Source organism: Musa acuminata, chromosome BXJ1-7 (assembly GCF_036884655.1).
Source record: "Musa acuminata AAA Group cultivar baxijiao chromosome BXJ1-7, Cavendish_Baxijiao_AAA, whole genome shotgun sequence".
Taxonomy (NCBI): Eukaryota; Viridiplantae; Streptophyta; class Magnoliopsida; order Zingiberales; family Musaceae; genus Musa; species Musa acuminata.
The window spans coordinates 14,354,463-14,497,123 of NC_088333.1; the positions used below are offsets into that span (position 1 = coordinate 14,354,463).

Below are 142,661 nucleotides of genomic sequence, written 5' to 3' on the forward strand. Positions count from 1 at the left end.
AAACGTGAGGCAATTAGATTGACCCACGTGGCCTTCCATCGTTATGAGTAGGAACCGATTCCCGGTGTAGGTTAAGTTGGTCGAGTCCCTCGAGACTCACCTATATCGCGATTCGCTATCTTGCTTACGACATAGAGATGTCACCGGTGACCTGAGGGCATGGTATACTTGGTCGAGTCCCTCGATGGTATATCATCAAATCAGACTCATCTTGTAACGAAGGTGTTGACTTAACCGAGCATCATGGTTGATCGAGTCCCTCGAGGCCATGGTGATTCGGAGGCTGAACAGGACGGGAATCACAAGGAGTTGTGATCGGCAAGAGTTGCCTACCTTTTAGGCTTAGTGTGATTGGTCGAGTCCCTCGAGGTTACACTAAGACGTTGATTGGATCCTGATCCCCACTAGAAGTCTGCCAGAGACTTCTGTTTCACGTGCTGAGGGTGTCGCGTGACTCGTTAGTAAAATAGTGGGAGCATATTAAGATAGAAGTCCATATCTTGATAGTTTATTTCTTGCAAAATCTGCATGTTATTCATTTCTGCTACATCTTTATTTTCAGAAAATATCGCTTTCAAATCCCTTACGTGGCATACTTGATGTCAACCACCTCACTGGTCCAAATTATACGGATTGGCTCCGTAACTTGAGAATTGTTCTCACAACGGAGAAAATCGTGTACGTCCTTGATACAGTGATGCCTACGCCCGAAGTAGGGGCAAGCGAGGATGAGATCGCTCGCTACGTGAAGTACATTGATGACTCCACTCTTGCTCAGTGTTATATGTTGGCCTCTATGACTCCTGAGTTACAGAGACAACATGAAAAGACGGATGCCAGATCCATTCTCCTACATGTCCGCAAATTGTTTGAGGAACAGGGAAGGACTCAACGATATGAGATATCCAAGAGCCTCTTCCGCGCTAGGATGACTGAGGGGACACCGTTCAGAACCATGTCCTAAAGATGATTGAGTGGATAGAGAAACTCACAGGTCTAGGAATGGTCCTAGAGGATAACTTGTGTGTGGACATTGTGCTTCAGTCCCTACCAGATTCCTTTTCACAGTTCATAATGAATTTTAATATGAACAAGCTTGAGGTGACTCTCCCAGATCTCCTCAATATGTTGAGGGAGGCAAAGAGTACTATTAAGAAAGAGAAGCCAGTTCTCTACACTGGTGAGACCAGAAAGAAAAGGAAAGCAGAAAGGTCCCTTAAGAAGGGAAAGGGCAAGGGCAAACCAGGTAAAACAAAGGTTACTAAGAAAGACCCAGCAAAGGACAAAGGCTAGTGCTTCCACTGTGGTAAAGATGGGTACTAGAAGAGAAACCACAAAGAGTACCTTGCAGAAAGGGCGAAACAAAAGCTTGATGAAGCTTCAGGTACATTTATGATCAGTCTCCATTTGTCAAACTCTTATGATAACACATGGGTATTAGATACCGGTAGTGCTTATCATATATGCAATTCGTTGTAGGTTCTGGCAAGGCCTAGGAGACTAGAGAGATGTGAGATGGACCTCAAGATGGGTAATAGAGCAAAAGTTGTTGTATTAGCTGTTGGCGAGGTCGCCTTACATCTGCCTAGTGGAGCTTTTATTGCATTAGATGCATGTTATTTTGTTCCTTCTATTATCAAAAACATTATCTCCATTTCATGTTTAACAATTAGTGGATATAAATTTGTTTTTTAGAACAATGGTTGTTCGATATTATTAGATGATAAGATCATCACGAAAGGAACATTGCATAATGGTTTGTTTATGTTAGACACCACTCCACAAATCATGAATGTAAATGTGTCCAAAAGGAAACGAGATGAGTTGAACAGTGCATACCTGTGGCATTGTAGGCTAGGTCACATCCATGAAAGAAGGATTCAAAAGTTGCTAAATGATGGATATCTAGATCCATTCGACTATGTGTCATATGCAACTTGTGAGCCTTGCATTCGTGGAAAACTGACCAACTCTCCATTTAGTGGAACTGGAGAGAGAGCCACTGAGTTGTTGGAACTCATACATAGTGATGTATGTGGACCCATGTCAACTCATGCCATTGGAGGTTACTCCTACTTCATTACATTTACTGATGATTTCTCAAGGTATGGATATGTGTACTTAATGAAGTACAAGTCTGAGGCCTTTGAGAAATTCAGAGAGTATAAGAATGAGGTGGAGAACTAGACTGGAAAGAGTATCAAAACTCTTCGATCAGATTGAGGAGGTGAGTACTTAAGTACAGAGTTTACTCAGTTCCTCAAGGACCAAGGGATATTATCCCAATGGACACCTCCTTATACACCTCAGCTCAATGGTGTCTCTAAAAGGAGAAATCGTACATTATTAGATATGGTACGGTCCATGATGAGTTTCGCTGACCTACCCATCTTATTCTGGGGATATGCCCTAGAGACCGCAGCTTACCTTCTGAATAGAGTTCTAACTAAGTCGGTAGTGTCTACACCGTATGAGATATGGAAAGGGAAGAAACCTGATCTTAAGGTTGTTAAGATTTGGGGCTGCCCTGCCCACATTAAAAGACACAACCCCGATAAGTTAGAATCAAGGACAGAGCAATGCAAATTTGTGGGACACCCCAAGGAAACTTGTGGGTATTATTTCTATCATCTCGAGGACCAAAAGGTCTTTGTAGCTAAGAGAGCAGTGTTCCTTGAGAAGGAACACATTCTTGGCGAAGACAATGGGAGAATGATAGAGTTGAGCGAGGTTGGAGAACCAAGCTCAAGCACCACTCTACAGCCCAAGTCTGTTCAGGTACTTAATACACAAGTTTTAACTTTACGCAGGTCTGATATCACATCCTCCTGAAAGATATGTGGGACATATTAGAGGAGAGGATGTTAAGGATATTGATCCTCAGACCTACGAGGAGGCTATTATGAGTATAGACTTCGGGAAGTGGTAAGAAGCCATGAATTCTGAGATGGATTCTATGCACTCTAATAAGGTTTGGAACCTAGTTGATGTGCCCGAAGGTATTGTACCCATCGGTTGCAAATGGATCTTTAAGAAAAAGATCAGAGTAGATGGAAAGGTAGAGACCTATAAAGCAAGGCTAGTGGTTAAGGGGTATCGTCAAAGGCAAGATGTTGACTACGACGAAACCTTCTCACCCGTAGCAATGCTAAAATCCATCAGAATTCTACTGACTATTGCAGCACACTATGATTATGAGATCTAGTAGATGGATGTGAAAACCGCATTCCTTAATGGGAACCTCGAGGAGGAGGTGTATATGATGCAACCTGAGGGATACGTGTCCAAGAACTGCCCAGATAAGGTGTGTAGGTTGCTTAGATCCATTTATGGACTAAAGCAAGCTTCCCGAAGTTGGAACATAAGATTTGATGAGGCAATCAGATCTTATGACTTCGTTAAGAACGAAGATGAGCCTTGTGTGTACAGAAAGATAAGTGGGAGCGCTATCACCTTTTTGGTGTTATATGTGGATGACATCCTCATCATTGGGAATGATGTAGGAATGCTATCCACAGTTAAGACTTGGTTATCTAGACACTTCTCCATAAAGGACTTAGGGGAAGCATCCTATATCTTGGGGATTAGAATCTATAGAGATAGATCCAAGAGGATGCTTGACTTGTCCAGTCCAGGTATATAGAAACCATTGTCAAAAGTTTTGGCATGGAAAATTCCAAGAAAGGGCGAACATGATACCTTATGCGTCAGCAATAGGGTCTATCATGTATGTCATGCTATGTACTAGGCCTGATATAGTGCATGCTCTGAGTGTCACGAGCAGGTATCAGGCGGATCCAGGCTTGGAGCACTGGAAAGAAGTAAAGTGTATCCTTAAGTACTTGAGAAGGACTAAGGATCTTTTACTAGTATATGGAGGTAATAGCCTTAAGGTTGAAGGCTACACTGACTCAAGTTTTCAGTTTGATGTCGATGATAGCAAGTCGAATTCAAGGTATGTGTACACCTTGAATGGAGGAGCAGTGTGCTGGAAGAGTTCCAAGCAAGATACTACTATTGACTCGACCATAGAGGTAGAGTATATTGCTGCATCAGATGCAGCAAAAGAGGGAGTTTGGGTGAAGATGTTCATCACAGATTTGGGAGTCATTCCGAATAGCGAGAAGTCGACTTCCTTATATTGCAACAACTATGGGGCGATTACTCAAATATGGGAACCCGGGTCTCATCAGAAGTGTTCTGAGGAGGTTCCAGCTTATCAGAGAGATCGTAACCCGAGGAGATGTAGCAGTGGAAAGAGTTACATCCGAAGATAACATTGCAGATCCACTGACAAAGCCGTTGTCTCATTTTGTTTTTGAGCGTCACAGGGGTCTGATGGGGATCAGAAACATAGATGATTGGCTTTAGGTCAAGTGGGAGATTGCTAGTCATAGGTGCCCAGCAAGCCAATCACGCGAGTGATGGCACATGTGACTTGATACAGAATTTTTTTGCTTATTATATTTTAGCGTATATCACTTTATAACTATTGAATATATGTATATATATATTATGATTTCCTTGGATTTGTGCAATGGGAATCGGATCGTGATGAGATCACAATAATGAGATCGATTCACTTTTAAACACATATCCTAAATAATCCCGGTCATAGGTTACTCGAGAGGGACATCGTGATAACCGGACAGACTAGTGTGCTGTATACCCGTCCATATGATGGATGCAGCTGGTCTCATAGTTGCTCGTGTAGGGACACTAGGGATATAGTACAGGTGCTCATTGGAGAATGAGTTCACTGATTGATTCGCTTACGGAATGCTGGATGGTTGATGATGCCTTATTGTCAGACAGCGATTCCGTAGTCCTAGTGGTGTATCTGGTTCTTAGACTTGAGACACCAAGGATGTCCTGTATGAGTGCTCCACTCTTTGATACCAGACTTGTAGGTTTGGCTGTCCCAGATCTAGTACAGTTGGTCATTGGGAGTGGTAGTCGACCTTACGAGGGCTATTGAGTGTCGATAGAGGATCATCCACTCTCGGCGTCATGAGAGGAATATCCCATGTGTTCTTGCTCAGAAAAATCCCTGGCCAGGGTCATTCGGGTTGAGAGAGAAAGAGTTCTCCGGGAGAATCCGATTAGAGCAAGACTTGAGTAGAAACCGTATGGGTCTGACAGCACCATGCTCGATATACGGTCTCTGGGATATTAGATGGATGAGGGACTATAGGTACACGGTAACTGAGGATAGACAGGTCCAATGGATTGGATTCCCCTGTATCGTCTGGGGACTACGGCGTAGTGGCCTAGTACGTCTGTAGTCGATAAGTCGAGTGAATTATTACAGAGATAATAATTCACTGAGTTAGAAGGAGTTCTGACAGGTATGACTCACGGCCAGCTCGATATTGGGCCTAGAGGGTCACACACATATGGTAGGTATTACGACGAGTAGAGATTCTGATATGAGATATCCGACGAAGCCCTTGTCTTATTGGATGCAGATCCAATACCCACTAGGGGAGGACCCATTAGGGTTTGACAGGGGACCTCTATAAATAGGAGGGATTCAGAGCCTCATAGGCTAGAGTCTTTGCTTGCTTTTCTTATTCTCCTCTCCCTCTCCACCTCAGAGCAGGCTTGGAGTTTTGAGGAGCGTCATTGCAACCCTACTGTGTCGATCACCGCTAGAGAGGAGGACGCTTGACCTCCTTCACCCTCTCCTAAGGATCTGCAAGGAAACAGGGATATACGATCTCCCTAGGTAACACAATCTATAATATATGCATTTTCATGTTTTGCGGATTTTTGTATACCAATCTTCGCACGACGACGAACATCTCTTTGGGAATCGGGGATTTTGTTTTCTTGTTCTTCCGCTACGCATGTGATGTCGCCCCCATGATTTCCTAACACTTTTGAGTAAATCCCTTTGCAACAAGTCTTGCCTTGTATCTCTCAATATTGCCTAACGAATCTTTCTTAGTTTTAAAGACTCATTTGCAGCTAATAGCTTTTGCTTCATTAAGTAACTCTACAAGATCTCAGAATCCATTGCTCATCATAGAATTCATCTCTTCTTTCATTGTATCAAGCCACAAATTTGACTCTTTGCAACTCATGGCTTGTGAAAATGTATCAGGATCATTTTTTACTCCAATATTATAGTCAAATTCTTGTAGGAATACAACATAATCATTAGGGATTACTGATCTTTTATTTCTAGTAGATCTTCTTAATGATATACCAATGTTTCCCTGAGGAACTTGTGGTTCATCTAATTGTTCAGGAGCTTGTTGTAATTCCTGAACTACTTGATATATTAGAATACTATTAACAACTTATGAAATTTCAATGATTGGTTGTTCAGCACTAGTTTGTACTTGAGGAGTACTATGAACTATAACCAATCTATCATTTTATATGGAAGGTTGAAATTCTATATGATCATGTGCGGAAACTATGTTCTTGAAATGATCGCTCCCACTAATCACATCATCCTCAAGAAATTTAGCGTTTCTTGATTCCACAATCCTAGTTGTGTTAAATGAATAATAGAACCTGTAACCTTTGGACTTTTCGGCATATGCAATGAAATAACCACTAATAGTCCTTAGGTCTAATTTCTTCTCTTGTGGATTCTATATCCTGATTTCAGATGGACATCCCCAAACACGCATATGTCGCAAACTCAGTTTCCAACCTTTTCATAATTCAAATGGTGTCTTTTGGACAGCCTTGGTTGGAACTCGGTTTAATATATACACAGCCGTCTTTAGTGCTTCAGTCCACAAGAACTTAGGAAGATTGGAGTTGTTAAACATACTCCACACCATGTCTAATAATGTTCGGTTTCTTCTTTCTGCAACACCCTTCTGATTTGGCGAACCAAGCATAGTGTATTAGGCAACAATACCATGTTCTTGAAGAAACTTAGTAAAAGAACCAGGTGCTTGTCCATTTTTAGTATATCTACTATAATATTCTGCACCCCTATTTGATCTTACAATTTTAATTTGTTTACTACATTTGTTATGAAGCATCCAATACTTCACTTTTGTTATGAAGCATATATATATATATATATATATATATATATATATCATGAGTAATTATCTATAAAGGAGATGAAGTATTTCTGACCATGTCCATCTCTGGACAACATATATCAGTATGAATGATCTCTAATATATATAACTCCTATTAGCACCCTTTTTGGACTTATTGGTCTGCTTTCCCTTAATACAGTCTACACAGGTTTTAAAATTAGTAAAATCAAGAGTACTAAGTACTCCATCTTTAACTAATCTCTTAATTCTCTCTATGGAGATATGTCCTAATCTCCAATGTCATAATATAGAGGAGTCCTCGTTAATATTACACCTCTTAATACCAACGTGAACATGCATTTAACTTTGAGTATTATCATTTTGTAATAAAATATGATAAAGACCATCAGACAAAATATCATTCCCAACACAATCAGAATTATATAAAAATAAAATGATGTATCTTTAAAATTAAAGAAATACCCAAATGGTATGAGTCTGGAAATAGAAATTAAGTTTTGTGATAAACTTGGTATATAAAAGGTCCTTTTCAATTTTAAAACAAAACCACTACTTAAAGTTAAAATGCATGTTCCAATTGCCTCCGCATGTGAGCCTATCTTATTTCCTGATAAAATGTTTTGCTCACTTCCTACTGGCTTCCTTAGGTTTTGCATACCCTACATAGAATTTGCAATATGGATTGTTAATCCAAAGTCAATCCACCAGGTGTTAATATTAACATTGACCATATTAGATTCATAACACACAAACAAGGTTAGTTTACCTTTCTTTTCAAGCTATTGTTAGAATTTTATACATTTCTTCTTCATGTGTCCCTTTCTTTTACAAAAGAAACACTTTACTTCTTTCTTAATATCAACTTGGATGATATTTTATCTTTTCCATGATGATGAGCATTTTAATTGGCTTAGTTTTTATTAGTTTTATTCTTCCCGTGAGTGGTTACCACCAATGCACTCTCACCTAGTTCCATCACTAGCCTCTCTTTTTCTTGAACACACATGGTCATTAATTCATTGATTGACAATTTGTCCTCATGTGTATTGTATAAAATTTTAAAATAGTCATATTGAGGTGGAAGGGTGTTTAGAATATAGTGCACCAGGAAGGATTCTGACATATTAACCTCGAGTTTCTTAAGTTGAGCCACAATATCTCACATTTGTATTATGTGCTCACGCACACCCTTTATGTTGGTGAGTCTAAGGGATAAGAATTTTATTATTAAGGTACTTGTTAGTGCCTTATCTGAAGTGATGAATTGCTCATCGATAGCTTTTAGCAAGTCTCGGGCATTTTCATGCTGGTCAATAAAACCACGTATGCCAGCAATTATCTTAGTTTTGATAAACATCACGTTGAGCTGATTGGATCGCTTCCATCACTCATATAATGTGATATGAGTGCTAGTATTAGTGACTATAGGTGGTTTATCTTTCCTAATAGCATAATCAATATCTATCCACCCTAAATGAAGGAGAACCCTCTCCTTCCATATCTTATAGTTATCACTACTAAGTTCAGGAATATCACATCGAATATCAGAGAAATGAATAGTATGAGAAACTACATAAAATCAAACATGCTTATGTCAAAATTTGAAGCTTAATAGTCTAAATTACATATTTTACCAATGTAAAACATGCCAAAAAAAAATATGAAGCTCATGACATAAAAATTGCTTGTGGGCTAAATTCTTAATTCAAATAGATTCAAATAGTCTTTATGGTAAAACTATCAAATTATATTCCAATTCATAATCCTTATGGGTAAATTATAAAAATAATCTGATATTTTATCCTGATTAATTATATTAAATATAATAAAAGATCCTATGGGATAATAATTATTATATGAAATATAATCGGTCACATGATGTCTAATTACTTATGTATCCTTATTTTAACTTTATATATATTTTTAATTAATTAAGGATGTTATGGATAATTCTTAATTAATTAAGATTATATGGATCACTAGATATTTTAGACATAAAATTAACTCGTAAGCATGATTATATATAATCAAATATGCATACATAATATAAGTATTTTATTGTCTAAAATTATTGAAAATGTCATATCCTCATAATTTTCAATATGAAATATATCTATAAGTTTAAAAAAAACCAAAATAAAGTCATATTCATGGTATAAAAAATATGAAAACTCTTTCATATCAAGGCATAGGTCAATCGGCTCTGATACCAAATGTAAGAATTCTTTGACACCAACTTGTGTTTCTAAATTATTATAATAGAAACACAATAAAAACTGATATGGAAACGAAATAGCGTACTTCCAGCCATTGTTGTCAAAAATTTCTGCAGAGGTTTCTTCTTGAACTTTGGCACTCCTCGACTGAACTCTCGGTTTAGATAGTATAGAAAAATCTTTTTACTTCAAAAAGATGATTGAACTCATGGGCCAAAATCCTCATATTTTCTCATCAAGAACATTTATTATCATCAACTCATAACGTTCAAGAATTAATTCAAATTTATAACGTTTGAATCATAATGAAAAACTTAATGATATTAAATATTTAATAATAATAGTTATATTTAGAATGAAAAACTAAAATATTTAAAATATAATAAATAAAGAAATTGATTATAATGAATTATGAATCTTAATAAGAATGATTATTATTAAACATAATATTTAATAATAACGGTTACACTTCTCACTCATGAAATTAATCATTTATCAGCCAAACTCTCTCCGTAGAATATTGACAGCATAACACTGATCGATAACAACATTTCTCGGTTGCAGAGAAACGTAGAATGCTGTTTTCAGATGCCGTGGCAGCCAAGAGATTTTTAAGACAGACCTAGTCTTGCTGGCAAGCACGTCACCCCCACCGCGAACCGCTGTCGTCACTGCTGTGACGCAACGCTCGCTGGCGTCACCCGGCGCGTATCACGTGCGCTCATCACCGACGACTTCCGGTCGTTCCGTGTCATCCTCGGCTCGTTACACGACGTCGTGACGTAACGTAACGTAGGATCGCACGGGCCACGACCCGCCACGCGATCCGAAAAGGTTGATGTGCCCCACCTTGACTTGACCGCCTCGCGACAGCGAACCGGACGGCCTTTCTGAATTTACAGTTTTGTCCCATTTCTATCGTCCGTCGCGCCACGCCCCCTGGCGTCACGGCTTAATTCGTCACTCGGTATGTGATTCGTGTGAGAATTAGATAGCTGTGGCACGAATCACGAGGGTGTTGTTTCATATTTTTCTTCACCTACTACTGTTTGTATTTTACCGACGAGGATCTTACTAAACCTCATTAATCAATATCAAAGAACAGTATATTGCTGAGTCATTCTCTGACGTTTTTCCTAGCATCCAGTACTCGGAGACGTGATCCACATCCGCCATCGACGGGTTTACATTACTTTGTTGACTTCTCTACAAACTACAATCGAAGGTCGCTCTCGAGTTGTAGCAGATACTTCCATATCTCGACTTCCGAGTCAATGTTTTGTAGCAGATTTCTTTGAAGGATGGGTTCAAGTCAATGGGGTATCTGCCAAATTTTTGTTGCCTGCACAAGTCTTCCTACACATGTTGTTAGAATTCCTTTGGTCTTTCAAACAAGGAAGCTTGATGACATAATCCATAAGACGTCGGGAGCTGACGTCCCGCATGGCGTCTGTCGCCCCACGTCATCCTCATTGATTCTTCTGGAGTCACTGGTACCAATTCAAAGTCTTCTTCCTTCTTCTCCCAGGAAGTCATCGTCTTTATAAGAACGCTACCCAGTCTATTGCCACACTTCATCCAGATTCGCTCTCGATTCAAGGAACCGTACTAGACGACTACTTCTGATGATGGATTCGTCCTGGACCAATCAATCCTCCTCCCTCAGCCTCGACCTCAGCGTCGGCCCTCTTCGGTCTCCCGACCATGCTCCGGTGAGTTCAAACTGATGCTATTGCCTTAGACCTCTTCGTGTCTTCGATGGATTAGGGGAACCTGTTGTTCATCAATCATGCTTGTTCATATGCAGCCCGATCAAAGGAGTCCACCAAGAAAAGAAGAGGTTAATTCTTTGTAGCTATTTGATCGTTGCTGCAGTGTCTTGCTCTCCTAAAACGCAGTCTCGCTTGCGGAACGCAGGTCGGAGTTGTAGAGGCCAAGCTGAACCAGATAAGCAAGGAGAACAAGAGGCTCGCCGAGATGGTCAGCGACATGCACATGAACTACAGCGCTCTCCGTGGTCGATTGTTCGATCTCGCAAGCATCCGTCCCCAGGAAAAAGGGTCAGTCTCGCCGAAGAGGAAGAGGGTTGACGGAGTCAGCTGCAAGTACCAGATCAAGCATGGCGAAGACCCCATGCCCAAGACCTCCAAGATGTACGTCCGAATCGACCCGACCGATTCGAGTTTGGTGAGTTCGATCTTTGAGCAAAGAATGGCATATCATTTAGTCGACATCGGAAACGAAAGGAGAATTACGAGATAGGTGTTTTGGTGTTGTTAGGTGGTGAAGGATGGGTATCAATGGAGGAAATATGGTCAGAAGGTCACCAGAGACAACCCCTTCCCTCGAGCTTACTTCAGATGCTCCTTTGCTCCTTCCTGTCCCGTCAAGAAGAAGGTACCGATCGAGAGATCAAAACTCCTCACCATCAAATATACATCTGGTGATCATCATCATCATCGCTTTGACTCATTAGGTTCAAAAGAGCGCAGAAGATGGATCGCTCTTGCTGGCGACATACGAAGGCGAGCACAACCACGAGCGGCCTTCGCGGGATGATGTGTACGGTGTTTCGGATCACAGTGCAGCAGCAGTACTCCCGTGTCCATCGATCGATGTAGAACACACCTCGCAACCTTACGATCTCGACGAGGTCGAAATGCCAACGCTGCAGAGACTGCTGGTGAAGCAGATAGCCTCGGCGTTGACCAAAGATCCAAGCTTCACTGCTGCGATCGCCACTGCAATATACGAGAGAATGCTTGGGTCGCCACCAGCTTAACACTGAGTACATACATTCTACCGCTTGTGCTGTACGAAAGAAGAGAAATCAATCACACCGAGTTCACTTCTCGACCAATGATCAGCTCTTCAATCCTGTCGCGCATGAGGCCAATCAATCAATCAGAAAGAGAAACAAATATGTAACACTACATATCAGTATGTCAAATTTCCAATAGCACGGTGAAAAATTGTATGAGAAAGGAGAAGGTTCATAGGAAATAATCAATGCCATGATTATGTGAATAGATGACTTATGAAAGAATGAAATAAAGAACGATATTTTTTTCATGAAGATATGGTGCTTCCTATTTATACACGTTAGGAGGAAGATTTTTTCTTAACAGTAAGATTTTCTTGTGCGGTTGGAAAAATCTTAGCTACATCATGAGAAATCTTAATTACTATCATGCCCCTACAATATAGCACTCCTGTTAAGGATATCAATCTTGGACTGATCCGATTAAAATAGTTTACAAGCGAGAGGCTTCATGAGTAAGTATATTAGTTGATCAGTCGTATGTACGTGAGAAACACATAATTGATGTCCGACAATTTGTTCTCACACGAAGTGAAAGTCGATGACAATGTGTTTCATGTGTTAGTGAAATACTAGATTGACGCACAAATAAGTGGCTCTGACATTATCATAATATATTGTAGGAGTAGAGGTGGAGTCGATGTCAAGTTCCTTAAGCAGATTCATGACCCAATTGAGTTTTGTAGTAGCGGTTGCAATGGCATAGTATTCAGCTTATAGATCGTGCAATTGTATTTTGCTTCTTAGAACTCCAACTAATTGGATTAGCTCCAAGGAAGATAATATATCCCGACGTGGAGGTTCTATCATCAAAGTTCCCTACCCAATCAATATCAACAAAGGCACGAAGATGAGGGGGGAGTGTTTGCAAAAAAAGAGACCATGATTGAGGGTTTCGTTAAGATATAGTCGATGTATAAATTGTGATAATTTATTAACCACAAATGAGATATCTAGGCAGTGTTGGGAAATCCTTGGGGGCGACATCATATGCGCAGCGGAAGAACAAGAAAAACAAAATCCCCCATTCTCAAAGAGATGTTCGTCGTCGTGCGAAGATTGGTACGCAAAAATCCGCGAAACATGAAACTGCGTATAGAGTAGATTGTGTTACCTAGGGAGATCGTATATCCCTGTTTCCTTACAGATCCTTAGGAGAGGGTGAAGGAGGTCAAGCGTCCTCCTCTCTAGCGGTGATCCACACAGCAGGGTTGCGACGACGCTCCTCAAAACTCCAGACCTACTCAGAGGTGGAGATGGAGAGGAGAATAGGAAAAGGCAAACAAAAGCTCTCTAGCCCATGGGGCTCTGAATCCCTCATATTTATAGAGGTCTCCTGTCAAACCCTAATGGATCCTCCCCTAGTGGGTATTGGATCTGCATCCAATAAGACAAGGGCTCCGTCGGATATCTCATATCCGAAACTCTATTCATCACAATGCCTACCATATGTGTGTGACCCTCTAGGCCCAATATCGAGCTGGCCGTGAGTCATACATGTCAGAACTCCTTCTAACTCAGTGAATTATTATCTTTGTAATAATTCACTCGACTCATCGACTACGGACGTACTAGGCCACTACGCCGTAGTCCCGAGACGATACAGGAGAATCTAATCCATTGGACCTGTCTGTCCTCAGTTACCGTGTACCTATAGTCCCTCATCCATCTAATATACCAGAGACCGTATATCGAGCATGGTGTTGTCAGACCCACACGGTTTCTTCTCGGGTCTCGCTCTAATCGGATTCTCCCGGAGAACTCTTTCTCTTTTAACCCGAATGACCCTGGCCAGGGATTTGTCTGAGCAAGAACACATGGGATATTTCTCTCATGACGCCGAGAGTGGATGATCCTCTATCGACACTCAATAACCCTCGTAAGGTTGACTACCACTCCCAATGACCAGCTGTACTAGATCTGGGACAGCCAAACCTATAAGTCTGGTATCAAAGAGTGGAGCACTCATACAGGACATCCTTGGTGTCTCAAGTCTAAGGACCAGATACACCACTAGGACTACGGAATCGCTGTCTGACAATAAGGCATCATCAACCATCCAGCATTCCGTAAGCGGATCAATCAGTGAACTCATTCTCCAATGAGCACTTGTACTGTATCCCTAGTGTTCCTACACAAGCAGCTATGAGACCAGCTGCATCCATCATATGGACGGGTATACAGCACGCCAGTCTGTCCGGTTATCACGATATCCCTCTCAAGTAACCTATGACCGGGATTATTTAGGATATGTGTTTAAAGGTGAATCGATCTCACTATCGTAATCTCAACACGATCTGATTCCCATTGCACAAATCCAAGGACATCACAATATATGTATGCATTTATGCAATAGTTATAAAGTGATAGATGCCAAAATATAATAAGCAAAAAGATTCTATATTAAGTCACACGTGCCATCACTCACGTGATTAGCTTGCTGGGCACCTATGACTAGTAGGCAAGTGAGAGATAAGTACTGTAAGGAGCCAAGTACTTGGCGGTATTGAGTTAAGTCCGTAGTAGGGCTTCCATCACATAGTTTGAGTGATTCACCAGTAGATAAAGGAGTTGTAACTGCTTTTGCATCATGCATATTTGTCTTTGATAGCAGATCCTAAATATACTTTCTTTGTGATAAGAAGAGTCCTAAAGATGTATATGTTGCTTCCACTACCAGAAAGTAGCGCAAGATTCGTAAATCTTTGAGTGACAATCGATCTACCAAATGCTAGATGAATGCCTTGATCTTCATAAGATTATTGCCCGTGACAATAATATCATCCACATATACCGAAAGATATATTATATTACCACTTTGTTGATGGAGAAATAGTGAGGTATCAGACTTGGAGTTGATGAAGCCAATTGATGTCAAAAACGAGCCAAGTTCGGTGTACCAGGCTTTTGGAGCTTGATGAAGTCCATAAATAGTTTTTTGTAGTTTACAAACATACCTTGGATATTGAGGGTGAATGAAGCCAAAGAGATTACTTCATTAAGACATCTTTAGTGAGGATCCCCTATAAAAAGGTATTATTAATATTGAGTTATCGTAAATGTCAGCCTTTTGAGATGGCCAAACTCAGGATAAGTCGGATTGTTGCGGATTTAACAATGGAACTAATGTCTTTGTAAAGCCAACACTAGGATATTGATGAAACTCTTTGGCTATCAGACACGCTTTATATCTAGCAACGGATCCATCTGGGTTCTACTTAATTCGAAAGAGTCACGTACACCCGATGATATTTTGTGTGAGATGAAAGAGTACAAGGGTCCATATAGAATTATGGAGGAGAATATCATATTCTTTATATATAGCTTTACACCAATATAGAGATATTTTAGCTTAAGTAATTGTGGTAGGTTCATTGGTCTCTGACGAGGATTTTGTGATAGTATGTAAGTCAAGGAATTGACTATAGAGAAATCTAAGGCCGACATCACATGCGTAGTAGGGCTTCCATCATATAGTTTGAGTGATTCACTAATAGATAGACGAGTTGTAACCACTTTTGCGTCCTACATATTCATCTTTGATAGTAGATCCTAAATATACTTTCTATGTGATAAGAAGAGTCCTAAAGATATATATGTTGCTTCCACTTCTAGAAAGTAGCTCAAGGTTCCTAAATCTTTGAGGGAGAATCAATCTATCAAATGCTTGAGGAATGCCTTGATCTCCATAAGATTATTGCCCATGACAATAATGTCATCAACACATACTAGAAGATATATTGTATTGCCACTTTGTTGATAGAGGAATACTGATGTATCAGACTAGGAGTTGATGAAACTAGTTGATGTCAAAAACGAGCCAAATTAGATGTACTAGACTCTTGGAACTTGACGAAGTTCATAAATAGTTTTTTGTAGTTTACAAATATACCTTGGATACTAAGGGTAGATAAAGCCAGTGAGGATCCCTTGTAAAAAAGACATTGTTAAGTCAAGGACATCTTCAGGGTAGATAAAGTCAAGTTATCGTAAATGCCAGCCTTTTGAGATAACCAAACTTATGATAAGTCAGATTATTACGGATTTAACAACGAAACTAAATGTCTTTGTGAAGTTAATACTAGGACGTTGATGAAACCCTTTGGCCACTGGACGTGCTTTATATCTAGCAACAAATCCATTTGGGTTCTACTTAATTCGAAAGACCCACTTACACCCGATGATATTTTATGTGAGATGAAAGGGTATAAGGGTCTATATAGAATTATGGAGGAGGACATCGTATTCTTCATATATAGTTATACACCAGTATAGAGATTTTTGGGCTTCAGTAATTGTGATAGTTTCATTGGTCTCTGACGAGGATTTTATAATAGCATATAAGTCAAGGACTTGACTATAGGGAAATCTAGATGTGACATCATATGCGTAGTAGGGCTTCCATCACATAGTTTGAGTGATTCACTAGTAGATAGAGGAGCTGTAACTGCTTTTGCATCCTGTATGTTCGTCTTTGATAGCAGATCCTAAATATACTTTCTTTATGATAAGAAGAGTCCTAAAAATGTAAATGTTGCTTCTACTCTCATAAAGTAGCTCAAGGTTCCTAAATTTTTTAGGAAGAATTGATCTACCAAATGCTTGAGGAATGTCTTGATCTCCATAAGATTATTGCTCATGATAATAATGTCATCCACATATACTATAAGATATATTATATTGCCACTTTGTTGATGGAGAAATAGCGAGGTATCAGACTTGGAGTTGATGAAGCCAATTGATGTAAAAAATGAGCCAAGTTCGGTATACCAAGCTCTTGGAGCTTTATGAAGTCCATAAATAACTTTTTGTAGTTTACAAACATGCTTGGATACTGAGGGTGGATGAAGGCAAGAGATTACTGTATGAGACATCTTCCGTGAGGATCCCTTGTAAAAAGACATTGTTAATATCGAGTTATAAATACCAGCATTTTGAGATGGCCAAACTGAAGATAAGTCGGATTGTTGCGGATTTAACAACAGAACTAATTGTCTTTGTGAAGTCAATACTAGGACGTTGATGAAACCCTTTGGCCACTAGACGCACTTTATATCTAGCAATTGATCCATTTTGGTTCTACTTAATTCGAAAGACACACTTATACCCGATGATATTTTGTGTGAGATGAAAGGGTATATGGGTCTATGTAGAATTATGAAGGAGGATATCATATTCTTCACATATAGCTTTATACCAGTATAAAGATTTTTGGGCTTATGTAATTGTGGTAGGTTCATTGGTCTATGATGAGGATTTTGTAATATTATGTAAGTCAAGGACTAGACTATAGAGAAATTTAGGGGCAACATCACATGCGCAGTGGAAGAACAAAAAATAAAAACCCCAAATTTTCCAAAAAGGTATTCATCATCGTGCGAAGATTTGTGCACAAAAACCCATAAAACTTAAAAATCATATGTGAGATAGTTGTGTTACCTAGGGAGATCTTATAACTCTGAATCCTTATAGATCCGTGTGAGAGGATGAAAGAGGTCAAACATCCTTCTCTCTAGCGGTGATCTACACAATAGAGTTAGCACGATGCTTCTCAAATCACTATCCAAAACTCTACACCAACTGTTTGAGGAGGAGAAGGGGAGAGGAGAATAAGAGGTGGCAACCGAGAAACCTCTAACCTATGAGTGTTTGGTTCTCTCCTATTTATAGAGACCCCTTATTAACTTAACCTTAATGGATCCTGTCCTATTATGTCTTAGATCTCCATCTAACTATCCAAGCATATTATATTAGTGTATCTCTATCCAATAATCTCTCATTGGCTCTTATTGTATCTCATTCATAGGCTCCAATAATTCAAGAGCTTATAGGATATCTTATATCCGAACCTTTACTCATTACAATGCCTACCATATGTGTGTGACCCTCTAGGCCCAATATCGAGTTGGTCGTGAGTCACACTTGTCAGAACTCCTTCTGACTCATCGACTACAGACGTACTAGGCTACTATGCCACAACCCCCATACAATATAACAAAATCCAATCTTTTGGATCTATCTATCATTAGTTACTATATATTTATAGTCCTTCATCCATCTAATATCCTAGAAATAGTATATCGGACATGGTGCTGTTAGACCCATATGATTTCTACTCAAGTCTTGCTCTTATTAGATTCTTCCAGAGAACTCTTTCTCTCTAAATCCAAATGGTCCTGACTAGGGATTTGTCTGACCAAGAACACATAGAATTTTTCTCTTATGACACCGAGAGTGGATGATCCTCTATTGATACTCAATAGTCCTCGTAAGGTTGACTACCACTCTCGATGACCAGTTGTGCTAGATTTGAAACTTCCAAGCCTATAAGTCCGGTATCAAAGAATAGAGTACTCATACAAAACATTTATTATATCTCTAGTCTAGGGACCATGTACACTACTGGGACAACGGAATCACGTTTTGATAATAAGGTACTATCAACCATCTAGTATTCCATGAGCATATCAATTAGTGAACTCATTCTCTAATAAGCACCTGCACTATAGCCCTAGTGTCCTCGCACGAGCAACTATGAGACCAATTACCTCCATTATATGGATGGGTATACAACACACCAGTTTATCTAGTTATCTTGATATCTCTTTTGAGTAACCTATGATCAGGATTATTTAGGGTCTGTGTTTAAAGGTGAATCGGTCTCATTATCGTGATCTCATCACGATTAAATTCTTATTACGTAAATCTATGGACATCAATATATATATATATATATATATATATATATATATGCAGTAAGCAATATAAAGTGATTGGCTTGTAGGACACCTATGACTAGTATTGACATGGTTTAAAGATACCACTTTTGGAGCGTATTGTTATTTGATGTTCAGGGGCTATAGATTGTGTTGTTGGTATGGGTGGTGGAGAGACACTAACACGGGTTGAGGGCAGGCTGAGGTACTTTAGTGTCACTGGTCCCAAAAGAGGGTAAAAGTAGTGGTTGTGTTTCCGAAGGCATTACTTCAGCCATAGGGGAACCTTATGAAGAAGGGAGAGGAGAAGCAATGAAGGGAGTGAAGAGCTACTGAATCGGGATAACAAGAGAGTGTGGATCTAAAGGAAAAGGACTGGATAATGTTTTGGGAGGCTCGTTTGATGGGATCGATGGTAAACTCCGGTGATGTATATTTGTTAGAGTAGGTCGCAGAGCATGAGGCTCATGGTTTTGAAACGAAAAGATAGACTCCATAAAAATAACATGACATGATATAAAGACTTTTTGAGTTTGGGGTTCGTAGGGGTGTAGCCATGGATGACATAAACAACAAAATATTTTGAGTTTTTGAAGGTTTGAGGATTTATGAAATAATTTTTTAAATGGTAACTAGTACTAGAGGACTAGAGTGAGCATACGATTGATAAGGTAGACGATAGTTTGAAAGGCTACAGATTAAAAGGTTGTTGACATGGATGCTTGATGAAGGAGTGTGAGACCAATTTTAATTATATGTCGATGTTTGCATTCAGTAGAGCCAACTAGTTAAAAAGTATATAGGGGTGACTTAAGGTATTACATACCACAAGCTGAGAGGCAAGATGTGAGGGTTTGATGTTCACCTCCGCTATCAGAGTAAACTATTTTAATTGTAGACTGAAAGAAGTTCTCGACCAACTCTTTAAAGTTGGTAAGTATTGTTGAAACTTTAGATTTATGGTGAAGAGGGTATAACCATGTGTACTTGGTAAAATAGTCTACAAAACTGATATAAAATCTAAACTTGTCAAAAGAAGTGATTGGGGTAGGGCCCCAAATATCAGTATAAATAATTTCAAAAGGTTTAGAGTAGGATATGGAGGAGATTCCAAAAATTAATCTGACTTTTATTACTTAAATAAGCATCACAATGAGTTATAATGCTATTGGTTTTAAAAATAGGAAGAGAATAATGAAAAAGTAATTTTTGCTAGATAAAAGATGAGGGATGATCAAGACGATGATACCACACATCAACTGGAGCTACGATGGAAGAGTACGCAATGGGTTGGGTGATTTGTGAAACTAACGGCCACTCGTAAATGGTGTCCTTACTCTGGTCTTAAACCAATGATACCCTTGTGCTTAAATCCTTGATAAGAAAGTAGTTAGAAAAGAATTCAATTGAGGTATTATTTTATTTACAGAATTGAGAAATGGAAATGAGATTTCGTTTGATATAAGGTGCACACAAAATATCATCGAGTGTAAAAGTTGTGCTACATGAATTAAGCATTGTGGAACCAATATAAGTAATGAAGATTCCTTTACCATCACCGATGATGTCTTCATTGTCGCTATAGCTGTTGTGGATAAATAAGTTCTGTAGATTAGATGTGATATGATGGGATGCGCCAGAGTCTACAATCCAATTATGTTGACTAGTATTTGGAATAGTCGTGAGATTTGCTTAATGCTAATGTGATGGAGGAGGAAGTCTAGGTCGAGATCGATAGACTTTTGTAGAGTAGTCAACTTTATCACGTAGTTGGCAAACAACTCTTTGTTGATTTATATAGTCAAAGATGCCAAGGCTAAGGATAATTGAAGTAGCTACCTTGATAGTTGTGACTAAAATGTTGATGATATGGAGGAGGGGGGGTTTGTTTGGAGTTCACAAGTTTAGGAGGCATTCTGGCCAAACATTTGTTGACAGTCTTATTATACTGGTTACTTTCTTCTTAGATTTTTGACTGACTTGAGCTGCGATGGATGGTCCTAGCAATATGTCTTCATGCTTGAGATATATCTCATAGTCAGTCAACTTATCATAGAGTTCTTCAAATGACATCGGTGAGTCATATGCCCGTATTGCTGCTGTCAATTCTTTATACTTGTCCCCAAGGTCGTTAAGGGTGTGGACAATGACTTCTCAATCACTAAGAGAATGACCTATCGAGGCCAAGTTATCAATGATAACTTTTATATTTTATAGATAATCAACAATAGTACTTCTCTCTTATTTTGTTTTCATAAAATTGAATAGGAGACTAAGCATGCGAGTACATGAGCGATTTGCCAAGGTAATTTATAACTTACACTAGGCTTCGGTAGTGTCACATGAAGAAATGAGTGAGGCGAGCGATCCAACTATTGAGACTTTAGTTGCTTGGAGGATGAGACGATATTGGCATATTCATAATTTGTGGTCCGTATTTGGTACTAGTCTAGATGCTCCTGAGATGTTGACCATCGATGGTGGACAACAAAGAGTGTTGTTGACATAGCCTAATAAATCATAGTCAAATAGAAGATTAAAAAATTATGCATGTCAGGATGCGTAGATGTCACTTTTTGATAATTTGAAGGGGATGAGAGTTGCAGCAATGATGGAGATAAGACATGTATGTTGAAAAGTACTATGATTCCATGTAAGGATAATAATTGAAGTGTCTGATGAAGAGAGGAGATATACCAATCTGACCGAGCAAGGTGAGAGTCTTCAGACTGGGTGCACTTCTTTCCGGGGAACTGGACAATTGCTGCAGCGACGACAGTAGGCCAGCTAGATGCAAAGACAATAGCGATAAGGAGGAAGATGTTTTGACTTTCTATAGTCTGATGGGTAGTGAGCAAAGCTGCATATCTACGTTCAGTAGTTCTTGCGGCTAAGGATTTGAGCAATGAAGAACGTGAAGAGTTTTACAGCGTAGAACTCCACTAGAGGGCAACACGGGTACTTTCTCCAATGAGGAAGAACAGAAAGGCTTCATTGACAGAAAACACTCGATGATAATCACTGTTGTGCTTTGCTTATAGCGATGGCATTGAATTCTTAGATACGCCGCTTCTACCCTTTTTTGATGCTATTGTTAAAGATGTTGCAATGGCCATGATCTCTAGAGGGCGTTTGGGTTAGCAAATCTGTTCTACCAAGTGTGCGGCCTGGAGGAGCGGTTGATTATGTTGCTAAAGAAGAAATGGACCGATTGCGTTAAGAAAATTTTGCTGCTCTAATACCACGAAAGAATGAAATAAAAAAGATATTTTTTTTATGCTCCCTATTTATTCACGTAGAAATGATTTTCCTCAATAGAGTAATAAGATTTTTTCGTAAAGTTGAAAAAATTTTAGTTGTTATCATGGAAAATCTTAGCTGTTATCAATTTATTCCTATAAAAAATACAACTATAGGATGTATTTGTTTACGAACGGAACGCGCGAAAGAAGGTAGAATGAACAGATAATAAAGAAATAACTTACCAAAAGTGATTTGATGAAGAAACATACCAAATAATTGTCCTCTAAAGACATTAAATCATTTATGAATTCAGCTTGAAAGAATATATTTCGAGAAAAACATGAATCAAAGTTGAAGGGAAAAAGATATCGGAAGCAGAAGAAAGGGGACACATACAAACCACTCATGAATCATAGACCGAAAAGACCGATGATACGAATGATTTGAATGTTATCATAAACCAAACACGGACAGTGTAAGCAAAATTTTAGTAGCAAAGAAGAAACGAATGCAAATCTTATTTTTATTAATTACTGTGATAAATTGAAAACTAATTAATTTATGATCTCATCAGCCTTCTCCACATCCAAACTTGGGAAAATTATGATTATAAGGAGCCACGGACGATACAAAGTGGCTTTCGTTCGTTATGTTCTTTTGGCACTCTACACATGAATAGGATGATACCTTCAGATTGATTGGCTAAATGAAACTTGTAATAATATCGGGATGGAAAAGCTCCTATGGCTGCATCAACTTCCATTCATTTAGAAAATAAATAATGATTTCCCCTCTTCAATAATAAAAAAAAAATCTTCCATTATATGCACTTGATCTCGAGTACTTGTTCATACTGGCTATTATGCTAGATCGATCATGTCCGATTGAAACATTACGAAGCTAAAAGCTCTTCGGCTTAGATGGGAAAGAGCACCTGTAGATTGATTGGTTTAAAGTTAATATCGATGGATCTTGTCCCTCGTCTTGCAGGATAGAGACGCTAGATTAAACTACTTGGGAAGCTGCTACCCGTAGTATGGTGATATCAATTAAACATACTTTTATCACAATTCATTTTTATAACTATTTCATATTTGATATGGGAAATGTCGAGATTATTCGGATCAATCGGTTCGATTCAGGGCGATGTGCACAAGAAACTCTTTGCGGTAGCTCCGACGTTCGTCGATAAAAAAAAATTTACATAAAAATTGAGGTCATTTGAGGTGTCCGACGAGGTCTCTTCGACATTTAATTTAATCCCGAGGTAAAAATGAAGTCCCGGGTGAACGATGGATGACCGACCTCTCTAAAAATGAATTAGGAAGCTTGACGTAGTGAGATATTTTATAGTACAAATAGAATATTCTTTCCTAGATTATTTATAATAGCTTAGCTTAGGTGACTACATTGTGTGTCCAACGACTAATTTAGACTCACAATGTGAAAAAAACTCATCATGACTAAGAAAGGAGGGGAACTCGGGTTTATGTGAATGGGCCAACATATATAAAGATTGACATTAGGTAAGTTAGTTGGTGAGATCACTCTGATATTAGTCTTAGGTGAAAAATAATATTATATATGAAAACCTATATAATAGTGATTTGGTGGGCTTAGCCCAATGAAAAATTTTATAATATAGATGAAATATTATTTTCTATATTTTTTACGGTAACTTAGGTTGGTTGGGTGGTGAGTTTCATTCACTTTGCTGATGAAGTATGATTGAGGATGAACATCTTATAATTAATATTGTTAATCAAATAATAATGTAATATTATTTGAGAGGAATTGTTCTCTAAGATAGTAACTTTCTGTGATCCTTCAAAATGATTTGATAAAATCTTTTGGTAGAACAATAAAATCTTAATAGATTTCCCTTTGGAATTTAAAGAAAACTACTGTGCCATTCATTGACTTGCATGCAAAAGAGTAGGATGGGCAACTGCCTCTTCATGTTTGATTGATTGTGATTGTGATTGTGATCGAGCACACAAGTCATTTCCAAAACAGATCCAATTAATTGTGTGTTGATTTGATCTTGATCCTTTTACATCAGCGTGGTGAAGGACCATTTCCACCTTCCGTTTCTGTCCCTTTCATGATATTTATTTTCAAGCCTCTTTTCTTCTCTTTTGAGTGCATGGTCATCAAACATATTTTACCTTTGGGAAAGTATTTAATCTCCATTAAGCTCTGACATCTTTTCTTTATGTACACTTTGATCTTACATTTGAGTGGACTCAATCTTTATGAACGTTAATCTTGAATTTGATATTTTTTTAATAAAAAAATTAGTCTTAAATTTTTTTTTACAGAACACTTCAACTTCCAAAAATTCTTACAGACTATTTCATCCTTTTGAAATGGTAAAAGTAATCATCCAATAACTCTTGTATCTTCTCTCTCACCTTTTTAATTAATCATGTACCAATTCAACCAATCGAAAACTTAGATAGATTCAAAATAAATTATATCGATCACTTTACTGATATATATATATATATATATATATATAATCAATTTATATTATTAAAATAATAAATAAATATATATTAAAATAAAAATTGATAATATATAAACAATAAATTTAAAACTAAATTTTCTAACTATAAAGTCAAGAGTAATATGATAATAATATTTATATATTTTTAAAATAAAAATATAATAATTTTTTTAAAAACTTAAAATAAATTTTATATTTTTTTTTGGTATTTTCAACATCTGAATAGTTTAAATTTGTTTCTTATTTGTTTTTTAATTTTCATAAAAATATGATGCATCCATGCAATATTTTTTTAACATTTTATCTTCTAAATAGGTGAAAAACCTACTCTAAAAATTTGGTTCAAAAAAATCCAAGCCCTTTATATTTTTTTTTATTTTACAAAATATAATATTTTTATTATTATATTATTATTTTTACTTTATAGTTAATAATTTTTAAATTTGTCGATTATTGATTATTGATATTTTATATGTTTCTTTTTAAAATTTAATAATATAAATTGATATATTTCAATAAATTATTTAATATATTTTTTTTAATATTAAGATGATATACATTAATATTTTTGGATAAATTTAGTAGATGGGCTCCCAACGTGATCAATAAAGGTTTGAAAACCTAGTAATGCAATCGCCTCAAAATTCTCACTCGCATTCCACGTTTTAATTATGTTATTTTTAACCCTCTTTAAAAATAACATAATTGTTACTACAAACTTTAATATGTCAAAAAATATTTCTTTTGTTTATTATTAACCTCCATATGATGAGCATAAGTTAACATCTACTAAGAATCACCAACAGTTGATAATTTTAAAATTAAAATTATTAAAAACCCTTCGGATATTAACTATAACATATATATATATATATATATATATATATATATATATATATATATATATATATATATATATATACATATGTAAATTTTAAATTTAGAGAGACAAATATTTACTTATTTAATTTTGTAAAAAAATACTTACAGAAAAATGTTCAGATTTACCTACGTGGCAGTAATTAAGGGGGGCAAGAACCAATGTGTAGCAGTAGCCAAGACGCGGCGGCTTCGGCTCATGACACGACATGAGATCCACCTTAGCCACAAAATCCAACTCGCCGCAGAGCTCGCTCGCTCCCTCGTTCTCTATATCCCCTCCGCCCACCTGTACCCGCACCGCTCCCTCGACGCCGCCACGGTCTATTACCTCTCTTCCGCCGCCGCTCTGGGTGGGTGCTTCCCTCCCCCCAGATAATGGCGTGCGCGCTTTCCACTCCAATCCTTCGCCTCGAGGTGAGCCGCTGCCACTTTCACTGAGCTGCGCTTAGTTTCTTAATTGCCTTCGGAAAAAGATGCATCTTTTACGGGTTTATTTTCTCATCTTAGGCGACTTCTTCTCGGAGGGCATCGTGCGGCACGAGGCTGGAAATCTGTCGAGGTAGTTCCCTGAAACCCCCTTTTTGGATGCACTAGAAAGTTGGTTTCTTGCCTTTTTTCTGCACTCGACGTGGGTTCTCTTTTGTTCTTTTTCTCAAATTAAGGCTATGGTTTGGGAAATCTTAGGGTTTGTTACCGAGAAATTGCAAATTCTTCGGTCAATGTATTCTGTTGATACAGAGATTCCGTTTTTCTTGTCCTGGTTAGTAAAAAGATTATCACCCATCAAAAAAGTATTTTATGCAATTAACTGTACATTTTTACATCGATTGAGCCCCACTTCCCTTTATCTTAACTCATGAAGATTCGGTACAACATTCAGAAAGGACAACCAAAAGCGAGACCTCAAACATGAACCGGTTACTCCTGTCTATACGAATGCAAAATGTTATTTCTTTTTTGTTCATATCCCTTATCTCAGGTTTTGGTTGCAAGTTGATGTAGAATTTTCTGGCCTTAGGCCATCATATCAACTATTTATTGCTCTAAATGATTAATAGCATAGTTTGCATTTAGATTGCCTGCAAAGGACATAGGCGTGACACTTTGTTGGATTTGTCGCATTATAGACAAGAAAATCTTGGGCTTTGTTCAGTCATTCAAGTATTTGGAACTTCAACAAAATTTGGCTTCATCATTTTTGTTGGTTGGCATTGTCGTAGTGGCTTGGTACCAAGTTTGCCTGTGTTGCGTGGAAATTAGTGATTTCTTTGGAGCTTGAGAGGAGTGCCATTAGGATTTTACCTGAAATCTTCAGCAAAATTTTCATTTTTTTGCACTCTTTCTTTCCTAGTCAGTGTTGGTTGAAATTATTCCTCTTCCAACCATGTAAAAAATCTTGGTTTGAGATGCATTGGGTTTTCCATTATACATGGAAGATTATTTAGGATGCCCCTAACCTTCATATACATAAACCCATGAGGAAAGGTGTAGTCAAGCTCATTTGATTATCATACCCTTTACAATTATTAGTCATGATTAACAGATAGATTAGAAACTATGTTATGTTGTTGTTCCATGCCGTAACCCTTCTAGACCAATTGAAAAGTCTGAGATGGGCTTTAGATACACTGATCTAAGTATGCTTATCCATCTAGCCTTCATAGTTGAGAGAGTCAAGAACTTTGCAGGTTTATCGCCTTCAAGAACTACTTTCTTTTCTTTTAAATTGTTTCAAAAATTAACTATGAACTTAAGCAGCTTTTATTTCTTGTTATTAGTTATTATGCATCTTCTAAGCAATAAGCTTAGTAGCTCATGTCATGTATGATAATATGATATCTTTATATTTTTAAGTTTGAAATGTAATGTATCCTTCGGTTACCTGGCATATAAAAGGAAAAGAAAATGAACATTTGAATATGAGAACCAATCAGTTTGTATTTGTTATAACTTGATGCATTTGGCCAGGTTTAGACTTCTTAGGAGCGAGAAGGAAATACCCCTGTCAAATTCTATCCTACAAAAATCCTTCTTATGTGGTTCGGACCATGGTGTTGCCCGCTTCACGCCCAATTCTAGATAATGAGGAGGAAAGAAAGCAGATGTCTGAAAGATATGGCTTTACACAAATTGGGGAACCACTTCCAGATAACATTATGCTGAAAGATATCATGGATACACTGCCTAAAATGGTGCTGAATCAATTTCTCAGGTTTTTCTTTTAGTTGATTATGTATAGTATGACTACTTATCAGAAGTTTTATTGAAGCTATTTGAAATCGATGACATGAAAGCATGGAGGTCAATTTTGATATCGGTGACTTCCTATGCATTGGGGATTTTGATGATTGCAAAAGCCCCATGGTATTTACTTCCTCTAGCTTGGGCTTGGACTGGCACGGCAGTGACAGGGGTTAGTTTCTTTGTCTCCTTGATATGCTTTCATATCTGTTTTCTGTTGAATGTTGCTACTAAAATCTTGTGATATTCATTTTCTTTCCTTGATTTTTCCACCTTACTAACACTTCTCTTTTGAAGTTTTTTGTGATAGGCCATGACTGCGCTCACAAGTCATTTTCGAGGAATAAATTGGTTGAAGACATCGTGGGAACCCTGGCATTTTTACCCCTAGTATACCCATATGAGCCTTGGCGGTTTAAGCATGATAGGCATCATGCTAAAACAAACATGTCTGTTTCTTGTGACCTTTTCAAAATTCTTTCCCTTGTATTTACTCTTTTAAATGCACATACTTGTTGAAGATCACAAGGTCTCCAAGCGATATAATCTAGCTTACTATCAATGCACAATCTTTTTTGTTTCCAGGATCTTTCTAATGCAATAATCCTGTTTCTTGTATTGGAGAATATACTTTTCCTGATTGGAATTTCACTTTAACACAGTATTCATTTCATATCAAAATTATTTGGACTAAGAATGAAAAAAAAGGTTCTCTGCTTTCACAATTTTCTTGGTTGAGATATTTTTGCAAGTAAACAACACATGCGCAAAAAAGGTAATTTTCAAAGTTCTGCTTGATCTTTTAATGGTTGTCCCTAAAATATCAGGTTGTCAGAAGATACTGCTTGGCACCCTGTATGGCCAGAGGAGTTCAACTCCTCCCCTCTTCTGAGGAAGGCAATAATATTTGGTTATGGACCATTCAGGCCTTGGATGTCAATAGCTCATTGGTATGTCAGCTGTAGACTCAAATAATGTTAATTTAGACTACATTCATTGGCAAGTTTCCACAAAATTATCCAGCTTCCTGATAGTTTGATGCTAATTTTTCCCAAAATTAACAAGCATCTAATAGGTTGATTTGGCACTTCGATTTGAAAAAGTTCAGACCTTCTGAAGTTGGAAGGGTGAAGATCAGTTTAGCATGTGTATTTGCGTTTATGGCTATCGGATGGCCATTGATTGTCTATAAGGCAGGGATCATAGGATGGATCAAGTTTTGGCTCATGCCGTGGTTGGGATATCACTTTTGGGTACTATTCACTTCATTACTTTTCTTTTTTTCTTTTTATATAGCCAATAATTTTGTCTCCATTATGTTGTATACCTTGGAATACGAGATTAACCATGGTCGCTTCATTTATTTTTTCTTTTTATATTGGCAATAATTTTGTCTGCATCACATTGTATATCTTGGAATAAGACGATAACCATGGTCACTTGGGAAAAATTTTGTTATTTTACACTCCACACTCCAAAACTTTTTTTTAATTTAGTTTCTTCTGAAATTTGCCTAGATGAGCACCTTTACAATGGTCCATCATACTGCTCCTCATATACCATTCAAAACATCAGAAGAGTGGAATGCTGCTCAGGCACAACTTAACGGCACAGTTCACTGTAACTATCCTCGTTGGTATGTCATCAACTATTCAGCTTTTTTTCTCCTCACTCACGTTATTGGATTTTCAGCTTTGCTTAAATTATTTTCTGTTGTACTGTGGAACTTCTCCCGATAAAAATCTTTGAGAATTAGGAAAATGTGACATTTATATATGCTATCTATACAAAGGCCATACAATCACAGAATTAATCTGTTTGAAGTTGCATAGTATTGGATTATCACAGGTGTTGCCTTTGATTCACTCATGATTAGTTCTTAGTGCCCCAGAAAACTGAGACAAGTATATCCAAAATGAAAATCTTTGTAACTGTGCGTGTTGCAAGGATATCCTACAAAAATTTATATCAAGGCTAGAGCTCTCCAGTTTCCCGTGTTGCAGGGCTGCTGAGTTAATAGTTTTTGTAACTGTGCGTGTTTGTGTATATAAACATCTGATATCTATTGGCAGGATTGAGATCCTATGTCATGATATCAATGTGCATATTCCGCATCATATTTCTTCTAGGATACCAAGTTACAACCTCCGGGCAGCTCATAAGTCACTCCAAGAAAATTGGGGAAAGGTGTGTTAGGACCTTTTTTTTTTTAATTTCATGCACTATTATTATTGAAAAATATTACTTTTAAGCATTCTCATTACTTTTGTCGAATTTTAATGAACAGTATCTCACTGAAGCCAACTGGAATTGGCGTCTGATGAAGACAATAATGACTATGTGCCATGTATATGACAAGGAGCGATATTATGTGCCATTCGATGACATTGCTCCTGAAAATGAGTCGTACCCAATCAAACTCCTCCAAAAAGCCATGCCTGACTATGCATGATACTTAGATGCTGCTTTTGGATCCTCTCATCTCTTTGTCATCCAAGCAGCAGTAAGATGCAAGACACGATTGTTTGGTATGCTCAAATTTATTACATTTTTCTACAGAAGATATACTTGTGAAATTTTGACTTCAAATTAGTTGTTCAAACTTACTTGTCTCGGTTCTCTGCAGTATATACAGCTCTTTACATAAGATTTTGTTATGGATGGTTGCCATCAGAATGACATTCATTGAAATGGTTATTTGCTTGTTAATTGTGCTGAGTTGTGATGGCCAAGTGTGCTAAGCGTAATGTTCAAGGTGTGCGAAGTGATTTTCAGGAAACTGCAAGACTGTTTTCCATAATTCAGCTTCATTCATTCCTACACCATGTTGCCCTTTGATATATGGAGAATCTTAGCTCGATGATGTCAAAGCTGAAAAGTTTACGGAATGCTGTTTCCTTCGGCTCGTGCATGAGGTTCCAACCAATGCAAAGTCGTAGAACTAGCGGTTTTAGTAAATGAGTACACCTGCAAATCAGGAGAATATTTGGACTTGTTCTGTTGCACCTTCTGTTTCTGCATCAGTATATTTCACTTGATTCTAATGTTTGATAAACTAAACCAGGATAATGTCATGTGTTGGATCTCGGATATCATACGGCAACTTTCCGACCCTCGAGTAGTCTTTGTTTTGTGTTCAATCTGCAGGAGGGTTGATTGTCTGAGCACCACCATCCTTAAATACAGTGTGTTTATGGTGTCTTGGATCCTATTAACACTTGTAAATATTCTTTGCAACATAGAAATATAAGCTGCATGGCATATTTGATTGAGACTTGGTGTTGGAAATCTCATATAAATTTTTACATCTAAAACATTGATTTAATAAGACTTAATCGTTCATCTCTCTAACAAGTAAAGATAGGATTTTCATGTCCTTAATTTGCAATGATATCCTTTTAAAAAAAAAATCAAAACATTATTTTATTAAAAGTTTACCAAATTTAGATTACAGAAGAGTAATCTTGTGGTCGGACCAAATATAATATTTTTCTTATGATTGAAATGAAAAGAAAGAATTTTTGGGTATGAATTAAGGGAAACAAACAAACAAACATTGCAACGTTTCCAATACACAGCGTGGGAGAAAAAAAAAAAAGATCATCAGGTCTTCAGTAGTTTTCTAAAGACGAAATCTATTTCCTTTCACGGTCGCTTCATTAGGCCAAGTTGTTGGACCGGACCCGTCGGTTCGCTTGGGCCGCTTAAGCAATCCAGTTAATCGTGCTCGGGTTTACGTCGATTTCTAATTGAATCGGATTGTTGTGGTGGTGCAACTCCGATACGAGTTGTATTATATACAATTACATATATATGTAGTATCGACAATTATACCCCACAAAATTTGTCACCAACTTGTTTCACTCCTTCGATCGAGAAAGGAAAGGGCACGCAACCCTTGCGATGGAGTTACGGCGGAAGAAGCTCCAACTCGTCGTCCGATCTCCCGATCTCGGCCTTCCCGCTAGATGCATAACCCTCGCCCCTGATCTCACCCTCCGCGGTCTCAAGCTCGCATTCCTCCCAGGAATTCTCCTCCGACAACCGCTCGCCTTCGAATCCCTCTATTTCGATCTCGGCGGAAGGCCGCTCACGGACTCCTCCACCCTTACCGACGCCGGTATCGCTGCCGGATCATCCGCCCTTCTCACCCTTCGCCTCCGCCTCCTCGGCGGCGGCGGCGATGGCGGGGCTACCGGCGCCGAGTCCCGCGACTGCTACCTCAACATGTATGCCACCAAGAAGCCCGACAAGGTGGACCCCAATGAGACCCGGCTGTCCAAGTGGACAACATGTGCGCTCTCCGGCGAGCCCCTCGCCCCACCCGTTGTCGTCGACCGTCTCGGCAATCTGTTCAACAAGGAGGCGCTCGTCGAGGCCCTAATCCATAAGAATATCCCCAAGGAGTTCAGTCATATTAGGGGATTGAAGGACATGATCCCGATCCATTTGTCTCTGAATCCTGGTGCCGCTAATTCCGAGACGAGGTTCGAGTGCCCGATCACGGGTCTTGAGTTCAATGGGAAATATGGATTCTTGGTGCTTCGTGGCTGTGGGCATGTTTTGAGTGTGAAGGCCCTCAAAGAAGTCAAATCTTCCGCTTGCTTGGTTTGCCATAAAGAGTTCTCGGAGTCAGATAAGCTTGTCATCAATGGGAGCATGGACGAAGTTGCAGTGCTGAGAGAGAGGATGGATGGGGAGAGGGGTAAATTGAAGGAGAGGAAGGAAAAGAAGGCTAGTGCACACCTAAGTGGCACCAAGCATGCTGGCGACGAGAATGATGGGATCTTGGATAATGGGAGAAAGGTTGGAGGAGCGAAAAGGTTCAAGGCCATGGATATGGTTCCTGCCAATGCCACAAAAGAAGTTTATGCATCAATTTTTACATCTTCGAAGAAATCAGACTTCAAGGAGACTTTTTCTTGCAGGTCGCTTCCACTAGGCAGGAACTGATTCTAGAAATGACAGATGGTTTCTTCAATTCGAAAGGGTATTTCCTGTATCGTACTGTATGGTTCTTCTGTATTATTCCAGCTGCTGCTTCATCCATTTAGGTTCTAGTGACTTCCCATATACCTGATGCTTATGACTAATTCATGTAATGATGAATTGTATGCCACATCACCTTCTTCGTGCTAGCCCTCAAATTGCATCCTTGATGTTTGGGCCTCTTAAATAGAATTTTAACTTGTATCAGCATGCATATGCTTTGGAATCGAATGGAAGTTTTGATTATGTGCTTTTTTTTTTTCCTTTCACATACATGGGTTATCAACTTTACTAGAAGCACATGTTTACACATTTATCTTTCGTAACTGTGATGCTCGAGAAGTTCATGTTGAAGTATTGGTTTTATTTTATTTACCTTAAATTATATAGTTTAAACATAACTCAACCAAGTTTCGATAGTTAACTAAATTAAAAAGGTCTGTCTGTTCTATTGGAACCATGTCTGGTGGACATTTGGTCTTTTCAGGTGTTTGAACATTAGTTTTCAATATGACTGCATACCTATACCTGTTTTTTATGGTTTTGATCATGATACTGGGAAACTATTTTAAAATCTGGGAATAGGATTAGCTTATGCATTATGTTACTAATTTCTGAAGATTGATTGGAAGCCTCCTGTTCTAGATGAACTACCATAAAATACTGGCATGACTTATACAATATTCCAATTAAGTTGGATATTCTTGTTTCCTTCACTCTTGTGATAACTATACAGGATTTATTTTAATACAAATATGGAGATTAAATTGTTAATGTTGGAAATTGACCTTGTAGCCAGATTATATGTCTCTGCTTTCTGATGATCTAAGAGATTTCTCATGAAGACTTATAAAGTATGATACTCGAGAAAATACTAAAATGATTTATATTCTTTTTGAAGATTGTAATCGGATCTTAATAATTCTTGATGTCGATTTGATCTCACTTCGTTCTGTATGGAACTCAATCTTTGGTATTAATGTGTGCTGGCTTGAATATTTATTGAGGATTTGTTGTTTCTTTATTATAAGATCAATTCAGAGGGATGGATTTTGGAATTATAAGTTCATATATATATATATATATATATATATATATATATATATATATATATATATATATATATATATCAGTTATTTTCCTCTGTACTAGAATGAATTTTAAATCCAAACTATGGAAAAAAAAGTTGGTGTAGGTATGAGTTGGCTTTCTGCTGTGGAAGAATGGTTTTTCTATTGTTGTGTCTGTACGTGTGTGTTTTGGCTCTATAACTTGAATTGAGAGGTTTTACTATCTCACCCATGGAGAGTCTGATGGGACATCTGGTTATGAGAAGTCCTGGTTGGGTTATTTTTGTGGTAATTGAAATTTCTCTTTTTTTTTAATATCTGCAAGTTTTTTATTGGTTTAGGTTTACTATAGGAAGAGATATGGTTCATGAGTTCAACTGGTAAGATTACAAATGAAATCATACTCTAGTCTAATACTTTGTTCTCATGAAATGTGGTCAGTTAAAGTGCATGTGGCTGATACTTGGTTTATGTGGAGAGACACTTTTGGAGCAAAGTGTTTTGACACTCTGGTGGAACATAGTAAATGCTCGCCATCACTTCTTTAACCATATGACATTCTTCCTCTGGAAGGTGGCTTGTTTCCATCAACCTTTGAGCTTTTTGGAAGCATAAACAACTCTTCAGTAAGATCTTGTTAGTTCAAGTAACTTGGTGCAATTGAATTTGTAAATGCTCCCCTTCCATATTGTTTTATGATGTCATTCATTTTTATTTGCTTGAAAATAAGACATTATAGTTGGAGTATTTTTATTTATTGTCTTCCGATAAAAGTTAATTATGTGGATTCCTAGGGTAGACCTCTGGACTTTATGATGGTGCCTCATTTAAGTTCATTTATTTTGGTATCCAAAACCAACTTTAATCGATTGATGGTAGCTTACACTGCAGAGCAGGTTACATCACTAATTAGAAGGGTAGAAGGGTAAGGTTGCATACATTGACCCTTTCCAAACTTCACATCACTAGGAACATTATGCATTGGGCCATCTTGTTTTACTTATGTGAAGTTACTTAAAAATAATCTCTTACTTACATACTTATTCTACTCAAGTAAAGATATTCGTAGGAGTCTCTTCTAGTCTGCTGATCTGCTTTCTGAAGTTGTGGATTCCACATGCTGCTACCACTGGTTGGTTTACCAATTATTATTTTATGTTATGGATCCTGTCCGCTTGGTTTATTTTCCCATTATTATTTATTCTTCTCTGAGACTAAACATTTCTTCTTTCTCCTTTCCCCACTATATGGTGAATGCAAAAGTCAATTGTTTATTTTCTTAATTCTTTTCTCTTTCCGAATCATCCCTTCTATCCCTAAAACCTAGAATCTTTCAATTTTTATTGCCTCTTCAGATCTTCCAACATTGACTCTCTTTTCCCTTTCCACATCTCAAATTGTAGTTTGATGTTTCTGCTTTAGAGATATGACAGAAAAGAATGAACTTTGAGAAGAAAATTGACAGGGGTCAACATGTGGTTCATTAACAAACCTAATATGTGTGCTTTGATTGAAACTTGAAACATCACCAAACTTGTTGCTGATTAGATTTTCTTTCTTTATTTTTTGTGGGTGTCTAAATTATTGCTCTATTTATGACTGCTTGTGTGTACATCTGATCAAGTGTTCACTCATGAATGTGACACAACACATCAAGGAGGCAAGAGGGTTTTGGGTCAGATGTATACACAAGCAGTCATGAATAGACATAGAAGCCCTCACAAACAATGTGGTTGGCACACTGTCCCAAACCCACCTCCTCTTCCCTTCCTTCATGTGTACCATGTGGAGCAATGCTCTTGACTGGACATAGAAGCCCTAACTTAGCTTTCTGTAAGGATCCTCTCCAATATTATTCTTTTATATAGAATCCTTCAGTTAACGTGTTCCAACCATTAGCCCATCTACCCTACAAAGTGTGCAAGTCCTTTCCAATTATAATTTTCTTTTTATGGTGGAGGCTGTGATGATCTATTTGAATGTGAGGGTATATGGATTAGATTTTGAAAGAAACAATAGACTTCTCTTTTGAGTTTGTTCTTAATGGAAGCAGGCAGCTAAGAGCAAAATTGAGTCCCTCTGCAGTATACACAGTCCCATCCCTTCTTTCATTAGTTTTTAACATTTAGTCCCTCTTGATTGGAAGTAAAATTTCTGGTCTCTCTTCCTCTCTCTGTGGAATTTTTACACATAAATGTCCACAATTAATTGACAACGAATTATGGAGTGCTGAGACAGTAATCTATTGTTACAAGCTACATGGCAATCATCCAAATCACTCGCTATTAGAACTTTTCACATTTGATTTATGCAGTGGTCAATGTGTCAGAATGGCTTGGTCCAGTTCCGAATGTACAAGTTGCCTCGTGGATGCTCGTGTAGTGAGGGCTAGCATCGAGTTGGGTCGGGTTTGAGTCTTGTCCCCTGAGCACGGTCTTCTCTCTTGGCGAGTGACTTGCTTCTCTGTTGCTGGGCTCCTACGCATTGGACGAGGTCAGGAGGGGGATTTTCCGATTCGACCCCTCCGAAGCGTAAGTTAACTTTTGGTGAAATGAGAGAGAGTTGAGTGTTCGAAGTCCCCCTGTTATTGGTAAGAGAGTTGGCTTTTATACCTTCAACGGGGTAGTTAGTTTTACACGGTCCTTTAATGACCATCGACTCCTCGGGAAGATGACTTGTACCCTGTAGTCGAGCACGGACCGACCTGTATGGGTCGGCACCGTGTTGCGTCATCCTGAGTTGTAACATCCCTCATTTTTGAAAATTTTGTAAGGGCCTATTTGTAATGTAGGGACCTAAATGTAAATATTAGAAATGTGATATGATTTGTGAAAGATTCATATTAGGTTTATAAAAAAAAATGATGGACATGTGTCACTAGCTAACTTAAGGTTGGTGCCACCTATGTTTGTTCTAAGGATGACACATAGACTTCTTTCCTACATGCTTGTTACCTTGCAATCCTTGTGTTAGCCAAACCTAAGTAATTAGATGAGAACTTAAAGGAGGAAAACTTAGCTGCAACCAACATGGGTTTGAGAAGAGAAGGGAAGAGGAATTGAAGTAGAAGAGGAAGAAAAAGCTTTGCTTTGGCTTAAGATTTTGCATCAATTCTACACATTTGGGACTCAAATTTTTCGAAGACAAGTGTTCTAACCCTTTCCTACAGAAATCTTGATATCTGATTTCATCTTAATTTTGAAAACTTTGAAAGATTTTGGCTTCATATTTGATATTTCTATCGTTTGGGAATAAAACTATGAATCTGAAATTTTTTGAGATTTGACTTTTTTGTATTGTGCTAGCCATAACTTTCTGCACAGATTCTTGATTTTGGAAAAACCAAATGCATCTGAAAATAGACTCACAGCTCTTTCTTTTGATACCAAGATTGATAAATTTGGAGTCTATTTACCTACTGAAACTATTATTTCAATTGACCTTATGAAATCTGTAAAACAGAGACTGTCGGTTTTGACATTTCAATACTCTCTTGCTTATAACTCATTGCTGAAAACTCTGATTTATGCAAAATATGATTTATCAAAAACTAGACTCATAAATCTTTCTGTGCATATCTGATTTGAATAATTTAGAGCATAAATGTCTATTGAATCATCTGTTCTAATCAACTCTATGAATTCTGCAAAACAGAGATAATGCTCTCTGACCTTTGGTTACTAAATTATTTATAACTCCTTGTTGGAAACTCCTATTCATACAAAACATAATTTATCTAAAACTAGATTGATACATCTTTCGAATGACCCCTATTTTGTGCAAATTGGAGCATAATTGGTTATCCAAATGATTCATACAATGTGCCTCTCAAATTCTGTCAGAATCGAGCTTTGGTCGATTTCACCTATTTTTGTTTCAGCTCTTTGGAAATTGATTTCAGCAAATATCCTTAGTTCAGTTGAGCTTTATATTATTGCTTTGAATTCCTGTATACTCTTGTCCTTTAATTTTTTGTATACCTGAATCTATTATGTAATGTTCATATTTGTGTCGCAATGTTTCGTATAGGCACATGCATTCTGTTGTTCCGCATGTGTTTCCGATATGTCCCAATTTATTATTCACAATACCCTTTTGTACTTCGGTGTTTGTGGGAATAATATGAAACTTTGCCAGAAATGGTAAAGGGATTATTTGAACCTTTGCTAGAAATGGTAAAGGTTATGTGCCTAGAGCCCGCAATACTCTAGATTATGTTTGGTGGTCATATTAAAAAATGGATGGACCATATTATGTTATGATCCCACTTCATAATCTATATATTTGATATGATATCCAAAGCTTTGTTTATGTGCTTTGGATAAGAATGAAATGTATGCAACGTCATATACTTCTATTTCATATTTGTTCTTTTATATATTCCGAAATGTTTCATTTGTTATTGATATGCTCCGAAACATTTCATACGTCCTTGATATGCTTCGAAATGCTTCATATGTCATTGATATGTTTCGTAATATTTCGTACGTCATTGATATACTTCGAAACGCTTCCTATACCAATGATATACTTCAAAATGCTTTATATTCCATTGATATATTTCGAAGCATTTCATCCGCTATTGATATGTTCCGAAATGTTTCATCCGCCATTGATATACTCCAAAATGCTTCATATGTCATTGATATGTTTCGAAACATTTCATACATTATTGATATATTATGAAATGTTTCATTTGTTATTGATATGCTTCGAACATTTCATACGTCCTTGATATGCTCCGTAATGCTTCATATATCATTGATATACTCTGTAACATTTCATACGCCATTGATGTGCTTCGAAATGTTTCCAATGTCATTAATATACTCCGAAATGCTTCATATGTTATTGATATGTTCCAAAACATTTCATACACCATTGATATGTTTCGAAATGTTTCATTCGCTATTGATATGCTCCGAAATGTTTCATATGTCATTGATATATTTCGAAACATTTTATACGCCATTGATATGTTTCGAAATATTTCATCAGCCATTGATATGATTCGAAATGTTTCTTATGCCATTGATATGTTTCGAAATATTTCATACGCTATTGATATGTCCCGAAATGCTCCTTACGTCAATAATTTGCTCCAATTAGTCTTTACTCTCTTGTTATGAACAAAACATACTTCGAATGAAATAACATTGTAATTCTGCATTCGTTGAGTGGCTATTTATGAACTCTTGCATCCCTACTTTGTATTTGGTACCTTATTTACTTGAAAACTAACCTCTTTCGCCATGGATATGTTAGTCATTTGCTGAGCTCTATATGCTCACTCTGTTGCTATATAAATTTTTTAGGATAGCTTATCGCTCATTAGAATGTTTAAATTGGGCTGAGGCTGTAGAAAGCTAAAAGACTTTGGGCAAACCTTTTGTGGATGATATATTTTTGTTGTATAAGTACACTTAGTGTCTAATAGAATGTTGATGGTAAATATGAACTTATGAGTTTTGTGAAAGTTTAAAGAACTTCTCATGTTTAGGATTTTGGAGTGTTAAGTAAATTTGTGTAATGATATGAACATATGGTAAACATTGGTTTTAGTGATTGTATAGAATACCACACTTGTGGATTTATGAGGTAGTTATTGTCTTTGTGAGTTGCTTTTAGATTTTACGATTTATCGAGTAATGTGGTATATTATTTTAAACTGCATAGATTTTATGAATTATGAAATTATGGATGTGACTTGAATGTTTTCTCAGTGTCCTCAAATGTGTGTTTGGATCTTGGAACGGATTATTGCTGATTAAAATATTATCGATTTTAAGATAGGGTCACACCTCTTGAATGAGAATTAAATTCAGGGAGCGTGACACGAGTTTTGCGGAACGACCTTGGGGTGTCCAACGTTGTATGGGTCAGCGTCGTCCCGTATTTTGTGGAGCGACTTTGGGGTGTTCGGCGCCGAACAATGTGGAGGTCGCTTGGTCGCCTTGTCCGGGTCTGAGGTGTCGTTCTTCGACAACCCAGAGGTCCTTTGTTTGTTGCTACGTGAATAGTGCTAAAATATGTCAGGCATGGTGCATCTTGCAAGCTAGGTCATTCATTGTGTTGGGATTGGTGGCACGGTTGTTGGTTCGCCAGGGACTTCCCGCTTGGCGTCGAACAGGTCGAACATCTTCGGAGGATCGGGTCGACTGATCATCGAGTCTTGGATGTAGGGCTAGCCGAACAATCTATCTGAACTTATCGGAGCAACATTGCTTGGATCCACCTTAGACCAAGCGATTGATTACGATTGCATATGGTTGGTCGAGCAGCACTACTCGAGTATTGGGGACTGGCCTGGTCGAGCAATGTGGCTCGGGTGCTGGCTTGGCCGAGCAACATAACTCGGGCCCATGTTTGGTCGAGCAGCATCACTCGGGTACATGTTTAGTCGAGTAACTGCTCGGACATCGACTGAACCGAGCAGCGACTTGCTGCTGTTAGGATCAAGAGCGGGGTCGGCACTAAGATAACGTCGGTTTAAAAATTTCGTTGCGATAAAATCTGTTTCGTAAAGATGTTAACTTGAAAGTGTGTTCGTAAAAGAGTAGTGGATGTAAAGAGCAAGTAAGGAGGTTTGCAGTTAAAGTAAATTGCACAAATAAAACGCAAACCAGATTTTAGAGTAGTTCGATCGTCGTGACCTATATCCACTTCGCCGATTCCTCTTCCGTCGAGGCCACCGGCATCCACTATTGGTCTTCCTTCAATAGGCGAAGACCAACCACCTTTTACACCCCTCTTCTCCTTTTCACGGGTTTAGGAGACAATCCTTACAAGCACTCACACTCCTCTTACAAAATTCTAAACTTAGAGTGGAGGAGGGAATTTCTAAAGAGATTGCAGCAGCGTTTTCTCACTTTTGAATACTCTGTGCTTGTGTCTTTTAACCAGGGATGAGAGGGGTATTTATAAGCTTCAAGTTGATTCAAACTACCTGCACTTGGCGGTACCATCGCCTGGGAGGCTGTGCTGGGCGGTACCACCGCCCAGACTGGCGGTGCCACCGCTTGGGTGGTTGTGCTGGGCGTACCACCGCCTGACATAGTCTCGAAGACTGTGCCACGACGGTGAGACTTCTTAGGGCATTGTTTGGGCCTCTCATTGGGCCCAACATAGTCCTTACATGGGCCTAGTTGGCCCCTAATTAGGTTGGCCCAAATTCAAACCTAATTACATGCTAACTTTGAAATCTAAGACATAATCTGAGCTAAACAAGTCCGTAAGTCTATTCTTTTGGCGAGCTTCCGGTGATCTTCCGACGAACTTCCGAAGATTTCTCGGCAATGTTCCGGCGGACTCCCGGCAAACTCCAGGACTTCACGACGATCTTCTTAGCGAGTTCTGACGAGCTTCTCTAGCAAGCTCCGAGACTTCTCGGCTGGTTCTGCCAGAACTTCCGACGAACGTCCGAACTTCCGATGAACTCTCGAAATCCCAACGAAGACGTGTCCTTGACTCCGGGACTTCATTTTGCTTCATGCCTTGCTATCGTAGTTAATCTTGCACATGTAAAAACATACTTCGATTTAGACAATTAATACTAAACATTAATCATGTTGTCCGGCATGTCATTGGTCTCTCGACGCTTCGTCCGATTCTTCGGCGCATCGTCCTCTCTTGCGGCCTATTGCCCAATCGGCCAGTTGACTCCGCAACTCCGATATCCTTAGCGCAATATCCACTCTTCTTGGCCCGATGCCCAAATCCATGGCCCGAAGCCTTCTGTCGATACGTCGATCGATCCACCGGCTTGACGTCCAATCTTCTGACATGTTTTCCCTCGGCACAACATGATTCTTCCTGCTTTAATTGTCTCATCCTGATCGAAGCATCCTGCGTCACTCAAAACGCAGATTAAAATATAAACACTAATCAATTGGTTTCATCATCAAAATCCGAGATTCAACAGCTGCACATGACCAAACCAAGATGCACTACTCGAATGGCCGAGCATCGTCACTCAGTCCCATGCTTGGCCGAGCAACTGCTCAAATCTTGATTGAACCGAGCAGCGACTTGTTGCACATGACTGAACCGAGATGCACTGCTCAAGCAACACTAGCTTAGCCGAGCAGCATCACTCGGGCCCATATTTGGCCGAGCAGCTGCTCGGATCTCGATTGAACCAAGCAGCGATTTGCTGCACATGACTGAACCGAGCATAGACTTGTTGCACATGACTGAATCGAGTTACACTGCTCGAGCAACACTGCTTGAGCACTGGCTTGGCCGAGTAGCATCACTCGGGCCCATGTTTGGCCGAGGAGCTGCTCGAATCTTGACTAATCGAGTAGCGACTTGCTACACATGACTGAACCAAGCTGCATTGGTCGAGCACGGGCTTGGCCGTGCAGCATCACTCTGTTCCATGTTTGGCCGAGCAGTGGCTCGGACCTTGACCAAACTGAGCAGCAACTTGCTGCACATTACTGAACCGAGCTACGCTGCTCGAGCAGCACTAGCTTGGCCGAGCAGCATCACTCGGGCCTATGTTTGACCGAGCAGCTACTCGGATCTCGACTGAACTGAGCAGTGATTTGCTGCACATGACTGAATCGAGTAGCGACTTGTTGCACATGACTAAACCGAGCTACGCTACTCGAGCACTGGCTTGGCCGAGTAGCATCACTCGGGCCCCATGTTTGCCCGATCAATTGCTCGAATCTTGACTAATTGAGTAGCGACTTGCTGCACATGACTGAACCGAGCAGCAACTTATTGTACATGATCAGTTGAGCAACACTGCTCGGGCACTGGCTTGGCAAAGACGTGACTCGGACATTGGCTGGCCGTGAGGCATGGCTCGGGCATTGGACTGGCCACGAGGCATGGCTCGGGCATTGGCTTGGTCGAGCAACACTACTCGGGCCCATGTTTGGCTAAGAAGCACTGTTTGGGCACTGTGGACTGGATTGGCCAAGTAACGTAGCTCGGGCATTGGTTGAATATCTTGGGAAACACCTCTCTTTTTTTTCTTTTTTCTTTTTTATTTGCACATCTTGGGCTCATCTTCTTCTTGCCTTATTGTGGCGGGCTTTCTTCTTTCCCCGATTTGCTCACATAGGTAGCTCTTGGCAAGGCCTTTTGTGTGACTCCTTGCACTTTCTTGCCACTAGTGCCTCTATAGCAATATACTGGTTGGCCCGTTGGAGCATCTCGGGAATGGTCACTGGTGGTCTCTCGACCAACGACCAAAAGAACTTTGAAGGTCGTAGGCCCATCAAGAACGCCTGTATATCAAAAGGGGGGTGGGCATCTAGAATCTCTCGGATCTCAGTAGCAAAGCGGGCGATGAAGAGGGAGAGATATTCATCTTCCTTTTGCCTTAGCTCGAGGAGCATGGTCATAGACAGTTTAGGTCGTGCACTGGCTAAGAAGTGAAACTTAGAGTTCCCTTGTAAGTTGATCAAAAGACGAGATCGAGGACGGCCTCAATTGGTTGTACCACATCCGAGCCGGGCCTCGGAGGGTGGTAGGAAATGCCCAACACATCAAGGCATTAGAAGTGCCATATAGGGCCATCTGGGCCCGGAAGGTGGCGACATGCTCTTCTGGATCAAAGCCACCATCATAGGCCTCCAGCGTCGGGAGGTAAAAGTTGAGGGAGATAGGCTTGTCTTGAATTTCTTGGGCAAAGGGAGACTCATCAAGGTACTTTCCCTAAGCTCCTCCTTGGATTTATGGAATTCCCTTTGAACCTCGTCCAGGCATCGATTCACCAACTGCAATTGGGCCCGGAGCAAGTCGTCCACCAAGTCGGTCGATAGGGTGTTGGCTTCGGGGAAGGTCAAGGCAGCGCATCTGGGCACAGATACGTTGCGCTCTGCCATTGGCCTCGGGTGTCTCGATTGCTCCCTAATTAGGGAGTGGGCATTTGGAGCTAAAGGTGGCCGGTCGACGAGGGTGGCATTGTGAGGTGTAGGGATGAGCGTAGGTTGGATCACAAGTGATGGCCGTGGGGGGAGAATCGTCTGCTGAGCTAGCTAGGGTATGAGGGGTGCGATGGTCTGCATCATCCCAACTAACGCTTGCACCTAGGGGGTGAGGTTAAGGAACACCTTGGCCAAGATAGCAGGTTGCCCCATGATGATCTCGGGAGACGACAGACTCGAGATCATTGAATAACCGCCAATAGCAACTCAAGGTCATGACCGAGGCATTCCCTTCTATGCTCGGAGGAAGTGGGAGTTGTCCTCCAAACCCAAAGGTCGGGTGAGTCGGGGGTGGCTCTTCTCCGGGGCGCTCTCTCGGGTTGCTCTGTTGGGGGCGTCCTTACAACATCGGGCCCTCCTTCTAGAGCCAAAATGTTGGTGAACCTTTACGTCATGGCCGAGGTGTCATCACGGCTCAGTCCAGTCCCGAATGTATAGGTTACCCACGTGGATGCTCAAGTGGTGAGGGCGAGCGTCGGGTCGGGTCGGGTTCGAGCCTCGTCCCTCGAGCACGGTCTTCTCTCTTAGCAAGTGGCCTGCTTCTTCGTCGCTGGGCTCCTACACACAGGTCAAGGTCGGGAGGAGGATTTTCGACTCGACCCTTTCGAAGCTTAAGTTAGATTTTGGTAAAATGAGAGAAAGTTGAGTGTTCGAAGTCCCCTCTTATTGGTAAGAGGGTTGGCTTTTATACCTCGACGAGACAATCAGTCGTATGCGGTCATTTAATGACCGCCCACTCCTTAGGAGGATGACTTGTACCCTACAGTCGAGCGTCGACTAACCCGTACGGGTTGGCGTCGTGCGGTGCCATCCCAAGTTTTGCGGAACGGCCTCGGGGTGTCCGACATTGTACGAGTCGGCGTCGTCCCGTATTTTGTGGAGCGGCTTTGGGGTGTCCGGCGTTGACGTGTACGGCGTCGAACAACATGGAGGTTGCTTGGTCGTCTTGTCCGGGTCTGAGGCGTCATTCTTCGTTAGCCCAAAGGTCCTTTGCCTGCTGCTTCGTGGATGATGCCAAAATGTGTCATATCAAAGGTGTTCTTTTGATTGTTTGTAATAGCTGCTTCTGATTCCTTATGTTTATTCTTGATGGTGGCATGACAGCTCAGTTGATCTGCCACTCAGCGGGTAACCACTGTATCGGAGTTTCAGATGAACAGCCATGGAAGCTTGGATGACCTCAGTGCCAAGGGCTGCAACCAGTAAAAGAGTATTCAGGGATGGACAAGGCATGGTTGGTTTTCCATCTCTAATGGAGTAAAGCAAATATGTCTCAGGTTTTCCATCTCTAGTGGTGATAGTTCCTCAGGCAGACAGACGGTGCTGTTGGTAGGGATCTTCTCTAGAGCATGCAAATTAGTTCGATGCCTCTAAAGGTGAGAGGAAGCAGAAGCAGAAGGGTTAGTGCTCCGATGTCACTTTTCTCCATCATGTATATTCTATTTTGTGCCGATGTCAACTGCATATAATTATCCGTGTCCATTTCCTTCTCACCACAGTATACATCTCTTTCAAACTGTTCATGATGGTCGGATGTTTTCTTATCGAGTAAATTATTTATGAAGCATGGTCACCATTTCTGCTGCGAAATGTAAAAAACTTGGGAAGAATTTTTCTAGCTGATGCCATTGTTCGCTCGGTTTATATTTTGTTTGAACCCAATGCTTATTATTGCTTCCTGGCGTCCATCTCAAAAACACAAAACATTATCCTCCTCAATATGTCGGTCATTTCACGTTTTGACATGAAGAAATCTTCTGGTTTGTGTCTTTAGAGTCATTCCGTGCTTCATGCATTCTTACTTGCATGCATGCAATGCAGTTGGGCCATTAGTCCATACGTTGTTCTTGCTTGAGACGCGAAGCCCGTCTCACAGGAGACGTCGTCGTACCATCTTTGGTCAACCATGCTTCTTCTGTCGGTGGTGGGAGGGATCTTATGGCCTCATGGAACGCGACCCAACGCATCTAATGTTGCGAAGAAGCGCACTCGAAACAAACATCCTCGGTCTCCCCATCGATGACCATGTCGACGATTTCCATCCATGGTGGCATGGGACCAGTTCGGCCGATCGCCAATTCTTGGTTCTTATATTGCGCATTCGACACGAACCCAGCATGAGTGCTATCTCATACTCGGTTATGTGGGCCCCACTGTGTTTGGCGACGAGTAAGCCGGGTAATTTAAAGGGTGAACTCCACTAAGAACCGATACGTGGCCAATAGGTCGATGAAATATTCTGTCCGTATTGGTTCTGGGTCCCGCATGCGGTGAGATGTCACTGGGTAGGAATCGAGAGAACCCGCTCGCATCGTTAAAGAGGAAATAAAAGAGCAACACATCGAGTCATGAAGATGGAGAACTCCGCGTCGAGCTATCGCCACTGAACCCACCCACCCACACGCTCACTCGCCGTCTCGCCTGCGGAGTAAGGGAGAAGGAAGAAACGAGAGGTAAAGAAGAGGGCGAAACGATGTCGAGCGCAGCTCGGCCGTCGGGGGCCTGCCTCAAGTGCTTACTGGTGGTCTTCGCCGTCGCCTCGGCGCTCTGCGTCTCCGGCCCCGCACTCTACTGGAGGTTCAAGAAGGGCTTCGCCTCCACCCAGTCCCTTTCTTCTTCTTCTCATCCCGGATGCGCGCCTTGCGTCTGTGATTGCCCGCCTCCCTTATCCCTCGACGCCATTGCCCCGGGTGATCTTTCTTTCTCCCCACCCCCCTTCTCCTATTTCTCTCTCGAATCGTGCGCTTTCTTGGCAGTTACTATGAATTTCTTATGCTGCCGTGATCTTTTTCTTGTTCTGATCCTGATCTGGGTCCTGGATATGAGCGATTGCCGGTTCGATTCCAAGGGAAGGATGGATCTGGTGGAAAATTTTTTTGGTTGGGTTGAGATTGTTGTTGATGAAAATTGTGGGTATCTTGCATGCGGTTCCTTCGGGGTGTATCTTGCATGTACAATGGTTCATTCTAGCTTTGGGGACTATGCAGTTTTCTGATGCCATCACGCCAATTTTTGCATTCAGATCTCTTGTTGCGACAAAACTTTCTATAACTGTTTGCTTGAATCGTTTATATGTCCATCGAGAGTTTCAAGTCTTACTATTTTCCAGTCTCTTTGGTCATCTTAGAAAATTTGTCATGTTGGATGGAAGATTAGATTTTCAAGACATGTGGGTTTTTATACTTCTGTAAGATCATGATATATATATTTATGATCTTACAAATTATCCTTGGCCTCTCTGGTAAACTTGAAGAGGATGGTAGACTGTCATGATGCATTCCGAAGAGAAATGTGATCTAGGATATTTAATTCTCTTTTATTGATTTTATGGTAGTTGTAAGAAGTGATGTGTATGATAGGCTTGCAATCATTGCTTGTGCCTGCCCCAGTCTAATATATCCTTGGAATTTTCAAGTATGTTCTTTCTTTTCTTCTTCCATTATTATTGAACTTCTAGTTCTTTGATTGGCGTCATGTGAATGTAGCAAAAATTACTAACCGCAAATTTCAATAAGTATTTTGATATCCTTTTTTTACCAGAAAACAATCTATGAGTAAATTTTGTTCATTGCATTGGTCTAAGAAGTTATTTGGCCTTGCTTCAGCCACGTGATTGAATCACATAAGCCTACCTTTCCATCTGTGATCATTTATGAGGCATGCGTCTGATGTATATTTGTTGGGGTGAGTTCCACTGTGCTTGGTTTATGTGCCCCCACAGTGAATATTGCTCCTTGCAGTAGAGCTTGTAATTTCCCTCTTCGCTAGATATATTTTAATTTTTGGATTAACTTTAACTTGGTAACAACTTGGAGAAGGTGGATCTATGATCCCATTCTATCTTGTATGAATGTTTTTTCAGAGTAAGCTTGGTAGCTGATAGTTGATGTTATTTGAGATGTCTCTTGCTGCTGCTGTTTACTTGAATTTTGTAAACTGGTACTCTTTTGCAAGGCTATTAATATAATCATCCTTCTTCTTTTTTTTCTTTCTCTTTTCAGGGTTGCTGAACCTCTCTGTTACAGGTATGAGAGTTTCTATGAATTTATGCTTTAGTGACATTGGAGAACTTGAAGTATGTTACTAATTCTCAGTAATCATTTCCTTTGATGAATGACTTGAATGATTGGTACTAAGCCACTTATTTCCCTCTCATTAGTTTAGACATTACAGTAGTCTTCACATATCTATATTCTTGACATGTTCGTGCTGACAGAAAATAGCATCATGCAATTATCACAGAAAATAAATCATAAGCCTAAGCTATTTCGAACAGTTTTCTGTCTCTATATTACATGGATGAATAAAACATGATTTACGATGTGCATGGTAGATGTCTCTACAGTGTTACTTAGCACATTTTCAAAGAGGGCTTAGTGTTCTAACAGATTTAGTGTCGTAGCTATGTGTTATAGGTGTTTGTTTAGAAGAGAAAGTAGCATCCTGCAATTACCACAGAAAAGAAATCACAAGCCTAAGCTAATTGTAATAGTTTCCCATCATATTATAAGACGGATATTATATGGATGAATAAAACATGTCTTATGATGAGCCTTGTTAGTTGTCTTTACAGTTTTGTTCAGCACATTTTCAAAGAATACTAGGTCTTCTCAAGGATATGGGCCTCCACAGTATTTTGAGACAAAATTGTAGCTAATGAGATTGAAAATCCTCCAGTCTCCATCACTGTTATCATCCTTATTTAGTAAAGAGTTCAGTCAGTTTTCATGCCAAAGTATTATCTGCTAGGATATTTCTTGATTTCTATAATCTATTCAACTTCACTGGTTGTGTTGGTCAATCTTTGCATTATTGGCTTTGTTCCTGTTATACAAATGGCTTTTTTTTTTTTTGCTGCTTCAACATTAATCTATGTTTTTCATAGTCTTGATTTCAAAAATTACTGAAGTGTGTAGGCTGCTTTACTTACATTAAGAAAATTAACTAGTATGGAGACAAATGAATTTCTAATAGGAGGTTTTAGTTTTCAAGATTTGGTATATTGTAGTATGTGAATTTAGATTACGAGTAATGTTGCTTGTTGCACTTCCTATTTTCTAATCGACCAAAAACTACTTCATGTTTTAAAGGAGTACTTTTTAGCAATATACTTCAATAACAACGTATGCCTATCATATATTATTCGATTAAGTCACTGCTGTTATCTAGCTTGTAACCCGTAGCAAGCCCTTCTATCATTCCTTTTTATGTATTATTTCTTGACATTTCCTGCTTGTTTAAGTATAAAAGCTAAGCATTCTATAGTGCACATTGACTCTTGTTCTGTCTGCTGATCTACTTTTCATGATATAATAATGCTGATATAATGTTAGGCATACCATCCAGGCATCTGCTAATTCATTTTAGATTAGATGGGTTCATTGATTTGTTTAGCCTACAACATTGACACTCCTGTGTAGAATTGTCCTATTTGAGGTAGTATGATATTAATTTTTTTTAAAGGAAAAAAAAATCTATTAAGTTTTCATATCTCTGCCAAATGACTTGATCAACTCATTTTGGAGAGTTACATACAAAGCTTGGGGAAATTGATGCACCCATACAGCAGTTATATTAATTTCCTTTTTTATACAAAGCACAACACATACTAGAGTGTCACATTAAGCCATAGTAGGACATAAGATCCATTCAGTCTGTGTAAAGCTCAATAACTAACTCCATAAAAGGCAGGCATATGTCTCACAAGAGAAGCAATTGTGAATATAGCATAACTAAAACCTGTCTGTTATAGAAAATATATGAGTGTTATATATAAATATATATATATATATATATATGTATTTATATATATATATATGTATGTATATATATATATGTATGTGTGTGTATATATATATATATATATATATATATATATTTGTGTGTGTGTGTGTGTGTATATTTTATGCCCTTTTCTTGTGTACAGTATTGATTCAGTAGTTGGTAAATACCCATGTGCGTAGTGTAAGACAATAAATATCCTGGAGAGCAAATTATTTTCAGAGTAATGGTAGCATATTTATTCTTTTCCCCTTTATTTCAGTTGTACTCAGCTTTATCCCTACACTTTTTTATCTGGATCTATCTTTCTTAAGCTAATAAAAAGATCAGATTGATATTCTGCCATGTTATATCTTCTATGTAAGATCTTCTGGTAGTGAATACTCACTATTCTGTTTTCATGCATATCATGATCCTCAAGTTCCCTTAGTTGAACCTCTTCTTTGCATTTTAGTTTGTATTCCTTTTTGACTTTTTTCGGCTCAATCTATATGATTTTTCATAGCCTTGAAAAATTCTTCATTTCTCATTTTCCCACTTGGTTTTTGGGTTTGTGTTAAAACTTAAAAGCATAAAACTTTTGTTGATCTCTTGCCTATAAGTCCAAAGTAATGCCAAGTGTTCCTGTGCAAGCCATGTTTTAGAACAACTACACCTGCTGCATTAAAGATGCAGATCCCTTGTGATGGGAAGTATCATTTGTGGAAACACCATAGAGGGGAATGTGTACAAATACAATAAATTTCAGGAATATGTGCAAATGCAATATGCCCATCAACACAAGTATGTTGAATGGTATATATGCCAAAACGTAATCCTTCTTTTCTCTCTGTGGTGGAGGAAGAAATTTGATACTGCTTTTCACAGAGTTTTGTTTGCAATAATGGAATTAGTTTCTGTATCATTTTTTTGGCACAACATCAGATAGGATTTTATGTGGTTGTTAAAAACACTTTCATTACTTTGTTTGGCCTACAGAAACTGGATACATTTTGTGATAGATTTTTTGTATGAGGTGAAGTCAATTAGAAGAAGATGGAGCTGTTTGTTAATTATCTTGAACCAAATGTCATCACAAAAAGATTCAAATCATTGCAAGGCACCGTTCATTAATATGGTTCATAGTGACAAATAACATGTCTGAGATTGCTTCAAGTACTGGAGATTTTGCTAAGATGAATGGTAAGAACATGTCGAGTCCCTAAAAATAAGTGGTGATGTGGTATTCTTAAGATGAAATAGCTATATTTTTTTGTTGGCAATGTGTTTGCTATCATTTGTTCACTCATGGCCTTTCATTTTCAGCAAGTCCTGGCATTATAATTCTACCATGTAATTAATTGTTATCAAACTTGTTAACATTATGAATCCATTATTACAAGTTCATCTCTTGTTAACTTATTTCAAATACATCATTTAACATGGCAGACTGCGGGAAAAATGATCCTGAGCTTAGCAAGGAGATGGAGAAGCATTTTGTGGATCTCCTTACGGAGGAACTAAAGCTACAAGAGGCTGTTGCTCAGGAACATGCCCACCACATGAATGCAACCCTTGTCGATGCCAAAAGATTGGCTTCTCAATACCAGAAAGAGGCCGAGAAGTGCATTGCTGCAACGGAGATCTGTGAGGAGGCAAGAGAGCGAGCCGAGGCAGCCCTGAGGAAGGAAAAGAAGATTACAGCAATGTGGGAGCGGCGGGCCCGTCAACTCGGCTGGCAGGAAGCATAGTTCTCAATTTATTTTCTTTTCTTCTGCTGCTTGCCCATTTCAAGTCATCTTACTGGTATTTATATCATAGCAACAATCAAACCGGAGAAAGGAGGTGCCACGGTTATCTAAAATGTTGTTCGTGTTTGAACGAGTTTGTCTGAAAACTAATATGCTGCAGCTAAACTCCGTAGAAAAGATTCAGTTATTTCAGTGATATGGGAAAAGTCATTTCCATCTGTTGTTGCTTCTCCTATCAATTTCCATGACTATTAAGTTGTACAGTGGGGTGGCTTTGGTGCTTTTGATTTCATCTTATGAATGGTGGCAATAGATGAACTTTCTCTGTTTGTTCATCATCCATAATAATGTAGCATGAGTATGAGACTAACTATAAACTTGTTATTCCTAACATTGGTAAAATGTTATGAAATAATCACCTTGACAGGGTAGTTGGTTTGCATCAAATCTTTTGACTATTCTTAAGTGCATGCATGCTCATATCATTTTAAATAATTTTTTTATTTTATTTTCTATCAAATTGATATCTAATTATTCATAAATAAAAATATTTTTTTTCTTTAACTTTACGTATCTATCTCAATATTCTCATCTCGATAATATAATTTTTTTTGTATATATTCTTTTTTTATTGCTCAACACTCGGATTCATAAAACACTATTAGTCCCATAATTATTTTATAATTTTTTTTATCTCAAATGTATTTGATGATCACACAGGACTCCAAACACCCCTCGTTATTTTAACCATCCTATTTTTATTCTATAAATAATATTTTTATCGATCTCTTTATTTTGTTGAATAATTGATTCAAGATACCTAAAGTTTTTATTGAAAGATGACTTCTTATCCATCCAATTTAATTATATTTTCTTATTTATTTTTAGAATCACTAAGATTATATTTTATATATTCAAGTTTGATCTCACTTAATTAAAACCTTTAATTCTAACTCTATAACTCAAGTTTATAGTTAATTTTACTTAGGCTTTCATCAGCAAATAACATATGCTACGAAGGTTTATTACATAAGTGACTAATAATTTTATTTATTATTAATGTGAAAAAGTAGGGATTTAGTACGGATCCTTCTTATAATCCTATGCTAATAGACATATTCCCTATAATTTAATACTAAAACTACATTATCATAAAAATCTTTAATAATATCAATAAATTATATATAAATCTTTTTTTTGCTCCCTATATATTTCTATTAATTATTTTAATAAATAAATATCTTTTATGATTGATCTTTTAAGTATAAAATCAAATTAATTTTTATATATATTTATTTTTAATCTTATCTTACTTTCGATAACTTTTTCTTAAAGTTTTATAGTATAACTCCTCACTTCAATTCCTTTATAAATTACATAATTTTATATGTCACCCTTATTTTTATAAATTGGTACTGAAAAACTCTTTCTTCATTCAATAATCATTCTTATGAATCTTATGATTTTATTAAATAAGATAGTTAATTAGGCTACTCTAGTTCCTAATTTTTTTCAAGCCTCAACCCAACACTAAGCTTTTCAGTTTTTTTAATTTCTTTTACTTCATTAGCTTTACTTTTATGAATAAATTCATGATTATTAAATCTATCACTATTATTTATTATTAAATCTAATCCTGTATAAAATATTTATTAAATAATATATAAACATAATTTTTTATCTTTCCCAATCTTGTTATGTTTAACAAGTATTCTTTGATCATCATTTTTAATGTATCTAATATTATTTCAATTCTTACGTTTTCTTTTTCTGGCCTTACTAATTTAATATATATATCTTTTTCACCATCTTGAGTACTCATTTTATTATAAAAATTATCATAAGTTTTATATCTTAATATCCTAATCACTTTTTTAACATTTTTTTTAGATTCTTTATATCTTTTTTATTTTTATAATTTTTGTTAATCTTTAAAATATGATTTTTTTTTAGTAGAGTTAATTTTTGAACTTTCATTCACCACATCTAATTCTCTCTTAAAAGTTATCCCTCTATTTAGTTTCACCAAGAATATCCTTTTTTATGCTCCTAATCTTATTGATTAGTCATCGTAGTCTAAATAATATTAATATTATCTTCATTTAAATTCCAAGTCATCACCCTTTTCCACCTCTTCTTAAAAGTGTTTATATTGTCATTTTTAAAATTTCACCATATAATTTTACTAAAATTTTTACTATCTTTTTTCTTACATTCATACAAATAATTTTATCTTTTCTAGTAAGAAAAAAATTTATTTGACTATAGTTATGACCGCTTTTATAAATAATCAAATAATCAAGTTCACATGAGATGAATATAATATATATATATATATATATATATATATATATATATATATATATATATAATCTAAAATCACACTAACTTCTTCACTTCTATCGTCACAACGAATCTTTTTATATTCATCGTTCCGAACATGATCATTTAAATATCCTTCAATTATAAAAATTTAGTTATAGATATTAAAAAATAATAAATACTAAATAAACCAAATAATACATGATGCATTTATTTCAGCATAAAATTCGCTTACTGACATAGACAATATACACCTTCATTGTATAGAAAGGTTTAAAAACTCTAATGGTATATATTCAAATCCTTTATGAGCAGGAAATAGGAGATTAATGCTGAATGATGTACATCCATCTCCTGGTGTGGACAGGAAGCACTGATCATTTTGAGCATCTCTCAAATCTGTCACTGCAGATATCTTGATAAAACTACAGGAGGAACAAACTTGATGAGAATTTGAGAAGACTGTTCAATGAACATTGGAATGGGTTGATCACCTACATTTATGTGAAGAACAACTCTGATGTTACCAACCCAAGCTGAAGATTAACTTTGTTCTGTGGGCAAACAACAATAAAACAAGCCAACCATAACCACATCCAATAAGAAACAATCACCTGCACCACTCAAGAAGTTCCAAACCCCCTTGACGCATCAATTGAAATCACATAAAATCACTCTTCACACACATGAAATGGACACAGGAATCATTCACAGAAAGCAGTGATTTCATTTAAACTTGTTGCCTCATGTCAGCAACAGATTTGTGGTCAGCTTTATAATGCCTCGTATCACAAGAACCTCCAAGACCAGTAACTAATTCACTGGTTATCTGAGCCTCCCACATTATCTTCAAGATCTTGAGTATCTCGATGATACATGAAACAAACAAATAGTGCAAAGCCTGCCATAGAAACCATATAGAAACAAGGTGCTACTTGGTGACAAAGTTGCACCATATGATCTGCATGGCATACATGATAAGCACAACCAGTGGAGGATCTCACAGCTCTATAGACAAAGGACCTCTGATTCTATTGATTAATAACCAGCAGGCATAGCAATGCATAGCAATTACTAACATGTGGTTTTGAACAATGCATAGCAATTACTATTTTAAACTTTAATTATCAATTTATGTTCCAAGATTTGTGACAACAAAATTCCGTCTCTGCCACCTATATTTTATCTAATGATAGTCCCAACCATCTACAGAGCAAAGAACATCAAAAGCAATGGCAGATTGAATCTTTTACCTCGAAAGCTAACTACATAATAATACAATCTTCTCTACTGGACAACAGCAAGAAGAATCCTAACTAACCAGAGATGTCACATGCAAGCACCTAGAGGATAAAAGTCGCATCCAGTATCACTATCCATCAAGCTAAGTTCATCCCTTTCCTGCATAGCACATATAGCAACTTGACAATCAAGAATAATAACACAAATATGAAAATTTGCAAAAAACACAAAAACACAAATATGAAAAGCATGCAATATGGACAGTGAACTTAATGGATCAAAGTAAGTCTCCACACAATGCAAACAGCCTAAAAGAAGACATTGAAATAAGAAGAAACTAAGGAAATAGAAGCAATTCTATTGTGGTACTTCTCAGGACCTGAAGCTGTGTTTAGGTCAAAATATAACCCCCGTTCAAATAAACTTGCAAGTATTGCAAAGACATATCAGGAGGATGAACAGTGATCTCATTTCAACCTCCGCTGGACATATTTAGACAACCGAAATAAACAATAGCCACCTCCAATTAAATCATCAAATTGTCTTGCCATGACCAAGAAGATTGTGCTACTATATATGCTAATTTGTTCACAAAATGATGTACTAGTTTGAGAATGTTCACTGAAACTATATGCATCAGTGCGGTACATGCAAATAATATAAATAATTAAAAGCCCTATGTTAGTTGAACCTCAACTATTCATAAGGGAAAATATCACTTCAGATAAAAGAAACATTAATAAATTAACCAATGGAAACACCAAAACTAAAGTTGCACAAATAATTGCAAAGATAAAACGGAATTAAGAGCCTAAAAAGAAATATTCATTTATATAATGATATAAGCAGAAGGCGAGATCGATAACAACTATGTGCTCTTTTTTCATGTAATTCTATTTTTTAGCAATATTTAGTATCCTATGTCAACAGTTTTAGTAATCTACTGTACATAATCAAAGAAGTACGGTGAATAGGGGCCCGCTTGACAATGTTCAAATTTATTCTAAATTAACATCGGGTTATTTGTTTACAAAATAAAGCCTTTCATCGAGTAGCTTTCCAGTTTATCCTTGTAACCAGATACTGAATGATAAATAAGCATCACTAATAATTAGAATCATGAACTTTTGATGGAAAGTAAAATTTAGACAAGCAAAGCTGTAAATAAATGAATAAAAGGCCTTACCGGTTTGATCATGGAAGAATTAACAAGATCATCAAGATTGCAACCACCTAAGACTATTCCTCCCTGCAACTTTGTTATCTCCAAATCGTACTTGTCCTTCTGTGGATCATCAACAATTGAATCATCAATCTTGAAATTTTCTCGAAGAATTGATGAACTAGCAGTTGTAAGGGAAATGATATTTTTATCCATTCTTTTGTTATAATGGCTGTTGTTCATTATTTGATTCCCAGAAAATGGATCGATCATGAAATTATTGGACATAGTAGAACTTGAGAAAGAACCAATCGTGACATCATTTTCATCTATGTAAACATCTTTTGGCTCTAGTCTCTCTTTAGAGTTGCCTGCACTGCTGAAATTGACAAATTTCATCTCTCTATCCATAGTTGTTGGCAATAGCATTGTCCTCGCAATAGAAGAGTTAGCTTGGCATTGTCTATCTCTTCCTATCGAAGGGTCCCGTGGAGGTGCCGCCATAAAACTAGTGGAAGAAATAGTTGGAATGTTGTTGTCTCTTTGTGACTCATCATCAGTAGTAAAGGAACCCATTGATGAAGTATTGGTGGCATAAGCAGTCAACGGAACAGCACATTTCCCGGTGTCTTTGCATCTACCAAGATCAGGAAAACGTGAGGAACATTCAGAACCCACATGGAAAGGGTGTGTGCTTATAGGTGTTGCTCTAATTGAAGAGTGATTGATAAATCTCCTGGGATGTGCCTGCTGCTGAAGTGTTTGTGATATAAAACTGCTGTTTGTCCCATTGACAAAAGAGCTGCCGGGTGTAGCAGTAGCTAGTTTATTGTCAGAGAAACCTCCAGGAAACTGACTGTTTGCTTCCTGAATTCTTCTAGGTTGCAGTTGCTCCAGTTCCAATGTTGTGGGAATCCCCTGCAATAAACTGCCATGTTGGTTGCCAGGAAGATTGATATGTTGAAATCTGTTTAAATCATTGCAAGGAGTGCTTGTGTTGTTATGCCCAACTTGAACTATTCTGGAAGAAGTAAATCCATGATTTCCCAAGCCACCTGTAATTGCTCTATCAAGCACTTTACTTGATTGGAGTGATGTAAGGGCTGGCAAATGGCCTGAAGCAGCCAACACATGCAAGCTCCCAAATCCGTCCAATGAACTCATGTGTAGATAGGAGGGGTCACTACCTCCAAAAGTAGCAACCATGTTAGCTTGTTGGCTTGCCACAGTACTGAGTCTTTTCAGGTAAAGCCTATACTTCTGCAATGAGAACATGAACTCAGAGCACTTCAAGAAATCACAAAGACGCAAGAAATCAAGCAGGACTGTCAGAGTACTTCAAGAATTCACACTCTTTCAAATAAAGAACTGACAACTGAGTCAGAAAATTTGCCCTTTTTCAGGACATGATCATATGTGGAACCTTTGATCGGTTTGCCATTATCTGAAGGGATCATTGTGGCAACTATCTATATCTTTTTTCTATATATAAGAGCAAGAATTTCAGTAAATTTTAGTAAATCAGTAACTCCTCTAGTCTAGCATACAAGTTTCATCAAAAATGGAAAGAAAAACAGACAATTAATGTCATGCCTGTAGATGGCTTGCAACATTTTCTCTTGTGAGCCTCTCAACATTCATGAGCTCAAGTATCCTCTTAGGCACAGCCTCTGCATCAGAAAAAGCCACAATAACATAATGCAGTGGTATCCATAGTGTGTGTAAAATTCAAGTAGATTCCAGAAAGAAAGGCTTTTTTTGTTAAAAAGAAATTCTTACTGTCAATTCCCAACTGGTTAACAGCAGCTACGAACTTCCGGTGTAGGTCAATAGACCAAACAACCCTTGGCTTTTTCTGAGTGGTTAAGTCTTCATTCTCATGGACATTCTCCTCACAATCATCTTCATCTTCCTCATTTTGGTCCTTCCGCTTCCTGCTTAGCTTCCCATTTTGATTGGCTGACCCACTGACGTTCAGATCTTGCCCTCCTTCACTGCTGACGATTTGATGCCTCTCAGACTCCTCCCCATTATCAAAATTACTATAATCTTTGTGACTGAACTTCCTCCTCCTAACTACATGCTGCCATATATTCTTCAGCTCCTCGATCCGAACAGGTTTCAGAAGGTAGTCGCAAGCACCATGTGCTATGCCTTTCATCACCGTTTTGGTCTCACCATTCACCGAAAGCACTACATTGAATTTTTTTCTTGCATTAACAGTCTGGAGTTCAATTATTATGTAAAACTAACAGAAACACTAATTGCCAAAGGTCATGACTCAGATGATGCTAAAATAATCATACATGTATTATCCATTCTTTTCCTTTTTCACCTCAGTTGTTGTGAATAGCAAGACTACAAAGTGGGTGTTTTCTTGCAAATGTCACGACAAATAATAGTGATAAATAGTTTCGTAATTGAAAATGTCAAACAAAGCTGAAGACGTCTGGCAAGTCTTTGAATGAAAGCAACTTCAACCCCTTTTTTCCCACTGCCGAAGGCTTTGCAGAATCAAAGATACAACCCAAATGCTTCTTCCTAATCATGGAGAACAAGGAAAGGCAAATATCCATAGAAGACTAGAAAATGCACAAATTGATGGTGAAGTTTAGATTAGCATCCTAGGCTTACTTATGACAGGAAGGTCCATCTCAAGGCCCACCAGTTCTAAAAGCTTGAAGCCATCCATGTCTGGCATATGGACATCACTGATAACCAGATCAAATTTGTCCCTGTTCTCCCTCAGCAACTTCAGAGCCACAGTAGCCTGATTCGTCGTCGTAACTGGCACAAAAACGTCGACATTAAACCCTTCCTTAACCAAATCAACAGATTCAGCTTTTACCCCTACCGATTACACTAAGAAACAGTAGAAACAGAACATACATAACATGAGGGAATGATGGATCAATCATCAATCGAGCTCCTTTCCAAGGAGAAAAAGGACACGACTTTATGATGTAGAAGACAGTGCTGAAGAAAATTGAGCGAGGGATGCAAACCATGATATCGGCATCGAAGCAGCAGAGCCTCTAACACCCTGAGGCAAGTGGGATCGTCGTCCACGGCGAGGACACGCATTCCGACAGGGAACCGATCATTCTGTCCACCTTCCTCTCGCATCAAGTGCCCCTTCCTCTCCTCAACTGTCATGCTGCAAGAATGCTTCGACCCAGTAACTGAGCTCAGCCCTCACAAACAGCAACCTTGTGCACTGCCTTCCTCGAAGCAGTTAACAAGAAAGAGGAAGGCAGAGGGGAAACCGACATGCTCGAGGCCCCTCCTCACCCCATCTCCATGAGGCAGGAGACAACGGAGAGAGAAGTAGAAGGGGGCTATGACAGGAGGAACCAAAAGGAAAGATGGGTTGGCAGAGAGCGGTGATGGAAAGGGTTGATGGAAAGGAATGTTTTGTGGCAATTGGGAGGGGTCAAATGGGGAAACCCACAACTGAGACTACAGTGCACCTCTCTCTCTCTCTCTCTCTCTGTATATATATATATATATATATATATGTGTGTGTATATAATTATAAAAAACAAACACCACGTCATCATAGTAATTTTTTATTATTGAAAACATTTTAATATAGTACAAAATAATATAATTAAACCGATTTATCTATGGATCAGTTCATTAAAAAAAGAAAAAAATAATAATAATAAAAAGTGATTAGCTGTCAAGTCAAAGATATTTTAGATATTAGATATTAGTGATTGTGTGGAAGGGTTTACTTCCACGGAAAAAATTATAAAAATAATTTTTTTTTTCAAAATTCTTTCTATATATATAATTCTTTATTCTGTGTTATTCTTTATTCTCAAATAGTTGAGAAGCAGTAATTTTTGTAACAGATAAGAGAAAGAGAGTTTTTGGTTGGTTGACAGCTTTGTTGATGCATCCAATCCAATGTTGTGGGGTTTTGCATCGGTTGGGAGTATGCAATGATAAGTATGTCATTTGCATGGGACAAATACCCATTTTGTTTCCCCATTAAAGGGAGGGGAACCTTTGCCACGCAAGCAAATTGCTAGGATTGTTCATTAATTTAAAATATAATTAATATTCTCCTCAACTCTTTTCTCATTTTTATTATGGGAGTGAGTAGTAAATCAATGATTTATCATTCGCCCCTCTCCCCTCCTTTAATATTAATAATATTAATATTAGACTCATCTAATATTAATAATCGCTAATCGAGTTGTTGGGGGAGTAGTCACTTTCCCGTGCAACGGCTCCAAGCCATCCATTTGTTACTACTCCAATCAATGCAACTGATGAGGATAATAATGGCGACAAGACTCAGGCTAACGTCAACTGTCCCAGATGATTCCTCACGCCTCGATCGACCCGATAGTACCTGGTCAAATGGACCAGAACACCGACCGAGACGCATTAACGTCCTACCCAGGCTCGGTCCTTCACGCCACGCCAACACCAGTGTCAGACGCTATCAGCCTACCCCCTGCAAGCGGGCACATCAAGAAATAGTAAGCTTCCCTAAAAATACCCTCACATTTTGAATGAGAAGGGGGGCGGAGCGAACGAACAAACCCCCTTTACCATCATCCGACTTGATCGTCGGATGGGTCGGGTCGAGCACCTCGACCCGACCTTTGTGCAGGTGCGAAGCCGAATGTCCCCACCAGACGCGCAGGCGAGGAGTTCCTGCCCGGAGGAAACGGCGACCCTGTCTCGATCGGACCACCACAGCGGTCTCGAGGAATGTCCCCGGGAGATCCTCGTCATCCGGACCCGAACCGAGCCGCGTCGGCCCTAAGGCCACGGCTTAAAGTTGTTTGCACCAACAGCAACCGAGTGGATTCGTGTCATACCTAATTTTTGTTTCCCTTGCGCCTACCTGCTTGCTTCGTCCTCCTCCTCTCCGGAGGACTTTGTCATGCCCTAGCTTTTGAATGCCTTGAGCTTTTTCCTGTACCAATCTCAGCTGGTGGCCTTCCCTCTTCAACTAATGTTTCTGGGACTGACTATCTACCGTGTGAGCTGGTCTCCATGACCTACCTTCAACGCATATGGAGTGTGGCAACCGAAGAAGGAGAGGCTTATCCATGCTCTAAGGTTCTCTATGCTGTACAGACATCCCGTCAAGTAAGTGATCGTTCTTAATCGTTAGTTATTTTTTTTTTTAATCTTTTATTTATCGAATGGTGTCAGTTATTTATTTGATGTATTAATGGTTTTTATTGACTATAATTATTATACACAACCGTTATGATCATTACTATCCTAATGTATATAAAGAGAAGATCTGTTTTTTGGTTTGATATGAAAAATAATCTTCTCTTTATTTTTTTTCATACTATGTTCTTTGATTTTGCTACCTATCTTCATGTTCGGAATGGTGAATCCCGATCTCATCTTCGAGGAATGGAATAATTTCTTAGGATAATGTATTCCAGGTGATGGAATAATTTTATTCTTTTTTATTTTATTAATTATTATTGAGTTTTTAGCCCCAACAATTGAAGGAATGATTGATCCGATTAAGTTACCTATTGTGTTTTTTTTTAGATTTGTTGCTTTCCTCGGATAAAGCAATACGTATTTTCTTTCGATAGATACCATCATCACCACATGAAACAGGTAGAATTTTAAGATAATGAAGAATGATAAGTCGCACATACGCTTATCTTATATCGTGCCCACTCATCGTGACATTGCTTAATCTATTACTTGTCTCGATTTGCTGAGGAGGAGAAGAAATCATTAATTGTGATGACCATATACATGCAAACCATACTTATAAACATATACGGTAGAATATTAAATTTTATGTCATAACTAACTCTCACATGTACCGTAGAATATAATCTTAGACATTAAAGAGAATATTGTAATATGTTTGTTATTCATGAAATTAAAATATCTTCAAGAAATCTGATTTCTGGAATATTTTATTTTATTTCTAGCTGTTCTCATTCTTTCAGCTTGGTTGTATGGCCGGTGCCACAGTCATATGAAATTGGTACATATATATAAGATTGCATTCAGGTTTAAACTTGTGAAATCAAATTAAGTAGAAACCCAATGTTACAATGAGATGATTCTTCAATGGGTTTGAGACCCATTATAAGGTGTATTTTCCTTCTATTATAAGTTGATGAGGCTATGATTTGATGGTTCTTAGTATTATTCATCAGACATTTTTTATATGATGTAAAATCACTTGTACTATTGCATGCATACTTCTATTAGTTCCTACATCAATCATTATGTTATGTGTTAATTTTACCTTGGTTACATGGGGTGCTTTTGCAAATATTAATGTTGTGTCTTGTCAAGATTAGCCATTGTTTCATGTAATGTTGCATAGAAATCCTTCTTCCGTGATATAAATCACGCAAATAAATTACTACCACACCTAGCAATGTCAATAAATCAGCATGCCGAAATATATACAATTTATCACAATACAAAGATAGTAAATAGTTACACATGTTAAATAAATTCCTAAAGAAAAATATGATATTATCACTACTATTGAAATGCCCCCACATTTGTAAGAAAATTTAGCATATCAAAGATGTAATTTATAACAAGATATATACTTTGCTAACATCCATAATAATATTATTTTATTTATGCATCTACCTAAGATAATTTTAAAAAATATTTAACTCTTACCCCTCACAATTTGAATGTTATATGAACTAACAATATTGCATCAAACATAAACATCAAGAAATGTTTAATGTAAAATTAAATAAAACATGCGTCAATGTATTAATTTATACTAATAAAAAAAATTTGTATATATTTTAGTTTTTGACATCAAGTTAGTATTTGTCATCCTTAGTTTCATCTTCCAACCCTTTGGACTTAGGTAGGTCATCGATCCCATCACCACCCATGGTGTAACTTCAATTGTTAAACCTTCTTGTGTAATTCTATAAAGAATTCTTTTCCTTCTTATATTTGGCTAGGAGAGAAGTGGTGGCATTTGTAAGAGTTTATAGTTGATAAAACTAAGTTTAAATTATTTGACCAATTGTGCGAGGGAGGAGATAGACTATAAAGGGAGCTTAACGATTGATTCATATGTTGCTTCTTCAAGAAAAATGTATATAAGGGAGTCTGTCGTTCCTTAAAAAGTCGTATTTCCAGAGACATCAAACATAGGAAGTCTATCCTTAACGATTGATTCTTTACTTATATATTTTGTAAAAGAGGATTATAAATATAAATCTATTTCTGGCTATTTTCATTACTTTATTTCTTTATAGATATCCTTTAATCATTGATCCATCTTATTAAGATAGTTTCGAATCTCAATTAGGAGGTCGATTGATTAAGCAACTAATTCGTTTAGAAATTTTAGCCCCGGTGAAAGAATTGACTTTTAAACCAAAAGCAAGGGAGGTGCTTCAGATAATAATTTGGCCTAAGTTGGGGGAAGACTCAACCACAAGTTTAAGAACGGAAATTGGAGGTGGACCAAGAGTCGGGATAGGTTGAGTAAATGTAGGTTTGATAAACAAGTTGAGGAAGATAGGGAGCAAAGGACTATTCCAATCAAAATTTACATTTATTGGATTAGGATATGAAAAGTTTTAATAATAATAGTCATGATTATAGTAGCCATGGGAGATGGTTAGATAAATGTTGAGTCTTGAAAGAGCAATAAAAAAGGATGGGGATCTAAGTATAGGGAGAGGACTTTGATCGATAGACACCCCCTAATGGACCTTGATTTAAGATAATCAAAATTGAAAATTTTGGAAAAGAAGCATTCGAGATTATCGGAGTTGATCTGTTGATATTTGAGAGATTCAAATCTTTAAGGTTTATCCAAGACAAACTCATAAGGTTTCCTTGAGATAGAATGGTTGGCCCTCCTTTTAACGCCAAACTATTAGAGTAGATTTTGATTGTCTAAGCCAAAAGTTGACTTGAATCCGTCGAGGTGGAGCTCATCGAGTTGGACGTTTGATGCCTACAAAACTAAGTTGAGATATTCTCGATAATACCCTTCTTATGCTTAAGCTAGTAACATGATCGAATAGGTTGGACTTAGATTGCTTAGTGTGCCTCGGGGCATTACACAATTTGTTTAGTAATAGAGGTATAAAAATCTATCATAATCTCTCTTGCTAATCTTGAGTCATTATATCTATTTGTTATACGGATTGAAATTATCATTGATTAAGATCAAATCAATATGCCTATTTACTATACTACTTATACTACTTATGAGATATTAGGTCGACCACATGTCAACCAATAGCTTAGACACATGGAGAGGAGACCCTTACTAACGTAAAGTACTAACGAACTAATCACAAACTATATAATAACATGATAGTCTTTATAAAGACATAAAATAAAAATGAAAGGACTATTATCCTAATATCATCAAAAGGATTGGTTAGCATATAATGAGTATTCCAATTATGGAACTAACCATTATAATAGGAGACTCCCTAAATAAGGTTTGATGTGGTAATAATAAGGATTGATTAACCAAGGAGTGAATTAAAAAATAAAGAATGAAAGCATATTAGTGCATAAATAGCATTTAACCCTAACCCGTATTCCTATGAAGATTATTTATTGCTCCTTCGTAGAGGTATATGATGAGTATAACTGTTAATGAGATTTAAAGATTTTTTTTCTCATAAGATTGTAATTCTATACACTACTCTCCTTATATAAGAGTGACCATATATGGCTACAACTAAGGACTTGGGTAATTTATAAAAATTCTCATAAATAATCAAAATTATATGTGTGGTAGTTAAAATCTAAGTTAAAAAACATAGTTAAAAACTTGATTCACTTTATTTTCTCATACTAAGTGAAGTTTTGAGTTGTACTTCGCCCATGAGCACCGAACAACTTATTTTAATAAATATTTTGTATTTTAATAAATTTATTTACTAAAAAATTATATAATTCATGAAAGATTAATAGATATTTTATTTTTTAAAAAATAAAAAAAATCTTAAAATAATAGCTATAATTACACATAGCCATTATAGTATGATCATCATGATCCTTATATATTTTTCTCTTCTATATAAAGAGAAGATATGTCACTTGAGCTTAAATAAAAAATAATTTTTTGTTTATCTTTGTGTTTCTTAGGATAGCTCAAATAGGATTCCGAATAAATTCTAATCTTTATTTATTTATTTTTATTAATTAAATTAGATTTAATATTTTATTGTTGAGTTTTTATCGAAACTGTAAATATCAATGGATACATATTAGTATGATCTACATTTTGAACTATGCCTACAACTAAGAAATAAAAACAAGAATACAAATGATATAAGCAGTTCGTAGATCCAGCTACTTGATACTTTGCATATATCATTAATATTTGCAATTGCTGCTACAATGTAGGAAGTGTGAGCCAAAGAAAAGAGCACTCAGATAGTGGAGCAGAGCACGACAAGTAGTCATCATTGAGAGTGGGAAGAGACATCCAAATCTAATAACTTGTAGCCTGAGTTGTAAGTCCAACATATGATATTTCATATCATAATTTTACTTTTAGTATGTAGGAAATTAGTTTCATGTGCACATGCTAGTGAGTCGATTACCCAAGCCACGGGGCCACGGTGGGGCTCACTTGACCAGGCGGGTCCCCGTATGACATCGGCTTACGTGGATATGCTTGCACTGGCCGTGTGGGCCCTCCGGGGATGTTTTCGGGATCATTTGATGGGTGGAGATCACCTGCCTGCCTCGGCTGAGGCAGGGAACACGATTCTATCATCTCGTTACGCGGTCCTGGGCCACGGAGATCGTGACGGGTGGACATCACCTGCCTGCCTCAGCCGAGACAGGGAACACGACTCTGTTCCCTCGCACGCATCGTGGGTCCCATGTCGACGTCAGGACACAAGCGCTTGACATCGTCATAGTAGCCCTTTTGGGTTTATCTTATTTTCTGTAAATAATATTTGTAAAAATTTTGTAGGATTTAATTTCAAACCTGATGTAAAATTTTACAAAATTTATTTTTATTTTTTACTCTTTAATTATGCTGATGATAAATTTATACGTACCAGTAAAAACTGGAATCAAACTTTATTCTGATATCAAATATGTTTGTTCATAATCTACCATCCTTGTATTAAATAATGTAAGTATCCTATAAAATTTTATAGACGATACCCTTTACGGTACCGGACATTCCCAATAATTCAAAATCTTCAAGAAAATATATCATAAGATTAATTTGATGAAGGGACATGAGAGAATGCCCGGCCAAAGAACTTTGCAGTCCCGGAGATGGACCCACCAACCTCAAGTCAAGATTACCCCAACCAAAACAAACTCTGGAAGCGGCTTCGTCCTTAGTCTAATCATAACCGTCCATTCCCTTCTTTAGCATCACGATGAAGAAGATCAACCTAAAAAAGAAACAAGGCTGGAAAGACCCGACAACGTACACCCCGGGAGGCATACGCTGGGGCCCACCGCACCGGAAGGTAGAGATGGTTCAGGGTGACGTCGTTGGGGGACGGGAAGCGAGTTTACCAGAAAAGGATAACAGAGCCGGGGCGTCAGGCGTTCCATTTGGCGGCCCTCCTCGTACGTCGGGCGCATCGACGCTGGTCCACCGCACGAAGGCGCTCCAACGGCCAATCGGACCCGCTCCCGCCCTAGCTGCCGCGCCCCTTCCGCGGACACTGCGGTAGAGCCCAATGGAACCGCCCAACGAGTTCTGCCTGAGCCTGACGACCCCGCCTCACCACTCGTTGAGACAAAAACCATGGAACAAACTCGGACCGATGACGCCTCTCGTTTCCCATCCCGCTGCTATTTCTTGCCCCCCCACACTTCCTTTCTGCGTCTTCTCAGCTCTCCCTCGCTCCGGGAGCGCCCCGCCGCCTCTCGTTCTTCCCCGGCGAAAGGTGAACTCTCTCCTCCTACTCATTAAACCTAAATTGATAGAGGTGTAGAATTCGATTTCGTTGATGATCTTGAATGCGTTTCTGCAGGCGACCGGGAGGCCGGGAGGCGGAGCTCCCAGTCACCCTGCCTTCATCCATCGTTACCTTGAAACCCTAGCGATCGGACTGCCGATCTGTCTATGGTTTTGCTACTACTGAGGAGCGCTTAGAGAGAGGAGAGTGCAAAATGGCGGGCGGGGAACCGGCGTCTACCCCGGGAACGGGGGCTGCGCCGGTGACGGGGCCAATGTCGGGGCCTCAGGTTCTGACGCGGCGGTCATCGATGAGAAGTGCGGCGATGGCGACCTTCTCCATGGAGGTCTTCGACAATGAGGTGGTGCCGTCGTCGCTCGGAAGCATCGCCCCCATCCTCCGCGTTGCGTCCGAGATCGAGGCCGAACGCCCTCGCGTCGCCTACCTATGTGCGTTCTCTCTCTCTCTCTCTCTCTCTCTCTCGGTTCATCCGCTATCAAACGAGAAACCCTAAACAAAGATAGAAATGGCGGTACCTACGTTTTCTTTCTTGGAAGGGATCTGATATCGTTACGCCGTTTTTTTGTTTGGTTTGCGGTGGAGTGCAGGCCGTTTCTATGCGTTCGAGAAGGCGCATAGACTCGATCCCAGCTCCAGTGGACGCGGAGTTCGACAATTCAAGACCGCTCTCCTGCAGCGCCTCGAGCGGGTGAGATTACTGCTTCTCTTTATTCTCCTTGTGCTTTGGTGCTTTAAGATCCGCTCAGATCATCGTGCGATCTCAATCATCACACCACTAGTTATAGGGTGTTTTTCGTCTTTGGACACTGATTTCATGTGAACTTGAAATCGCCGTTCGATTCTGTATCGTTCGCGAACATTAAAGCAACTGCGTCTCAATTTCTTTGACAGTTAGCATGATTACTCTCTCTGGCCCGTTTGTTTCAATTTTAATTGGACTTCAATTTTGTGGTTCACGTCTCTATTGTGATGAAAACGGGAGTGGCTTTTCCAGATGCCAATTCGTTTTAGCTTTTAATCTATTGTTTTTCCCCAAATTTTAAGGCTTTTTCTAAAGGTTGCTGCTGTTGGACTCTGCGACTTGTTAAAAGGCTTACCGTAGTGTTCAAAAGTTGATATTTCGGAACTAGTGAAAGAAGTCAGGGTATAACTTTTGGTTTCAACTGGCAAATTTAGTGTCTTTGCTCAGATATCCATCCCTTGGCCAACCTTTTCTATATCCTAGAAGGTGCCCTTCTTGGGATACCGATAGATTGGATGACAGATTGGGGGCATTGAACTCTGCATGCGAAGTTTCGTATTCAATGCAATGATTTCTCGGTAAGCTCGTGATGAGAGCTTGTACCGGATAAAATAGTACTTTTTGTGGGTTTTGTACTTCACTTTCCGGAGATACTTGTATATAATTAATTGTCATGATATTTTGACAAGATTATGAACTCTGTAATTTGAACCAACATTCCAGGACAATACGCCGAGTCTTGCTAAAAGGGTGAAGAAGAGTGATGCACGAGAAATCGAGAGCTTCTATCAGCAATACTACGAGAACTACGTCCGTGCTCTGGATCAGGGCGAGCAAGCAGATAGGTAAGTCTTGCTTGACTTTGCTGATTTTGGCATCCTTGCATTTTTTATAATTAGATTTCTATTCCTCCTGTGGGCAGAGCTCAACTTGGTAAAGCTTATCAAACCGCCGGTGTCTTATTTGAAGTCCTCTGTGCTGTTAACAAAACTGAAAAAGTTGAAGAAGTTGCTCCAGAGGTTCGTCTCGTATTCAATGTGTTGAGGAGCCCATTTCATATTTGTTCACATATTTTCTGCAATAGCGGCCAGACGATTGCTTTGCTTAACTTATGCACGCACATGATGTGTTCTGCTGTATGGTTTCTCGGTGCTCCGTGAACAGATTATTGCTTCCGCCAAAGATGTCCAAGAAAAGACGGAAATTTATGTCCCATATAACATCCTTCCCCTGGACGCTGCTGGTGCTTCACTATGTATTATGCAATTTGAGGAGGTATGGTATTACAGGCATTTTGCCTCTTGTAAGTATCTACTTATCTGACATGATTCTTCCTGGGTATTGTGCTCGTGGAAACTACATCAGCTCAAAAGGAGATCTGTTGTGCTAGCTTTAAACAAGTTAGTACTTTTAATGTACCTTCTACTTGTCACAGATAAAAGCAGCTGTGATGGCCTTGAGGAATACACGAGGCTTGAACTGGCCTTCTTCTTTTGATCAGCAAAGACAGAAAACAGGAGACTTGGATCTACTAGATTGGTTAAGGATCATGTTTGGGTTTCAGGTACAACATTATCAAACATTAGCAACCATTCTTTGTTTTTATTTCTCAGAGGACACTAGTATTACTTACACTTGATAATGCTTCTTTGTTTGCAGAGGGACAGTGTGAGGAATCAAAGAGAGCATTTGATCTTGCTCCTTGCCAACGTCCACATAAGGCTGTCGCCCAAGCCTGAACCTCTTCACAAGGCATGTACATGCTTCCTTCTAACTTGCACTAAATTGGATCTTCTTAACAATTTGGAGAAAGAATATGGTGAATGGAAAAAAACAGAAGATGCATCTGGTATGTTCGCCAGTGATTCTGGAATGAGAAAGTCTGGATGACGATCACAGTATTTTGATATCTTGTTGGTTTTGTTCGCTTCTCTAGATAGCATTCAGCATTATAAATTAGGCCAGTGAATCTTATTGAATACAAAACAGCTTCATTTGCAGCCCAACATGTGGTGGTATTGAAGTTCCATTAAACACAACTATAGTTTTTGAAGCCACACTTAGGCAACATGAAACTAGCCCAAATAACCAGTGGATCATAACAGAAAAACACTAATACAAGAGAAATAACTTCAAACCTAAATGCTTATCACCATAAGCATTGGCCATTCACCGGTTAAAAGGTTATAAGCATATGAAGATGTTTAGTGCCTGCTCTTAAAGAATGGGAATCCTTATATTTAAATTTATGCCATGCACTTCCAAGGGCCAAAAAAGCATTAGTATAATTGGTAAGTTGCACTAACCAAATATCATAGAGCACAATGTTTAAAAAATTCTGAATAGCAATGGAGGGCAGTACAAAAATTATTTGAGTGATATCAGTATCCTGATTATGCTAGTGACATGCACTTGGTGGAGCATGATCAATAGGCAGATAACAAATCTCTCTGTAGAAGTAGAATAGGAGACAGAAATAAGATACATTTTTAAGTGAGAATTACATGTCTCATGTATTAGAAATAAGCCTAGGAGGGGAAAAGAGAGAGAGAGAGAGAGAGAGAGAGAGTAGTAGTAGCAGTAGTCAGTAGTGGTACTAGTAATAGTAGTATATCTTCTTGATTTGTCTAGGAAATGCAGAGACTAAGGATGTGCATGATTAAATCCATTAGTTTTCATGCTTTGTGTAGCTTCTCTAATGAGATTTAGAGAAGATAGACTTTAGAAGTGATTGATTAAACCAGAGCATTTGTAATAATTTCTTGGTCTAGCTTAACAGATTGGAAATGTCTTCCTTGTTGTTTAGGTCAAAATTTAGTAAGTTATGGTGAGTTGTATATGACTTTGCTTCTTCAACTTCTCATGGGTTTCTGATACTGCTTCATGTATTTTATACTATAAGAACATCTCTTGTTAAATGGATTCATGGTACTAATAAATTACTGGCATTTTTACGATAGTTGGCGTATTAGAAAGTTAGCATCCCCGGGAATATTGACATCAGATTTGGTTTTGACTTATTAGTTTTGAGCATACATCATTCATGAAGATAGTGATTTATTCAATGTATTAATTTGCTGTATCCTGTGCCATTTTCATCTGACCATTGCATGGTGTATACTAGACATGCCATGCTGTGCCATGTATTGGCATTTGGAAATCCTGATTCTTAGATACTGAGACAAGATGCAGAACATACTTGTGCTGGTTCTTTGGCAATATGCTGCCATGACATTACTAATTGATAGCCAGACCATAACCCTTGATTACTGTTTAATTTTTCAAAGTCAATACATAATTAATTGATAGTACTAGCCTACTAGGTTAACAAACCCACATGCTAACTTTGTTAGTTTTAATAACTAAAATGTCTTACAGTGTATTCTGCCATTCAGTCCAAATTGTATTATTTTTTTTACCAAAGTTATGACACATAGTAAGGCATTCTTAAATGAACTGGGATTCTTATATTGAGATTCCAGCCAGTTATTCTCCATATTTGTTGCCCCCTAGCACTCTACTGCTAGATATTTTCGTGGTCTTTTTAATCATTCATCCTTTAGTTTTAGAATCTATTAAAGCAACATAACTTATACAGGTTACAAAACTCGTCTTCTTTCACTTCATTTGCAATTATTTTGTAATAGATTATATCCTTGAATTAGCTAAATCAGTTCCCTGGTACAGCTGGATGAGCGAGCTGTTGATGCAGTTATGAGTAAAATATTCAAGAACTACAAAACATGGTGTAAATTCTTGGGACACAAACATAGCTTACGGTAATTATTATGTAAATCTTTGGATTCCATTTGTTTAATTTTTCTATGCTTTTGATTGCTCACTTAATATTGTAAATGTTTTAAATTTTAGGCTTCCACAAGGTGCACAACCACCCGAAATTCAGCAAAGGAAGATCCTTTACATGGGCTTATTTCTTCTTATCTGGGGTGAAGCTGCTAATATTCGCTTTATGCCAGAATGCTTGTCCTATATATTCCATAATGTAAGACCTTCATTCTAAAGATGCTTTAATTTTGCCTTCCATTGGCATTCTCTTGTTATTTCTCAGAAATTTTTTCACTTAAGTAAATCCTGATGATTTCCAGATGGCATATGAGCTACATGGCCTATTGGCTGGGAATGTCAGTGTTGTGACAGGGGAGAACATCAGGCCTTCATATGGTGGAGATGATGAAGCATTCCTGAAGAAAGTAATTAGTCCAATTTATCGTGTGATTGAAAAGGTATGCTTCTTTGAGAAATTCAAACAAATAATAAATTTTACACGGTTACATAACTAAATGATGATACTATCTGTCAGGAAGCTAAAATGAGCAATAACGGAAAAGCTCCACATTCAGCTTGGTGTAATTATGATGATCTAAATGAATACTTCTGGTCTGTGAGGGGATTGATTATATGAATATGTCACCAGAATAGTTTTAATATTTTCAATTTGCTTTTGTTTCTAAGGTTGATTACATAACCATTAGGTCTGCTGATTGCTTTTCCTTGGGGTGGCCTATGAAGGATGATGGGAATTTCTTCAAATCTATACGGGAATCAAGGCCCATTGTTCAGGTATGTTGTTGACCGTCTCATGTTCAAGACCATAAAATCAATTTGTCAGGACAATGTTATCGTGCAAAGATCTATTTACAGGCAGGGCATTCATCTCTGAAGGTTTCTAATAGAAGCATAGGGAAATCAAATTTTGTTGAGACAAGAACATTTTGGCACATTTTTCGAAGTTTTGATCGCATGTGGACCTTCTATATACTTGCACTACAGGTACTACTAAGGTTGTGTGTGTGTGTGTGTACACCTCATTTACATCTCTGGTAATAATAATTTTTGTAACTTTCAGGCAATGATAATAGTGGCCTGGAGTGAGCACTCACTGACAGAGATATTTCAGAAAGATATATTATACTCAATTTCTAGCATTTTCATCACAGCAGCATTACTACGCTTCCTCCAAAGTATGAGCTGAAAGTTTGTCATACTGTAGTTACATAGTTGTTCTTGTGCTTAAAAAGCTTTAAACTCTGTTCTGCAATTAATCCAATTTGCATGTTGATGGTACTTTTAGATCTGAATGTGTCATAGTGTTAGAGAATAGTAAATGACAAAAATGAATAATCTGCACCATGATGTCTTTATTAAAATGACTGACCATGGAGATCAGAACTGTTTCAGAGTTTTGAGTCACATTTTGCATCTTTCTAATTTCAAATTTGCTTTAGAAGATATTGATTAGAAAGACAGCAGTTATGGATTCTGATCATTTGGAAATAGTGTTGTGCTGAGGAGGCTTCTGCTGTCATTATATATCTTTTCATAATTAATATGAGTAGTTTACATCATGGGGATGCCTAAAAGTGGTTTGTTACCAAATCCATGCATGCAATAACTCTAGCATATTCATTTAATCAAAATGAGACCAAAGATAAAAACTGGGTGCTTAGCAACGTCTTACATTCACTAGGATTGCTAGAGAACATTAGGATGCCATTAGATTTTTACCTGATCAACTTGTATGAGAATACTCAAGTATTATGTGCATTGTCTGCAAAAAGAAGTCAGGTTTAAAGTTTAAACAACAGTCTCCTGTAATATTAAAGTTTTTCTATCTCATCTTAGTCAGAAAAGTTATCTAAAACTGTTTTTTTAATCTTCTTGTACTCGATCTTTCTGTATTCTTTGTCAAATGTTTCTGAATAGAAATATAAATGGCACAAAACTTTCTTGAACTTGCAATTTTTGCTAAATTTTCAGTTATCTAATGTGCTTATCAATCACGAAGACAGCCTTGGTAGTTTCTTTTCAATTATTCGGCTGACATTACTGTTCTTTTTGACATTACAGGTGTTCTTGATCTTGTTCTAAATTTCCCTGGCTTTCACAGATGGAAATTCATTGATGTCTTAAGAAATTTCCTCAAGATATTAGTTAGTCTTGTCTGGGCCATAATTCTTCCTCTAGTTTATATTGATTCGCCAAACATAAATTTACCCTGGAATGAACTGTCCAAGTGGCTTCATCAATTAAATGGTGTACCACCTTTATATATCATGGTTGTGGTACTGTACCTATTTCCCAACATACTAGCAGGCATCCTATTCTTATTTCCTATGCTCCGAAGATGGATAGAGAATTCAGATTGGCATATTGTTCAGCTTCTCTTGTGGTGGTCTCAGGTGCATATCGTTTACTTCTAGTTTCATTTTCTTAATTTTTCCTCTCTGTTTTAAGTGACAGAAGTTGAGCTTGATTTACTTAGAATTAGCACCAAACTCATTGACATAACAATTATCATTCTGTTCTTTTTATTTTTTTGATCTTCATTAATAATTTACTCAACAAACAAGAACAAATGTGTTACATAGATGCAAATTATTGGGATATTCTACTTCTCTGAAGCAATTTGTAAAGCCATCATTGCCACAAATGAAGTTTCAGCATCATACAATTCACAGGTAGGCAGGTGCTTTTTATGAGCAATAACATAGATATTCACAAAGTCTAGTAGAAGAAAGTGTCATGCTATTTCTTCCTTACAAGGATTTTCATCTAAACTAGTGTATGGTGTAAAACAAGACTTGAGGAACATGAAAAAAAACAATTATGGATTACCCATTGATCCATCTGTCTTGTGCTCTCATTCTATTATTCTATTTTTGTTAAACTGCATTCTTCATATCACCTATCTAGCCTGCTCATTCAGGGCTACCTTCCAGTCAGTCTTATCTATGCACAGATAGCATCTTGACTAGTGTCAGAGTTTAGTTAAAAAAACTACTGTCAGAATTTATACTATGTCTATCTTCTGATGGTTTTATTTCTTTCTCTGCAATCAATAGAAGCCTCCTAAGTTTCAAGACAAGACTCCAGTAAATATTCTTGCCAAACCCCTATGCCTCATAGAATGTTTCAGTTCCTGTGGCATGACATGGAAGACCGTGTAATACCCTCTTGGCATGGTATGTGCACATTCATTTGTTGGGTGTGTTGACAGTTCTTGGGGCCTCAAGATCTGAAGAATTAAAGTTTGTTTAATTGGAATTGCTATTTTTCTAATTATACTCCTTCTGTGCAAATATTACATAACCTACATACTGGATGCTTATAAAAAAAATTGAACTCCTAACCTCATGACTGTAACCACTAGGATGTCTCCTACAATTCGAATTTTTTTTGCTATACTTTGATTCTATTTATATCATTCTATACATGATAGTAGTGAAGGTCCTGTCATGCCAATTCTCCTTGTTATGGTGTTCTACTGTTGTGACCTCTGATGTGGAATGCTTTCAATAAAATTAAATACAAGGACTATGCCATTCTTTTTATGTTGTGCTTGCTCATCAACTAAAGCCGTCACTTTATTTCTCAGCCAAGAATATATGTTGGACGTGGCATGCATGAAAGTCAGTTTACGCTTTTCAAGTAAGTTTGTTGGGAAAAATCATTGTATATTTACATATGGACACTTTGCTTTTTGTCTGAAACTGCTAATTGCGTCTATTGTTTCTTGTAAGGTATACATTGTTTTGGTTGTTGCTGTTGTCTTCCAAGTTTGCCTTCAGTTATTACATGCAGGTAGTGTCTCCCGTGTGTACGTCTTCTTACAGATCATTGTATAAAGCAAGATATGCTTTTGGGGTATTCTTTACACCTAACATGTTTTACTGTCTGGCAGATAAAACTTCTTATGAAGCCCACAAAAGATATAATGAATGTTCACAACATTCATTATGCCTGGCATGAATTTTTCCCTAATGGTAATTATGCTCATCCTATTCCAGTTTGCTTAGAATCATTCAATTAAATTTGTTCAAGCTGTTGAGCTTCTGCTTCATGCAGCTTCTGGTAATTATGGTGCTGTTCTCTCACTATGGGCTCCTGTGATTTTGGTATGTCTAGATATTGTTCTCTCTTTTTTGAGCTATGATGCATAGTGATCGTTGTGTCTCATTTTCATATTTCACAAGTCTTTATGTTTAAACTCAGCATGATATCATATATGACATGCACAAATATTTCACAGGTATACTTTATGGACACTCAAATATGGTATGCAATTTTCTCTACCTTATATGGAGGTGTTTCCGGAGCATTCGGTCGACTTGGAGAAGTAAGAACCATGATGTATATACATTTTTGTTGGTTCTTTTTAGATTCTGTTTATCAAACAATCAAACTAATTAAAGATATTTTATTAAAATACCATTGGGTCCTTTAATCTTATCAACCAATGCTACAAATTCATTTTTTAAGTGAGCAAGAAAAAAGAGGCTTTTGGCAAGCTAAATCCAGGCTTTCTCTCTAATAGGTAGTTTGCACTTCTACTTCTTGTTTCATTCGTGTTTTTCACCATTTTAATTTGACATTTAGATTTGTTTATGATTTCTTTATTCATCAGAAAACTTTCATTTTCTTTTATTTCAAGTTTGTATGTCCTACCTGATTGATGTCTATGTTGTTTTGCCACCATTTTTCTTAGCTAACCGGCAAGGCCCAAAGAACGATTATTTGGCCCAAACTTTCATTTTCTTTTATTTCAAGTTTGTATGTCCTGGCTGATTGATGTCTATGTTATTTTGCCACTGTTTTTCTTACCTAAATGGCAAGCCTCAAAGAACGATTATTTGGCCCTTGTTATTCTTCGCAAATGTTTGTTTCATGTTCATTTTCCTTTAAAATTCTTTATTTCTCAGATATCATTGTAGTTTGGCTAAAAATTTTATTGATAAAAAGGAAATAAACTTAATCCTTTTCTTCAATTAAAGATTTTATATTGAAGCTATCAAACTTCTTTATAACTGCACCCTAATTTTCTGTTCCGTGTCTACCAACAGGTTATTCTCCACTGGAATGTTATTCCACAACTCTGTGTTTTACCATCCTATAGGGCATGTGACATTTACAAGATCAGAAGTCCTTATAAGTACATGATTATTCAGTTTAGGTTACTGCACAACTCACCACTATGACTAAGGCATTGGGAAATTGAGTTTCATTGTTGGCATCTACTTTCCTAATTAGAACAGTCATTAATCAGTTAGTTAATCAATCATATACCACAATTTATATATCAAATTCCATCATTTGTATTTAGAAAAAATTCAAGATCTTATACCACAACTTCCTGTTTATATTCCAGAATGATCTGCATCTCAGCTTCTGTGGCAAGTTGCCCTTATTTATGCTATTTATGTTCCATGGGTTCCACAGCCAAACATCTTGTCACAATACAAGTTTTATAAATTGCATGTGGTCAAGCATCATCGGTGAAACATTTACAGTTCAGCAAAAATAATAAAAATTTTCACTACATAATAAAACATTTTTCTCCAAAGGTTTCAATCTGATTACTAGCAAAATCTTGCATATTTCTTGGAATTTATATCATGTAAAAACTGAATTTATTTTGATGTCATAATTCTCACTGGAAATTTAATTATCACTAGAAAAATAAGGATAGTCTTAGTGTTTCACTATCCATCAGTTTGCTTTTTCTCTGTTATTATCAATGTCACGAACTATAAGCATTTTATAAATTACACAGGATCTTTACTGAACAAACAAATACAAATAATCTCTCTTTCTTCTTTCCTCCCTCTGCCTATTGACCAGGACTGCACACATTCTATTTGCTGGGTCCATGGCTGAGTAGGCATAATGGCAGAACCATGTTTCATGTTTTAGAGAAACAATTGAGCATCATAATCTGTTGAAAAAACTGAATACTTATCTGGCTTCCATAATGTTATCCTAATTGTGTATTGTGATCCTTAATAATAAAATCAGTTGCAGTCTTTTCTAGCTCTGGATCTTTTATTATGTATGTAGATGTGGTCTGATATCTTATGATGATTAACTTATGTCTAATATCTGAAGTCAACACTTTTCTGATATCTAAGTTCTGGATCTGTGATTTTTATAGATACGGACACTGGGTATGCTGAGATCAAGGTTCCACTCTTTGCCTGGAGCTTTCAACACATACCTTGTACCATCTGAGAAAGCTCGAAACAGGGGATTCTCTTTCTCAAAGCACTTCGCAGAGGTACCCTGCAACTATAAAGTACAATTTCACAAGAACATTGACAGTTTTGGTCTCGTATCTAACACCTTGAGGAATTCAGGTCTCTCCAAGCAAGAGAACTGAGGCAGCAAAGTTTTCCCAGCTATGGAATGAAGTAATTTGTAGCTTCCGAGAAGAAGACCTTATAAGTGACAGGAAAGGCCTTAAACTGACTGGCTTTCGCTTGATACATGATAATTAGTATCCTGGAATACTCACTTATTCTTTTCTGTGATTCAGAGAGATGGATCTTTTGCTAGTTCCTTACTCATCAGATCCTAGCCTGAAGATAATACAATGGCCACCATTCCTGCTCGCAAGCAAGGTCTCCACTAAACACTCATTTGATGCTTCTTGAGTTCTTGTTACTTTGATGTTTCCTATTTTTCAATTCATCAACTTATGAGACAGATACCAGTAGCATTGGATATGGCTGCTCAATTTCAATCAAAGGATTCTGATCTGTGGAAACGCATCTGTGCGGATGAATATATGAAATGTGCCGTTATTGAATGCTACGAGTCCTTTAAACTTGTTCTTAACCTTCTTGTAGTTGGTGAAAATGAGAAAAGGTCTGTCACAAACCTTTTTTTCTTCGTTAAATTGGATTTTTTAAATTTAATTATGTATCATGTTTGTATTATAGTCTACATATAGTCACTGCTTGCTAGGAATCTTTAGCTTTCACTAATATTTCCTTTATATTTCAGAATGATGGAAAAATATCAAATATAGGTGTTGTATATAGAAGGGGATAGATTACTTTTTATGCTATTGCACATTGTACAACTCAAGAAGTCGCATATTTTTTGTTATTGTTCATCAGCATATAGCTGCCATATACCAGAGTCAGTATATTAAACGAAGAAAGTTGCAGCTTTTGGGTTTATTAGTTAATTCACATAACCTTTACGGCCATGAACATGCCTTGTTGAGTGCAACAACAACAGGATCAATGGCATTCTTCGGCATTTTGTAGACCTAATGTGCGACAATTTTTTTATTGAGCTAAGAGGACCAAATCAGAACTTTTGTCAAGGTCCATTATCAGATTGATAAGATGATCTAAAATATTTCATTTCAGAATATTATAAGAGTGTTGAAGGCTGTACACTTGGAGATATTCATAAATACATGACAGCTTATGGCTGGTCTAATTGTATGCCATAGAGTATTTTCTGAGGCAGAGACTCAATTACTGATGACTTCAAAACATATGTTTGAACTTGTCCATTTTGACTTAATTTTTATTTAAAGGCTCCCCTATTGCGTCACTCTTGTTTGAAGAAAGGATGTCTTGGATGAAACAATGATTAATGCCTAGACATGTTTTCTTGTAAAAATGATCTCCCTTTGGTGCATGATCTTTTCAAATTACCTTGCTTATTCTGTAACAGGATCATCGGCGTAATTATTAAAGAAATTGAAGCTAGCATTGGAAAGAATGCTTTTCTCAGCAACTTCAGAATGAGTGCCCTACCAACACTATGTAAGAAGTTTGTGGAGCTTCTAGGTATCTTGGTAAGTTACTTTATTAAGTAAAATATGCAAATTGAAATCTCTGCATGCTTCCAAATTGTTCTAAGTTTCATAGAAGGTTGTTAAAAATTTTCCTTTCTATATTGCAGAAAGAGGGTGATGCATCTAAGCGTGACACACTCGTGTTATTGCTGCAAGACATGCTAGAAGTGGTCACCCGTGATATGATGGTTCATGAGAATCGGTTGGTGAAAAATTCCTGAATGGATTATTTAGTCAACATTTTTTCGAGAAATTAAGTCCTGAGATTACTGATAAACTTATGACATTGAATATTGCTTTCAGTGAGTTGGTTGAGCTTGGCCACAGTAATAAAGATTCAATACCTCGAAGACAACTTTTTGCTGGTACAGGTTCAAAACCTGCAATAGTATTTCCTCCTATAATTACAGCATACTGGGAAGAACAGGTGGATATCAATATAGAGAATGTTCTCCTTTCTTCAGTTGAAACTATTTTAGTTGAAGACAAGCTACTCACAATATACCATGTTGCAGATTAAACGGTTGTACCTCCTATTGACAGTAAAAGAATCTGCAGTAGATGTGCCTACAAACCTTGAAGCTCGTAGAAGGATAGCCTTTTTTACAAATTCATTATTTATGGAAATGCCACGTGCACCTAAAGTCCACAAAATGCTCTCATTCAGGTTTGGTGTAACCACTAGAACTAGCAATTGTACATTTCATTTTTGCTTTTTTTATTTGATATTCTGGATATAATAATATCAAGAACGACTGCTGTCTTTTTCCAAGAATTGAGAAAATTAGAAAATTTACCTGCTACCTTCCAACAATATAAGGAATCAAACGTCATTCGGACTATTTACTGATTGTAGATCAAAAGTCATTTGTATTTTAGTTTGCTTTTGTTAACAGCAACATAGGAATTCAAGATTCTCATGTTCACTGAAATTCAAAATTTGCAAAAGTAAACTGTTACATGAAACTTGCATCTTGGCAATTCATCAGATAGGATCTGTGGATCTATTGTTCATATGAAAGCCAATCTAACAACAGATATGGCACATTCTCTTATTTGATCATCAACTATCTATAGCAGAACTAACTCTTTGTATTTAAAGTTTCACAAGTTACTTTTGAAAATTTGTGAATTTTCTATTTTCCATCTAAAAGAGCATGCTTTCAACTGAAATTTCTGCAGGTTCTCAACAATGTTTTAGAGTGATGCAGGTGCACTTCAGTAAATGCAAATGAACTGCTATGTGATGCTTGTTATACACACCAAATCAAGAACAATTAAGAAAATATTTACTATTTTGTGGCACACTAAACTTAAAAGATGGTGAAACAGTGACTGATAAAAATAATTTAGCAAACATGCAAATCATAACCGATTGGTGGAAATTTTATAATGACCTCAGCCAGTTGCAGTAGTTTTCGGGCAAGTGGTGAACAACCAACTAGTCTGAAGTATATAGTTGGAAGTCTTTTCAGTTCTTTTAACAGTAATATTATGTAGTAATGATAATTTCCACATGTTGAAATCATCATACTTTTGTGTACAAATTTGCGAATTCTCCAAAATATTGGACCACGGTCATGAAATATATATATTGGTTGGCAGTGTAATGACCCCTTACTACAGTGAAGAGACAGTATTTTCCAAAAATGATCTTGATTTGGAGAATGAAGACGGTGTCTCTATCATATTTTACCTGCAAAAGATCTACCCAGGTTATAATCTTTGCTACTTTTCAGAATATAATGCAGTGTAACATGTTTAGTTCTATAGCTAGTGAATGATTCCTCAGCCTCATTGGATCAATGCAATTGATGATTTTTAATAGATGAATGGAACAACTTTATGGAGCGAATCAATTGCAAAAGAGAAAGTGAAGTTTGGTCCAATGAGGAGAATGTTCTACAACTTCGTCATTGGGCCTCTCTTAGGGGACAAACACTTTGTAGAACTGGTAACTATTTTTATTATATTTCAAGTTTTAATTATTAAGTAGCACTTTCTTCAGCTGTTGGTATGACACATGTGATGCAGTTAGGGGTATGATGTACTATCGGAGAGCCTTGAAGCTTCAAGCTTTTCTTGATATGGCTCAGGAAAGTGGTGAGTAAATTTCATTTTCCCACTTGTAACTGATGAACATTGGTCCATGGTGTACTATATATTCTTAAGTTTTTCTCAAAGTTCTCATCATCACATGTACCTGCAGAGATATTAGAAGGATATAAAATAGTTACTGATTCAGCAGAGGAAGAAAAGAAAAGCCAAAGATCATTATCTGCTCAGCTGGAGGCTATAGCAGACATGAAATTCACATATGTTGCTACTTGCCAAATCTATGGAAATCAGAAACTGTCCGGAGATCGACGTGCAACAGACATTTTGAACTTGATGGTTAAGTATGTCCCTTTTGGTTTTGTTTCTTTGTCTCTCCTATTAGAGTTGATATGATATTGTCATTGAAATTTCTTTCTCCTACTTGAAAGCCATACTTTCATTAACAAGATCAACATACTCTATCAACAAAGTCCATCAATTTCGAATATCCAATTAGTATGGGCCTGGAGAATCCAACATGAAGGTCATTACTTTGATAGCTGAAGAATGACATGGTCTTTGTCATTTAAATTTTCATCGTTACTATGATTTTGAAAGTAGAAGATTTAATTTCCCCATCAAGAACTGCAACATAAATGCATCTTATGTGATTTTATTTCCAGCAATATTCTGGTATCCAATTAATGCAGTCCTGTTCAAGTTTTTAGTTTTCCTGGTCATGATTCTGCTTTATAGTGAAGCAACTCAAAGAAATGTACATAAAGTTATTTTAAATATAATTCAAATAAGCAAAGAATTCCTAAATGATTTGAAATGTATAATTTACATGAATGATCTCAATGGACTTTAATTCAGGAAGCTGATACCTTTCCCAAAAGTTTATTACTAGCTATTGATGCTCCATCTAGATTTGTACTATGTATATGATTACTCTGGAACAGAGGTTAAGAGATAAAATCTCTTTGGTTTCATTATGTTTCACATCTATTAAATCCATGCTTCATAGTTAAATACAGAGTCCTGCTAAACTGAAATTTTAATGGAATCAGAAAAAATAGTGGTTTTACATAGTTAGGGCATTCAAACTTGTTTTGTTGAAACCTTACATGGCATCCTGAAGTATGAAACTTGATGCAGTTCTAACAGAGATGCTGCTTCCATATGAAAAGTATATGTTGCCCTAAGGGTCATTAACTATTCAAAATTGCAGCTACCCTTCTCTTCGTGTTGCATACATTGATGAAGTGGAAGAGAGAGATGGCGACAAGGTTCAGAAAGTCTACTACTCTGTGCTAGTAAAAGCTGTGGACAACCGTGACCAGGTAAATCTAAACTTTTGTTGATTTTAGGTGGAATTGATCTACTTGAAGATCAAGATTGTGAAACACCAACATGTTTATCTTTTTCTTTTTGAAGGAAATATACCGTATTAAATTACCAGGATCAGCAAAAGTAGGTGAAGGAAAACCGGAAAACCAAAATCATGCAATCATCTTCACCCGTGGCGAAGCTCTTCAGACTATCGATATGAATCAAGTAATAAATACACAAGTCCTGAAATCACTGCTGGTCCTTCTAGCTTTAGCTTATCAGGTTCTTATAATTTTATGACTTTCTATAGGATAACTATTTGGAAGAGGCACTTAAAATGCGCAACCTTCTTGAAGAATTCAATGAAGACCATGGACTACGTCAACCTACCATTCTTGGTGTACGTGAGCATATTTTCACAGGAAGGTAAAACCAACTATGCTAGTGATAAAGGAACATTATCTCTATTTGTCCGATTGCATGGATATATTGGCTTATGAATTGATACAAATTATTTTGTAGTGTGTCCTCTTTGGCGTGGTTTATGTCAAACCAAGAAACCAGTTTTGTAACGATTGGACAAAGAGTCCTCGCAAGTCCATTAAAGTGAGTTTCCTATCTATTTCCGTTCTTGTTAAGACTCAAAAAGATTTCGATCTTTGACAAACACTAATTTTCATCTTTGACTAAACTATTTGGTCAGAGTCCGATTTCATTATGGTCACCCAGATGTGTTCGATAGAATTTTTCACATCACCAGAGGTGGCATTAGCAAGGCATCTCGCGGGATCAACCTCAGCGAGGATATATTTGCTGGTGAGTCTTCCTCTCAAATCGATTCTATTTAGCTCCAACTAATAAATGTATCTGTTCATTCCGACCTTTTTCTCTTTCAGGCTTCAACTCGACACTGAGACGTGGAAACATCACACATCACGAGTACATCCAGGTTGGAAAAGGTCGTGATGTTGGACTCAACCAAATCTCACTCTTCGAAGCAAAAGTTGCTTGTGGCAACGGTGAGCAAATACTCAGCAGAGACATCTACCGCTTGGGTCATCGTTTTGACTTCTTCCGCATGCTATCATCCTACTTCACCACCGTTGGCTTTTACGTCAGCTCAATGGTAACCTCTGTTTCTTTGCTACATGTGTTGTTGTGAGGATCTGTTGCTCATCATGCTTTGGACAACATTTGCAGATGGTTGTAATCATAGTCTATGCCTACTTATACGGAAGACTCTACTTGTCACTAAGTGGGCTGGAGAGTGCAATCATGACGCAGGCAAGGAAGAGAGGGAACACAGCTCTGGAGTCAGCAATGGCATCTCAGTCGGTGGTCCAGTTAGGTTTACTGATGGCCATGCCAATGGTCATGGAGATCGGACTCGAGAGAGGATTCCGAACCGCAGTGAGCGACTTCATCATCATGCAGCTTCAGCTTTGTTCCGTCTTCTTCACGTTCTCCCTCGGAACCAAGTCGCACTACTTCGGCCGCACCGTCCTGCACGGCGGCGCAAAGTACAGAGCCACCGGAAGAGGCTTCGTGGTGCGCCATGTGAAGTTCGCCGAGAACTACAGGATGTACTCCCGGAGCCACTTCGTGAAGGGGTTGGAGCTGATGGTGCTTCTCATAGTGTATCAGATCAACGGAGCTGTCACCTCCGACTCGTTTGCTTTCCTGCTTCTCACCTCGTCCATGTGGTTCCTGGTGACCACCTGGTTGTTCGCGCCGTTCCTCTTCAACCCCTCCGGCTTCGAGTGGCAGAAGATAGTGGACGATTGGGACGACTGGACCAAGTGGATAAACAGCTGGGGAGGAATCGGGGTGCCGGCGAACAAGAGCTGGGAGTCGTGGTGGGACGAAGAGCAGGAGCACTTGCAGTCCACCGGGTTCCTCGGCCGCTTCTGGGAGATCGTCCTCTCCCTGCGCTTCTTCCTCTTCCAGTATGGGATCGTGTACCACCTCAACGTTGCCAATGGCAACAAGAGCATCATCGTGAGCGTCCCATTCCCAACACCTTTAAGCCGCTTACTGCATGCCTACTTCTTCATCGCCTTTGCCCTGTGCTAATGTTGTTGCATCGATCAGGTGTATGGGCTGTCATGGCTGGTGATCGTGGCAGTGATGCTGATTCTCAAGGTTAGAGGAATCCTCCTTTCACTCCCCTTTCCCTATGTTTGCTTTGGCTGAAGGAGAACCGCTGCATGCAGGTGGTGTCGATGGGCAGGAAAAAGTTCAGCGCCGACTTCCAGCTCATGTTCCGGCTTCTCAAGCTTTTCCTCTTCATCGGCTTCATCGGAATCCTGGGCATCCTCTTCACCCTCCTCAACCTCACCGTGGGAGACATCTTCGACAGCCTCTTCGCCTTCCTGCCCACCGGATGGGCACTGCTTCAGGTAACGATAACAAAGCGTCTTCTCTTCTCCCTGCAAAGAGTTACCCTTCCACCTGACGACGCCGGTGGTGTGGTTGGTGCAGATATCGCAGGCGCTGCGGCCGGTGATGAAGGGGCTGGGGCTGTGGGGCTCCGTCAAGGCCTTGGCTCGGGGGTACGAGTACGTGATGGGAGTGGTGATCTTTGCGCCGGTGGCCGTCCTCGCCTGGTTCCCCTTCGTGTCCGAGTTCCAAACCAGGCTGCTCTTCAACCAGGCCTTCAGCCGAGGGCTGCAGATATCGCGCATCCTGGCCGGCGGGAAAAAGCATAACTGATTGATTCATTTCCGTGGTGTTCTTGTAATGAACTTATCCGTCCATCTGGAGTACTATAGAAATCAATCGAGTTATAGTCATTTTTTGTGTTCTACCGCCTCCTGTTGTTGCTGCCTAAATCCAATCCGTTTCAAACATGAGAGCTATTTTATCTAACGGGGTCTAAATTTTTATTCAAGCAGGTGCACCCTAAAAAGAAGAGTTTTTCCAAGACTTTTGTTAGCATTTATCCAATAAATTCAAGCTAACTGCTACCAGGTCATGTTTGTCACTCTTGTTGTTGAGGAGTCTATACGGCTTGGTCTAATTGGCGATGTCCAGGATCGTCCCAGGGATGAGATCTTCACCTGGTCAGGTTGAGCTCGAGGTCGGTTGGGATGCGTCTCTTCAGTGACCTCGTCCACCTTTGTCATCGTCGGACTCCTACACATTGGCTTAGGTCACGATGGGGAGGGGAATCCCGACTTAGGCCCCTCCAAAGATTAAGTTAGTGGAATTCTTTGTCAAAGATCCTCTGCCTCTAGCCTGATGTTGGTAGAGGGCTTTTATTATGGTGCTTGAGAGTAGGCCGTACGCAGCCTTCGCGCGGCAATCAACTCCTTGAGCGGCGAGTTCGTACCTTCGGATGACCGCCACCCGGGATGTGTGGAACGGCGCCATATGGCATCGTCCCGAGCTTCCCAATGTGGTCCTTGTCGGGGTGGCGCTGGTTTGTGTGACCCTAGACGACGCGGGAGGGGAGCGAATATCGTCCCGAATTCTTGGTGGCACATCCGACATAGCGCCGTGTCTTCCTCCCGAGGTTCTGCGCTTGCGTTGGTGTGGTTGGGGGTCGTGTCCATGTGGCGAAATCCGACATGGCACCGTGTCAACTGGCCGAGTTGCGCAACTCGGGCATAGAATGGACTGGTTGGATGAGGCATTGCTCGTGTGACAACTGGCCGAGCTATATGACTCAGGCAAAGACTGATCCTATTGGCTGAGCCACTCAACTCGGGCATAGGCTTGACTGGTTTGACGAGGCATTGTTCGTGCGACAATTGGCCGAGTTGTACGACTCGGGCAAAGACTGATTCTGTTGGTTGAGCCACTCGACTTAAGCATAGGCTGGGCTGGTTGGATGAGGCATTGCTCGTGCGACAACTAGCCGAGTTGTTCAACTCGGGCACAGGCTGGACTTGTTGGATTGGCTGAGCTGTATGACTCAGGCAAAGACTGATCCTGTTGGCCGAGCCACTCAACTCGGGCATAGGCTAGACTAGTTGGACAAGCTGAGCTATATGACTCGGGCAAAGACTGATCCTATTGGTCGAGCCACTCAACTCGGGCACATGCTGGACTGGTTGGACGAGGAATTGCTCATGTGACAACTAATCAAGCTGTACGACTCAGGCAAAGACTGATCCTGTTGGCCGAGCTACTCAAGTCGAGCATAGGCTGGATTGGTTGGACTGGCCGAGCTGTACGACTCAGGCAAAGACTGATCCTGTTGGCCGAGCTACTCAAGTCGAGCATAGGCTGGATTGGTTGGACTGGCCGAGCTATACGACTCAAGCAAAGACTGATCCTGTTGGCCGAGCGGTCCCTTGCAACCTTAGGAGAAGGTCAAAGCTTCGAGGGAAGTTGTTTGTGGTGCGTCATGTCATATGTTTTGGCGGGAAATTTCTAGCAGCATGTGGGTTTCGACGAGAAACTCAAGACAATGTGTGGGTTTTTGGCAAGAACTTATGGGCTAGCGAATATGGGGGATCTAGGGAGTTACGCCAGATTTAATGCTAACATTGTTTCTCACCTTGGGGAGCCCAAGGGTTGCCTTATGGCGGCAGACTTCCTCTTTATAAACCCCTTCCTGTGTAGTGCGGTGGCATCGTTCAGTCTTTGTTCTCTTGCACACGCCTCGGATCGTTGCTCCTTGCCTCAGTCGGGATGCCTGTCTTCCATGTCTTCCTCCTCCTCTTCGAGTTGGTCGGCTCCCAAGGTCAACGAATCAGGTTCCGGTAGTTCTAGGATAGAGGTGGTTAGTTCTTCTTCGGGTGGCATGCCCCTGACGGACTCAAAGGCCTTCGTAGCCTTTCAAGTGATGAGATCATGGCACGACGTTAACTCAATAGTGACCAAGGAGCTCTTAGGTCCAATTCGGGATCGCTACAGTATCCAGAAGAACTATGGGCTTCATGCTCCACATCCCAGTTAGCGCCCTTACGACTCGTTTCCCAATGGGTGCGGGCTAACCATGGATGCTCTTGAGGTGGGGCTGTGGTTCCCCTTGCATCTGGTTATCGAAGAGTGCCTCTGCTGGTGGGGGATTTTGCCATCCTAGATGGCGCCTAACTCTTGGCGCTACCTGGTGGCTTTCCTCGGGGAGTGCCAGGGGGCAGGGATCGAGCCGACTCGAACACTTTTCTTAGCATGTTTTCATTTGTGCAAGGAGCGAGGCAGGTATTACTTGACCGCCTAAGGTGGCTTTAAGATTAGCGGTGCACCCTCCAACAACAAGGGGTGGAAAGCCCGTCACCTTTTTGTGAGTTGTAGTCGGGGATGGGGGTTTTGCGTCGAATGGACCTCCCGAGCCATCAACAACGTTCCCCTATTTCTTTCCCATGAGGAGACCAAGCGCATGGAGTGGTTAAGGAAGATTTTGTCTTCCTCTTGAGCAATCAGGGGAATGACCGAGGAGTGGCTGGTCGAAGCGGGATTAAGCCCAACCCCTAGGAGTACTGACATATTTGTGCCTCGAGCGCTTCCTTCGTTCTTGGTGTGTTTTACTAATCGATCCTTCATTCGCAGAAATGGTGAACCTCAAGTCTTTGAAGGGGATGCCTCGCCCTTTGGCCATGGCACAGCCGTCTTGGGAGCACGAGGGGTCTGGTTCTGGAGTCCCTTCAAAGAAGAACACATTGATGCACGAGTCGAGGTCGCCCAGTGAGCTAGAGGCAAGTTGGCCGAAGAAGAGGTCCAAGGTTGGAACCCGAAAGGTGTCCGAGGGCATGGCGACCCACGAAACGGCAGCTCGGGGAATGTGCGAGTCAGGCTACGTCTCCCAAGGTGAGGGTTCGGCGTGCGTGCGGAGAAGGGGTGCGTCGGGTCTTCTGGTGACGGTCCTTCGGGAAAGTCGACGGTGCGCCCGAAGTCGATGCGGGACTTGTGTCACATCTGGGCTCGCTTTGAGGGTGAGCCCTTCCAAGCCCTCAGTATGATCGACCTTGCTAGGGAGGAGCCGGGGACCCCCTACGACACGCGATGGCTGACCCTTAAGGCTGAGAGTAGGATCTGGTTTGATGGATCGGTGGCCCAGGAGTTCTCGCGGGGGGTACTCCATCCGATGTTAGCAAAGTAGCTATACTATTTGCCCTCCATGGTACTGATGGATCAGGTGGCCACGTCCCTCATTTGGGTAAGTTCAGTGTTTCTCCCCTTTATTGTCCATCCAAATACCAATGTTGACATCAACCCTTATGCAAAGCCAACATTACACCATGGCCCTGATCGATCGTGTCTACGATAATGGTAGGGTGATCGAGCGCTTGGGCTAGATGAACTCAGGCCTTCGTGGGGAAGTCGATGAGCTAAAAAGCGGGCCTGATCCAGTGGCAGCTGAACAGCATGTTGTGGATCTGGAAACTGAAGTTGAACGGCTGAAGGCTGAGTTGGATGACTCTCAACGTCAGCTGAAGGAGAGTCGGGGGTGAGTTCGGGCATTGGACGATGAGCTACTAATTCTTTCTCGGAATGTCGAGGCTGCACGGTCTGCCTCTCGGGCCGCGGAAGAGGCTTTGAACGAGGAGCGCCGAGGGGCGCTTGAAAAAGAGGAGGCGATTATCGAATACAAGAAGTCCCCCGGATTTGAGCTCGGTCTACAGAGGTTAGGATAAGTAACGTATGAGTTCATGTATCGAATCGCCCTTGCTCGCTTCAGGGCGAAGTACTCGGATATGGAGGTGGAGTCAGACCCCTTCATTAATCTTCCCAAGGACCAGAGTGTCGGGATGCCAGATGAGGTCCCTTTTGATGATAGCCCTGAGGTCCCCCCGAGTTGAGGGGTAGTGTAGTTTTTTTTTTTTTGTTCCGGTTGGGTTTTGAATTGTAATGCCCTGACCAAACATAATGTACATACCTTTTGTCTAATGGAAAACATACCTTACGTTTTGACGTGCTCCTGTCGTATCTAAGGGTAAAACTTCTTGAGATTCGAAGTGTTTCACGTCCTCGGTAGGGGGCTTCCCTTTGTGGTTTCAAGGCGGTAAGTTCCCTCTCGGATCACATCGTAAACCCGATAGGGTCCTTCCCAGTTTGGGGCTAGTTTTCCTCCAGCTCGGGTTGGGTTGCTTGCCTCGGCCTTCCGCAAGATGAGGTCTCCAGTCTTGATTTGGCACGGGCAAACTCTGCAGTTGTAGAGTCGGGCCACAACCCTCTTGTATGCCAAGTTGCGGAGGTGCGCCTTAGCTCTTCTTTCTTCGAGCAGGTCAAGGTTTGTTCAAAGACCTTCCTCCGAGGTGCCCTCCTCAAAATTCTCGGTGAATAGGGTTGAGAACACCATCTCGGGTGGAAGGACTGCCTCGGTCCCATATGCCAAACTAAATGGGGATTCGCTTGAGGCGGTTTTTAGGGTGGTCCGGGACGCCCATAGAACACTCGAGAGCTTGTCGACCCAAGCGCCGCGAGCCCCGATCACCCTTTTCTTCAAGCCCTCCAGGATGGCCCAATTGGTGGCTTCGGCCTGGCCGTTGGTCTGGGGGTGTGCGACCGAGCTAAACTTTAATTGTATCTCATAGGACCGATAATAGGCTTCGAATTTTGCAATGTTGAATTGGGCTCCATTTTCAGTGATGACAACCCTCGGGATCCCAAACCAGGCAATGATGTTCTTCCAAATGAATCCCTCTACTTGTCTTTCTGTGATGGATGCTAGCAGCTCGGCCTCGATCCATTTTGTGAAATAGTCGACCCCGACTATGAGGAATCTTCGTTGCCCGGATGCGAGGAGAAAAGGCTCGAGGAGGTCGAGCCCCCATTGGGCGAAAGGCCAGGCAGTGTCTATCAGGGTGAGAGGGACTACAGGCCGATGTTGTATATGGGCGTGCTTCTGGCATTGTTAGCACTGTTGCGTATATGACAGTGCGTCTCGACACATGGTTGGCCAGTAGTGTCCCTGCCTGAGGATTTTGAAAGCTAAGGTTCGGTTGCCAACATATTCCCCGCATATGCCTTCATGGACCTGGGATAGGACTGTCTCAACCTCGGGCGACGCCAAGCAATGTAAGAGGGGTTGAGAGAAGGCTCTTCGGTACAACTTCCCATTGACTTCACAATACCATGATTGGGTACGCCTAAGTCGACATGCGACGATCGGATCGTCGGGCTGCAACCCTTCTCTTTTATAGTGGAGGATCTCCTCCACCCAATTTGAGGTGACCTCGATCGCGGCTATAGCCTTGGTTGGCACCGTCGAGGCCGGGAAGACTTTGGTTCTTGGGAGAAGCTCTTCCGGGCTGCGAGCGGAGGCCAATCTGGCCAGGGCGTCGGCCTGGGAGTTATGGGCACGCGGTATCCTCACAGCCAAGCGACGATCGAAATGACCGGTGAGCCGTCTCACTTTAGCTAGGTATAGCACCTTGGTTGGGTCTTGGGCTTCATAATTTCCGTTGATGTTGCCTACTACCAGTTGTGAGTGACTAAAGGCCTTTAGGTCTCGGACATGCATTTCCGGGGCGAGATGTAGCCCTGAGAGTAGCGTCTCATACTCAGCTTCGTTGTTGGTAGCTTTAAACTCTAGTCAGAGTGCCTGCTCATACATCTCTCCCTCTGAGCTTTTGAGGATGAGCCCTGCCCCTGCTCCTCCCGAGGATGCGGATCCGTCCACGTATAGGGCCCAAGTGTGCTCAGGGTGTTCCTGTCGAATAAAGCGCTCGACGAGGGTTAGTTTGGAAATGAACTCAGCCAATACCTGTGCCTTTATAGCGATTTTGGGGGCGTATTGGATGTCGAATTCTCCGAGCTTGATTGACCATATAAGTATCCAATCTAATGCGTCAAACTTGGAGAGGATTTGTCACAAGGGCTAGTTAGAGATTACTTTTATTGTGTGGGCTTGGAAGTATGGTCGTAGTTTCCGGGATGTTTTTATCTATGCTAGAGCCAACTTCTCGATCGAAGGGTATCGCTCCTCGAGTCCAGCAAGGACATGGCTAACGTAGTAGACAGCTTGCTGCGCTTCTGGACCTTCTTGTACCAACACTGAGCTGATTGCCTATTCTGAAGCCTCCAAGTAAAGACCGAGGGTCTCGCTCGGGTTGGGCAAGGCGAGGCGAGGTAGCTGAACATGGTGTGCCTTTAGCTTTGTGAAGCCTTGTTCCCACTCTGGAGTCCATGCAAATTTGTTAGCTCGGCGCAAGGCTTAGAAGAAGGGGAGGCACTTGTCTCCCGAAGCGTGACATGAATCGGCTGAGTGCTGCTAGCCTCCCGGTGAGTTGTTGTATTTCCTTGATCGAGCATGGAGGTTGCATTTCTATTATGGCCTAAACTTTTTCTAGGTTGACATCTATTCCCCTTTGGTGGATGATGAACCCGAGGAATTTACGGGAACTGACCCCGAAGGTGCACTTCGAAGGGTTAAGGCGGATGTTGAACCGCCAAAGGGTCCAAAAGGTTTCGGCCGGGTTAGTTAAATGTGTGCTTTCCGACCTGCTCTTGATAATCATGTCGTCGACGTAGACTTTCATATTCCTCCCAAGTTGTTGCTTGAACATCTTATTGACCATTCTCTGATATGTTGCTCTAGCGTTCTTCAAGACGAAAGGCATTACTTTGTAGTACTATACCCTTTCGTCGATGATGAAAGCAGTGTGTTCTTAGTCTTGTGGCGCTATTCAAATTTGGTTGTAGCCCAAGAATGCATCCATGAACATGAGGAGCTCATGTCCTACAGTGGCGTCTACCAGTTGGTCTATCCTTGGAAGTGAGTAGTAGTCTTTTGGGCATGCTCGGTTGAGATCGGTATAGTCGACATTCATCCTCCAGCTTCTATTATGCTTCTTAACAAGGACTACAATTGATAACCACCGAGCATACTTCGGACACGAATCCAACGCCGATCAAGCGATCTACCTCGTCGTTGATTGCTTTTTGTCAGTCTGGGGCGAATTTTCTTGGTCTTTGTTTCATAGGACGTGCCTCGGGGTGGATGTTGAGGTGATGTTGCACGATCTCCAGGTCGACTCCGGGCATGTCTTCTGGGGACCATACGAACACATTGGCATTTTTCTTCAGAAAGTCGACAAGTTGAATTTGGTATGCTTTCGGTAGTGTTGTCCCGACCTTAATGACCTTGTTCGGTCGGCTTCTTCTTAGGGGGACTTCGATCAATTGCTTCGTTGGTTCCAGGTGTGTTGGTGTTTTGAGGTCGTTCCGGGTATCTAAGGAAGATCGGTCGGGTCGCAACTTCTTTGGCATAGCGACTGTCGTCAGGTAGCATTGTTTGGATTCTCTTAGATTACTTCAGACCACCCCGACCCCAATCGAAGTCGAAAATTTCATAGCGTGGTGGTAGGTAGAGACAACTGCTCTCAGCTTGTTGAGCTCGAGGTTGGTTGAGATGCACCTCTTCAGTGAACTCGTCTGCCTTTGTCACCGTCGGATTCATACACACCGGCCTAGGTCGAGATGGGGAGGGGAATCTCGACTTAGGCCCCTCCAAAAATTAACTTAGTGAAATTCTTTATCAAAGATCCTTTGCCCCCTACCAAATGTTGGCAGGGGGCTTTTATTTTGGTACCTAAGAGTCGACCATATGTGGCGTTTGTGCGATGATCGACTTCTTGAGCGATGAGTTTGTACCTTCGGATGATCGCTACCCGGGATGTGTGGAACAACGCTATACGACGCTATTTCGAGCTTCCCGGTGTGATCCTTGTTAGGGTGATGCTAGTTCGTGCGACCCTAAACAACACGAGAGGAAAGCGGCAATCGTCCCAAATTCCTGATGGCACATCCGACGTGATGCCGCGAGGTTCTATGATTGCGCTGGTGTGGTTGGGGGTCGCATTTGTGAAATCCATAATATGCCCTATGACTTTTATTTGGAAGAAATTATATTAAAATCTTAAATACTTAGAATATACTTTATTATTTTCATCACTCATTTTTCAATCTTACTAAAAGGAGATATTAATATTAACCGAAGTTCAAGTGATCAGATTCGCTATATTCATAAATATGTCAGTGTTCTACTTTTACCGACACCTAAACTCTAAATTAGAACATACCAATGCGAACGAAACGTCCATTTGAGCGTACCAACTTGAACATACACAGCCACCAAAGAAAATAACATACACGCATACCAGCCTACTAATCATACCGCAAGCCAACATCTGTAACATAAGATTCTACTGCTCCCACCGTGATCTAGTCTTCCGTGGATCCCTCAATGTCCCCACGCACTCCAGGCTGCCAAGTCAAACAAAGTCAACTCGGTCAGCTTGCGTCGTCCTTTGCCATCTCTATGTATTATGATCGATCCATTACCTGCTCTCGAGACGCGCCACTCGTCGTCGTACCCGATCGCCCAAAAGAAGTACCCGCCGAGGCCCAGCCGCCGCGCGTACTCCACCTTCCTCGTCACCGACCACGAGTCGTCGTAGCCGATCCACGTCCTCCCCGCGTAGGAGTACGCTGCCACCATCGCCTCGTCGTGCACCACCGTCGCCCCCTTCTCCCTGTTGAACTCCTCCACCTTGGCGTACACGAGCACCCCGTCCTTCCCCGGGCCCACGCCGACCGTCGGCGCGCCAACTCCGTGCTGCTCCGGGTCCTTCAGAAGCCACGTCTTGCCGTATAGCGGCATGCCCATTGCCACCTTCTCCCGCGGCATCCCGGCGGCCACCCACGACTCCAGCCCGTAGCTCGTGCTCACGTTGCTGCTGGGATCGTACAGCGCCGCGTGCTCGCCAGTAGCCGACGTCTCCCAGGAGCCGTGTAAGTCGTAGCACATCGCGTTGATCCAGTCGAGCCCCGCGGCCATCCGGTCGATCGGGTACGACCGCCGACCGCTGCTGAGAAAGAAGTGGGGAGCAAAGTACACGGCCGACGTCAGGAGGAGGCGCGGCCGGCCGGTGGTTACGGCCTCGCTCTCCACTGCGGCGCGCCACTCGAGCAGCAGCTCCCCGAGGTCGGCCATCTCCTTGTCGTCCTTGGGGAACTCCCAGTCGAGGTCGAAGCCGTCGATGTCGTACTCGCGGGCGAAGGTGACGGTGGAGTGGATGAAGGCGGAGCGGGCGGCGGGGTCGGCGGCGAGCGGGGCGAAGGCGGAGTGGCTACCGCCGCCGCCGATGGAGATCAAGGCCATGACGGGCGGGTCGTGGGCGTGGATGGCAGCGGCGAAGTTTCTCAGCATGCGGTCACCGTCGGGGGTGATGACGAGCTCGGAGGTGGTGGGATCGACTTGGACGAAGGCGTAGAAGACGTGGGTGAAGTAGGAGAGGTCGATAGAGGAGGGCGGAGAGTAGGAGAAGGTCCACGTTGGCCAATAACCTGCTTTGATTGCAGAGGGACGAGAAGCAGCCATTCCTGCATCAGAGAAGATGGAGGGGAAGAAGAGGGTGATCAAAAGCAGAAACGCTACGTGTCGTCCACCAGCCATCCTCACAACACAGCAGGAGCAGCCTTCATTGTTGGGATTTTGGTGACTACTTTGTATGATACATGGTTTTGTACACATCTTTCCTGGTCATATGGGGAAGACAATTTGTATGATACACAAAGATTTATCTATTAAGCATTTACAGCACTTCATATGAATCTTAGAAAGTGTTCAGTGCATGAAACTATCGCAAGCTATATTCATTCCCTTTTCATTAATCGCATTATTTTTTGCTCAGTTATTCTACCTTATGCATTCATTTACAAGTCAGGAAGAAGAAGAAGAAGGTAGCTGCTTCCGAGATAAAATTTAACTACGATGTATGGTGGAGCTTTTTTTTTTTGATGTTACATTTATGCTTGCTTTAAGTGTTCATTGATGAACATGATCGTGCTGATGATTTCAAAAGTTTGATGCAAAACTATATAGATAAACAAAGCACAAAATCGTAAGTCATTGCAGATTAGGGTTACAGAGCAAATTCTCTTCGAATGTTGTCATGTTTACTTACATACGCATGCAGTTGGATAAGCTGGAGAAGTGGAACCGTACCTTGCAACTTTGTTGTTGCTTCTTCTTCAACTTGAGAGTGCCATTTCCTCCCGGAACACCAATTGGGTCGATCTTGGCGTTCCAGGTGTTAGGGTTTGTCTCGTCGACTTCTTTCTGAGCTCTTATACGGGATTACAAAAGATCTACCATCAAGAGTAACTGATATAAGGTTAGAGATCTGGAGAAGCTAATTTGTAGGATGGAGGAGCAGATACTTTACCAAAGAATCTGCAATTCAAATATTTGGTGTCAGATTATTCGAAGACGCTGGTCTCTGGGTGATCTTCATCTCGATTGAGACGACAACATGAGCGCTTTCAACTTTCTTCGGGTTGGGTTTCACAAGTTTGATGGTACGGGCAGAAAGAGGAGGAGAGAAGGCGCCGTCGACTTGTACGGACGAGAGGAGACGATGGACAGGGATAGAAAAGCTGGGAAACGAAGGAGGAGGAGGAGAAGAGAGCAGGCAAGATGCGGCGAAGCAAAACCGCCTCCGCCCGCTTCCACCGTCCGCCGGCCGCCGTTAGAAGAGGAGGAATCGCCGCGTGCGGCTCTCCATGGGTGCCAGGAAAGGGGTTTGGGAACTGAGCGGAAGGGGGAACGAGGACTGGGGATCGATTTGAGCAACGTTGTCAATTATTCTGTTCCCACATGCGTACCTGCAAAAACAATGACAGTCTATATGGGTCCCAGTTGGTCTCTCCAATGTCTTGGCTGTTGCGATTTCGAGTAACACCGTCACGTTTTTCAGAAAGACTCAAATCGAACCGGGTTTATTTCTTAATTAAACCAAGCCGAACCAAACCGAATAGAGCGAGAGAGAGAGAGAGAGAGTTATCGGTTGACTCGTCTCCGCTCGTTCGCCCATCGATGTCTGACTCCCTAATAAACGTGCTCGTCTGCGGATCCTGAATCAACCTCCCTCAAAGCCCTCACCTCCTTCCGTCTCCACATCGATCCCGAGTTCGATCTCCAGGGGGCGAACATGGAGGCGTCCTCGTGGGACGCCCTTCGGAAACAGGTGCCTCACCCTTGCCCTAACCCTAAAGAAATCTTGCGTCTTTCTTGATCCGCGCGGAGCATCCGATTCTGGTGCAAATTTTCATGGAATTGGCGTTGATCTGATTTGTGAATTGTGGATTATGTCCCGATCGTTTGGTTTTTCCCCCCCTTTTTTGTGCCAAATTGATCTGATATCGATCACGAACTGCCGGAATTTTATTGCTTGGGATTTTGTATTTCTCATGGGATTGTGGTGGTGAAGGATCTTAGGGCCTGTAGGAGCTGTTTATGTTTTGATTTGATTAAGATTTGAGCGTCCTTAATCCCTAATATCAAAGTCCTTTTGTTCACCGATTCTTTGGTAAGAGATTTTTGTTAATATATTGAATGCGTTCTTTATGCAAGATGCCTAAAAATTAAGCAGTAAGGGATCTTTCTTCTAATTCCTAAATTATAAAGGTAGATCTTGGACGCGTCTCTGGAGATCACGGAAGGAATACATTGACTCCCTTAAAACGTAACCTATTTAAACAAGTGATTTTCTGAGAACAAGCAGCAGAATCGGATTGTTCACCAAACAGCTGCACGTTAGGAATTTGAAGAAATATATACTATTACCAAGTTTTTTTTTATTTTTCTAATTAAAATATAACATCCCATGAAAAAATGACAATCGTTGTTATTCCTACTGTAACATTTTATCAAGTTGTTCTTGTAGATCGTCCTCCCTTTTTGGTGATTAGGATTGTCTGGAAGCCCTCCATCCATATTTGCATAAGATGCTTGCCTCATTGGTGTCAGTGCATTATAAATTTTTATTTTGGACAAAGCAATCTTTACTTTAGCAAGAAATATCGTTTGGAGTGCACAAGCTCTCACAATTGTGTTTTATCTCCATCAATATTGGCATGGGCATGAGCACCCAACCAAAAAGTAGCTTTGATGAAGATTAGGAAAATGAAGAATGAAATGTAATGTGAAGGATTTTGCAATATTGATCGCTCCAGCCCACTGGCATGTAGATAAGCCATTACCAAGGTTATGCTTTCTGACCTATTGGCAGTGTAAGGTAATTAATATGCATATCTTGTCATGTGATTGGAAGCATCTGAGTCAATAATCCACAAGTTCTGACAGGATGCAAGATTAGAAATGAGAATGAAGGGGGAGTTGTCTCATGTTTGATGTGTGGATGCATAAGAAAGGAATATCCAAGACCAACTTGTTTGGGTTGTCCAAAGGCAGCATACTGTGTGTCACTTAATTCTTCGTTTGCCCATGAGTAGGCCCCACATCTTTGGTTTTTTTAAGCTTTCCATGGTGCATTTTAACAGCTTCTTGAATACCTTGGTTATCTTTTTACAGTCTGATCTTACTGAAACGGTGCATTTTCATCAATTAGGAGACTAGTTCTATTGCAATTTTGAGAATCCTCACTTTTATGAGAATTACTACAACTAGCATTCAAGATGTAGGCCGCATCTTATATCATCTATTATCTCTTATGTGCATGTTGAGGACAAGCATGCAATAAGAATACAACTTTTCTTTTGCTGAGGTTTGAGTTTGAATTAGCTACATGTGCATAGTAGCATGAGTAGAAACATTAATTAATCAGGGTTACCAAAGCATCTAATCCACATAGTTCTGGCTCTATTCATGAGTCCTTTTTTTACATATCCATATTCCTTCTAGTGGCCTGGTGGCAGCTTTGTTTGAATGCAGGAAGTTGTTCCCATTAAGCTTTAGTATTAGTTATCCATTGTCTAGAATTCTCATTGATTGGTAAGCTGTTCTATATGGAAAAAACTTCTTATATTCCTTTAACATTAGTTGCTGACATATGTTCCTTCACTAGGGATCAGCCAATGATGTGTTCAGGCTTTGACAATGTTAAGTTGTAAATACATTGAATCTTTGGTGCAACTAAGTACAAAATAAATTAACCAAAATTTTTTGTTAGGTGGTGAATTTTGATGCTATGATTTGATTATCCAAGATGATAACTATTTATTGGCAAAGTTATATTCTCTTTGAGACCGAAATCTTAAAATTGTTGATTATCAAGAAATTGGCAAAGTATGTTTACAAAAGAGTAGGCTTCATAGCCACTCCAAGCCATGAACAGTTGTAAGAAACACCATCCATACTAAGATCAGTTAATCATCACAGCATCACATCATTCTGGTGAAATAAACACTAATAGTATGACGGTTATGGAATATGGCATTTCTTGAAAGTTGGTCTAGTACGAGTCAGGAGGAAACTTGTGGATACCTGGTAAATAGGGATGAGGTGGTTCATGCTTGGAATGTTGCTGGATGGAAAAGGTGCTTGCAGTTGCAATAGTTTTGATGATTCACACAGCATGATAACGAAGGTGCCATTATTTTCAGTGATTTTGATTTTTGCATGCCTTGAGAGGTTGGCAAATTTCTGACCCGAACAATCTCAATAAAGCCTTTACAGAGCAATTGTGTGCCAGATGATCTAAGCTTTGAGGTTTTCCGACTAGACAAATTAAGAGATCTTCCTTCGTCTTGAATGATTGTGAAACATTGAGAATCACTCAATCAGCATAGGTAAGAATTGCCCAATGCTAGTACTACTCAGCTCAGTATGTCATTACTTTCATGGCACATGCTGACTAATATTGTTGAGCATGGTAATTTTATACCTCAGTTTTGATAAAGCTGTGAAATATAACTTTTTTTTCAAACATTCAACATATTTTTGTTGGTTATTACAAGTTATTGTATTGCTTCCTTGGCACTCTATGGTTTACTGTTACGGTTCTTTATAGTTTCGAGGCCTTTTTTAATGATAGGCGTAGAAGGCATATTATACATGTGATGTACCATGTTAAGACATTTAACTCTGTTGATAAGGATATTTTTCTTGTTGATAGGCAAGGAAGCTTGAAGCTCAGTTGGATGAGCAGATGACTTCATATCGTAGACTGGTTTCGGCAAAACCTGATGGCTCAGCAAATGAACTAGAATCTGGAATTGAACATTTACTGAAGCAACTCCAGCATGTCAATTTGCAGATGCAAACTTGGGTTTCTTCTGGGGGCTCACAGATTATTTCTCATACATTGACACGACATAAAGAAATTCTGCAAGATCTTACTCAGGTACAAAGTGCTGCTAAAGGTGCATTCACTTCTGGAAATCTGTCCTTGAACCAGTTCAGAATTTGGTGCATAGGATTCAAGAAAATTAATCTTGCCTTTGTTCATGTGTTTTTAGGAGTTTTTCCGTCTTCGCTCTAGTCTTAGAGCAAAGCAAGAACGTGCTTCACTTCTTCTCGACTTTAGGGATTTTGACAAGGCAAAAGTAGACATGGAAGAGGGTGCTGATTCTGTTGAGCATGCTTTGCTTAAAGAACAAGCTACTATAAGTAGAAGTTCAGGGCAGGTGCCTGATCTCTCTCTCTCTCTCTCTCTCTTTTATATATATATATATATATATATATATATATATATAAACTCCCCACATACATACATGACCACACATCATGCAAATGTACTTTTGTTTGTGTATTCCACCTCTCTCTTCATAATACATTCCGTTATAATCTTTGGCAGTATTTGTTGCTTTCCATTGTAATTATCATCTACAAAGTTCTTCAGCATGGTGGCTGGTTACATTATTGGCAGTTCCTTTATTGGCCTGGTTTATTTGTATGTTACTGAAATAGTGGTATTTGCTTCAAATCTAAGCTAAATAACTTAAACAAATTATTTGCTGAGGTAAAATATAATGAGAACTTTTTGAGTTCTCTATTGCATGAGAAAATTGAAAGAGTAAACTGTATAATGTGAGAGACAGTAAAGAAGAGTGGGTCTTAGATGATAATCAATATTCACATCAGTCATGTGGATAATTTACATGGGATGCTGTCCTGTCTCAGTCAAGGCAAGGACTAGCCTTTCCTTCACGAGATCATGACATGGTCCACTGCAGCTGCAGATCACAGTTGGAGTTTGTTTTGCACTCTTTGTTTGTGGTTGGACCCTGTTTTGGCCAAGACAGCTTTAATATATCATACAGCAGATATATTAAAGCTACTAATTTGTCAGGGGAACTTTCTTTGCAGCAGTGCAAATATCTTACAAGCAGGAGCATCAACATGGTAATTGGATATCAATTTAACAAAAGCTGAAGCTCATAGGTTATGGGCTGACAATTGGTATATATCTAGTCTAAGCCATAAGATACTGTTTGACTCTTGCATGTTTGCTTTTTTCCCATCTCTTTGCTAGGGGGTGAACCTTATGAATGATTTGGCCAAAAGACACCATGATGTTATACTCAGATATATTGTAAAAGTTCATGGCATTGCATTTCCGAAGTACACATTGACCATTTGCAATTTATGAAACTAAGTACATGGAAATGCTATTTGGTTGTTTCTTGTATGGACACACATCACCCAGTATTTTGTCGTCTTGCCACTTGTGATGTTTCTTATTTGTTTATCATGTTATTTTTCTATCAGATGTTTCTTCTTTTATCATGCAATTCCATATCATGGGCAAGAAAAAAGAAATAAACTTACTGCAATTTCATTGCATCAGAAGCAGTTGGCACTTGTGACACAATCCTTTCACAAATTTTGTCATCTAATATTATTATTATTCGACTATGTTTATGGTATTTCAGATGGATAATGTAATATCTCAAGCACAAGCTACCCTAGGATCACTTATTTTTCAGCGCTCCACATTTGGTGGGATCAACACAAAGATAAGCAATGTTAGCAGCAGACTTCCTACGGTATGTGCACGATAAGTTTGGCTTGATGCAGAGTTAGCTTGTTGATTGAGAGTAAATGCTTTAACGCATATAGCTACTGTACACTCCCTGCAGGTAAATCATATCCTATCAGCAATTAAAAGGAAAAAGTCAATGGACACCATCATCCTCTCCCTTGTTGCTTCTGTTTGTACATTTATGATGTTGATTTACTGGTTGTCAAAGTGACTTGCATCTTAAAACTGATGCCTATGAAAGATCTGCCTATATATTAAGAACATACTCATGTCTCAGAGAACATGCACCCTTTTGTAACTTGTGTTGTACTTCACCCTGTTCATTTCTACTATTAATTGTCCTGCAGAAGAGCAGAGTGTGTGTTATGGAACACTTGTAAATCTCCATCCTTTTTGATCCATGACTCGTTAGATGATAAATGTAGAGAGCGTCGACCTGCTGTTGTATGGGAAGCATTGAAGCCTCATTCCAATCACCTCAAAGTCAACAGTGTAGGCTTCATCAGATCCAAGATTATTCCTGTTGAACATGACACATGGCTTCCTCAATATTTTTTGAAACAAAATTATGTGATTGAGTTTATATATGTTTTTTTTTTATTTTTATTTTTATTTTTATTTTTATTTTTGATTAAACTAGCAAAATAAATAGTATTTAAGTCCATGAGTAAAAAAATTTGATGATCGAAAAATTAAAATGTAATTACTGTTTGCGTGATTTAAAGTTTTTTTATTATTATTACATCTGATGGTTGTTCGGGTGTCTAAAAACATGACTCGAAGTCATGACCTATTTATGACGCACACAGCGTCTTTCTAGGAAGAGACTGGAGTTTTGCCCCCAAAGGAGGTCTCGAGCTTCTGGGACGTGTGATAAATTCACAAGACGAATACATGGTCCTTAATAGGCTCATATATGGCCTCTTTGTGCGGGGCTCTTTGATCCTTTCTTTTCTTGATTTTTGGGTATCAAAATAGGGGGGATGTCTGTCTGATAAGGTGAACCATCAATACTTGCAACTTCGAGTTGGCGTGCAAAAGCTACTTTGAGAAGCATCTTTTGCTGCATGGCAAAGGATACTGATGCGGTCTTCTGGTTTTATTAGATAGTACCAAATGCAAAGTAGTAGTCGAAGCCGCACAGGAAATCAGTGTGCTTATTGTACTGTATGCAAGGATAATTATACCTCTGGTACCTAAACCGTATTAACATCAAAAAAATTTTATATTTAAAAAATTTATATTATAATCCTTATAATTATAAAAATAAAATAAATAAATTTCATTTATCCTAATGTCATGTGTGATGATGTAAAAATGATAAACAAAAAAATAATCTTAATATCCTTTTTATTTTTAATAATTTTATCAGAAAAAAAAAATAATTTTAACACCTCAAGAAATAAAAAGAACTTAACGCATGATGTCATGTATTATATTTTTCATCAATGCAATTGACGATGTTAGGACAAACAAAATTATTTATTTCACTTTAAAAATTATAAGAATCCCAATATAAAATTTTAAATATAGATCAAAATATAAAAATATAAGAGATAATATGTAATTAACCCATCCAAACAAAAGATCACTATTCAACCATAAGTTTGAGCTCCACACGTTACTGACAACTCGTTCCCTCCACGAATTAGTTATTACATATATCTTTTAGTTGTCATATGAGAAACGCAAACCTCTTTCAACGTTGGATTCGATATCAGGATCGAACAGGAACCAAAAAATTGTTTGCCAAAGACCATAGAGTTTCATGAACCATAGATGAGCTAAAGAGTAGAATTCATTTCAATCTGTTACGTTGAGGCTCCTAGAGAAAGACAGTCATATACAAGTTTTAAGAACAGGATTAACAGTTGACATGATTCAGTACAAATGAATCATCACATGATTCGGTACAAATGAATTATCCACTACAATTGGGAATAAGAACAATCCTTTTAGATATGAACATGGAGAACATTGGCACGATAAGAGTTACCCAGTAAGTTTCGGCATTCTAGCAAATCAGTAAGGAGACAAGCTAGATGACAACTCACATTTGTTGGGAGAATTCCAAATATGCAGAGGGGAGGCCAAGCAAAGATAGGACAAATTATGAAATTATGTTGATGATGTTTCCGACTTGAGCCCGGCAGGGAAGATGCTATTCTTAAACAATTTAGCCCTGCATTACAGACAGAAAACTAGGTTTGCATTCTATCAGTGACAACCATATTCACGTTGTGAACACCAAGAAAAGAAATGAAATGATGATTTAATTACCTTAGTGAATCATAACCAAGGCAGCACCATTCACACCATCTTAAAAAATTAACATTGCTTTTCTCGGATCCACTCAACGAAATTGTCCAAAATTAAGGGCCAAGCAAGTTCGGCATCATAATTGTTAAGATATGGGAAGTTCATCTACAACAGACGATGGTAACATGTCATGCAAGTTTATCTAGAACATAGGAAGGTTAGATGTAAGCATTTCATCATTCAAGAAAACATAGAAACAACACCTTCTGGCGGTAAACTGTACGTGGGTACAAATGACAGCAGTGTGGGACTCTTCTGGATAGCAGGCAATCCACCTAAACTGGGCTCAAAAGACTTTTGGGGTGGATTCAAATAGGTCTATGTACCTGAGTCCAGTTTGGGTTCAGGTTCTGATGCTCACAGGGTTTGTCACGTTCAGCTTTGAGCAGCAAGTATCCTACTCATTGTCATTCCTAATGTGAGCTAGTGATGACCGCAGGTTTAAGCGGGTTGGCATTTTCAGAATACCAGTCAAACAATGTAAACCAGGTTTGGGTACCCACAACCGGTACATGTAAGGAGGTAGGTATCATATCAGATACAGTCGGGTTCCTCCATAGTCAAGTTTGAGTTTGGGTTTTGGGTTCAGGTTCAGGTGAATCTGCATTTAATCGACCTGTTTCATCCCTAATCCCTATACATAGGATAATGAAACTCTCAACACATGGATCAAAATGTACCTCTTTACAAAATCTGAGAAAGCTTGTCTGTTGGTCCAGGTTTATGACCGTGTAATCAAGTTGGTACTGCAAATTGGCATGTCCACGAGTATCAGATTACCGATTCAGATCACAGAAAATAAGGGCATACTAGGATTGTTAGCAAAGAAATAACAGAAAATACAATCGGATATTAGACCATGGTCTAAGGGGATAGACAAAAGCTGAAAGCATTAATTAGTAATTACCTTAAGATATTTGACGAACTTGTCAACTTGAGGCCAGAATTGGAAGCCTAGTATAAGATCAAGCAGTTCACATGCACTTCTGTTTTTCCTCGACATAAGAATACATTACATAGTTCGAGAATATCAGGTAAGATATGTCTTCTCATCACATACATACATACATATATACATATATACATACATATATACATATATACATACATACATACATATATATATATATATATATATATATATATATATATATATATATATTAAGAGCCATGAGAGACTGATAACTCTACCACCTGTAGTCCAGAATGAGAAGAACATTGGTACTGAATGCTTTATGATTTGTGTCTACAAATACACATAAAAGTAATGGTGATAAAGTCTGACTCGGTCAATCCAAAAGAGGCATCTGCATATGCATAGAAGAGGTTGTCAATCCGTTCCACCTCCTTGAAACATCTTTACTAAAGGCTAAACAGCAAAAAATGAAGAAAAACTGAGATAAATTGGCCGCATCGAAAAGTGGATGATGGTAGTATACAAGCAAGAAACAAAGGAGTGGGGGAGACAATGGTAGAAGTTTTCAAACATGGGTATGTATCTAACAGTGACTGACAGTTTTCAATCAAAATCAAAAGAGCATCACTGAGCTTCATTATCCTCGATATCACAAGAATTACTGGAATGTGATTGGCCTTCAGTACTTCATTGAATTACTTCTTTTAGTTAATAGAATATTCAAGATGGTGCCATGATTGTTACTTCAAAAGATAGCAGGAAAGTTGACAATGCAGCCATGGATCAGACTAATTTATAAGATCTTTTTTACACCTTTTGGTTAGATTTCAACACGTCCACATTCAACAGAAAAAAGCATGGTTAACTGATTATAAAGCCAACTCCAGTGTCCCTGAAAGCAAAGGCTGAAAAGAATTAAGAGCATCAATGAAAAAAATCTATATTTCAACCATCAAAGTTATGACAAATTCCCAACTATTTTACAGCCGCTCCCTGTTTCAGCTAATTCCAGGTTGTTCTAAAACGAAAAGATAAAAAGTAGATCCCACGATGAAATTCAGCTAATCCTGGATGGTAAGAGTTACAGTTCTGATCTTGGGATATCTTGCTTTTTCTTTGTTCTTATTCCTATCTCCTTCAAAAGATGCAATACATTGATACCTAAAATTAGTGATGGACACAAAAGGACATGTATTTGACAATACAATATACATAACCTGGAAAAAGCCTGGTTCCAAAAAACTGAAAACCAAGCCACATGTAGCCCCAATATTATATCGTCTTCAACTATCCTACATTCTATTCCTGGCGTGAGACCAGGTGGTGGACATATTCATGATTTGGAGCATCACGATCCTAACAAAGAACCCTTTTCCGCATATACATGTAAAGCAATTCAACAAACAACACCAATTCGTCAGACCCGAGAATCAAAAGCAACAGAAGGTTCAAGATTTAAACCCTTTAAACAACAGTATCCCATGATCGCAGCCAGCAGAAGGCTAGTCAAATTCAATGAGGTAACGGAACCAAGTCACACAAAAAGCGTCGTACACCAACCCCGCCAAACGAAACGAGAAATACAGAGAGACGATTCATCGAGTTCCAAACAACGGCGGGATGGATCTAGGTTACCACTCACCCGAGCGGCAGGCAACGGAGGAAACCGGGGAAGCGTTGACGGGGGCGGCGGAGCCGGATTTCCGCGTGGAGGATCGCCACATCGCCCCTCCGGACCAATCGAGGCGAGGCGGAGTAGCAAAACGGTGGCCTTTTGGGTGTGTGTTGTGTTGTTTGTTTTAGCGAAAGAGAAAATATTGAGTAATCTTTTTGAATAAAAAAATTATTGTAAATATACAATTTTTTTCTTTAATTTAATATATCCCAAAAACTCTATTCTTATTGTCTTTGATTTTTTTTTTTCCTTATAGAAAACTGAATAAAAATTATCATTATCATAAAAAAAAAAAGTTACCACTGGAATTGCAATCTAATCAACATAGTGTTGGCATGCTACATACATTATCAGCTACATGGGTCAAATATTGTTTTATGCTTTGGTATGCTCATTCACCATTAATAATAATAATAATAATAATAATAATAATAATAATAATAATCCACCAATAATATTACAATAAAAATAATTATTAAAAGAAAAAATCAAGCTTTCTGAAGTACTACTCCTTTCTAAATGGACATCAACATGGTGCCAAATTATCATCATTGTATTTACTAATTGATAAAGTATTAAGAGGAAATTTAGAGGGGAAAAAAATCAAAATTAATGTCTCTTCATAGAACTAACTTGTAATTAGAAAAAGCTCTAATTTTTTTATGTTCCTAAACTAAAAAGAACTCTATATTATTAGATCAACAAAAGCAGATAACTAAATTAGGTGTTGGATTTTTTATTTGCAAGTTAATTATTGAGAATTGGAGAAATATATAATATAGTTTTGCTTTTATTATGTTTTATTTGTATAATTATCTAAAAATCTAGGGCTTTTGAGGAGGTTCTTTTTGGTGGGTATTTTCAGAGGGTTTTCTTGAATTTATAACTCATAGTTTGTGTTTTGTGTGATGGATTTGATTACTAAAATCTTAATGACTAAAATCAACTTGATATGTTTAAGGATGAGTTTGATTAATTGAATCCATATATTTGGTTTAATTTCCTCTCTGCTATATCCCTCCATTTGTGATGGTTGGGATGGAATCAAACCTTCAACAATCCAATAGAGGAGGGTGTTTGTATTATTTCCTCTCAGATTTATTCATTGGTTGAAACATATTTTTCTGATTTGTTCTCTTTTCGCAATGCAATTCCATTGATGGGAAGATGATTGTGATTTAACGGTGACAATGGCTCATAATTCAGTTAGTAATTCATATTATTGTTAAACTGTCATTATGGTCATTAGACTATATATATATATATATATATATATATATATATATATATATATATATATATATATATATAATCCAAATAATACAATAATATATCCACTAAGCTTTGTTAAGCGATACCATTTTGTTCATCTCAAGGATTTGTTGTTAAAATTAAGATCATGGCACAAAGTTTTGCCTGTCATAAAAAAAGTGTAACATCAAAACAGAGTAGGAATCATAAGACATGAATTTAAATGATTAAGAGTGTGCAAGACAATAATGACTACATATGGCACGCTTCCTTCCTTTTAATCATGTCAGTAAAGAATAATAAAAGACATGCAAAAGCATGGTATATTTTGACACGTACAACAGTAGACATGCATGCATGTACAGTAGTGATACGTACCTCCTCCTTGCCTGCTCACTGCACTCCATCATGATGTGGTCAAATCATTAAGGTCAAGGCAGGGGTCCACGTAGGACCCACCACCAACATTGCATGCATACATGCATGCACGTACGAGATTTCGCCTTCATTATTTTGAGGCCCATTCGGAGTTGCTTTGCGTTTCACCATCTAATAAATGAGAACAAACAACTCTTTAATAGCTTGTTGTAACCATGCAGTCTTTCGACGGGATGATGGAGACCAGATGGTGGGTTGAAGGACGACCATCCCAAGTAAACCAGTAAAAAGAGAAGAAGGAAGAGAAGATGGTGGAGGTTTGACAATGGCGCTTCTCTCTCTCTCGTTCACCACAAGTTTCAACATCTGCCAAAGCTACCACAGAAGGAAGTCATGTGGAGGCACACTCCAAAGATCCCCCTTCCTAATCAATGAAAGCCCTCCCTTACCTACTTTTATGTGCATGTTTTCATCACACCACCAGTCTTTAAGATTCATTGCTATTATTCTAGTAAATTAGCACTCCAAATAAATATCTATTTCTTTTCAGCACCTCAAACTTTCGCTTATATCATCTTCTTCTCGAGGGAGGCTGACTTTGCCCTCTGTGTTCAAACTCCTGATGTCCTTTAGACAACCAATGTTCATGCAAAAGAGAAAGGAAATCATCCCATTTCCACTACTACAATACTTTTGTCACTGACTGACCCTGAAAATATCAGTCTGATACATGCCTGTACATCTACCACTTGTCTGATACTGCACTAAGAAAACAGGACTTGGGAACGATCGAATCCTTGAGAAGAATCAATACTGAATGTAATCAAGGTTGCAGTATCATCTACAGCGCAGTGTAGCAGAGCTCCATGCAGAGGTTAGAGTCCAGCAGCTCCTCTATCATCTGCTCTATGTGATGCTCCTCCAAGTAGCTCAACTCTACCTCATCTTTCATGATCCAACCGCTCTCTACTTGTTGCTGCTGCACAGCCACTGCCAGCTTGTTCTGCTGCTGATCGCCGATGGCGATCGAGATCTTGTTGTCAGCGGTAAACGGAGGCAGCGGCTCTTGCACCGGTGAGGCTTTCGCTACAGGCTGGGGTGCTTGATGAGATGCCAAGTTGTAGCGGTGTAGCTTCGCAGTAAGAGCGGCCGACAAGTAGTTGGGCTTCGACGAAGGACCACAGGTGGGATTGAAGGGGAAGTTGGTTCTTGCTCTCGGACCGCACATGAGCCTCGCTGCTTCATCGTAGGCTCTCGCAGCATCCTCCGCGGTCTCGAACGTGCCCAGCCAAATCCTTGCCTTCCTACAATAAAGTTCAATTCGAGAGGTAAACGACACAGCCACCGGTAATCGAGATGCAATGGACAAGCTGAGATGAATGTATACAGCAGAGGATGGCGAATCTCCGAAACCCAGGAGCCCCAGTGCCGCTGCCGAACGCCTCGGTATCGCTGCTGTGGCCTAACCATGGCAGCAACTTGATCTCCTCCTGTTCTCGTGGGCAATGGAGTGGGGTGAAGAGGAAGATGGTGGTAGCTTGGGAAGGATGCGGGGAGCTCTGTTCTCGAGGAAGAGAAAGCTTGAAGGGGCCGAGCAGAGGGGTTGGGAGAAGGAGGGGGGGGGGGGGGCTCTCTATTTAGCTTTTATGTGAGAGAGGTGGGGGGTCCATCCAAAAGCAGTCTGTAAGCCAATTTAGTCTTAAGACCAACAGCGTTTGGTCGTCATTAATATTGTATTCCATTAGACTTCCTTGTTTTGCGCCTAAGTATGTGCTTATCTGTCAATTACCTTCGGGGTCTTTGCATAATATAAATTATACCTCATGTAAAATGGTAAAAGATTCATTGTGGTAATCCTATGTAGACATAATGACTGACTAAACATGCAATTGCTGATCATAATCCATATCTCATACATTCCTGCAATTAATATATTTCCCAGAGCACAGCATCTTATATCGAATCTCCAAACCTACCAGACATCTATGGCAGTGATTTGTCAGATGCTGGTCGATGACCCAAGTCATTTAGTTTAGGCTTATGTGTTCTATCTTTTTGGTTTGAGTTGTTTCCCTTTTCTCCTCGAAGAGGATCCCCATGAGATTGAATGAAATCCTCTGAACCAGCATGGCTTTGAACACCGCAGGAAGGAAACAAAGCAAGCAGTTGAACACGTATTCCAAGCAGTAGGTATCTCCTGCATTTTATCCAGGGTTTTCTTCTTGGAAGCCGTGGAGCAACACCTCCCATGGCGTGTCTTTCCTTCTTTTTACCATGACAGATGCAATGCACCAAACCCAGATACATACATATGTATATATCCGCTGCATGTGTTGCAGTCAACTACTGCATGGCTTTGGAACCTTGTGGGGCGGAGACAGTGCAGACCCATGCCCTGCTGCCTAAAGGAAGGAAACCTGTGCATATGCTGCATGGAGTCTCAGGGAAGACGACAACAAGTAAGGGATAGCTGCATGAACCTCCTGGCCGACGTGAGAAGAGCCTCCACTTCCCTCGAACAAGTTCTCACTGCAAGCCAAGTCAAACAGACAAGACTTCTCATGCCGCTGCTGCTGCCGCTGTTTCTGCCGCTGTTTCTGATTCCTGCAGCATCCATTAATGGCCAAAACTAGCATGGGGTGATCCTTCATATTCCCACAGTCCACCTGATGTTGGTTTTCTGTGCACTTCCATTGAACCAGTGATGACCTCCACTGCTCTCAGCTTCAATCTGCCGCTGTAGGTGTCAGACATAGTCATGCGGAGCGTATCAGGTGGAGGTTTGCGCATAATGGCCTTCGGTGTTCTTGGCGTTGTGCTGCTGGCATTCTGTGGATGACTGATCGAAGTTTCCAGCACCACTGTTAAGCTGCATGGCTTTGTCCTGTGAATGATGCTTCCTCATTCAGGGAAGGAAGGATTCCATGGAAGTCCATATTCCTCCTACTAATGATGTACGATTGATGTTCTGGTCGACGATCAACTTGACTCAAAATCAAACTCTAATATAAGATAATGAATGTTTCAGACTAAGTTAATGATAATAGATTTATCCAACTCTTATATTAGTATCAATGAGGAGCTAAAAAGGAAATTACTAATCTCAAGTGCTGATTCGATTTCTATGATAGATTATGAGATGTACCAATAATGTTGCTTTGGATAATATACTTTGGGAACTTGATACCTTAATTCACTATTAATTCTGAAACATAAAAGCTACAAAAAAAATCATAACAAAAAGTAACTCAATCATTGTTAATTTCAGATATGCCCACATAATATTAGATTGTCACAAGATGCTGATAGGAGAATTGATCCATTAATTGTAGATTTTTTATATACTCTTTATTTTCAAGATAGGACTAAATTGAAATATCACATGAATGATTCATGTATCATCTCCAAATTTGACTCTATTAAAACACATTCATAGATTAGTATTATGACATGTGAAATCAAGTTTTGGATATCATATACATGGAGTGGTGGCTCACGGAAATCAATTTGGATTGGCTTCCTTGTGATAATTTTTTAGGTTATATTTGTGCATATAAATGAGAATAGTTGAACCTTGATTTGGACTTTGAGATTGTTAAATGTTATCACCAGGTGTGGCAATCACCAATCCAAAAGCCTGAACATGCTATATCTACACAAGAAATATGTGTAATCCATGTCCAATTTGGGTTCATCCGATCCCAACCTGAGTCACTTTGGATGATGAAGACCCTACTTGTTCAACACTAAATCTTATTTACATACACTTAAAAGCAACTAAAAGCGATTGTGTTTTGTCGATTAAATTTGATGCCAAACAGATATTTAGAGAACATTTATTTCACTTCGATTTATTTTATTTTATGAACTAATTATAGACATAAATTTTATAATTTTATTTTAACATGAGTATATTTCTCAAATGAATAATAAATACTTTGTAAATGACTTCTACTGATAATAGATAATTAAATAAATAATATTTAATAATCTTAAGTTTGTTAGCGTAAATTTTGATTGTTTGAGTTAGAATAATGATTTGGATCCATTCGTCGTTCATCCCTAAATTTTGGATTGCAGTCAATGGATTCAAGATACAGATGGAAGTGTTACGAGGGCAAGACCTAGTGGTGGTAGCTTTGGAACCCCACTTCCATTGTTTCAAGTACAAGCATGTAGAACAAGTGATCGAGATGTTTTCCCATCAAAATTTTGATACCTTATTCATTCAGTAATCGTTTATCTTCTGTAAAATTACATTTAATCTCTTATTTACAGTTCTATCTTTGCAACATTCAAATGAAATTCTTTCGTAGTATTATTATTCATGGTGTCTTAAAATGATTTAAAGGGTTAAGAATACAGATTGAGTCATGTTTCATCTTCTGTCTTAATCCTCTAGATGGAGATCATGATAAAAAAAAAAATTAAGGTGGTATCTAAATGGAATATATATATATATTTTAATTTGGTTTCGAGCTTCGTATTGGGTTTGAGGTGGCATCCAGACATGAGTATTAAGACTATAAAAAAAATGAAGAGATCATATATAATTTTTTTACGAGTTTAAACTTTTGGATTAAGATGATGATGATTTTATTTATTTATTTATTTATTTATGTATATTATCAACATTAAGAAGGATCTCTGTATGCATGCACTCACCAATCCAACTCGGCTTGGCTTGTTGACCAAATTAAGTTATGGAAAGACCAGGGGGAATCCAATGCTAGAGTGGGTCAAAGATGGTGTTTGACACAATCACGGATCCGGACTTCATGGGATGTGTTCGAAGACGAGGTGGCTTATGATGAGGACGTGATCTCGGTGGCCATCATGGTGATGGTGCTCGGGAGCTGGGGAATCCATGGCACGCAATGGCATCCGAGGACGTGGGATCGACAACCATGCATGATGCACTCGAACATGTCACCATCCAACCATGCATGCAATGAGGTTAAGAAAGACTTTTTGAGGTTTCGTCTTTTGCATTCTTCTTTTCTTTTCCATTGAATATAATAAAGCATTCGGATGGATCGAGAGAGAGGTCATGGCCAAGAAAAATGAAGCACCACAAGGACATGTTCTTCCGTTTGAGAAATGATGAGTTAAATGCGGTTTTCTAGTTCCAGGGAGTTTCTCAAGTTGTATGACCGAGACAAAACAACTTGATTTCAGTAAGCCCAGCCCCTTGCAAGTCAATACAGATGGCATTCTAATGCAAATTAGAGTTGTACAAATTGAGTGAATATATTTCACACGGCTTCATGTGTTTAATAGCGAGTGTAGCCACTATTTCTTGGTCCAGTATATACCCCTTCCCCCATTCTAAAAATGCCAAATAAGTAGCAATGAAAATAATAGGATTCCATCATGGGCTCCTATTTTTGGTCACGATCAATTACAAGTGAAGTTTTAACACTTAAGCAGGCATGTCCTACAGTTCACAACTGTGGGGACTTGGGATTTTAATCCGCATCGTCGGCTGTGAAATCAGGCTCAGGTGGCTTTTGCAATCTCACCAGCTCCCTAACACTACGGTTCCGGAGCCGATACACACTTCGGAGGGCGTTAGCTGCAAATCGTGATGCATAGATGGCTGCACCGAGGCTCGTTGTGCCCCCGACCAAGTTGTTTCTGAGTCCTGCCTCCTCTTCCCGCTGTTGGAGATCCACCATCTTCCTCCTGGCATGGCGCCGCCATGCGGCTTGGATAAAGCAAGCTGCCCACGTCCTCCACAGCTGCGAGTAGAAGCGAAATGTATGCTGAACTTGCCTGCTATGGAGTCGCCTGAACTGGCCTGCCACGAATTTTAGTTCATCGGCGTTTAACGCGAAAGCTTCGACCTCCTTCAGGGCCTTCACTGTCCTAGTCGAAGTTGGAAGATTACCACCGGACTTGGGATCCAAAGCCCAGGTCAACAGCTCCTCGCCACAGAAATCACACTCTTTCAGAAAACTTCTATTGAAGAACCCACTTCGTCCACCGTCAGTGGTTATACTCTCCAGTCGTCCACGAATGATGAAGAGCATCTCATCGACCGGATCTCCCTCCCTCAGAATATATGTATTCTCTGTAAAGAGAGTGGGTTTTAGTCGCTCACAAATTGCATCCAGCAATCGTTCATCCAGATTCTCGAACAGAGGGACCTGCAGACCGAGAAGTCTATAAATTTCAAGTATCTTGGTGATAGGAAATTACCAATTATCAGACAGACAAACCTACCCTCTTAACCAATGCCAAACAGAGATGTCGTTTGATATCTCGCCTAAGGTCCTTGGGAAGGCTCTGAACCAAGCCTTCTTCATCCACTCCTCTTGTCTCCAACCACTTATACTGATCATATCGTCTAACACGTTCTCTGAGATCTGATGGCAACATCCGATGGTGCATCCATAGCTCCGAGTCACGCCTTTTAACTCTCATCTCTTCGAGCCGTATTGCCATTGACTGAAGATATGTCTGGAATAATAGTACAGATATCAGATAACGCAGTTCCACTTTTCTAAAAGCTACCAAGAGAGAAAAAGGAAAATTTGATGGTCAATGCAAATAAAAGGCCAAAGAAAAACCAACATTGCCAACTTTACCTGCATGTTACCTATAAGGAGGGCAAATAGAACAAGTCCAAGTACGGCAATTGCAATTGAGAAGATAACCTCCCCAAGATAAGTACTCGTTTGAAGACCTTGGCCGAGGGTACTGTTGCATATATGATGTGAAAAGGTTATATAGTCAAATATCAGCAAGCACAAAAAGGTTTCATACGTGGCATGTGAAAGACCTTATCATTCTCAAATTACTATTTGGTTCCAATATGATAAATAATTAAGTAATGTATATCTAAGTACCGCACCGACAATGACCTCACAATTCACTAATCTAAGACAGATCAAAAATGAAAAAGAAGGCCGGAAGCAGTTAAAAATGAGGATGAAGGGCCAGGAAACAAATTAGTAACCGAAAAATCAGGTCAAAACCAATAATAATAATGTTAATAGTAAGCAGATAAAATAATTTCCACTAAAGAAAAAGGACATGTTGGTAAACTGAGACAGGACAAATTTTCGTTTCCACCATTGCATGCACTGACTGTTGACTACAAAGTCTAGCTGGTTAGCAATTTGGCAATGCTCAGGAATTATATCTACAGCTTTCTAATGAAAAAAACCTGGGAATATCAGTTACATTTCAGAAGCTTTCTTGTGTTAAAACTTGTGTATAGCCTTTCCACACACAGTCTTCAGCATCACAGTGTACAGTACGAAAAAATTGAGAAACAGCGATTGCAGTTAAGAATTCAAGTATTAACTATACTATAGCACAACAGTTTTAACATCAGAATCTGAACAGACTATAGGCTTACAATCATATCCAAATATCAATAAGATCCTATAAATATTGTATGGATGAATCTGGTTAGAGGGACTTCAGTTAAACAAACAGCAAGATCATTAAATGAATGAAGATGCTTAAAAGAAGAAACATGAATTAAAAAAGATGATAGATAAAAATAGATGGTAGAGTGAGAAAATGGACTATAAAACAAACATCTGGTGTACAAGGGCTGGCCATTAAATAGGCTATTGCAATGATCAAGTTACCGTTGATCATGAATTAACATATTGTCACAATTAGCATGGATTGCAACCTAGGTTCTGTAGTTTCAAACAAGAATCTCCATGGCCAACCATAATGCAATGAACAATAACAAGGTAATTCATGAGGATAAGATGTTGGCAACTTTTATAAAATGCATCACTAGCAACACCATCAGTATGGGAACAAATAAGGTGGCTAACCATAGTACACTTACAAACAAATTGGTAACTCTAAATCTATTGACATGTCTATGCTATGTACCTTTTAAAAGAGGGTCAACAAAATCTATTGACAAGAGAAGTTTGCAAGAAACTTCTCTTAACTATTTGCACATGCAAGATTACCTAATGTCTATTTTCCAACAAGTCTGGAAAGATTATGTTTCCTTCACTACCAATTTAATACCAAACCTACAACAGAAACCAAGATGAAGAAAGAGATGTATAACAATATCACATGCCATATTTCAGATTAATGTCATATGTTGGAAAAATATGGCTAGGTTCAAACCAGAAAAGTTTATTGACACTCCCACAAGGATCAACATAACTTTAGTACAAAATTAAATACCAAAATGTCAAGAACATTAGTGGAAAAGAACATAAAATATGTTTCTCAGATTGACAAAAAAAATCAGGTTACTTCTTTGAGCGTCTATATCTTAAGATGATAAAAAAGACGAATCAATAATTTGCAACTTTTAGTTGCACAGAGCATACAAGTAGATGAACTTACAAGCACCTTGTATAAATTTAACTACAGACAGATTAATAGTGAGGGACCAATAATATAGGCAACAACAGTGACAAAAAAGAGCATTACCTTAAATTCTGCAGACCCCACCAGAAACAATAGGCAAGCTTGATACAGAATTCTTTTGATGCAACAATATTAGAATTCAAGGACTGCTCAAAAATTCCAAAACTGAAGAACGAATTGTCATCATGAGGTAAACATAAATCTTGAAGAACTTGTGCACTGACATTCTGCCACTTGTCATAACCATCAATATGTTCATTGCCACAATACAAGAAATTTGCGTTACATATGTCATTTTTTGTTTTACAAACTGCATGCCAACAATCATCTTCACGCTCAACAGCCAGCACGTACCAGAAAGCACCGACAACCTGCACAAACACAAACAAGTATAAAAACAGCATTATGCACACAATACTATATGATGTAGATTTACACAATATGAGACCTAGAAATTTGTCAGGCTGGATGAGTTAAAATCCAACCATACACTTCCAAGTGTAGCCAAATCTATGCACCAGAAAATGCTGAGAAGGCAGTGTGAAAACCAATATCCCAACAAGCATGATAGAGAACAAAAATGGAAAGGAAAAAAAGACATACACAAAGCCTAAGAGCAAACAAAAATAAGAAAGAAAAGAAAAAGGCATACAAATAACTATTAGTATTACAAAAGATTTAACACCTGAATCGACATGTATATCAACATTACAGATGTGATCGTTTAGATGTACTATACCAGTCCGTCCACCAACTGGTATCAATAATAGACCAAGATCCAAATCATTGTCTTGCTATTTAAGCAAAAAAAAAAAAAGAGAAAGGACAAATTCCTAACTATAGTTTAGCAACTTAAGGCATGCTCACATAAGAACACTCTTTAGTTGATCTACAGCAAAGGTAAACAAATCAAGAAAGTAACATCAATTAATCAGGTTGCTAAACCAAAGTGGAATACTTACATGACAAGCTAGCATATACCACAATAAATAATATGCAGCACCGGCCCAAGCACTTTCCGCAAAGACACCAGCAGTCCTCTTTAGTTCTGATGTTAGAGGAAGAATGCGAGACAATCTAGGAATATACTGAAGCAGAACAATGGCAAACAACGCATTTTTTGTAGCCAACACATCTGATCCTTTAGATCTGTGAAGGAACCTCCAAACTACAATCTGCATGTAATTATTTAGACAGAGATCATTTTACATAAATTAGACGAAAGGCCAAAAATTTGGGCAGTGAATTTATAGAACAAGAGCAAAGAAGCAAAATAGAGAAATTTACCAACCAACATATGTATTAACAGATTTGATATTTTAAACCACAACTAGAGAAATCAACCAAAATATTAGAAGTCCTGAGTTTGCTCTTGTATGCAAAGTAAGACACTAAGGATGTATATATATATATATATATATATATATATATATATATATATATATATATGACACAACCATTAGTTTAGATTAATTCTACCTAAAGCTTAAGCCTTTAAGTTTCTGCCAAGTTCTTTAGCCTTTGCAAATTCATGGGCATTATCTATTTTCTACAATTAATATTTGTTTGGCTGATGCAATTAGTATGTGTATTATGTTAATCTTAAGTTGCTAGAAATATGCAAGATATTCTTGACTATGCTTCTGGTTTTCAAAGTATCAAAATTAAGAAGGCTTAGGCACCATTCAGAGATACATCATTAAGATCAAGCTACCATACACCATATTTCTACACATAAACAATAATGCAATCTGGTATCAATAGTGTAAAATTAATTAGAAGGAGAGATTATTTCCTCATAGTAATAGTGAACAAAGAGAAACATGACTTATATAAAATCAAGATATCCAGATAACTACATAAGAACACAACAGACCTGTGGAAGTGGCAGGACTGAGAGAAAGTCAATAATAAAGTTGCTTCTTAAGTACTGCTTTGCAATCTGTGTTGGGTCGATAACAAGTTCACCTCTGCCAAAAACCCGGGTTGATGGAGCAATGTAAGCAGTACGAAATTGAAGAGCCATACGAATAAGATAGAAACAATCAATGATTGTCCGCACTGTAGTTGATGCAATCGCTAACTTCCGGTCTATACCAAGGCAAGTTGATTTTTCATTTTCATCTTTTATGGGAAGATAAAAAAATAAAGGATCCACTGATACTGCAAGAATACATGATATTACAAAAAGCCTGTTCATCAGGATAAGAAATTTATCTTGAGGATCAAAAATCTTCTTCTCAGAAACCTTCAGATCTTCTGGAAAAACTTCCCTAGAAGCACCAAACCGAAATGACCGACCAAGAAATTTAAGTCCTTCAGGTCCTTTTCTCACTCCTCCCTTCAAGGATCTTGATGTGCTCTTTGATCCTCGACCATGCCCCTCAACATTGAACGTGCATCTATTCATTCTCTCTGTGTCAGAAGCATGGGACAATCTAGGGCTTGATTCTTCCAGCCTATGAATCAAAATCAAATGTGTATTCAGTAGGACAAAGCCAAGGAGACAAATAGATTCATGTCTAATAACAAGTACATACTGTTAAGTTGCCACAGAAAAGTTAACTAAACAAAAATTTCAACTTTTGTTGAAATCGATCCTTCTTTAGCGCAAATGCATCTGCTCAAGAATTTGGCTCCTCTACAACAAATCATACATATTCACCTATTTGCACAATCAATTTCCCAAACTACAGGAATCATAGAATTCGGACCACCTTTGTTGAGTTCATGGATCACAAAAACGATACCACTTCCTCTTTCATTCACACAAGAAAGCCAGGGTGTAGTGCAAAGTTCTTGGTCAAACTTATTATTCGAGACAGATCACACTAATTTATAAATATTAACAACTTATGATGAAGATTAACATACACAACAATGTTTCATGGATAGAAAGAATCCAGTACATGAAAACTGCATAAAAAACATGTAACCCCTAGAACGGATGCACTAAGACAACTTTAAGGGAAAAAAAAGGATCAAGATACTATGGTATAACCATTAAAAACGAATTCAATAAGTGGGGAAAAATTCTTATGCTCAGTTAAATAATTAGAATTATCATGAGAACTATACCAGTTTTACATACTTTTTTCATAAATAAACATGTAAAAGGAAACATAAAAAAGCCTTCACTCCCAATTGTGTTTAGCTGCACGATGATATTTTAACATTAATGTATGTATCAGATCCACTTTCAGCAAAATAAAAAATATAAGGAAGCTTTTTTTTAAATAGAATATTATATGCAAAAGAAATTATTAATTGTACACAATTAAAAAACTCATCAACTTAATAATAGCAACAAATTGAGATCGTTAAGCAGCCATAAAATGACAGAAACATTTAAATTAAGGCATCTGTTATAACTAACACACCTCAAAAAATTTTCTCTCTGGCCATCCATGTATTGTGCTTTGTAACCAAAGTCAAACATCTTGCATATCATGTATTACAAAGACTAATAACTATTAACTACCATCTATAGGATTTTGAACATCAGCAGAGATATATCCAAGACTTGTCAGGGCCCTGCACAGAAAAGCAGTTAGAGTTATTGACCACAGCAAGGCACATATCACAAAGGGAACTATGAAACTGATGATACTAATAAGATGCTAAACTTGCATTATGCTTGAATATGAAGCCTTACTAATGATTAAGGTATTTCAGTAATAGAATAGGATAAAGACAGCATACCCAACAACAAAGAGGCACAAAATTGGCATGACCACAACATATGCAGAAAATGTAAAGCATAAGCCACTGGACTGGACGATAGAACATGAAAATCCAAAGCAACATGACCTTGGTATCGGATTAAACTAAAGCACCACACTCTACAAAGTTTTGTGTACATAAGGATGAGAATAATTGCAATATCATTCATAAGCAATACATGAGGTGTCAAAGAAGAATTGAATCAGATGATATCATGTCACCCAAGACATCCAGTTTCACAGTCATGTTCACCAGCTATAACAGTCAAGCATGTTCGTAGAAGAGACAGGACATGGAGCAACAGTAGTGAAACTCATCATAATAGAACTCTTCATAATTTATTCTTAATCAAATTGTGTAAGTGTTGATGGTTCTTTTTCTTTTACTTTCCATAGATGGATGAACCTGGCTTGTCGGAGCAATTAAATTTAGGTTTTCTTTCTGTGTGGCATGAGACCATGAGTGTGCAATCAAGTCCTTAAATGTCACTCCTGCTAACCAGAGTTAAACGAGGTACGTTATTTTCCAATAACGATGTTTCATGATTACACAGGAGTAGCGCCTGCCAAAGCCAACATAGTACCAACACCCATACCAGTGGTCTCGACAATAATTGGACTGCTAGCAGAAGCCAAAATAGCCTTGTTATCACAACTCATTGCAACAACAATAACTAAAGCCTACAAACTCAAACGCGAGTTTGGTAAGGATGAACCAAGGGTTTCAGGATCAAAGATCTGTGGTACCCAAGTGCAGTAGAAGGATGAAATTGATTGAGATATGCCAAGTTTGGTCTTTTTGGCTCTGATTAGGAACTTATCCGTGACAGGCATATTACTCATAATCTTCACTCGCCGTGGTGTGAATTCCTATCAACTCAGCGAGTATAAGCCCCAAATCAGGAACAACGTCAGTAAAAGACATCAACTAACCAAGAAAAGAAATCACAGGAGTAGAAGCAAAAGAGAAAAAAAGCGATCGGCAAGAATTTCAGGTCCAACCCAAGATTCAACCCTGGAATCGAAGCATTAGCACCAACGTTTGAAACAAACAAAAGACGACGATTAGAAGGAGCGATAGGTACGCTTTTACCTCGATAGCGCAAAGAAGGGCCGACAAAAGATGATCCCGAAGGTTTCGCCCACAAGGAAAGGCTTTCGGAGAACCGGTCGACCGTGGAGAAGCTCCGGAGGACGGCGGTGGACTGGAAGAGACGGCGAAGGGATGGATATGGACAGCACTCGACCACCAGTCTTTAAGCCGTTCCCCTGAAGAAACCAAACCGGCGCTCCAAAAAATGATCAACCAAACCGTTCACACTTGAGTAATGCTACGCATTTACGAAAATATTTACGAACGAAGACAAGAAATGCTCCCGTGGCGCGCATCAAGGGGCGAGGTCGGGCAAGATCGTCTCGTGATGTGTGCCAAATCAGCTCCTCGCGATCGAAATCGTAACCCATATTTCGGGTTCGTATCTTCCACCCGATAGATCACCTTCTCTGTTATTGGACAAAGCTGTGGGGCCTTCAGAAAATTAACCCATGATGCATCGCAAGGAAGGTAGATCCCGCGTCTTGGGTTGGAATATAATTTGTATTTCGAACCGGTTTGCGAACTTTCTTTTCTTCCGGTTTTCCAGGGTCAGGTTATTAATCGGGGCGGTCGGATTCGACGTGTAAGGAGCGGCATTCGAGGACGCAATTGCGCCATAAAAAGACTGTCATATCCTCCAAGTTGACCAAAAAACACATGAAGAATCCACCAAATTAAAGAGAAGGTGGAGTGGCAGTTTGGTCTCCCACGACACCGTACGAGAAGGGTGGCCGCCCGTGATGCCACGAGGGAATAAGAAATAATTAGGCCGTCAACATTTTTTGCACATGATAGAATGCATCTTTTATGGTGATTTATTGACGAGCAATGTATTTTTAGTTCAATATTTAAAGGAAGAACACACACATATATATATATATATATATATATATATATATATATATATATATATATATATATATATATATTATAGTAATAAAATATTAGTTTAATATGAGCCAAATAACTCCCAAAATCGTTGCTTGATGGGCTGAAAGCATGCGACGGCGTGCAACGCAGCGGGTGAGTTCTCAGGTCGTGCTCCCTTCCTGGTCGAAGAGAGCGAAGGGTGCGCGTCTTTGTCCTTTGCTGGAGGCATCGACGATGGAAGCTGCAGGTGATTATCCTGTAAGCATAAAAATACGTAATTATGCTAAGTCAATAATACAGAATTAATTTATATGCCAGGATTGAAATCAATACATAGATTTAATTATACGATGCGTATCTTTTGATGCTATCAGTTCAGAGATCTTGTTTGATCTGCTCAGCACCATGCCCATGCGTACCTTTTGATGCCATCTGTTCAGAGATCTTGTTTGATCTGCTCAGCACCGTGATCCAAGATTGCTGCAGGCTCCGTCTTTAATCCGATCGCGCTGCGGAATCTGCAATCTGCAGGGAGTGCGAAGAGTGACCCTTTCTCCTCTCTTCCTATCCTTTCACAGGATCACACAGATTGATGGATTTGGGGACCCAACGGAGAGATGCGTCTATACGTGTCAACGTTATAACGCTCTAATACACTAACACCCTCAACCCGTAGAGATCCTGTCCTTTTATAGGAGATCTCAGAAGATTTCCTCCCATCAATTAGTTATTCTATTATATATCTTATTCAATTATAAAAGGGCCACATATTCTAACACATCCTCCCTATTTGTTCCTCTTTTCTTCTTCCCCTTGATCTATTTGTTGTGTACTGATCGAGTATATTTGAGTGTTCGACTCCCACCGGAATCTAAATTTCTTCATGCCATCTTAAACCCTATTTTGCATGATTATATTTTCATGCAAAATCCAAAGGATAACCCTAATGAGAAGTAATCGTACAATGACAATCACCCTTAATGCAAAATCAGCATTCAGCTTTCTACAAAATAATATCTTTAGTTAAATTAAGAATATTTGATATTTTAATTCATAGTTTCTAACAAAGATTCTTTTAGGTCTCGATATTTGGTTTTTTATACCATTAGTATTAATTGCCTCGATCTACCGTTCTCCTTAGCAAGCACATTCCCATGTCATCTCGAGCCATTCATTTTCATTTTTGTCTTCTATGAAAACATTCATATGAGACGTAACATGAAATTTTATCATGAGTCTTCTTCGGAAGTTTTGCTTGTTGACAAGCTTAAAATTAACATATGACTTGCATGTGATTCTTTGATGAACCTTTTTCTTGCCAAGAGGTGTGATCTGTCTCTTAGAACAAAACTGCTTTGTTATGTGTATGTGAGTAATCACATTCTTCATTTGAGCTCTACTAGGCTTTGTCGCTGGGGTAGATTTAGATAGCACCTGATTTTTGTTGCAATTTTTGTTGGATTTGTCCGAGACAAGAAAGTGGAATTGATTTTTTTTTTCATTTTCGTTCAAATTCTAACATGGCACAGTCAATTGGTTAAACTTTTGAACAGTCAGAAAATTAAGTTTTGTGACTATTAGCCAGTGTTTCCTTAGTTCATGACTAATATAATCCGTAACAATTTTTTTTCACCATAGCTGATTTTATTTTGTGTTCTTTGGCCTCTTCACGAGGCTCAGTGGTTACTTGAGAGAGATTTTCTACGGCTGCCTTTGAATAATTTCCAAACTATTTTTCATTTCGAGTTCTCAGTTTTTGCTAATCAAGTGTTGAAACTTTCTCAGTCAAACCTCTCCACGATCATGCATGTGTGATGGGAATAATTATGATCATATCCTAGGTTGGAGATTTTAGCTGAAACTCATCGTGAGCGAAATTTCACCCCAAGACAGTGTTCACATGCTTTTGTTTTTTTCTTTATCTATCTAGATTTTCTTCTTTCTCTAATTCTTTTCTTTTTATGCTGGATATACTTTTATTTGCTTCACTTGATCGAATCCAGTTAATTTTATAGTTCAATTCCAACAATGAAATCCTAATATCCATTATTGTTCCCTGTTGGGATAACAATAATGACTGTTGAACATTCAAATTTGGAAGTGTTTCTGGTTTTATCATTGGATGATAATAAACAATAAAAATCTCTCTTGTTTTAAATGAAGATGATATGAAGTACGTTAAGGAACTAGCATCTGGAATGTGCTTGTGCATGAGGGTAACTGGGAATGGAAGGAGTTACAAAGTTGATTCTTATATGGATTTCACATTTGAGTCTTATATGGTCCTAGAACAAGACTTATATATTTTAGGGTCATTAGATCTTTAATTGCCAATTTTTGACCTTCAATATTTTATTTATCCTGCTTAGCTCCCTTATTAAAAGAGACATCTGGTGCAAATAATACCCAGATTTATATGTTAATATATCTTCATCCTGAGCTTTTAAAGTTGTATGTATTGCACAGGCTCCGCGTCACACAAAAAAAGCAGAATCACTGGGCTATGCTAAGGAGATGACTGTAACTAGTATATACAAAAAAGCTCAAAAAATGAGCGAGAGGTTGTCAACTTGTGAAAAGAACAAAAACAATCCAGAGCCCACAGCGCAATGGTATGTTCTTAAGGTCACAATAGGTCCCACCTTTTGGAGTTTGATGTGCCGGAACTATGTTCAAAATAGCTGTCAATGACGCAATCATGACTTGGTAAATTCATCTCGAAATTATAGGAGATCCAAGGACAAGAACAGCAAAACCAAAGCTGCTTGATATATGTGCTGCCACTTCCTGGAACACTCCAGCATTTACTTTGTCCGAGGAAGAAGGAACCGACCACCAAAAAGGGCAGGTTATGCTTTAGCATTCTTTATCATTTCATAGGATTTTGTTTTTGGATTTCTTAATTCTGAAATCTAAATTGTAAAATATCACTTCATCTCACTTCGCTCTGTTTTCTTTTTTTTGCATCTTATCAGAAAGTAGATTCACCACACTTTTCCATTTATGAACTGTAAAAGACAAAAAAAAGGAAAAGATAGCTTTGTTGAACAGAGGAAAAAGAGAAAAGGAGTACGGCTGAGCAAAACCTCACAAATCTATCAAGTCACCAGAAACAAAAAAAAAAAAAAAAAAGATATTCAAAATTGAAAAGGACAACTCTTTATGCATTCCACTTCTAATTGACGCCAGAACATCTCCTATCAGAACAGTGATTTTGTAATTATATTTTTTGTTTATCATCCTATTGTTGATGTTTAAGTATTGGAGGATGTGGTACGTCTTGCACGTTCTTTGGTGGTAAGGTTTTTCATATTTTAGCTTTGGAAAAGAACTTAGTAATGTTTTGATGCAAAGCCAAAACTTCAGAGATGATACTCAGCATATTTGAAATCTTTGGTCATGTTTGCAGCCCACTTGGGGATGAAAGCATTATATGAATAATTTATTTCACCTGTTATCTGTGGAAAGCATTGAAAATACAGAAGTACAATTTTGATGATGCCTTATGAGTGGCGGAAGAGACGTTGAGTAAATCCATCCAGCCAGGGTATTTGTGTGCTTTGAGAAACTAAATCAGCATTCTTAACCTCTGCCTCCTGGAAAGGTTCATTAATGGAGGAGAGATCATTCCTTGGTGAATAGAAATTGTTTGATGCTTTACTTGTTCTCCACCTCAGCTACTATAAAAGTTAAAAGTGCTTGCAGCTTGATTCCTTCCATACATCTGTTAAGTTCTTGTGAAACATGCAGGTTCACCTACAAGATTACAATAATGATGGACACAATCACAACTACAATCCTGGAGTGCTTCAGTGAACCTAAAAGAGCTGAGAGAACTAATCTGTATAAAGGAATCTGAAGTCTCTTCCATAATATATAATTTTCAAGATGTTTCTCTCCAAGAAATTTTCACTTTTTATTTTTGTTCCTCAATTGTCAAAAAGAGACACAAAAAAATCCACGTAAGGCTTTTATGTTAGGATAATGATTGCGCTTCCAATTTCATGTTGGAACAGAACCAAAGATAAGCAAGCAGGACTTACTAACCCACAACCGAGGAAGCAACTCTATAACACTGTCCAAGGGTGACAAGATTTGGGCATGCAAATGCAGAAGAATCTGGATATCAGAGAAAGCATGAGAAGATCCTTTGAGACATGATATAAAGCTTTGCGATCACTCAGGAATTTTGCTATAAGCAGCAAGGTGTATGCCTCGCCTCTTTCAAGCCGTGGAATCATTTCCTTGTAAGGAAGAACATTATACTTTGTTCGGAACTTCTTCTCATTATGCACAAAATGTATTGTAAAAATCAAGTTCTCCTACGTGCAGTGCAGTGCAGTGCAGTGCAGCTCTTTCGACTTCAGAATCTGCATGACACGAAATCTGGGTACCAGCCTCTGTTCCTAGAACAAGAAATCTCCTGTAACGCGTATGTTCTTCTCTGAACAATCGGAGACGGTTGAGTTCTTGCTGATCATAGTGGCAAGCTCAGACTCTGACCATCACAGATCCTTGAATAGCCTCAACTAGGCCTTGTTTGCTCTTTCACTGTCGCTACAAATGGTGTGGAGTGCTCTCTCGAGAACACAGCCGAGCCATGAGGAATCAATCCTAAGTTGGATTATTACCCTCGAGGAATCAGGTCGTTCGCCGATGAACCTGGGGAAACAGAAATGCCACAATCACGTAGTAAGGATAGAATGGGTACACAATCTTCTTATCAGGGTTCTAATTGACAAGAAACTAATCTTTCTGTAAAGCTTTCAATAGCTTCTCAATGTTTCCGAACACAAGACACCCAAAACTCAACCTTGCACCGCAGATGAAATAATCTGTGCCTGGTACAACTGCAACTCCTGCAACATACTGAACTTGGGTTTCAAAGTTTTCTCCACGCTTGCACAGAGAAATCTTGGGTTCCCCTGAGACGATCCTTTTCATTTGGGTGATGCTAAAACCACTCTGCCTCAGAAAATAAAGGACGGAATCAGATTTGGAGGGGGACTTAACGTGGGCAAAAGGTATTTTATATGCTGTGGCTGCCTCATTAGACGATAGTCCACAAGATTTGATGAGGTACCAACAACAAAGTTGGATGTGGGAGGTGTGTTTTGGGTTGCAAAGGAAGCTAAACAAGAAAGGCTTATAACTTCACAGAGAATAAACATGGGGAGGATGTGAATTAAGATTTCTTTCTTTGAAGAAGCAGCATCACCTACTCCCTCCAGAAATTTCAAATCTGCACTAGTAGGCCTCTTATGTTTCCTTCTTTACAAGGATTTGTCCTTCTTGTGAATATTACTTCACAAGGGCTTTCCACAAACCTTTGACCTTTGCTAAAACTCATACAGCTTGCAGTCTCAGCACCCTTCCAGCCATCTAAAATATCAAATACCACTTTGCTCCACCTGCATTTAATTTTTTAAACCAGATTAATTTCTTTATTGTCTTCGAATGAAGACAATCAGAAAAGTATTTGAAGACATCAATAAGTTCACCCACCAAATCTACGATATAAAAACAAAATGTGACAATAGCCTTATGAACAAATGAATCCTAAATCAATAGCCTTATGTTCTAATGACACTGGTTGTAAAAGATGCAAATCACATTCAGTTTGCTTTACAAGTGCTGAAAGGTGAGAATTCTAAGTGCAGATTGATAGGCAATATTCTATGAGGCTGGTAGCCACCTCGGAGTCAACATGGCACGAGCTCACTAGCGACGCGCGATCGTACCCGCACCACCCAGAATCGTACGAGTACGAGGCGGCATTTCGCGGTGCAAAACTGCATGAGTCGACTAGTGTCGCTCGACACATCGACGACCATTAACAAACTATGTACGACCGACCCCCTACGACAGGTATAAATGTCGACCCCCTAGCCAGCACTAGAGGATCGGACCGGGAACACCCTTAAACTCACCTCGATCTAACTTGAGCTTCGGAATGGTCGAGTCGGAGATCCCCCTCCCTACATTGACCTTTTATGCAAGAAGGCGACGTTGAAGCGAGAGGTCAAGTCACACCTCGAGTCAGTCCAAGAGGCATCAACCCTGACCTTATCCTTCCATCACCACCTCGGACATCCACGTGGACACCCTCACATGATCGAGACCAAACCGAGCCGTACCAACTCCTGGGATACGACGTGAAAACACCAACAATTTTAGCGCTAAAAGGAGGGCCCGATGTTGCAAGAGCGTCCTGTAACATCCCATTAGTCCCACATCGGAAGTGGGCAATGTGTATGATTAGCTTATAAGGGCCTGATGAGTGTACTATGTTAACTCCCGCTTAAGCATTTTGGTCCATGGTTGAAGGACCAAAATGAAGTTATTGGCCAGTTGGCTCATCAGACTCGGGTCGTGACACGTCCACTGCTAGTCATAAGTGCCCAGCAAGCCAATCACGTGAGTGATGGCACGTGTGACTTGATACAGAATCTTTTTGCTTATTATATTTTGGCGTATATCACTTTATAACTATTGCATAAATGCATATATATTGTGATGTCCTTGGATTTGTGCAATGGGAATCGGATCGTGATGAGATCACGATAATGAGACCGATTCACCTTTAAACACATATCCTAAATAATCCCGGTCATAGGTTACTCGAGAGGGACATCGTGATAACCGGATAGACTGGTGTGCTGTATACCCGTCCATATGATGGATGCAGCTGGTCTCATAGCTGCTCGTGTAGGGACACTAGGGATACAGTACAGGTGCTCATTGGAGAATGAGTTCACTGATTGATCCGCTTACGGAATGCTGGATGGTTGATGATGCCTTATTGTCAGACAACGATTCCGTAGTCCTAGTGGTGTATCTGGTTCTTAGACTTGAGACACCAAGGATGTCCTGTATGAGTGCTCCACTCTTTGATACCAGACTTATAGGTTTGGCTGTTCCCAGATCTAGTACAGCTGGTCATTGGGAGTGGTAGTCGACCTTACGAGGGCTATTGAGTGTCGACAGAGGATCATCCACTCTCGGCATCATGAGAGGAATATCCCATGTGTTCTTGCTCAGACAAATCCCTGGCCAGGGTCATTCGGGTTGAGAGAGAAAGAGTTCTCCGGGAGAATCCGATTAGAGCGAGACTCGAGTAGAAACCGTATGGGTCTGACAGCACCATGCTCGATATACGGTCTCTGGGATATTAGATGGATGAGGGACTATAGGTACATGGTAACTGAGGACAGACAGGTCCAATGGATTGGATTCCCCTGTATCGTCTGGGGACTACGGCGTAGTGGCCTAGTACTTCCGTAGTCGATGAGTCGAGTGAATTATTACAGAGATAATAATTCACTGAGTTAGAAGGAGTTCTGACAGGTATGACTCACGGCCAGCTCGATATTGGGCCTAGAGGGTCACACACATATGGTAGGCATTGCGATGAGTAGAGGTTCGGATATGAGATATCCGACGGAGCCCTTGTCTTATTGGATGCAGATCCAATACCCACTAGGGAAAGGACCCATTAGGGTTTTGACACGGGATCTCTATAAATAGGAGGGATTCACAGCCTCATAGGCTAGAGTTTTTGCTTGCCCTTCCTATTCTCCTCTCCCTCTCCACCTCAGAGTAGGCCTGGAGTTTTGAGGAGCGTCGTCGCAACCCTGCTGTGTGGATCACCGCTAGAGAGGAGGACGCTTGACCTCCTTCACCATCTCCTAAGGATCTGCAAGGAAACAGGGATATACGATCTCCCTAGGTAACACAATCTCTATACGCAGTTTTGTGTTTTGCGGATTTTGCGCACCAATCTTCGCACGACGATGAACATCTTTTTGGGAATCGGGGATTTTTGTTTTCTTGTTCTTCCGCTGCGCATATGATGTCGCCCCCCCTTATGATTTCCCAACAGTGGTATCAGAGCCAGGTTGTTCATGCGAATGATTGGTTTTGAACTGCGTGTGTTGGGTTTAGGAAGAATTTTGACGTCAAAATCGTTGACGCAAAAGCGAGGAAGGGCAGCAACAGTTGCTGCCCTCGATCTGCATGCCTGTAGCCACCTGCAGCGGCAGCCGCTGAGCCCGCGGGCAGAGGCGCCGCGGGGCAGCAGCGAGGGCTGAGGCACCGCAGGGCAGCGGCGCCTGTGGCCGCTGCTCCCACTGGCAAAAACCCCGCAGGGGCGGCCGCCAGCAAGGCAGCACCGCCTGCGGGCGCTGCCTCGCGGGCAGAACCGCCCGCGGAGGCGGCGGCGCCCGCGGGGGCGCCCACCTGCAGCGGCAGCGCCCCCAGCGGGCGTGCCGCCTGCAGGCGAGGGCAGCGCCCTCGCCCCGCCGCACAGGCCGCCGCCAGCAGGGTGGCGGCGGCGGCAGCGGTAGCAGAAAGAGGGAATTAGGGTTTTCTGGGAAAAAGACAGTTTTGCCCCTCGGAATTTGAGAAATTCCAGTTTCTGTCTTTTGTCCAAATTACGAAAATACCCTTAGGAATTGAGAAATTCCCTATATATCCCTGATTTCAGAAAATATTAATTAATTAAAAGGTTTAGTTGATTATTATTTTTATTATTATCTAGTAGTCCTACATGATGATGATTATTTATACATGTGATGTATGATGAGTGGACGGATGATCATGGACCGTGTGATGTGTGTACTTGTGATTATTATTATTGAGGTCTGCGAACCTCCATTATATTTCTCGTTTATTGTCGGGCCTGCGTGCCTATGATTAAGTTGTAATCACATGAGGAGGCGCAGCGGGAGCGTGGATGCCATAGCGGGACCCACGAGACGGACGATCGTGATGCATGGAGATGCATCAAGATGTCGACGGAACCGACGAGGACGAGATGGACGATCACAAGGCATGGAGATGCACCGTTGCACACATAGATCCTGATGTGAGTGATTAGGCCTACTGGCTCGGGCCTAATCATATTAGGTTGTGGTCCATGATCATCTGGTGTGATTGCTTATACACATACTAGATATGTATATATATTTGCATGCGATGTAGATATATATTAAATATGCATATGTGTGACATGTCATATTAGGAGACCAAATCATAGAAACATCTCTCGATAATATTAAGTCGGTAAACGTGAGGCAATTAGATTGACCCACGTGGCCTTCCATCGTTATGAGTAGGAACCGAATCCCGGTGTAGGTTGAGTTGGTCGAGTCCCTCGAGACTCACCTATATCGCGATTCGCTATCTTGCTTACGACATAGAGATGTCACCGGTGACCTGAGGGCATGATATGCTTGGTCGAGTCCCTCGAGGGTATATCATCAAATCAGACTCATCTTGTAACGAAGGTGTTGACTTAACCGAGCATCATGGTTGGTCGAGTCCCTCGAGGCCATGGTGATTCGGAGGCCGAACAGGACGGGAATCACAAGGAGTTGTGATCGGCAAGAGTTGCCTACCTTTTAGGCTTAGTGTGATTGGTCGAGTCCCTCGAGGTTACACTAAGACGCTGATTGGATCCTGATCCCCACTAGAAGTCTGCCGGAGACTTCCGTTTCACGTGCTGAGGGTGTCGCGTGACTCGTTAGTAAAATAGTGGGAGCATATTAAGATAGAAGTCCATATCTTGATAGTTTATTTCTTGCAAAATCTGCATGTTATTCATTTTTTGCTACATCTTTATTTTCAGAAAATGTCGTTTTCAAATCCCTTACGTGGCATACTTGATGTCAACCGCCTCACTGGTCCAAATTATACGGATTGGCTCCGTAACTTGAGAATTGTTCTCACAGCGGAGAAAATCGTGTACGTCCTTGATACAGTGATGCCTACGCCCGAAGAAGGGGCAAGCGAGGATGAGATCGCTCGCTACGTGAAGTACATTGATGACTCCACTCTTGCTCAGTGCTATATGTTGGGCTCTATGACTCCAGAGTTACAGAGACAACATGAAAAGATGGATGCCAGATCCATTCTCCTACATGTCCGAAAATTGTTTGAGGAACAGGGAAGGACTCAACGATATGAGATATCCAAGAGCCTTTTCCGCGCTAGGATGACTGAGGGGACACCGGTTCAGAACCATGTCCTAAAGATGATTGAGTGGATAGAGAAACTCACAGGTCTAGGAATGGTCCTAGAGGATAACTTGTGTGTGGACATTGTGCTTCAGTCCCTACCAGATTCCTTTTCACAGTTCATAATGAATTTTAATATGAACAAGCTTGAGGTGACTCTCCCAGAGCTCCTCAATATGTTGAGGGAGGCAGAGAGTACTATTAAGAAAGAGAAGCCAGTTCTCTACACTGGTGAGACCAGAAAGAAAAGGAAAGCAGAAAGGTCCCTTAAGAAGGGAAAGGGCAAGGGCAAACAAGGTAAAGCAAAGGTTGCTAAGAAAGACCCAACAAAGGACAAAGGCCAGTGCTTCCACTGTGGTAAAGATGGGCACTGGAAGAGAAACTGCAAAGAGTACCTTGCAGAAAGGGCGAAACAAAAGCTTGATGAAGCTTCAGGTACATTCATGATCAGTCTCCATTTGTCAGACTCTTATGATAACACATGGGTATTAGATACCGGTAGTGCTTATCATATATGCAATTCGTTGCAGGTTCTGGCAAGGCCTAGGAGACTAGAGAGAGGCGAGATGGACCTCAAGATGGGTAATGGAGCAAAAGTTGCTGTATTAGCTGTTGGCGAGGTCGCCTTACATCTGCCTAGTGGAGCTTTTATTGCATTAGATGCATGTTATTTTGTTCCTTCTATTATCAAAAATATTATCTCCATTTCATGTTTAACAGTTAGTGGATATAAATTTGTTTTTGAGAACAATGGTTGTTCGATATTATTAGATGATAAGATCATCACGAAAGGAACATTGCATAATGGTTTATGTTAGACACCACTTCACATATCATGAATATAAATGTGTCCAAAAGGAAACGAGATGAGTTGAACAGTGCATACCTGTGGCATTGTAGGCTAGGTCACATCCATGAAAGAAGGATTCAAAAGTTGCTAAATGATGGATATCTAGATCCATTCGACTATGTGTCATATGCAACTTGTGAGCCTTGCATTCGTGGAAAACTGACCAACTCTCCATTTAGTGGAATTGGAGAGAGAGCCACTGAGTTGTTGGAACTGATACATAGTGATGTATGTGGACCCATGTCAACTCATGCCATTGGAGGTTACTCCTACTTCATTACATTTACTGATGATTTCTCAAGGTATGGATATGTGTACTTAATGAAGTACAAGTCCGAGGCCTTTGAGAAATTCAGAGAGTATAAGAATGAGGTGGAGAACCAGACTGGAAAGAGTATCAAAACTCTTCGATCAGATCGAGGAGGTGAGTACTTAAGTACAGAGTTTACTCACTTCCTCAAGGACCATGGGATATTATCCCAATGGACACCTCCTTATACACCTCAGCTCAATGGTGTCTCTAAAAGGAGAAATCGTACATTATTAGATATGGTACGGTCCATGATGAGTTTCGCTGACCTACCCATCTCATTCTGGGGATATGCCCTAGAAACCGCAGCTTACCTTCTAAACAGAGTTTCAACTAAGTCGGTAGTGTCTACACCATATGAGATATGGAAAGGGAAGAAGCCTGATCTTAAGGTTGTTAAGATTTGGGGCTGCCCTGCCCACGTTAAAAGACACAACCCCGATAAGTTAGAATCAAGGACAGAGCGATGCATATTTGTGGGATACCCCAAGGAAACTTGTGGGTATTACTTCTATCATCTCGAGGACCAAAAGGTCTTTGTAGCTAAGAGAGCAGTGTTCCTTGAGAAGGAACACATTCTTGACGGAGACAATGGGAGAATGATAGAATTGAGCGAGGTTGGAGAACCAAGCTCAAGCACCACTCTACAGCCCGAGTCTGTTCAGGTATCTAATACACAAGTTTCAACTTTACGCAGGTCTGATAGAGTATCCCATCCTCCTGAGAGATATGTGGGACATATTAGAGCAGAGGATGTAGAGGATATTGATCCTCAGACCTACGAGGAGGCTATTATGAGTATAGACTCCGGGAAGTGGAAAGAAGCCATGAATTCTGAGATGGATTCTATGTACTCCAATAAGGTTTGGAACCTAGTTGATGCACCCGAAGGTATTGTACCCATCGGTTGCAAGTGGATCTTTAAGAAAAAGATCGGAGTAGATGGAAAGGTAGAGACCTATAAAGCAAGGCTAGTGGCTAAGGGGTATCGTCAAAGGCAAGGTGTTGACTACGACGAAACTTTCTCACCCGTAGCAATGCTAAAATCCATCAGAATTCTATTGGCTATTGCAGCACACTAGGATTATGAGATCTGGCAGATGGATGTGAAAACCGCATTCCTCAACGGGAACCTAGAGGAGGAGGTGTATATGATGCAACCTGAGGGATTCGTGTCCAAGAACTGCCCAGATAAGGTGTGTAGGTTGCTTAGATCCATTTATGGACTAAAGCAAGCTTCCCGAAGTTGGAACATAAGATTTGATGAGGCAATCAGATCTTATGACTTCGTTAAGAACGAAGATGAGCCTTGTGTATACAGAAAGGTAAGTGGGAGCGCTATTAGCTTTTTGGTGTTATATGTGGATGACATCCTCATCATTGGGAATGACATAGGAATGCTATCCACTGTAAAGACTTGGTTATCTAGACACTTCTCCATTAAGGACTTAGGGGAAGCATCCTATATCTTGGGGATTAGAATCTATAGAGATAGATCCAAGAGGATGCTTGGCTTGTCCCAGTCCAGGTACATAAAAACCATTGTCAAAAGGTTTGGCATGGAAAATTCCAAAGGGCAAACATGAATATGATACCTTATGCCTCAGCAATAGGGTCTATCATGTATGTCATGCTATGTACTAGGCCTGATATAGCGCATGCTCTGAGTGTCACGAGCAGGTATCAGGCGAATCCAGGCTTGGAGCACTGGAAAGCAGTAAAGTGTATCCTTAAGTACTTAAGAAGGACTAAGGATCTTTTACTAGTATATGGAGGTAATAGCCTTAAGGTTGAAGGCTACACTGACTCAAGTTTTCAGTCTGATGTCGATGATAGCAAGTCGAATTCAAGGTATGTGTACATCTTGAATGGAGGAGCAGTGTGCAGGAAGAGTTCCAAGCAAGATACCACTGCTGACTCGACCACAGAGGCGGAGTACATTGCTGCATCAGATGCAGCAAAGGAGGGAGTCTGGGTGAAGAAGTTCATCACAGATTTGGGAGTCGATACAGATAGCGACAAGTCGACTTCCTTATATTGCGACAACTATGGGGTGATTACTCAAATAAGGGAACCCGGGTCTTATCAGAAGTGTTCTGAGGAGGTTCCAGCTTATAAGAGAGATCGTAACCCGAGGAGATGTAGCAATGGAAAGAGTTCCATCCGAAGATAACATTGCAGATCCACTAACAAAGCTGTTGTCTCATTTTGTCTTTGAGCGTCACAGGGGTCTGATGGGGATCAGACACATAGGTGATTGGCTTTAGGTCAAGTGGGAGATTGCTAGTCATAAGTGCCCAGCAAGCCAATCACGTGAGTGATGGCACGTGTGACTTGATACAGAATCTTTTTGCTTATTATATTTTGGCGTATATCACTTTATAACTATTGCATAAATGCATATATATTGTGATGTCCTTGGATTTGTGCAATGGGAATCGGATCGTGATGAGATCACGATAATGAGACCGATTCACCTTTAAACACATATCCTAAATAATCCCGGTCATAGGTTACTCGAGAGGGACATCGTGATAACCGGATAGACTGGTGTGCTGTATACCCGTCCATATGATGGATGCAGCTGGTCTCATAGCTGCTCGTGTAGGGACACTAGGGATACAGTACAGGTGCTCATTGGAGAATGAGTTCACTGATTGATCCGCTTACGGAATGCTGGATGGTTGATGATGCCTTATTGTCAGACAACGATTCCGTAGTCCTAGTGGTGTATCTGGTTCTTAGACTTGAGACACCAAGGATGTCCTGTATGAGTGCTCCACTCTTTGATACCAGACTTATAGGTTTGGCTGTTCCCAGATCTAGTACAGCTGGTCATTGGGAGTGGTAGTCGACCTTACGAGGGCTATTGAGTGTCGACAGAGGATCATCCACTCTCGGCATCATGAGAGGAATATCCCATGTGTTCTTGCTCAGACAAATCCCTGGCCAGGGTCATTCGGGTTGAGAGAGAAAGAGTTCTCCGGGAGAATCCGATTAGAGCGAGACTCGAGTAGAAACCGTATGGGTCTGACAGCACCATGCTCGATATACGGTCTCTGGGATATTAGATGGATGAGGGACTATAGGTACATGGTAACTGAGGACAGACAGGTCCAATGGATTGGATTCCCCTGTATCGTCTGGGGACTACGGCGTAGTGGCCTAGTACTTCCGTAGTCGATGAGTCGAGTGAATTATTACAGAGATAATAATTCACTGAGTTAGAAGGAGTTCTGACAGGTATGACTCACGGCCAGCTCGATATTGGGCCTAGAGGGTCACACACATATGGTAGGCATTGCGATGAGTAGAGGTTCGGATATGAGATATCCGACGGAGCCCTTGTCTTATTGGATGCAGATCCAATACCCACTAGGGAAAGGACCCATTAGGGTTTTGACACGGGATCTCTATAAATAGGAGGGATTCACAGCCTCATAGGCTAGAGTTTTTGCTTGCCCTTCCTATTCTCCTCTCCCTCTCCACCTCAGAGTAGGCCTGGAGTTTTGAGGAGCGTCGTCGCAACCCTGCTGTGTGGATCACCGCTAGAGAGGAGGACGCTTGACCTCCTTCACCATCTCCTAAGGATCTGCAAGGAAACAGGGATATACGATCTCCCTAGGTAACACAATCTCTATACGCAGTTTTGTGTTTTGCGGATTTTGCGCACCAATCTTCGCACGACGATGAACATCTTTTTGGGAATCGGGGATTTTTGTTTTCTTGTTCTTCCGCTGCGCATATGATGTCGCCCCCCCTTATGATTTCCCAACATCCACCACCGAGTAATCCTAGCGGGCTGTCACGGACTTAACTAGTTTTGCCTAAGTCGTGCGGTACCCTTATGTGTCCGTCTGCAAAGGTCAGTTTCCCCGAAACCTCCCATGGTCCCTTAGGACCTACAAAAGAGAAAACGGGTTAGAGAAAGCGCCTCACTCGGGATCCACAAACAAACATTTTTGAAAACACTTCATAACCAATGCAAATTACAAACAGACTTTATAAGCTCTAACGGTTGCATAACAAAGGATCAAAATTGTTCACTACAGACCGAATTCTCTCATAAGTATCCACATAACACAACCTTTATTTATAAGCCTAAAACGACCACTAAACCCAACTAAAAAATGGGCTGTTAAGCCTTCGACCGTCCCTCTACATGCTGTGCAAAGCATGAACGAACCAAAAGACATGGACATACATAAGTATTATATCAAACATCCTGTTTAGAATTTTGTCTGTGACATTCTCCCCAACTTATTCCTTCGATGTCTTCGTCGAAGCCTTTGCCGACACTATAACTCCTCGCCTTCGTTGAGTCTTCAATCTTTTGCTCCGGTTGCAATGCGCCTCTTAGCTTCGAGTTGCTCTCCGCTACTATTGTTGAATAGTCAAACTTTTGATCCACCATACTGCTTCAACTCGCCAATGACTCTGACTCTAGTGTGGGGTTGGCTGAGTTGTGATGATCCTTGTTGGTTCCTGCGGATCTATCAGATGAAGGAAAAGACCATCCTTACTATGCGCCAGTCTCTCAAATGGCTCATGCTGCTTGAACTGGGTGGATGCTTATTGGAGCTTTAACGAGCATCGCCTCGTAAACTTTTGAAGTTTTGGGTCCTTCCTCCACAAAATTTGCCCATCAACTCTTCTTTCACTTAGTTATCACTTCCAAGTAGATTCGCATTACTTCCGCTTTTGATTAACATTCTATTGGGAAATGAAGCGGATAATATACTCTCAGTAGCACTGATCATCATTGGTGAGGATTTAATAACTATTATCTTTCATTATATTAGAAGGGTTTTTGAACCTATGCAGAGCTCCTCTACTAGATAGATAAGAGAATTGGGGTACTCGATTTCGCCCATTCTCTTAAGAGTTGAGAAGACAAAGGTTACTTAATTTCGCCTGCCTCCTCAAGAGTTGTACTCTATGCATCGAACTAGTTACTGGCCTTTGCCTACTCTTTGCTTACACTTTTGAAGCACTTGAAGTGTTTGCACTCCTTGCATAGAATTAGCTACTGTGATTCACATTCTCAATACAATCAAACTTTTGGAATGCAAGAAGTTTTCACCCCAACTTAGAGTAAGTCTCTAATAGTTTTGGTCGCCTTTGGGATTGTACAATCTTCTCCATCAACCTTGCCTCCTACTCCATTGAGTAGCAAAGGTACAACTGTTGAATCTCAGATTTTGATGATGAAATCAATTGATGGATTAATTGATCTAATCCATATTATTGAGTTAAGTGTGCTGGATTAATCCATATAAAGCAAGTCTACCGGAGTCAAGTTCGATGGGTGTTCGAGAATCCGAAGATTCGTTGGAGATGCTGCCGGAACCAACCGAGAAGAAATCGGGGACTTTTGGAACACTGAAGAAATCATCAGAGGTTCGCGGAGATCAACGAGAAGGCTTGGCTACTCGCTGAACTCACCACAAGATCAGGAGCTTGCTGGGAGTCCGTCGGAAGAAATCCGAGGGTGTATCGGAAGTTCGCCGGAAGATCGCTGAAAGCTCACCGGAAGGAGACTCGACGTTTGCCGGTTAAAAACTTGCTTAGGACTATGTTTTCAGTTGCGTAGTTTGCATATAATTAGCGTTAGGAATAAGGGATAATCTTATATCTTGGTTAGGGGCCAACTAGGCCCGAATATGATTTGGATTGGGCCGGATTTGAAGCCCAACCAATGACCGGTAAAGTCGGGCGGTGGAACCGTCGGACTGGGCGGTGGCACTGCCCAGAACCTGAGGATCGGGTGGTGGCACCGCTAGTATATTGTCAGTGTTAGACACTAACAGGCGGTGGCACCGCCAGTATTGGGAACCCAAGAGAATTCAAAATTTAGAGCCCAAATTTGAATCCTCTTAGGGTCTATAAATGCCCCTCAATTCTCAGCAGAGAATATAACTTTTTGAGATGCAATAGATTGAGATAAAAGCCTTAGCAAAGTCTTTAGCAAGCCTTGTTTTCAATTGCTTGAGTGTTCACCTCCTTCCTTTTCATTGAAAAATTGTAAGAGTGTGAACCACTTGTAAAAGGTTATAAGAGGGGTATTTGTCCTTCCCCTTCAAAGTGATTTGCAAGTGGAAGTTGGGAGCCTCATCGAAGAAGGCTTCGCAAGTGGATGTAGGTTATTTGACTGAACCACTTTAAATTGGTGTGTTCCTTGAATGTGTGAGTATTTACCTTTCTAAAATTGTTATTTACACTGCAGCAAGTTTTCGTTTTCATCTTCTCACTTTACTCAAGTTACATTCAAATTGAAATCTCCTCGCATTTATGAATTTGTTTTTAAACTTACAAGTTTTAATCCACTGCACTAATTCACCCCCCCTCTTAGTGCCGCTCCGATCCTAACACCTAGTTCATCTAGATCAACATGTTTGCAAATATGTTTGCTCTCAGGTTGGGGGTGGTTCCACCGCCGACCCTAACCCCCTCTCTTTATAAGGGGGTTCTCGGGCGGTGCTAGGCTCACTCTCATATTTGGTTTAATACCTAAGAGAGATGGCTTACTCTGGCATGCAAGAGGGTCACTCTATTACATGTCCGCCTATGTTTAATGGGTCAGATTACACGTATTGGAAGACTCGTATGAGGGTCTTCCTTATTTCCATAGATTTTGAGCTTTGGAATATTATCAAAAATGGATTTAAAAAATCTTCTCTTCCGATGAGCGAATGGGATGAATTGGAGAAGAAGGTTTTTGCTTTAAACGCAAAGGCTATGAATGCCTTATTTTATGCACTTGACAAAAATGAATTTAATCGCGTTTCGATTTGTGATTCGACTTTTGATATTTGGAGAACTCTTGAGGTCACTCATGAAGGCATTAGCCGAGTGAAAGAGTCCAAAATCAACATTCTTGTGCATTCTTACGAACTTTTCCGGATGAAACCAAGTGAGTCCATCGAAGACATGTACACCCGTTTCACAGATGTCATCAATGGACTCAAAGCTCTTGGTAAAGGTTTTTCTAACTTTGAACTAGTAACTAAAATTTTAAGATCCCTTCCAAAAAGTTGGGATCCAAAATTTACGACCATTCAAGAGGCCAAGGACTTTAAAACATTTCATCTCGAAGAACTTATTGGGTCTCTAATGACCTATGAAATGACGTGCTATGCTCCTAAAGAGCTCGAGAACCCCCTTCCAAAGAATAGGAAGGATATGACACTTAGAACACAAGAAGACCACTTAAAAGGAACATCAAGTGATGAGGATAGTGACGATGACATTGCACTTTTAACTCAAACATTTAAAAAATTTATAAGAAAGAACAAATTTAAAAATGACACCAAAAACAAACTTGAACATAAAAAGGACCAAATAATATGATACGAATGCAAGAAGCCGGGGCACTTCAAAAATGAATGCCCCTAAGCCAAGAAGAAGCAACCGAAGAAGAAGAAAACTTTAAAAGTGACGTGGGACAACTCAAGTGATTCAGAGAATGAAGAAGCTAGCATCAAAGATGAGGTAAACTTTGTGCTAATGGCTTTAAGAGGAGAGGTATGTGATTTAATTAATGAAGATTTATCTTTCGATGAACTTTCTATCGCTTTTCACGAATTATTTGATGAGTGTAGAACTATTAGTAAGAAGTTCAATCTATTAAAAAAAGAGCATGCCTTACTACAAAATAAGCTTGATAGTCTTCAAACTCCTCCATGCTCTAAGTGTGAACACTTAGAAGTAATAAAAAATAAGAATTTGCTACTTAAGGAGATCTTAAACAAGTTTAAGGTCGATAGCAAAGGCTTGGATAGGATCCTTGCAAACAAGGGTCACGTCGCAAATACAAGTGGAATTGGTTTTGTGAGAGGATCTTACCAAAATCCTACCATCTTCATTAAAGGACCCACATTACATGTTTTACCTCATTTGAAATGTAACTTTTGTTGTAAATCCGAACATGTTGTTTACAAATGTCCATTTAAGAAAATTAGTCCACATAAGTTGATATGAGTTCCTAAAGGAACTATAAATAATTCAATGATGAATGACAAAATTAGTAGATCAATTTTTGAGGCACCCAAAATCAAATGAGTACCTAAAAACCATCCTCTTTCGTAGGCAAACTCATAAGCTAGGAGCAAGAGATGGTATCTTGATAGTAGATGCTCAAGGCATATGATCGGAGATCCATCTCATATCTCTATGCTCACTAGCAAAGAAGAAAGGTATGTCACCTTCAGAGACAACAACAAAGGTAAAATCATTGACAAGAGAACCATAGGTAACAAATCAAGTTTTTCAATTGATGATGTGTTGCTAGTTGATGGATTAAAACATAATCTCTTAAGCATTAGTCAATTATGCGACAAAGGTTACATCGTTAGATTTGAATCTAATGTGTGCATTATTGAAAAACCAAACAATAACATATCAATGATTGCCTTAAAACAAAATAATGTCTACACCATCAACCTTGATGAACTTAGTAATGAAATATGCTTTTCCGCTTTAAATGATGATACTTGATTTTGACATAGGAGATTAGGCCATGCAAGTATGAAACTAATATCTAAGATTTCATCTAGAGAGTTAGTATGAGGGATTCCCAATATGAAGTTTGTTAAGGACAAAGTGTGTGATACTTGTCAACTAGGGAAACAAATAAAAACTAGTTTCAAACCAAAAAATCAAATTTGCACCACTAGACCATTGTAATTGATCCATTTGGACTTATTTGGACCAATTGACACAACGAGTCTAGGAGAAAGCAAATATGCTTTCGTAATTGTAGATGACTATAGTAGATACACTTGGACTTATTTCTTGGCTCACAAAAGTGATTGTTTCAAATGTTTCTCTAAATTTTGTAAACTTACGCAAAACGAAAAAGGCTTTATGATTTCATCAATTTGGAGTGATCACGGTAGCGAATTTCAAAACCGTGACTTCCAAAATTTTTGTGAATCCAATGGATATAACCACAACTTCTCCACTTCGAGAAATCCTCAACAAAATGGGGTACTTGAAAGAAAAAATAGAAATTTACAAGAAATGGTAAGAACCATGTTAAATGAACATAGTCTACCTAAGTATTTTTGGGCTGAAACCGTTAATACGGCTTGCTATGTCATGAATAGGGTTCTAATAAGACCATCTCTATCAAAAACTCCTTATGAATTATAGAATAATAAAAAACCAAATGTTTCTTATTTTAAAGTTTTCGGTTGCAAATGCTTTATTTTGAATAAAAAGGATGCCTTAGGAAAATTTGATGCTAAATCCGATGAAGGCATCTTTCTTGGTTACTCTTCCGTTTCTAAGGCTTTTAGTATTTTTAACAAAAGAACCTTAGTTATAGAAGAGTCTATTCATGTAGTTTTTAATGAAATTTTCGAGTTAAAGAAAAATGATTTTGATGATGATCTTGGTTTTGATAATTTGAATTTAAATCAACCCCCTCCTCAAAATAGCAACTTGGATGCATTTTCTTTCGAAATTTTCTTACCCAAGGAATGGAAGTATGTAGATGCTCATCCAAAGGAGCTAATTATAGGAGATACATCAAAAAGGATTTAAACTCGTTCTTCCTTTAAAAATTTTTATGCTAACGCCGCCTTCCTTTCACATATTGAACCTAAATGCATTAACGAAGCCTTAAAAGATGATTCATGGGTTATTACAATGCAAGAGGAATTGAACCA

At 39.5% G+C, this 142,661-nt stretch overlaps 10 protein-coding genes and 1 long non-coding RNA gene across 19 annotated transcripts; 6 read left to right on the forward strand and 5 right to left on the reverse strand.

The window, feature by feature from the left end:
* The first annotated feature begins 10,806 nt into the window (after positions 1–10,806).
* Positions 10,807–12,326, forward strand: LOC135585610 (probable WRKY transcription factor 40). 3 transcript variants are annotated; one of them, XM_065193936.1, is made up of 5 exons: positions 10,807–10,962; positions 11,058–11,090; positions 11,168–11,437; positions 11,531–11,647; positions 11,727–12,326. In XM_065193936.1, exons 1-5 carry the CDS (start codon positions 10,876–10,878, stop codon positions 12,030–12,032), a joined length of 813 nt encoding a protein of 270 aa, XP_065050008.1. In that variant the 5' UTR covers positions 10,807–10,875; the 3' UTR covers positions 12,033–12,326. The 3 variants fall into 3 exon arrangements, with proteins under 3 accessions (XP_065050008.1, XP_009409784.2, XP_065050007.1); XM_009411509.3 differs by lacking the exon at positions 11,058–11,090 and having other exon boundaries at positions 10,811–10,962; XM_065193935.1 differs by lacking the exon at positions 11,058–11,090 and having other exon boundaries at positions 10,827–10,962; positions 11,126–11,437.
* A 13,313-nt stretch (positions 12,327–25,639) lies between these two features.
* LOC135678923 (omega-6 fatty acid desaturase, chloroplastic-like) lies at positions 25,640–30,780 on the forward strand. 2 transcript variants are annotated; one of them, XR_010515111.1, is made up of 11 exons: positions 25,640–25,835; positions 25,929–25,980; positions 27,390–27,613; positions 27,691–27,834; positions 27,960–28,111; positions 28,490–28,612; positions 28,738–28,915; positions 29,180–29,298; positions 29,735–29,849; positions 29,950–30,190; positions 30,289–30,780. XR_010515111.1 is itself a non-coding variant. In XM_065192174.1 (10 exons), exons 1-10 carry the CDS (start codon positions 25,797–25,799, stop codon positions 30,112–30,114), a joined length of 1,311 nt encoding a protein of 436 aa, XP_065048246.1. In that variant the 5' UTR covers positions 25,640–25,796; the 3' UTR covers positions 30,115–30,319. The 2 variants fall into 2 exon arrangements, 1 of the variants encoding a protein (XP_065048246.1); XM_065192174.1 differs by having other exon boundaries at positions 29,950–30,319.
* Positions 30,781–31,508: 728 nt separating this feature from the next.
* Positions 31,509–32,897, forward strand: LOC135678924 (uncharacterized). Its single transcript, XM_065192176.1, has one exon. The coding sequence runs from the start codon at positions 31,566–31,568 to the stop codon at positions 32,613–32,615; it is 1,050 nt and encodes a 349-aa protein (XP_065048248.1). The 5' UTR covers positions 31,509–31,565; the 3' UTR covers positions 32,616–32,897.
* Positions 32,898–46,000: 13,103 nt separating this feature from the next.
* Positions 46,001–51,394, forward strand: LOC103974435 (uncharacterized). Its single transcript, XM_009389269.3, has 3 exons — positions 46,001–46,355; positions 47,667–47,690; positions 50,875–51,394. The coding sequence occupies exons 1-3, from the start codon at positions 46,139–46,141 to the stop codon at positions 51,174–51,176; spliced, it is 543 nt and encodes a 180-aa protein (XP_009387544.1). The 5' UTR covers positions 46,001–46,138; the 3' UTR covers positions 51,177–51,394.
* Positions 51,395–54,583: 3,189 nt separating this feature from the next.
* On the reverse strand, positions 54,584–59,336 carry LOC103974433 (two-component response regulator ORR22). Its single transcript, XM_009389268.3, has 6 exons — positions 58,908–59,336; positions 58,537–58,689; positions 57,682–58,095; positions 57,496–57,572; positions 55,927–57,162; positions 54,584–54,899 (listed from the first exon to the last, which is right to left on the reverse strand). Exons 1-6 carry the CDS (start codon positions 59,056–59,058, stop codon positions 54,828–54,830), a joined length of 2,103 nt encoding a protein of 700 aa, XP_009387543.2. The 5' UTR covers positions 59,059–59,336; the 3' UTR covers positions 54,584–54,827.
* A 7,404-nt stretch (positions 59,337–66,740) lies between these two features.
* Positions 66,741–85,350, forward strand: LOC103991962 (callose synthase 5-like). The gene is made up of 43 exons (XM_065192181.1): positions 66,741–66,791; positions 66,879–67,252; positions 67,412–67,512; positions 68,290–68,411; positions 68,489–68,585; positions 68,731–68,841; positions 69,002–69,130; positions 69,226–69,318; positions 71,254–71,345; positions 71,437–71,569; positions 71,673–71,810; positions 71,888–71,964; positions 72,060–72,147; positions 72,229–72,357; positions 72,434–72,548; positions 73,435–73,766; positions 74,963–75,015; positions 75,108–75,168; positions 75,269–75,350; positions 75,433–75,482; positions 75,617–75,703; positions 77,516–77,638; positions 77,718–77,809; positions 77,894–77,981; positions 78,068–78,228; positions 79,054–79,177; positions 79,285–79,379; positions 79,481–79,604; positions 79,693–79,844; positions 80,783–80,892; positions 81,006–81,131; positions 81,212–81,280; positions 81,387–81,576; positions 82,446–82,557; positions 82,652–82,771; positions 82,857–82,972; positions 83,069–83,152; positions 83,250–83,362; positions 83,443–83,672; positions 83,747–84,544; positions 84,638–84,688; positions 84,760–84,945; positions 85,028–85,350. Exons 2-43 carry the CDS (start codon positions 67,018–67,020, stop codon positions 85,256–85,258), a joined length of 5,820 nt encoding a protein of 1,939 aa, XP_065048253.1. The 5' UTR covers positions 66,741–66,791; positions 66,879–67,017; the 3' UTR covers positions 85,259–85,350.
* An 8,093-nt stretch (positions 85,351–93,443) lies between these two features.
* On the reverse strand, positions 93,444–96,068 carry LOC103991961 (nod factor hydrolase protein 1-like). 4 transcript variants are annotated; one of them, XM_065192179.1, is made up of 4 exons: positions 95,668–96,066; positions 95,448–95,590; positions 93,782–94,978; positions 93,444–93,703 (listed from the first exon to the last, which is right to left on the reverse strand). In XM_065192179.1, exons 3-4 carry the CDS (start codon positions 94,971–94,973, stop codon positions 93,681–93,683), a joined length of 1,215 nt encoding a protein of 404 aa, XP_065048251.1. In that variant the 5' UTR covers positions 94,974–94,978; positions 95,448–95,590; positions 95,668–96,066; the 3' UTR covers positions 93,444–93,680. The 4 variants fall into 4 exon arrangements, with proteins under 4 accessions (XP_065048251.1, XP_009409785.2, XP_065048249.1 ...); XM_009411510.3 differs by having other exon boundaries at positions 93,444–94,822; positions 95,668–96,068; XM_065192177.1 differs by having other exon boundaries at positions 93,444–94,978; positions 95,668–96,067.
* A 243-nt stretch (positions 96,069–96,311) lies between these two features.
* On the forward strand, positions 96,312–101,599 carry LOC135678925 (Golgi SNAP receptor complex member 1-1-like). The gene is made up of 5 exons (XM_065192182.1): positions 96,312–96,468; positions 99,358–99,585; positions 99,701–99,868; positions 101,117–101,230; positions 101,324–101,599. Exons 1-5 carry the CDS (start codon positions 96,433–96,435, stop codon positions 101,435–101,437), a joined length of 660 nt encoding a protein of 219 aa, XP_065048254.1. The 5' UTR covers positions 96,312–96,432; the 3' UTR covers positions 101,438–101,599.
* Positions 101,600–103,006: 1,407 nt separating this feature from the next.
* Positions 103,007–106,244, reverse strand: LOC135678926 (uncharacterized). Of its 3 annotated transcripts, XR_010515114.1 has the most exons (5): positions 106,104–106,244; positions 104,453–104,531; positions 104,226–104,291; positions 103,507–103,650; positions 103,007–103,427 (listed from the first exon to the last, which is right to left on the reverse strand). It is a non-coding gene; the product is annotated as an uncharacterized LOC135678926 (long non-coding RNA). The 3 variants fall into 3 exon arrangements; XR_010515112.1 differs by lacking the exon at positions 104,453–104,531; XR_010515113.1 differs by lacking the exons at positions 104,226–104,291; positions 104,453–104,531.
* Positions 106,245–108,396: 2,152 nt separating this feature from the next.
* LOC103991965 (ethylene-responsive transcription factor ERF003) lies at positions 108,397–109,365 on the reverse strand. The gene is made up of 2 exons (XM_009411515.3): positions 109,153–109,365; positions 108,397–109,069 (listed from the first exon to the last, which is right to left on the reverse strand). The coding sequence occupies exons 1-2, from the start codon at positions 109,233–109,235 to the stop codon at positions 108,607–108,609; spliced, it is 546 nt and encodes a 181-aa protein (XP_009409790.1). The 5' UTR covers positions 109,236–109,365; the 3' UTR covers positions 108,397–108,606.
* Positions 109,366–112,996: 3,631 nt separating this feature from the next.
* Positions 112,997–121,122, reverse strand: LOC135678927 (probable cyclic nucleotide-gated ion channel 5). The gene is made up of 8 exons (XM_065192183.1): positions 120,942–121,122; positions 119,507–119,660; positions 118,003–118,585; positions 117,089–117,301; positions 116,190–116,497; positions 114,356–114,467; positions 113,991–114,227; positions 112,997–113,914 (listed from the first exon to the last, which is right to left on the reverse strand). The coding sequence occupies exons 2-8, from the start codon at positions 119,575–119,577 to the stop codon at positions 113,234–113,236; spliced, it is 2,205 nt and encodes a 734-aa protein (XP_065048255.1). The 5' UTR covers positions 119,578–119,660; positions 120,942–121,122; the 3' UTR covers positions 112,997–113,233.
* Positions 121,123–142,661: the final 21,539 nt, after the last annotated feature.

What these genes read in the sequence shown, in the direction of transcription:
- LOC135678925 (XM_065192182.1), top strand. Translation starts at nt 96,433, where the DNA reads ATGGAGGCGTCCTCGTGGGACGCCCTTCGGAAACAG. An exon ending in TTCTGCAAGATCTTACTCAG is followed by an intron (nt 99,586 to 99,700) that starts GTACAAAGTGCT and finishes ATGTGTTTTTAG; the next exon opens with GAGTTTTTCCGTCTTCGCTC. An exon ending in TTAGCAGCAGACTTCCTACG is followed by an intron (nt 101,231 to 101,323) that starts GTATGTGCACGA and finishes CACTCCCTGCAG; the next exon opens with GTAAATCATATCCTATCAGC.
- LOC103974433 (XM_009389268.3), bottom strand. Translation starts at nt 59,058, where the DNA reads ATGACAGTTGAGGAGAGGAAGGGGCACTTGATGCGAGAGGAAGGTGGA. An exon ending in TAACCAGTTGGGAATTGACA is followed by an intron (nt 57,573 to 57,681) that starts GTAAGAATTTCT and finishes TTTCTGATGCAG; the next exon opens with AGGCTGTGCCTAAGAGGATA. An exon ending in ATTCTTCCATGATCAAACCG is followed by an intron (nt 54,900 to 55,926) that starts GTAAGGCCTTTT and finishes TGTGCTATGCAG; the next exon opens with GAAAGGGATGAACTTAGCTT.
- LOC135678923 (XM_065192174.1), top strand. Translation starts at nt 25,797, where the DNA reads ATGGCGTGCGCGCTTTCCACTCCAATCCTTCGCCTCGAG. An exon ending in CTGGCACGGCAGTGACAGGG is followed by an intron (nt 27,835 to 27,959) that starts GTTAGTTTCTTT and finishes TCTCTTTTGAAG; the next exon opens with TTTTTTGTGATAGGCCATGA. An exon ending in CACTGTAACTATCCTCGTTG is followed by an intron (nt 29,299 to 29,734) that starts GTATGTCATCAA and finishes ATCTATTGGCAG; the next exon opens with GATTGAGATCCTATGTCATG.
- LOC103991962 (XM_065192181.1), top strand. Translation starts at nt 67,018, where the DNA reads ATGGCGGGCGGGGAACCGGCGTCTACCCCGGGAACGGGGGCTGCGCCG. An exon ending in TCTATATACTTGCACTACAG is followed by an intron (nt 72,358 to 72,433) that starts GTACTACTAAGG and finishes TGTAACTTTCAG; the next exon opens with GCAATGATAATAGTGGCCTG. An exon ending in GAAGAAGACCTTATAAGTGA is followed by an intron (nt 77,810 to 77,893) that starts CAGGAAAGGCCT and finishes TTTTCTGTGATT; the next exon opens with CAGAGAGATGGATCTTTTGC.
- LOC135678927 (XM_065192183.1), bottom strand. Translation starts at nt 119,577, where the DNA reads ATGATATGCAAGATGTTTGACTTTGGTTACAAAGCACAATACATGGAT. An exon ending in CAGAGAGAAAATTTTTTGAG is followed by an intron (nt 118,586 to 119,506) that starts GTGTGTTAGTTA and finishes TTTGATTCATAG; the next exon opens with GCTGGAAGAATCAAGCCCTA. An exon ending in GTTTGGCATTGGTTAAGAGG is followed by an intron (nt 113,915 to 113,990) that starts GTAGGTTTGTCT and finishes CTCGGTCTGCAG; the next exon opens with GTCCCTCTGTTCGAGAATCT.
- LOC135678924 (XM_065192176.1), top strand. Translation starts at nt 31,566, where the DNA reads ATGGAGTTACGGCGGAAGAAGCTCCAACTCGTCGTCCGATCTCCCGAT.
- LOC103974435 (XM_009389269.3), top strand. Translation starts at nt 46,139, where the DNA reads ATGTCGAGCGCAGCTCGGCCGTCGGGGGCCTGCCTCAAGTGCTTACTG. An exon ending in CCTCGACGCCATTGCCCCGG is followed by an intron (nt 46,356 to 47,666) that starts GTGATCTTTCTT and finishes TTCTCTTTTCAG; the next exon opens with GGTTGCTGAACCTCTCTGTT. An exon ending in GCTGAACCTCTCTGTTACAG is followed by an intron (nt 47,691 to 50,874) that starts GTATGAGAGTTT and finishes TTAACATGGCAG; the next exon opens with ACTGCGGGAAAAATGATCCT.
- LOC103991965 (XM_009411515.3), bottom strand. Translation starts at nt 109,235, where the DNA reads ATGGTTAGGCCACAGCAGCGATACCGAGGCGTTCGGCAGCGGCACTGG. An exon ending in GAGATTCGCCATCCTCTGCT is followed by an intron (nt 109,070 to 109,152) that starts GTATACATTCAT and finishes ACTTTATTGTAG; the next exon opens with GAAGGCAAGGATTTGGCTGG.
- LOC103991961 (XM_065192177.1), bottom strand. Translation starts at nt 94,973, where the DNA reads ATGTGTACAAAACCATGTATCATACAAAGTAGTCACCAAAATCCCAAC.
- LOC135585610 (XM_065193935.1), top strand. Translation starts at nt 10,876, where the DNA reads ATGATGGATTCGTCCTGGACCAATCAATCCTCCTCCCTCAGCCTCGAC. An exon ending in GGTCTCCCGACCATGCTCCG is followed by an intron (nt 10,963 to 11,125) that starts GTGAGTTCAAAC and finishes TCGTTGCTGCAG; the next exon opens with TGTCTTGCTCTCCTAAAACG. An exon ending in CCTGTCCCGTCAAGAAGAAG is followed by an intron (nt 11,648 to 11,726) that starts GTACCGATCGAG and finishes TTGACTCATTAG; the next exon opens with GTTCAAAAGAGCGCAGAAGA.